At 36.6% G+C, this 127,082-nt stretch overlaps 1 protein-coding gene across 2 annotated transcripts; it reads left to right on the top strand.

Annotated features, from left to right (window-relative positions):
* Positions 1-38,698: 38,698 nt before the first annotated feature.
* On the top strand, positions 38,699-99,347 carry LOC131046557 (uncharacterized). Of its 2 annotated transcripts, none has more exons than XM_057980317.2 (5): positions 38,699-39,081; positions 77,434-77,519; positions 77,730-77,788; positions 98,271-98,362; positions 98,790-99,347. In XM_057980317.2, the coding sequence occupies exons 1-5, from the start codon at positions 39,001-39,003 to the stop codon at positions 98,880-98,882; spliced, it is 411 nt and encodes a 136-aa protein (XP_057836300.1). In that variant the 5' UTR covers positions 38,699-39,000; the 3' UTR covers positions 98,883-99,347. The 2 variants fall into 2 exon arrangements, with proteins under 2 accessions (XP_057836300.1, XP_057836301.1); XM_057980318.2 differs by having other exon boundaries at positions 38,708-39,081; positions 77,730-77,794; positions 98,280-98,362.
* Positions 99,348-127,082: the final 27,735 nt, after the last annotated feature.

Raw genomic sequence — 127,082 nt, 5'->3', positions numbered from 1 at the left:
GTTTATTTTCTTAACTTTGGAAGGCTTGTTGCCAAACTCATTTTGTCTAACTTGTTTTGGAAGGCTTGCCGCTAAGACATTATCTAATTTCCTTGCAGGTTTTAACTTTTTTTGTGTGACAGATTTTTATTTGAAAGAAGTTTCTTATTGATCTTTGTAATAAATATATTTGGTTTACATTTTATATTCTCTAATTTTGTGTTTTCCAGGAGAAATTTAATATTCTAACATATTCTTTTCACTGCATTATTAATTTTTCCAGTTGCTTCAAACGCAACCTTTGTTCTGTTTGACTCATTCTGAGTATATCATTTTTGTATTAATATTTTTTTAGAGATATTTTATCTAAATTTCAAAGTCTCTACACTTGCAGTTTGTATTCATTCTGTATTCTGCATCATCCCCTCATTTCTTTAACACATTCCTCTTGTTGAATAATGCATTATGTGTAAATAATGTATTCTATGTGTATAACGTTTCTGCATTCTAAGCTCTTGCATTGTGGTCTTTGTGTGTAACGTTTCTTGCTCTTACCTTTAACGTCTCTGTAACTCTCCTGAATCAGCGTGCATTTTATTTGTTTTGTGTGGTCTAGTTACCTGATCGCACCTGCAATTTATTACGATTTATCATTATTGGTATCTAGCTCTAACGTGTCTGACTTGTTTGTAAACCTGCAGTTCTTATATTTCATTGCTTATCATTTTTTTGTTTTGAGTTTCTTTTTAATATTTTTTTTAACAATATAAAGTTTGTTTATTAAATTTGTTATTAAAGATTTAAAATAATATTTTTTGATAAAGTTTTTTTTTTTATCAAATTTGTTATTTTTAAAAATTATTAATTTTTGGTTCATTCTTTATTCAAAGAGGTTAAATTTAGTTTTTAATCAAAGGGGTATTTTTTTTTCAATACTAATCATAATTTGTCCATTGTTTTGCTATCATGTCTACTTTAATTTTGGAAATCAAATTAAATAGTTTCAATTATCATTTATGGAAAACTCATATCTTTTTTTTTTTTTTGCTTCAAACACCTTTTGGATGTTGCTACCGATAAAAGTTTAGAGCCTGCTACAACTACTCCTCAAGCCGACCAAGACAGGTGGAAGACTCAAAATGAGGAAGCACTTGGTTTGATTGGAATTTCAATGGTACCTGATTTGTATGTTCTAATTGGAAATTGCACAAAAACGTATGAAGCTTGGGAAATTTAAAAAACAACTTATGATAGCTCAAATGAATCCCGAAAAAATTAGCTTCAAGATCAACTTGAAGAAGGTATATGGATTTTAAAAGTTTGATTCTATTAATAGTCAATTAACTGGTTTAGGCGTTACATTAGCTGATTTACGTTTAATTCATCTTATTCTTAAAAAATGTCTTCCTCGTCAATTTCAACAATTTATTACGAATATTCATGCTCAACTTGCTATTCTTAGTTTAGCCACTTAATTAACTTATGATATTTTTCGTAATTTATTATGTCAAGAGGAAGTTAAATTAATTCAATTTGATACTCTTAAAAGTGGTAAACATGCTTTTATGTCTAAAAATCAAAATCATAATAATAATAATCATAATCATAATAATAATCACAAATCTTCTAATTATCAATCTCATTCTAAATCCTATCATAACAATTTTCATAATAATAATTATGATAATACGTACAATAATCAAAGGAATAATTCTCATACAAGACCCCATTGCACATATTGTGGGAAAGATGGACATATTACTAATAATTGTTTTAAAAAGCAAAATGGTAAAAAGCCCATGAACCAAAATAATCAAAATAATCACAACATAAACCTCATTATAAGAAAGGTAATAATAATGGTAATTCATCTCGTTATGCATTTACATGTACTTATAATGTTTCTAAACCACTTGAGTGGATTATTGATTCTGGTGCATCTCAGCATGTTACTTCTCATAAAGAATGTTTTGAATCTTTGCATCTTGATAATTCCAATATTCTTGTTCAATTAGCTAATAATCATAGTTGCAAAGTTGAAGCTATTGGTGATGTGAATGTCCCTAATGGGAAATTACATGATGTTCTTTGTGTTTTTGAATTAAAATCAAATTATAAGATTAACTTTTATAGGGGCATGTGTTATATCATTGGTCCAATGTTATTGCTACTGCTAAAATGGATACTGATAACTTATTCAAGTTCTATGAATTTGCTCCTACAAATTATTCCTTGTTTACTATTGTTGATTTTACTATATGGCATGAAAGACTTGGCCATCTCAATTCTGATTATATTTCATTGATGCAAAAAGAAAATATGGTTGATGGATTGCCTACTATTGTTGCTTCTCAAATTGTTTGCAATGGTTGCATGAGTGGTAAGATGCATATGGAACCCTTTCCTCATGGTCAATCTTGGAAGGCATATTCTAAATTGCATCTAGTTCATAGTGATCTCTTGGGTCCCATGGAGAATCCCTCCATCCAAGTTTCAAGGCATGCTCTTACCTTTGTTGATGATTTTTCAAGGAGAACATCGATATATTCCTTCATAGTAAGGATCAAGTGCTTGATGTGTTTATTGAATTTCATATGTTTGTAGAAAGACAATCTGGTTCTAAAATTAAGATTCTTCATACTGACAGTGGAAGAAAATATGTCAATAATGCATTTAATGCTTATTTAAAATCTTTTAGAATTAAACATGAGCTTACCATTCCTTATAAACCAAAACAAAATGGTGTGGTAGGACGGAAGCATATGACCATTGTGACATTGCATGCAAAAAATATGGATTACAAGTTTTGGGCTGAAGCTATAGTTTGTGCAACTATTTAATTAATAGAACACCTACCAAAGCCTTAAAGGATAAAACTCCTAAAGAAGCTTGGTCTGGTAGAAATCTCAATTTGCAGAATTTAAGAATTTTTGGTTCCACGACTTATGTTCACAAACCTAAGGAGAAAAGACAAAATTAGATGCTAAATCTTCTCTTTTTATTTTTGTTGGTTATGATGAAAATACTAAAGGTTATAGAGTTTACAATCCTATTACTAACAAGGTAAAAATTGCAAGAGATGTTTGTATTGCAGAAAAAAGCATTCATGATTGTTCTAAAGTGGAGGATGATGAACTTGCTCAAAGCAAAGTTGTGCTTGTGGAGGACCAACCTCCTCTTAACCCGACTCCTAATGCATCTCTTTCTATTCCTTCTAGTGATAGTGATGATGATAATAATAACTCTACTCCTCGTGACTCTTCTTTTAGTGATGAATCCATTACTTCTAAAAGAAGACCTAAATGGTTTTAAATCTTTAATTCAGGATAGTGATGAATACTTAGCTAGAATGGATAGACTTCAAGCTAGAAGAGTTAATTATTGTAATTATGCTTTAATGTTTACTATTGTGAATTCTAATGATCCTAAAACATTTGATCAAGCTAAAAATCAACCACATTGGCAAAAAGCAATGAAAGAAGAATATGATACTTTAATTTCTAACCAAACTTGGGATTTAGTTCCCTTGCCTCATGGTAAAAATCTTGTTTCTTGCAAGTAGCTTTATAAAACTAAATTGAATGCTAACAATTAAGTTTGTAAATTTAAAGCTAGATTAGTTGTTAGAGGTTTTTTTCAAATGGAAGGCTTAGATTATATTGAAACTTTTGCTCCTGTTGCTAAAATGCCTACAATTAAACTTGTGCTTGCTTTAGCTTTATTCACCAAATGGATGCTAAAAGTGCTTTTCTTAATGGTGATTTACATGAGGAAATTTATGTCTCAACCTCCTGGTTTATTAAAGAAGGTAATGAACATTTAGTTTGCAAGTTAAAGAAATCAATTTATGGTTTGAAGCAATCTCCTAGGGAATGGTATTCTAAGATTAATGCATTCTTTCTTTTTCAAGGTTTCATTAGAAGTAAAAATGATCTAGATTTGTATATTAAACATAGTGAAGATGATATTGTGATTATTATTTTATATGTAGATGATTTAATTCGAACTTCAAGTTCCAATAATTTGATTTCTGAAATTGAGTTTCAACTCAATCAAAAATTTCAAATGACTAATTTAGGACTTTTACATTATTTTTTAAGAATGCAAATTTGGCAAACAAGTAATGGTATTTTTCTATCTCAAAGTAAATATGCTCAAGATCTTTTAGACAAGTTTAAAATGAATGATGCTAACCATGTTTCAATTTCTATTGAATTAGGCACTAAGTTAATGTTTGATATGCAAATTCCACTTGTTGATCCTACTTTGTATAGACAATTGGTTGGAAGTTTGAATTATTTAACTCTTACTAGGCCAGATATTGCTTATAGTGTTGATTTGGTTTCAAGATTCATGTCTAAACTTCAACAAACACACTTTAAAGTTGCTAAAAGAATTTTAAGATATATTAAAGGAACTATTAATGTAGGTTTGTTTTATGATGCAAATTCTGATTTTACTTTAATTGGTTTTATTGATTCCGATCTAGGTGGAGATTCCAATGATGGGAAACCTACTTTTGGTTATTATTATTTTGTTGGTTTAGGAGCAATTTCTTGGAATAGTAAAATGCAGCAATCTACCTCTCTTGGATCCACTGAAACCGAGTACAAAGGATGCACTAATGCTTCTAAAGAAGCCTTGTGGCTTAGAAGACTCTTTGAAGATTTGGGTCTACCTCAACACGAACGAACTCCATTGTATTGTGACAACCAAAGTGCCATTGCCTTGGCTAAAAATCCAGTTTTCCATGCAAGGACAAAACACACTGCTTTCCAACACCACTTTATTAGAGAACAAATTGAAGACAAGAAAGTTTCACTCCTCTATTGCAAGGGGGAAGACCAAGTTGCAGTTATTTTGACCAAGCCACTTTGTAAAGAGAAGTTCCAATTTCATTGTAAAAATCTTGGTTTACAACCCATTGAAGGGTTTGACATAAACTCCCCAAGTAAAGCTTAAGGGGGGGTGTTAGAATATTTAATCTTTACTTGGCTTAGGTTTATTTGTATTTAGTTTAGGATATTCCTTTGAAATCTCTACATGTAATTTGTCCTCTAGCACATGTGTGAGGACAAGTCATTTCTTTTATTTTTCTTTATTAAAGACTTTTAGATTTCCTCCATAAGAGGATGTGGACACATGGAACACACATTTTATGAATGGCGGCATTCATAGATTTGGGAGTCACTTTGTAACTCCTCTCCTCATTTCTATTTAAGAGATGTCTCCTCTCTCATTTCTTCTTGATGAAATTATTGTAAAGAGACTCTCTCTCTCTCTCTCTCTCTCTCTCTCACTCATTTTAGGCATTGCCTCATTCATAATAACACAAGGGGTTTTTCTTTGTTTTTCCCCTTTCAAAAGTTCTTGTGTCTCCTTCACATTTGGGTGATTTCTCCAAAGTTTCTACATTTCTCTTGGTAGCATTTACTTTATCAATAAACTTACTTGGATTTTGTTTTTCTTTCCTTGCTCTTGTATTTCCTTTCATAATTTAATTTAAAAAAAGCCTTGTTGTGCTTCTAGATGTTCTTCTTGTTGTTGTTGTCAAAAGTATTCAATTATTTGATCACATTTTGCTACTTCTTAGATTGTATCAAGTCAATAAGAATTCATTTTTCAACAACACTGTAAAAGAATGTACATTTAATGTATGTCGCTTGCCTTCTAGGAATTCGTGACATTGATGAAGATGTTTTGAAGTTCATTTTGGACTAGCATAGTATATCACAAGTTTATGAACCCATGATCATATGAGTAAAGGAAAACAAAACCTAAATCTTTACAAGGTAGAGGCTAAGATATAATATTTCTTTGTTGCCTATCTAAAACTACAAGTCTAAAAAGTGTCCATGATGCTAGGAGAGTAGACCATTTAAAATTGTCCAAGATATCAATAAGCATAAAAGGAGATGCTTATCCCCAAAGGAATTTGATTAAAAAAAATGTCTTGTTATGCTCCTAGATGTTCTTGATGTTGTTATCCGATCACATGTTGCTACTTCTTAGATAGTATCAAGTCAATAAGATTTTATTTTTCAACAACATTGTAAAAGAACGTACATTTAATGAGTGCTGCATCACAAAGACTTTGTGAGCAATAAAGTTAGAAGATGAGAGTGACAAGAATTACCATTCTATCATGAAAGCAAAATTGTGTGTGTATTGAAGGTGAAATAAGGGTAGGGGAAAGGGCCCTATTGTCGAGCATTTTAATTTTGCGCCTCCCAAAATCTTTTGGATATTTTAAATTAGTCTCAATTTTGAACAACAATTTACTTGTCAAGTTCCCCATTTATAAAATTTGTTTTAAATTAGCATGGTCAAATATGCTTTTTTCTTGAGGCGTCCAAAATTGTCTCAAAAAAAGTAAGACTTGTAGTTGTGCACTAAGTCATGTTTATTGGTGTGCTGATGTGGCATCACATAATTGGTTGCTTTTTTAGATTTAGTGAAATCTTTTTGAGAACAAGTATTGACATGATCCTCTTAATGCTCCACTAAAGGTCTCATTTTGCTCAACTACTATCCCCATATTGAACCCCACTCCACTATGGGGCCCTCTCTACTAGTGACAACCTCTTATTAAATTAAAATGACATTAAAGATAAAATGAGACTTTTAACAATATTCATGTGAAGCCATTGCATATGCGATCCCTAATAAGAATGGGGTCCATAAGGAGGGGAACCTTGATGGGTTGACATCTATATATGGGGCCCTTTCCCCTTGTGACAAGCCTCTCATAAGATTTTAATGACATTAAAGACAAAATGAGGCTTCTAATAACATTCATGTAGAGCCGTTGCATGTGTGATACCCTAAAAAGAAGGGGATCCATAAGGAGGGGAACCTTGATGGGTTGAAATCTATATCTTTGTTGAATTTTGGGGGGGTTGTTACTGAGAGAGAGAGAGAGAGAGAGAGAGAGAGAGAGAGAGAGAGAGAGAGAGAGAGAGAGAGAGAGAGAGAGAGAGAGAGAGAGAGAGAGAGAGAGAGAGAGATGTTGGGTTAGGATATATGGGGCCCTTTCCCCCTGTGACAAGCCTCTCATAAGATTTTAATGACATTAAAGATAAAATGAGGCTTCTAATAACATTCATGTGGAGCCATTGCATATGTGATACCCTAAAAAAGAAGGGGATCCATAAGGAGGGGGACCTTGATGGGTTGAAATCTATATCTTTGTTGAATTTTGGGGGGGTTGTTAGAGAGAGAGAGAGAGAGAGAGAGAGAGAGAGAGAGAGAGAGAGATGTTGGGTTAGTTATTTATGTGAATATAATTAATTTATGTTTATCTAGATTTGTGGAGGGATGAAGGGATATTTATTATGAATTCTTTAAAGATAATAAACAATTTGTCAAATGTTTCACAAGATTCAAAGATAATTAGTAAGATTTAAAGAATCGGTGTATTATTAAGCTCACCTAACATTGCAAGTGGGGCCCATAACACAATCAACAACTTCTTTTATTTATTAATTAACTTTTCATCATGTTGTGTACAATTTTTTTTTTGCTTGTTATTTAAATTTATTTTTCTAATTTAGACTTTTTATTTTATTTTAAAAGGGTTTATTTTTATTCACATGCAAATATATATCAAATGTCGAATGGAACATTGCAAAGCAATCTATAATAACTGTAACAAAATTTAGAACCCTTTTTCTTGTGTATTATATGACTGCAATGTCGTAAATTGTAATCCTTTACAATTTTACATTATTTTTTGTGCCCTTGCCTTAGTGACTTCCCTCCTAGATCTCTTCCAAGTATATTTATGGCATTTAAATGATAAAACTATAATGGTGAAAATATTAGGGTTTCACCCAATGACTTAGTAAATCACTAATACTTTGCTTAAGTACCACTACATTAAAGAGGGGTGAACCCAAGAGATCTAGCCACAAAGCAACAATGGTAAGGCTCATAATTCTATTGGATTCATTGGATTGGAAATTGATACCCTCTTTTAAGTTGAATTGTGAAAATGTTGAAATTAGGGTAAATGTGCTAGAATTGAAGTAAAAACACATCAACAATGAGTTACAGTCATCGAATTGAGTCACGAACCTGGATCTGAGTAACATGTGAGTGCTTGGATATGTTCCTAGAAGGGGCTCTTAAAATGTTAAGACCAGAATGCCCATCGCTCTAGTCCTCCACACTTTTCGCCGTCCAAAGAGGAACTTGTTTGTCTTTGTAAATAAGCCAATTTCGAAGATCACAGCTTTGTACCTGTTCCTTTGAATGGATTTTTGTTTGTCTCCACAAGAAATTAGGGTTCCATGAAGTCTTCATAAACATAGAACATGACTGTCAACTCCAATGGTTGAATCTTGACCTTACTTCTACTCTAATGCTTGAAAGAAGACTGATTGCTTGCTCACTTGAATTTGAATGAATGCTTGATTGCTTGAATTTTCCAATTGATCCAATGTATGTCAAAATGAGAGGGGTAGACCTTTTTATACATTCTTGTTGAAAAATGAAAAACAAATTAATTTTCCAACATGAGCTAACAGGGGATCTAGGTTCTCGCCAAAATGATGTTACCATTAAGGGGAGCCCAAAATGGGCCTTCATTGGGAGGACCAAAGCGCTAGCGCCCTGGTCTTGACCAATCAAGGACCAAGAAATGGGGAGCAGAAAGTGTGCATGTGGAAAAAGTTGAACTTATTACATGGTGTGAGCAGAATTGAGGCTCTAATTAGGCATCGAGACATGAACACCAAGTTAGGGCTCAAATGAGGACAAAATTGTAAGGGAGTACAATATAGGACACTACAAAAACTAAAGACATACGTTTATATGGTGACTTGAACATTTGTCCTGGTATTGAATGCACCTATTTCGCGCTTGATTCACCTTGTTTTAGGCGGACAAGGGTGTTTGGATGTCCTTGTTCCTCTAATCTAGGCCCAATTTTGGATATGTTGGTGCCCGGTTCTCACCAGTTGATTCTCGATCCCTATGCTTCAATATGACCGTCGAAGGTTGGCCTAATTTATGAAATAGCTTGAGAACCTTATATAAGAGCATCCTTTCAATTCACTTTCACATCTATCATCCACTAATATCATCATACATCCACATCTTCAAGAATCCATCTACAAGCATCATTAAGATGACATTTCATCCTACCACATCCTATAAGCATTCTTCATATCTGAGCGTCATGGAGCAGTAAGTTACAACAATCTTCATGCAAGCATGTTTTTCATGATTGGTGTTGTTCATGTCTTGTCGTATTGAATATGTTATTGCATCAACGCTTGTGATCATACTCAAAGAACATTGCATCATCAACCATCATCAAATACATCAAGCTTGAGGTATAATATTTAACATTTTATTTAAAATCTTTCCATTTTAATTTTAATTCAATTATAGGGTTAACTCCAACCTAGGGTTTGACCTAGGTAAGCCCCTATCAAACAACACCATTTTTATCCTTTGTGTGTGTAGGTGACAAGATTTGGAGACAACAAATATAGATTTGGGAAGAGTAGATAGAGGTGTACAAAACCAACTTTTGCAGGAGAAAAAATTGTAGGAGGTTTCCCAAGCACCATTTCCCAACACTTTTCTGATGAAACTTCAGGAAAAGACTCAAAGGGACATCCTGATCTCAAAAATATCTCTATTGTCTATATTTGAGCTCTTGGACAAGGGTGCCCAAGCGCCATTATCACACACTTTTGAGTCTAGATTCAAACATAGATTCTTCTTTGGTTCCTATTTCCAAATTTGTACATTGTGTTTGCATATCTGATATGAAATTGTTTGTGCATGTTGAATATTGCCAATTTCACATCTTTTACCCTATACCTTGCATTCAATTTACATATTTTCCATAGCTACTTTCAAGTCAATCAAAGAAGGAATACAATTCAATAAACATTCAACCTTTTTCATATAATTTAGGTTGAATCTATTGAGTTCATGCCTCTTTAATGTAATGCCAATTGGAAGTGGGTTAATTTCTTGTTTACATAGCTAAACTAGTGAATCCTCTCATTTCCAGCCACTATTACATTTTGGTCAACCCGATGCTTCTAACATTTTACATATTTTTGATTGGGTGTTTTCAGATTTGATTTTTCATAATGAAATTTATAAAATTTCATTGGCTTGCTATGTGATTACATTACTTATTAGCTATATTTATCACAAACATGGGTTGGATAATAGCTTCTTTCATTTCATGTTGTTGGTATTCATTCATACTACTTTAATGTATTGCATAATGAGGGTTTCAAAGATTTTTCCTACATTCAATTCATTTCTAAAAGCTTTTATACATATTTCATGTTGCTATATGATGAAATTTTTAAATAAGTTAATAGAATATTTGGATTTCATAAAAGCTTTGGTAGATGTTTCAAATGATACTCTTTCCAATTCTAGAGATGATATTGAAATGAATCATATTTGTCTCTCTCCTAGAGTGTCTTTCATTCATAAGGAAAGAATTAGTGTTCCTATCAATGATATCTTCAATGGAGATGCAACATTAATGAAGAGTAATGATGAATCCTCTTCTCACAAAGATAATTTGGTGCAAGAGGGACAAGGTAAACATGTTAATATTAGTACATCTATCACTCTAGAACCTCCTTTTCCTCCAAGAGCTTATCTTAATAATCAAACATTTGTAGACAAGATGATGTTATGCATTTTATTCATGATATGTCTCTTAACATACCATTGAGTAAGGATGAAGCTTTAGATGACGAGAATACTTCTTCCCAACTTAACAAGGTTGACATAAATTATGATGATAGAAATAAGCATCTCCCTAGTAAGACCCTTCACACTTCATCTTTGCATCCCGATGAACCTTCAAGATGTACTTACACAACAAAATTCAAAGAAGTCCATAATGAAATCTTCCCCCTCCCCTATCAATTATTTTACCAAAACCTAGTCCCTCTAACCCACAAGAGAAAAGATTTCTTTCTATAGCAAGAAAGGTCTTTGTAAACTCCTAAATGATGGTCAAATAACCTTTCCTCACACTAAACATATAGAAAAACCAAAAGATTATACAAAATATTGTCTTTATCATTGTGTATATAACCATTTTATCTTTGATTGTTATGCATTCAAAAAAAATGCTATAGAACTTGTTAACAAGGCTTCAATTCCTATATCAAATGATGTTGAATGATTTATTGCTAATTAGGAAGTGCCTTAGCACCCCGTTTGCCTATTGCGTTGCTCCTCACTATTGACATTGGTAGCTTTCCTTTTGCGGGCTCTTTGTCCTTCACGGTGGTACAATTTCATGTACAATCATACTTGTATAGCAACATAATAGTCTTCTTATTATTGTCACCATGCTTGGGGGGCAAGGATGGTATTTCAATCTTTCTCTCTTCCAAGGATTTACTTTCATTTAGTGAGTTGTATCTTTTATATGAATCTTCTCTCTTGCATAGAATTGTTTGTCCTTTATATGGATTTTACCCTTTCTTGGAGGCATGTATCCTTGGTTTAGGACCTCTTCCTTACCTGAAAGTGTTTTTATAAATGATCTCTCTTGGGTGTTGAGAATGCATTCTTTTTTTTATTTTCTCTTCCTTGGTAAAAAATGTTATTTTTGTCAAAGATCTCCTCTTGAAGGTATACTTATTTGAATAAATTTCTCTTCCTCCATCCTTTCATTATGTATCCCTCAAAAGGATCCATTTACATTTGTTGCAAGATATCTCTTTTACAAATATCTCTTCCTTTCTTAGAGTTATGCCCTCTTTAGCTTGGAGTGTATGTGCATTGTTGTTTAAAGGATATCTCCTTGGTAATGAAGGTGTTTATCCTTGTGTTTTCTTTCTACCTTAAGATGTCAACATAGGGCTATGTTGACGTCTTAAGGAAGGGGGGCATATATGTAGCCTCTTTGTTGCTAAATTTGTAGCTATATTTCTCACAAATTTCTTAACAGACAATGTTTTGTTTGGTTATCCTTGTTGCAGTGTCCTAGTAACACCAAATTCACAGTTGTTTGCCTTGTAGAAAGAAAACTTTTCTTGGTAAAATCCTTCCTATTTCACGATGAGTTGACTAGCATAAAAAAACTTGCTAGACCCTTTGACTCTTCTTGCATTATATTTCAAAATCAGTTGACTAGCATAACACAACTTGCTAGACGTTTTGACTCTCGTTGCACCGTATTTTAAGATGAGTTGACTAGCATAACACAACTTTAGACCTTTTGAATCTCGATGCACTATATTTTAGGATGAGTTGACTAGCATAACACAACTTGGTATACCTTTTGAATCTCCTTGCACCATATTTTGTGATGAGCTAACTAGCATAACACAACTTTCTAAACCTTTTGACTCTCTTTGCACTGTATTTCAAGATGAGTTGACTCACATAACACAACTTGCTAGACCTTTTGAATCTTCCTTTTTCTTTTTTCACATGGATCATGCAACATAACACAATTTGTTGTCTCGTAAAATTCATGCTTCCATAGCATAAAACAACTTGCTAGCCCATGGAATCCGTGTTTCCTTTCTCCTTTTCCCTTTGAATCCATAGCATAACACACTTTTCTAGTTGTTGGATCATGGTTTCTTGTCTCATCACTGGATGTATGCTCTTGCTCTTTCCATGTGACCACTTGTGATATTGCAATAGAATTCCAAGAATGATATTCGTAGTTGAGACATTTTTATTATCGAGGTCTCTTCAACTAGTTAAATTGGACCCTTTGTTTTAGTACTAACCCCTTTTTGTGTGTCTTTTGTCTTTGTTTGTCTTTTAACCTTTGTTGTTTTTACTTTTTTTTTGTGTGTGTCCTTGTATGTGATTATATGAGTTAAGATCCTAAGCTTGAGGCCTCTCTCTCTCTCTCTCTCTCTCTCTCTCTCTCTCTCTACTGTGAGTATGAGCATAATTTCATACTCTCGCTAAAGCGGGGGCTAAATGTAACATCATAAATTGTAACCATTTATAATTTTACACTACATTTTGTGCCCTTGCAATAGCGAGTTTTATCCTAGCTCTCTTCCAAGTATATTTTTGGTCTTTATACTACAAAAATGAAGTAATACGTTTATATAGTGATTTTAACCTTTGTCTTCAAACTGAATGCACTTGTTTAAGACTTGATTCACCTTATTTTGGGTTAAATGCCCTTGTTCCCTTAATTTGGGTCCAATTTTGGATATGTCAGTCCCGGTTCCTGCTAGTTGGTTCTTGATCCCAATACTTTAGTATGAGCATTGAAAGTTGACCTAAATTACGAAATACCTTGAGAACCCTATATGAGAGCATCCTTTCAATTAATTTTCACATCTGTCATCCACTAATATCATCACACAACCACATCTTCAAGCATCCATCTACAAGCATCATGGCTTCATTTCATTCTACCATATCCTTCAAGCTTTCTTTAGATCTAAGCATCATGAAGCAACAACTTACAACAATCTTCATGCAGGAATGTTTTTCCTGATTGTTTTTGTTTGTCTTGTCATGTTATTGCATCATCAACTACAAACAAATTGAGGTATAATATTCAACATTTTACTTTAGAGCTTTCCATTTCAATTTCAATTAAATTATAAGGGTAAATCCCAACTTGGGTTTTGACCTAGGCAAGCACCTATTAAAAAAAAAAATCCTCCTTTGTGTGTGCACAAGATAGGATTTAGAGACAACCAAAAAACATTCAAAAACTGTAGACTAAGATGCACAAAACCATCTTTTGAAAAAGTATAAATTGTAGGATGAGGTCGCCCAAGCACCATTGCTTGACACTTTTCTGATGAAACATCAAGAAAATACTGAGAACAATACCATGATCCCCAAAATATTTGTTTTTTGCATCTGAGCTCTTTGACAAGGGCACCCAAGAATTTAGAATTTCAAGTTCAAATTTTAGACACAGGTTCTTCTTTGCTTCTTATTTCCAGATTTGTATATTATGTTTTCATATCTGATCTAAGACTATTTGTGCATGTTGATTATTGTCAATTTCACATCTTTTGCCTTAGATCGTACATTCAATTTTTATCATTTCCATAGCTCATTTTTAGCTCAATCAAAGAAGGAATATAATTAAATCAATATTAAGCCCTTTTCATAGAATCAAGGTTATATCTATTGAGTTCATCTCACTTTAATGCAATGCCAATTGGGAGTGGGTTAGGTCCTTGTTTACATAGCTAAACTAGTGAACCCTCTCATTTCCAACCACCATTACTCCATCCTCTTAAGATGAAATTAGGAAGTAGCTAAAAATATAAGATAAATGCATGCATGAATGGATCTCATAAATTGAAGGCCTCATTAGTTACCCATGTACAAACTAAAAGATGTCTCACAATTGGTGAAAAGTAGAAAAACCTAGTGGAAGAAAGATCATCTCCATAAGAGAGAAATGATAATAAGGGACTAATAAGCCTCCAAGAAAATATCCCAAAAAAGAATAGGAACATGAAGAAAATCCTTTGAAACATTAAGAAGCTTCAGACAATTATCAGTCAAAGAGACTTCTTAGCATTAAAAGAAGAACCTCCTGTAAAGACAATCATTTGCATGAGTGCCCCCAAAAATACTACTCAAGAAATGAATAGATGGAAAATAAAAGACAAACATTTGTCAGTTGAAGATGCAAATGGCACATGAATCTCCATGAGTGACCCAAAACACACTACTCAACCATGCAAGATTAAAATTATAGTCCAAAATATAGGTACTAATAGTCTCAAGAATGCTAATCAAGACAAAAAAGACAACAATCTACATGAGTGTCCCCAACAACACTACTTGATCAAAAAGATGGCAAACAATGGCAAAACATCTGACAACCGGTGATACAAATGATAATAGTCTAAAAAAATTATCAATTGAGAATATCACCTCAACCAAACTAGAATGCAAGAGTGTCTATAAGGTAAAATTTCCAACTCACCAAAATTTAACCACTATATTTGGCTAGTACCTAGGAACGAATATTGTATACATAGCTCACTCCAAAGTGAAACCAAGGAAGCATTAACACCAATAGGATAAACTTTCCATAATTATGACAAGGAAGAGGCATGATAGGTCCACTGAAGCTCTATATTACCAAGTAGTGCACAAAGGAGAATTTGAATATGCACAAGAAAGTATTCACATTTGAAATAGTGTATGCAACCAATGCACACACACATGTAACAAGAAGTACTACACAACCTCCCCATGACACTTTAGAATATTATCTATGTACAAAATGTGCAAAAAACCATACACAAAAGTGGCACTTTATCTCAACGTGTCTGCAAATAGAGAAGCACATGAAAAAGATGCTCAAAATGTCTAAATACGACAAGTATTGGAAATACATGTAGAACACCCAAGTGAAATCATCCAACTTAAATATAAGGTTACTAGGAGCCATAAAGACTGATTAATCAACCATAAAGTGAAAAAATAAAGCATTGAATAAAAAGTACTTGGAGCAAAATTTAGAAAAAGTGCACAGATAGCTGTGGGGAGCTTTGAGAGACCTTTCCAATGCTGCAAGAATTACAAAAAAAGTAGGAAATGACAAAAAGATACCAGATCAAGAGTGAAAAGGATATATGTGAGTTCAAAAGGCTATAAACTCTACCAACTATTTTATTAGAAAAAAACCAACACCATTAGATCGAGCTCTATAACAACTTTCTAATAATATCTTGTTTGCCTAATTTGGACCATGTACACAAAAGTTATGGTCGATTTATTGAAGGAGGGTTAGAAAGGATTATAGAGGGCCTAGAGGGGGCCAAGGAGGTGGTTGTATGATTGATGTAAGCATGATGTCATGCTGATGTAAAAAAAGATGCCTAGAATATTCCCCTTTCTAGGAAAACAAATTCCCTTTTTTTTTTGTTTTTTTGCCAAATGTGATGAAAAACTAAATTTAAAGCTTTGTTTATTTTTTTGTTGCTATTTAAGGTGCATGATTGACAACAAGGTGCAAATCCATATAGTTTCATATATATTTGCATTGGAATATGTGCCCCTAAAAAAATTGACCAAATTTTTTTGATCTTCAATTTTAGCATTTGGATAGGCAATCTTAAGGTTTTTGGCCGCTCTAAGCACGATGGTGAGGTCCGTTTCACTCCACCATGTCCATATTTTTTGTTGGCTGCTAGGTTTTGCCTCTATTTTTATGCTCATGGGAAAAAGTCCTAAAAAAATGGCTGCTCAAATTTTGATGAAATGATAATGGATTTGGAGGTTTTTGGATGCCATGAAAGCAATGATGAGGTCCTTTTTGCTCTAAAGTGCCCAAATTTTTCACTAACCCAAGACCTTTCCCTAAAATGTGTGCCCACAGGAAAAATCACCCAAAAACTTAATAGCTTAGATTTTAATGAAATGATAGTTGATCTATAGGTTTTGGGATTCACTTCTAGATCTACAGAGAAGGTTGGGTTTGGGATCTTATAATGGTGATGAGAAAATAAACCCTCAAATATTGAGAATGGGTTTGTTGAATCGACACTTTGATCCCATGTTGAATTTTGCAACACAAGCCTGCAAGATCAAATTGCAAACAAAGAACAACTTTCGAAAACAAGAGTTGCAAGAGAAGAATTGTTATATTTTTCAAAAGTAAAAAGTTTACATAATAATTAAAAATAAAATTAAGAATGGTTATAAAAGAATAAAGAACTAACCTTATATGCAAACCCTAAAGAAAGAATAAATTAGCTAGTGCCAAGTGACACAATCATAATGAATATGACAACTTAAGCTATTATTAGCCTAATCTAATAAAAGGTAAAAAGCAACTAAGTTTAGCTTAAGTGAATAAAGTAATAAGGATCTAATTAAAATCAAATTAAATAATATCCTAAATTACTCCAACACCTTCATCTATTAAATCATATAAATCTTGTATTTATTTAATACAATTCACTCATGCTTAAGTTTTCCTCCACATGGAATTAAAATCCATTTTTATTTTCTTTTCCCTTTCTCTAAGTGTCAAATCCTCTAACTTTTTCTACTTGCATCTTAATCATTTGCACATTACTTATCCCTTGGATTAAGAAGTGGTCAACCTTTTGACATAAATGGCCTCCCAAGTTGCACAATCAGCCTTAAAGGCTACCCACTTTTGGAAAGGTATCCACATGGGCCCCTTCCTCACATGTCACATTCAAAGAACTTTAATTTCATTTATTCTCATTCCCCATGTACTTGGAGTATGGGGACAAGAAATTCCTTTATCGCAAGACCTTGTCCATACTTCAAGGGTACCATTTCCAACAACCACCATCCTCTCCTCTCTAAGGTTGCCACTTGGAAACCTCTAATGGATTGAGGGAAAAAAATTTATCCCGCACCATTGATCTCATGCATTCAATCCTAACCCTCCAATTCATCTCCCTTCATTCAAACCCTACACTTAGTCATTTATATCAACAACAACAAAATCACAACTACATGCATCTTGAATCTTTGAGCACTCTTGTGCCACCAAAAATGTGAGCACACATCGAATCTGGTATCATCGGGCATTTATCTCTTTTTAGCCCTATCTTGAGTGTTGAATTGTTTAGTGATTTTGAACCGATTTTAGTGTTATTTTGATCCCTTTTGGAATCACTTTTCACTATATTAGTGACATGAACTGTAACCCTTTACAATTTTAGATTCCTTTTTTGCGCCCTTGCCTCAATGTGTCTCCTCCTAGCTCTTTTCTGAGCATATTTGTAGCTTTGCACTACAAGACCAATGCCATATGATGATATGTTGATCTGAATCCTTGTTGTGAGCTAGTGTACACTAGGACCACCTTAATTTCACCCCCTTTTGTGCCCTTGTCCAAGTGGGATAGGGCACTAGGCACCATAGTTCCCCCAATTCGAGCCCATTTTTAAATATGTTGGTGGGCCACTTCTCAATACTTGATTCTCGATCTTGATATTTTAATATGACCGTTGGATGTCAGCCTAATTTATGAAATAACTTGGAAACCATATATATAAGAGCTTCTTTCCTAATTCATTTCCATACCTACACATTCTCAAGCATCCTACATCATTCAAGTACTTCCTAGAGCCAATATTATGATTGAATTTATTTAGATCTAAGCATTATGGAGCAACAAGTTGTAATAATATTTAATGCAATTATGTCTTCATGATTGGCTATTTTATGCCTTGTCATGTCATGTTATTGCATCAACATTTGTGGGTCTTATTTAAGGACCATTGCATCATAATCATCATTGTCAACAAGATCAAGCTTGAGGTATAATATTGCAGATCTAGTGTTTTACTTTAGAGCTTTCCTTTCTATATATTTTCATTAAAAGGTTAATTCCAACTCAAGGCTTGACACAAACCGAGACACCATTTTTCCTCTCTTGTGTGTGCAAGTTATAGGTTTAAAAGAGAAGGAATAGAGATTTAGAAAGCACAAACTGAGACAAAGAGAACCATATTTTGAAGAAGCATAATATCATGGATGTTGTAGCTTAGCTATAGTGTCTAAAACTTTTCCAACAAGATTTTAGGGAGGTACTAGAGTGACAACCTAATCCCGAATTTGTTTCCAATATATGCATCAGATGCTTGTAGGACTAGGTCACCTAGCTACATAGTCTAGCACTTTTGGGCTCAAATTACAGACACAAATTTCTCCTTGATTCCCAATTCCAATTCTAGTCTCAGAGTTTGCATATCTGATATGAAGCTTACTGTTTATGTTGATTACTCTCAATTGTGCATCATTAGCCCTAATGATTACATCTTTCTTATCAATTCAAATTCAATTCAAGAGAATAATAAATCAATTAGTGCCCAACTCACTTCAATAGGTCTGAAGTTGGGCCTATTGATTATTCTTAAATGTATTGATGTGGTAAATGAGTTTGATTCCTAGTTTATATATTCTTACTAGTTGATCCCATTTAACCACCTTTACAAGTGCACGTAAAGATTAGGTATTTTTATAACATAACGATTCTAAAATATTTTGGGATATTTGTATGTAATAATCTTAAGTGATTGTGGTAGGTTTATTAAAGACATAACAATCTAGAGTGATTTATGTGGAGATGATGAGGGAATAAAAAAAAAAAGAACCTAAGATATATAACAAAGTTATGGTGAAGGGTGTGATTTTGAGAATCATCTATTTTTAGATTGACTAACTTTGAGTGAGTTACGGTTCTCCTTAGACCAACCCAAAAATAAACCTAACTTATTTTATTAAAAAAATTAATTTCATGATCTATTAATAAATTATCTAAATAAGGGGTAAGTGTAAATGTTGCACATGCTACCTCTATTTGTTGGTTGTTTTTTCTCCATCTCTACCATGGGTGTCATGTTTTTCTCCTTCTTATTGAAAAGTAAAACTTGTTGTAGATAGAATAGTCAATAGTATGATGGCATCCATGAGAAGAATCGGTCTACAACGAAGGGAGTTTAGAGATTTCAAGCAAAAGGAACAACCTGGATTTTATGCTCAACCGACTTTTTGGTTGTGGTCGAAACCTAAATCAGTTTGGGAGGATCAGGACAGGTTTCAGTTTTTCTTCCAGTTGCGGTTGGAAAACAAACATGGTAGAAACAAGGGTTTTTACTGGCGTAGAAATGACTCTTTTGGGGCTTTGAAGGGTTTAAATGGGGAGCTTGATGGCTCGAAGTTAGACTAGAAGCGGGTCCATGATAAGGAATGGCAATCGAACAAGATACCCAGAGTGGAGAAGGAGAAACATTTGCAGTCCTACCTTGAACCCAACAAATTATCCTTTTTTATGGACAATAGTAGTTGGAGTGACTCTGTTTCTTTTCTAAAAATGAGAGGGTTTTTAATGAAATGGATTGGGGATTGGCCTGCGCTTAGTCAAGTGAAGTAGTGGTGTGTAGATACCTGGCCTTTCAAGTTGGAGATTAAAACCACGCCGAATGGTTTCTTCCTAGGCATAGTGGAGGATGAATCTAGCAAAACCTGGGTTTTCAATAATGACCTCTTTTTTATGGGAGATAAGGGTTTGTATGTGAAGGATTGGGAGAAAAAATTTAATCCATTGAAATCCCATCTCAAGGAAGTCCCAATCTAGCTGAGGCTTTATAATCTCCCTAGGGAATATTGGAATGAGGAGACATTTAGTACTATTGGTAATAAACTGGGGTTTTACATTAAATCAGATGAAGCCATTGAAGAGAAGGATTTTAGCATGTATGGTCACATTTGTATTGGATGGAAACCACACTTTCCTTTATCATCCATTATTGAGATTAACTCTAATGAGGGTTGTTGGAGTCAACATATTGAGATTGAGGAAAAGATGGAACATTGTAAACTTTGTAAGAGGAATGGACACTCAGATGATATGTGCCTAGCTGGCCAGAAGGGTAAGGCAATGGATGGTAATGAGGTGAGGGCTGTGAATCAAGCTGAGTAGGAGATGGTTAACACTACCCAAAGAAAGAATTTGGAGGAGGGGATGATTAATACTACCCAGGGAAAGAAAATGGAGGATGGAGCCTCGACCTCTTTTGATTCAGCCTTCGTTAATAGGATCATCGGGGTAAGTCAACCAGACCCTAATGGTGAAGGGCCCTTGGGATTAGGGGTTGGTCCTATCATAAGCAAAGTAGAAGCGCTCAATTGGTGGGGGATGCCCTTGATAGGATGACAAAAGTCATGGAAGCATCTGAAAAGGATCAAAACAGGGCTCAAAGCGTAAATAACGATGGCCATGAGGCTACTGGTGATAAGCAAGTTGAGGAGGGAGGGCCCGAGTGAGACCAGCAATGATTTTGATGATATAACCTAGGAAGACGATGAAGATGACTGGGGAATGTAGGAGGAGGAGGGCATAATGGGAGTTCATGCGATTAATCAATTAGAATCATAGATTTTGAAAGCATGTTTGGGGGAGAAGAAGTCTAGGTGGCAAAATACAAATAGAGTTTGACTAGCAATGACAGGTAGTGCTAAGGGTCAATGTAAATTACCAGTAGGGAAGGGGGCCACCCTTCCCGAAGAAAAATGAAAATCATAAGTTGGAATATCAGGGGCTGCAATGCCCCTGATCAAATGTGGTTTTGATCAAATGAAGCTGGAGTTAGTATTCTTAAAGGAAATGAAATTGAGTCTGGAAGATCTAGGCACTTGGTTAAGGTATTGGTAGTCATGGGCAGGGATATTGTCAAAAGTAAATGGCTCTGCGGGGGGTCTCGGGATCCTTTGGAACCCGACTTCCCTAAATGTGGAAGAACTAATCAATGATCAATTCTGGCAACTCTGTAAGGTGCTTTCTTTCAGATCAAATTGTGATTTCTTTGTCTTAAACATCTATGGCCTTACTAATGCTCGTCTCCAACTAGATGTTTCGTGACAATTATCTCTGATACTGCAAAATTTGGTAGATGAGATGATCATATTGGGTGGATATTTTAATGCAACTTTGGAATTTGTTGATAAAGTCGGGGGAAGGGTGGGCTTTAGAAGCTCGCAGGTGGAGTTCAAAAATTTTATTGTGTCCAATGGTTTGAAGGAAATCAAAACTAGGGATGGTGTCTTTACTTGAAAAAATAAAAGATGTGGGCCAGAGCACATCGCTGAGAAATTGGAAAGATTCTTTGTGGGGGGTAAATGGAACCAAAGATCATTATTGTTTGAAGTTGTTGTTAAGCCAATCGTTGCCTTTGATCACTTTCCAGTGGAACTTCTTGTGGTGCTAAAAAAGTGCCTCTCAAATGTCCATTTAAGTTTGAGAAGATGTGGCTTTGGGATCGATGACTTCCAGATCTGGTAAAGCAATGGTGGGTTGGGGCCCCTAGGATTGTGGGAACTCAGGGTTTTATATTCTTCAAAAAGCTACAATTTCTAAAAGAGAAACTGAAAGAATGGAATAGAGTTAAATTCATAAATATCTTTTTTGATAAGGTTGCTTTGGATTTGGAACTAGGTGTGATTTAGGAGACCATTATGAATCATGGTATGGCTGAAGAATCCTATGCTAAGGAAAAGATATTGAGAAGAAAATTTGATGAAATTATAGCTAGGGAAGAGTTGTTTTGGAAGAAGAAATCACGAGAGTGCTGGTTAAAAGAAGGCGATTGCAACCCTAAATTTTTTCACAATTTCGTCAAAGTGCGGAGATCTTGGAACGAGATAACGACTATAAGGGGAAAGAATAATACAATATTGGAATTGGCAGAAGATATCAATAAAGAGGCAGTGGACTTCTTCAGAGATCTTTTGAAGTAGAATGAGGATGTGAATATTCAGAAGCATGAGGCGCTATTGACTCATATACCTCAACTTATTAATGAGTCAAAATCGGGCCGTGGGCAGACCGATCAGTATGGAGGAGGTAAAGGCGACTGTATTCTCAATGCCTGGAGATAAAGCTCCAGGTCCATATGGTTTCCTTGCTTTCTTTTTTTATTATTTTTGTGACATGGTGGGTTAGGAAGTTTTCCAAGTGGTAGAGGAGTCTAGGGTAAGTGCATGTGTGGCCAGGGAATTAAATTGCACTTCCATTGCTCTCATCCCTAAAGTTGAGAAAGTTGAGACATTTGGTGATTTTCATCCTATATCCCTATGTAACGCACTATATAAAGTGATCACAAAGTTCATCATGAACACTTGGATGAAACCAATCTTGAAGTCAATCATCGCAGAAGAACATAGTGGTTTTGTTCTTGGTAGATCAATTGTGGAGGGTATTCTTATTGCTCATGAAGCAATCTACACTGTGAGGAAAGCAAAGGTGGATTGTATGATGATTAAATTAGATATCAGGAAAGCCTATGATATGGTAGATAGATCCTTTTTATTGTGGGTAATGAAAATATTTGTGTTTGCTGAATCTTTTTTGAAATGGGTGAATGCTTGCATTGAAGGACCTTGGTTTTCAGTTTTAGTAAATGGAAGTCCTCAAGGTTTCTTCCAGTCATCACGTGGGCTCAGGCAGGGGGATCCTTTGTCTCCCTTTCTTTTCATTATCGTGGCAGAGGCTTTGGGGAGGCTTATTCAAAATTTGAGGAATAGTGGTAAATGGAAGGGTATACGCATTGCAGAGGGCATGTCACCTTCCATTCATCAATAGTTCACAGATGATACTATCTTCCTTGGGGATGATTCACTCAACAAAGCTCGTACAATTAAGTGAGGCTTCAAGACAACAAATTAATTGGGCTAAATCTAGTATTTTTTCTTTAACATACCTTTGGAGCGACAGAGAGAGATTGTGAGAATCCTTGGGGTTAAAGTAGGCAGGCTTTTGAGTAGATTCTTGGGAACTCCTCTTTTTGGATGTATTAACAAAATTGACTTGTGGCATAGGTTGGTAGACTGTTGTGCAAATAAGATAGAGGGATGGAAGAGTAAGTTGTTTTCGTCGGCAAGCAGGCTTTTGATGCTTAAATTTGTGTTATCTACCATTCCCGTTTATTCAATGATCCGTTTGAAAATACTTGAGAAAGTTGTCAGAATTATAAATCAACATATGAGGAAATTATTTTGGATTGGTAAAAGTGGTCAGGACAAAATTCCTTTGGTGGCTTGGGACAAGCTTTGTCAGCCAAAAGAATCTGGTGTTGTAAGATTGTGTAATTGGAACCTTCTTAATGAAGCTATGGGCGCGAAGCTTATTTGGCAGATGTATTTGAATCCTAATCAAAGGTGGGTTCAAATTCTCACTCATAAATATTTGGACTCACATCACAAATAAAAAAATCTCACTATCTGGGATCCTCCCAAAGGATCGACCATTTGGAACTTCTTGGTCTCATGCAGGAAAGTGATCAATGATTATCTTACTTGGCAGTTGGATAATGGAGAAAAAGTTGATTTTTGGAGAGATTCTTGGGAGGGTAAGCTTGCTCATTTTTTGCGAGATAATGTAGAGGATATTAAGTAGGTGGCGGAGTAGCATTGGGTTTCTAAGGTTTCCAATTATATGGTATACCTTAGAAGGAATGGAGTGGATGCATGGAAGTGGAAGGATGCTAGGACTCTTCCATTGTCCCCTAAACAACTAATCAGATTTGAAAGTATTTTGAATGATATTAGACCATACCTCTCAGATAAGGAGGATGCTTTAAGATGGATTGGCTCAAAATCAAGGATGTACTCGGTTAAGTTAGGCTACAAGCTGGTTTAGGATATAAAAATAGTTGAGGATTGGCCATCTGGACTGTGTTGGAACTCGAAAGGTCTGCCGAAAGCGGGGTTTTTGATTGGTTGGTTCTGAAGGAGTGAATTTTAACTAGTGATAGACTTAGCAGATTGGGATTTAATGGACCCTTTCAGTGTGTGATGTGCAAGGAGGAGAGTGAATCACTAGATCACTTTTCGCTGCATTGTAGGGTGGCGCATAACATTTGGAAATTTTTACTTCAAAAGATTTCATGGAAAATTGGGTTGCCCACTAAGGTAATTGATTTATTTAAAAGTTGGTTTAAGGAGAAGGTCAAATTAGTCTATTCATGTATCTGGTCCGTATCGCCCTCAATGGTTGTGTGGGAGATTTGGAAAGAGAGAAATAGACAAGTGTTTCGAGAAAAGGAATAATCAGTGGAGAGGTTATGTGACATAGTAGAAAGAGCGATCTCAGAAGTCATTTCTGTGTCCACGAGTAGCCACAACTACTCTAAACACCCCTTTAATATGGTGGATAAGCAAATTCAGGCTAGTTGGATTCTTTTGAAGTTTAGGCTCGTTCATGGGCATGTTAAGGTTAATCTTAGAGATGTGAGAGTTTCAAATTGTGTTTGGACTAAACCGGAGCAAGGGTGGATCAAAATTAATTTTGATGGAGCTTCGAAAGGTAATCTAGGTATTTTAGGATTAGGATGTGTTGAATGCAATGAAGATGGTCAAATTTTGTTGAAAGGTGCCTAACGTCTGCAAGATGGAATAAACAATGAAGCAGAAGTGCAAGCAACTTTACTTGCGATAGAACTGGCAAGGAATCTGAAGGCTTCAAAGGTCCATTTAGAAGGAGATTCCCAAGTAGTTGTGGATGCAATTGTTAAGGGGTCCTCTCTATGTCGGTGAATCAATAAGTTTGTTTCTATCATTTGTTTAAAATTAAGAACCTTCCAAGACTTCCGAATTTTACACATTTTGCGGGCTGGGAATGGGGTGGTAGATTACTTGTCAAATATGGCTTGTGAGTTGGACCATTTTGTAACTAATTGGTGGGGGTCCACAAATGAAGAGACACATTGGGATGCCTAGCTAGATCTTTCGATTCAAAAGTTTAGGAGTTGTACCATTACTGTTGTATGACTTGATATCTCATTTAAGTGTCAAAGTTGGTGCATTAATGGGGAATGTGTGAAGTGATCCATTTGAATGTTCCCACTCCTGGAGAAGTATGAGACTTTAATGCAGGCTCTTTTCATTTCATTGGGAAGCATGCATTCTATCACATCGGGCTTGAAAGGCTACACTCTGAGAACATTCCAAGGTTTGCCTTAAAATGGCCTTTCTAGTTTTTTTTTTAAAGCTTCTCTTCCCCTCTTTTTTGTTGAAATCATGCATAGTAACTCTGGTTCAAGGTGGTCGTGAGTGTGGTGGTGCTAGAAGAGATGAAAGCTAACTTCACGCTTATGACCAAGAAGTAGCTTTGCTCGTTCCTTGGATTGTGCATGGAAAGAAGGTAGAATGGGATGTTTCTACATAGAGACAAATTGTTGACAAAAAAAATCCAAAGATTAATGGGGGAGAGCATTGGGATTGTAGAGCATTGTTATGTAATGAATATGGATGCATACTCCCTAATTATTGCATGGCGGTTGGAATTGGAGCATTCTTTTGAGCCGGTAAAGAGGGTGTTGAGTGCAATTATTCCAAAAGATTACAGTTTAAACCTGGCATCCTCGATCCCTAGTAGAGGGTTTGATTTGTGCGAAGGCATTGTTAATTTTTACTATGTACCAGAGTAGAATTACACTCCTTTGTTGAGGTAGCAGGACAACCAGATGTATGCTCGTTTTAGAGAGGAGGCACAAATTGAATGGGAGGCTTTGAAGGTGTTTGTGGATATGATGGAGGTGGATGAGGAGTTGCAATGTGCCATCGAGGAGGCCAAATCCCTTGATGATGCAGGTACGAGTGTTGTTGATGGAGGTTGAGCAAGGAAATAGAGGTGGGCAGACCCTTGCTCCTCATCCGGTTAGTTTGTTAATGGATTCCTTTACCGTTTTTGATGACTTGGGGGTTAATTCCTTGTTTTTGGTCTATTGTAGATTATGTTTGAACTGTTTTATTGCTTAAATTCCCTATTTAAGACTGTTATGAGCCATTTTTGGATGCTCGAGCTGCTTATTTTGTTTGATGATACAGTGATGGGTTAGTGGTTGGGAATACATGGGGGTTTAGAAGATGGTTTGTAAAGGTGATTTTTTGGAGGGTGGTTTGGGACTGTTAGAATGCTTGGATAGTAAATTGTAAAGTTTCTATTTCAAATCAATAAAATTACAAAATTACCGATCAAAAAAGAAAAAAATATTTAAAATATTATTTTATTATTTTAATTCTGTAATTTTATGGGATGATCACAAAAATAATGTGTTAATCAATCTATAAAAATCACTCTTCCTAGAACATTAATTATGGTAATTGATTTTAAATAATTATCTCTAGGAGAACTAGATGGGGTTTGATTTTACGTAGGTTGATGTGAAGGCATTCTATTTGGCATCATAGTCCAATGAAATCAACTACTTAAACCTACCTCATCTTCTATACAATGTGGGATAAAATAAGACAAGAGCACTGAACTAAATTATGATTTGATAATTTAAATTTCTTTCTAATCTAGAGATTAGTGTATGAAGACTGAATTAATTTTTTTGTAGTAGTTGTGACAATAATTAAGCTTATGTTAAAACATAATTGAACAAGTAATGCAGCCATAATCGGTAAAACCCTCAAAGAGAATCAACTGGCTTACACGACAAGAGTAACACAACGAAAGCAACAAGAAAACATAACAAGATTACATAAAAAGATCATATTCTTGCTTTAGAACTTCTGCCAACCATCCGATTATCATCATATAATCATCAAAGAACATCCGATAGTTAACCAGTTACATGCAAACTATCAACCATATACAATCCAACCGGGACTAAGAATCAACCGGATCACTAAATGCGAATCTCAATCCTTATTCTCAATTCTACTTCCTTTGTCCCCACAAATGATTACATAATATCATATATATACCCACCGGAACATATCCGGGTCGACCTCATAAGATTACATAATATCATATATATACCAATGCAAGAAAATGAAACGTGTAACTAGGTTGAACCTAAGAATTAGAGAAATATTTCTGGAAAATAACAACCAAGAGGTGCGGTTCAACAGGAAGGTTAGCCACATGCCAAGGAACATCGGACAAGACCGAAAGTAGATCCGCATGCCAAGAATCGCACTGGTAATGAAGGAAAACAAATTGCTAAGCACAAAAACTGTCCCAGAACCCAGAAACAATCAGCCGAAAGCGATAACTGACCAGAAAAGAACCCAAATGAACTGAAAATATGGAATTGAGCACATGAACCAACCTTAAAATTGAAAATAAGATCTACCACGAAAAGCAAGCAACTACCGATACCAACGGTAAGAACACAAAAAACTGCACAATGAACTAAACAAGAACAAAACTGAAAGGAAATATTTTTGGTTGATGCAAGATTTCTCATCGACCGGAGATGCTCCTACATCAGACACCCTAGGTAGAAAGAATATGTTCCATGAGAGGCAACTCTTGAACATCTAAAAGGATTTAGAATAAAGACCCCATGCTCATTTCTGATCCAAACATCTTATTTATCTGCCAACATCTACTTTAGCTCCTTCGATGCCTCAACTGTCTTCTCTAACTCCTGACTCTCTTTGTTTCTCTTCCTTTCCTTCAGATCTACACATTGTCTCTGTTTACTGCTCTCTTTCTTCTATAACTCTGGTTTGTTTCTGCCACAAGACATCATCCAGTTTGTCATCATAAGCTCTCTGTCATCTGGTTCCATCTTTCCATTAGGCTCATCTATCAGATCCTTCTACAAATTGATGTCACTCTCTGGTATAACCTCTGCAAACGGTTCTATCAAATCTTTCAGCAAACCTTCTAGTATAACCTCTGCAATCGGTTTCTTAGTACTGCAACTTTTCCGAGGACTCAGATTCTTCACCTCCTCTTTCTCCTTCAAAGAAATCAATGTGAACTTCTACCCATCCTTCTCAATAGTGACTAGGTTTCTTCTACAGTCATAAATAACTCCTCTATTAAACTGCCAAGGTCTTCCCAACAAGACATGACAAGCTCTCATAGATACAACATCACACAAAAATTCATCTCTAAAAGGCCCAATATTGAAATTCACCAAACACCGTTCCTTTATCTCTATCTTTTGATAATCTTGCAACCAAATTACCTCATAAGGACAAGGATGCTCAAGCCTCTTCAATCCAAGCTTCACAACCATCTCCTCAGATACTAAATTGTCAGTACTTCCACTATCTACAATAACCTTGCAACACTTACCACCTGATTTACACACAGTCCGGAAAAGACTCTTCCTTTGAGTAGATCCAATATCCTTTCTTTTGAACATAAGGGGTTCTCCTTGCTCTGGTGCACAATCAGATCTGGTACCTTCACCTTTTAGTTCCTCATTTGCCACACAACTTCTTGACATTCCCTGCTTACATTTATAAAATCTATGTCCGGTTTCTCCACACTTGAAACATTTGCCAGGAAATTCTCTAACGGTACTGCCAATGCCTTTCCTCTATATTTTCTGTTCTAATTCTTTACTCCACTTAGGTTTTGATTCATCTCCCTCAACCGGTTTCTTCATATTGTCACTCATCTATCCTTTGAATTTCTCCTTCCCTCTATTCGGTTGTCTTCTTCTCATCTTCTCCTCAGCCTTCAAAGCATATTGGTAAGCTTCTTCAATTGTGGAAACCCTCAACATACTCATCTCATCCTGAATGTTAAATGCAAGTCCATTTATGTACCTCACCACCTTTTCTCTATCCATCTCTCTATGTCCAGATCTAATCACCACCTTGTAGAATTCCCTAGTATATTCCTTCACAATCATGTTTCTCTGTTTCAGGTTTTGCAACTTCTTGAACAACTCCAATTCATAGTCTCCCGGTATGAACTTGGCCTTCAATATTGCAACCATATGTCTCCACCGGGTGATCTTCAATTCACCATTCTCTACTCTGTCTTTCTGCAATTCTTTCCACCATAAGGCAGCATGCCCTTTCAACTTAGTCTGTGCCAACCAGACTCTCTGTGGGTCCTTGATATCCTCAAACTTGAAGTAATCCTCCAACTTTCTGATCCAATTGATCAGATCCTCCAGGTTTAGCATTCTGAAAAAGTTGGAAACTTCAACTTTATGAACTTTACTCGCTTGCGCCATTGCTCTCAGGAATCTTTCCTCTCTTTCATCTTCGGGTCCTTCAGCCTCTTCTTCAAGCTCTTCATTGACTTCTTCATATTCATCCTCAGATTCAGGGTTTCTTCGCAAACCAACCAAAGTGTTTTGGATTTCATTCCTCACTTCATTCTTGAAGTCTTCCATCATTTTCTCTACCCTCCGGGGGTTTGTCCTTCTAGGTGACATCTCCTCTTCCACTCCGGTGAACTGCCTCAACTTGGTGATTTGACTACCAGTTTCAATTGCCTCCCCTCAATGATCTATTAAACACACACGCAACCTACTTCCAATTGGCAATATGTCCACCCAAAGGAATGCCTCAATATTCACAAACAACTCTTCCACTAGCCAGTTCATAACCAACTCTGATACCACTTGATGTAGCCATAACTGGTAAAACCCTCAAAGAGAATCAATCGACTTATGCAACAATCGTAACACAATGAAAGCAACAAGAAAACATAACAAGATTACATAAATAGATCATATTATTGCTTTAAAATTTCTGAAAACCATCTGGTTATCATCATATAATCATCAAAGAACATCTGGTAGTTAACCAGTTACATGTAGGCTATCAGCCAGATACAATCCAACCGAGACTCTAAGAATCAACTGGATTACTAAATACGAATCTCAATCCTTATTCTCAATTCTATTTCCTCTGCCCCCACAAATGATTACATAATATCATATATATACCCACCGAAACATATCCGGGTCAGCCTCATAAGATTACATTTACCAATGCAAAAAAATGAAACGTGTAACTAGGTTGACCCTAAGAATTAGAGAAATCTTTCTGAAAAATAACAACCACGAGGGGCGGTTCAGCAGGAAGGTCGACCACACGCCAAGGAACATCATACAAGACCCAAAATAGATCCACATGCCAAGAATCATGCCGGTAATGAAGGAAAACCAACCGGTAAGCACAAGAACTATCCTAGAATCTAGAAACAATCAACCAGAAGCGATAACTGACTAGAAAAGAACCCACATGAACTGAAAAAATATGGAATTAAGCACATGAGCTAGCCTGGAAGCTGAAAATAAGATTTGCCACAAAAAGCAAGCAACTACCGATACTAATTGGTAAGAACACAAAAAACTGCACATTGAACTAAACAAGAACAAAACTGAAAGGAAATATTTTTGGTTGATGCAAGATTTCTCATCGACCGGGGATGCTCTTGCATCAACAAGCTAAGGGGAAATTCTAAATTTTGGATTAATCATGGCCTCCTTCAACCAAAAAAACTCAAAATAAATATGAAACCCTAATTCATTAATAGATTTGATGATAGTCTAGCCAATTCATTAAACATTTAAAGGAATGTTCTTGATCAGCTAGTGAACTTTAGACATAAATTATAGGGATGAAACTTTTAGGACTCAAATATGAAAACTTTAAATCAGTGTTGCATATAAGAGTTGCTAAGATGGTGTCTAGATTATGGTAAACTACAAATGAATCATAAAATCTATGACCTAGTTAATGATATTAGGATCACGAAGAAATAAATTAGAGATAAAATTGACAGTATAATTTTTATTCTAATATTGAACATTGGTAGGAATTCAATGTAAATTTGATTTCTTTAATTGTTTGCTCAACATAATAGATTATGGACAAAGAACTTAAAAATCCTAATTAATATGTTGATAATATAATTAAAAACTACTTACTAAATAGAAACATCTTCTTATGCATAAATATGAAAACCCTAATTAGCAGGAGATACATATGGGAAGCCAAAGGGGTGGTGGAGGAGGGTGGAAAAGTGGTATCTTATTAAGCTCACACATGTATTCTTAGAACTAGTTCAAATAAGAAATGCTCTACAATTGATTTAGAAATTCTCAAAAAAGATAGACAAGAACTAGAAAGTAGATTAAGCATGATTAAGAGTGAATTAGGTAGTGTATTATGTGAATAGGAATTTAAAATAAAATATTACTATATTGAAGGTCAAAATATTACATCAGAATTAAGAGGCCTTTACAACAACTATCCACTCTCATCTAACATTTCACTCCCATCTTCTTCGCAAATCCTTTCTGGTGTAAACGACTCTTTCTCACCATATTGATGTTAGGATATGGTGACATTAACCTTGAAATCTTATGCCATTCATAGGTCTCCATGTTCCTTGGAAAGTGTTCCTTAAGACACGAGAGGAAAATATTAGATATTTGTACTTTATGACTAATTGTAATTACATTTTCAAGAGGTGGACATGTAAAGATGATAAGGATAAATTAAAATGGACAAATTAGTCATGTTTAGATGTCCACATTGGGATGTGAAGGTTCATGCAATGGGTGCCCAAGATTGAGAGGAGAAAAAGTGTTTGTTGGGAGATATAAAGAGTCATTTGGAGTTACAAAGCATCTAGAAGGTCAAAGGTTTGAATGGATATGGGTTAGGTGCCCATGTTGGAGTCACTTGAAGGGAATTACTATTTTATTATGTCTATTGTTTGTTCATTTTCCTAGGTGTGGTTTTTTGCAAGTTGTTTATTGCGTCTTATTTTGGGAAACAAAAATGCTTTTCCCTCTCCTAGTTTGCTATAAATTGGAGCCATGACATAGTTGTTTGACCATCAATTTATTGAAGGCTTCCAAGTGATTTTCAATATAATTGGAGAAGGGTAGTGAAGTGCGTCATTGTAGCATTCTCTCTTTTGAAGAGTAATAATATACTTGCCCTCTTTCTCAGGTAGAGTTTTTTTTTTCTTGAAAGGGTTTCTCCACATAAATTTGATGTCTCATTGGTATGCTAATTTTGTATCGTTCATGAATGTTGTAATCAATTTCATGTTTTAGATTTGGTTATCTTGTTTCATATTTCTAATCACATAAGAAGTTCATAATGCAAGATTTCTTCACCTTGTTTCTCAACAATTGGTATTAGAGCTAACAGTTCTATTAAGAGGGGGATGCCTTTCTCATAAGTGTTGAAGTTTTTTTGCTAGTGTGAGTTTTTTTGTGTGGTTTTGCAGATTTGAGAAAATTATTGAAATCTATGGCTTCTACTTCTCACATGGATATTGAGAAATTCAATAGCATTGGCTACAAGATGTAGAAACTGAAGATTGAAGATATTTTGGAATAAAGAGATCAGTGGTTGCTAGTCTCACATGAAAAGAAACTAGAGGACTCTACTATGACAGATGATGCTTATAATAAATTGGACAAGAAGGCATGAGGAACCATTCAGTTGTGTCTTACCGATTCTAGTCTCTTGAATGTCTCCACAAAAGACTCCACATACAAGTTGTGGAAGAGGATAGATGGTATTCATCAAACCAAAAGTTTTTGCAATAAGTGATATCTCAAGAGGAGATTGTATTTTTGAAAATAAAAGATGGTGAATTTATTACTAATCATTTCAATGCATTTAATTTTATTTTAAGTCATCTTGCATCGATAGATGTTAAACTAGAGGATGCCAAAAAATGTATCTTATTTCTTTATACTTTGCCCAAATCTTGGGAAAATCTATTTGTTGCCATTAGCAGTGGTAATGCAGATCCAAAGACGGAAAACAATATTGTTATACTTCTTTTAGAAGATATGAGGAGAAAGTCTATGAATGTTGGCTCTCAAGATGCGTTGCATGTGTGAGTAAGGTCTAAAGAGGATACAAAGAGGGATAAATCTAAAGGATGTTATAAGACCCTAAGAAATAGTAAAGTGTTGGAATTGTGATAAAAGAGGACATGTGAAGAAGGAATGTAAATTTAAGAAAAATAATTTTGATTCCTCCACAAAAAAATCCTTTGATGATGATTTTGATGCTTTGTTTATTTCAGCTAACACTATTAGGGATGATGCTTGGCTTATTGATTCAGGTCACTCCTACCACATGACTCTTGACAAGGAGTGGTTTTCCTCTTACAAAGCATATGATGGGGGGAAGGTTTTCCTTGGTGACATCGACACAAAGAATATCATTGGTAAGGAAAGGTAAAATTGTGTCCCAGTGATGGAAGGGTTAAAACCCTTGATAATTTTTTACATATTACAAGACTTTTGAGGAATTTTTTTTGTATCCAAGTTGAATGATTTTGGAATGCATGTGACATTTGACAAGTCTGGTTACATGTTGGTAAGAGGGAATTTGTTGATAGCTACAAGATATCAAATAGGGATTTTGTTTAGGCTTAATGACTCCACTTTTAACAACTCTACCATTATAATTAGCACTAAAAAAACATGTATGTTATGGCACCAAGATTGGGTCACATAGGTGAAAAAGGTTGTAAGATCATTCTGAATAAAAATTTGGTTGATGGTATTTTTGATTATTCTATTAGTCAAAATGATTTATGTGAACATTGTGTATTTGGTAAACAAAATACATCATCATTTCCTAAATGAGTTGATAAGGAAAATAGACCATTAGAAATTACTCATTTGGTTGTGTGTGGTCTAGCGGATGTTGATTCTTTGTGTAAATATCGATATTATGTTTTCTTCATTGAGGATGCCTCGAGATACACTTCAATTTATTTTATGCATTCTAAATTTGGTAGTTCGAGGCAAATGAAAAGTTGAGTGTAGTGCAAATGACTGATTTATATATCTACAGACTCTTCCAAAACCTTAGAGAGACCAATCTCTATGCACACACATTTTTGTAGACAATTCAAATAGAATCTATTAGGCTTGATGTAAATAACCTCACCGAGTGAGACAACAATAGTGGTCAAGAAATTACAATAGGCTAAAGACAACCCTGATAATTCCACCAAACAAGCACGCAAAATGGTCTTTTCATTCAATATTGAAAAGTCTTGGGTCCAAAGTTGAAAACAAAAACAGGGGATGGACAACCATACCATGTGCCACATTTAAGGATAACTTCAAAAAAATGAAAGAGAAAAAGAAACTGAGTAAGGTTTTGAAATCCATTGAGCCTGATCCCATGCAATATCTAATTCTTGTTGACCCACTCTCTAATAATTCTTTTTAGGGGAGTTCTCCCAAAAAAATAACCGATCAAAGTAAAGTGTTCTAATTATTACATGAATTATCAAACTTAGGGATTGGTAAAACAATACATGTAAGAAGATCATATTTCTTAACTTTTAGAAGATCTTGGGCACAAACTTCTAGGGTCATTGGTTAAGTGGAGCCATTGTCTAGAGCCACCAAACCATCAACACCAATAAAAATTGTTGGGTTGATATAGCTCGAGGCCATATAAAAAGTAACCTTAAAAAATCTACAGAAATTTGGAAGGTTAAGAGTTTTCTTGTTGCAAAGGTGTGGTGTGGCATAAAGATGGTGTAAGACCTCAAACAAAGACACAAACCCAAGTAGAGTGAAAAAACCATGATAATAAATTTGCAATAATATTTTGGAGAAAAATATTTAGCTAGATTTTCATTCTATTTGATTCCTCTCTCTTTCTTGATTCCTCCTATTTGGATTGTACTATAAGTTTTTAGAGCTTCTACTATTTTTCTTGCAAGCTACCATTTTCCTATGACCTATTATTTGTTTCTATGATCCATCAAATAAAAAATAAACCAATCCATTTATGTTGTTGGTGACAATTTTTTTTCTTTAATTTTATGAAATATTATTCAAATATTATTTACTTGTTTAAGTATTTTTATAATAAAAATTCTACCTTCTTAATGCTTACTATTCTCATCTCAAGAAACACTAAACTCATTATTTTATTTTATGAACACAATTCTTTTGAATTCCTCTTCTTTTCTCGAGAAGCCATTGCTTATTGTTTTGAGAAGTAATAACATTTTATATTCTTCTATTATTAATTATAAATATCTAATTTTATATTCTTCTATTATTAATTATAAATATCTATTGTACTATTTTTTTTTAAAAATTTCAAAAGCCTTTTAATATCATTGTTACATTTGGATCTACATTACCTATTATCCATTCTCCACTCTTAAGCACAATATTAAATCTTCTTAGATTTTATTTATTGTGATTATTATTCATATTGTTTCAAAATATCTTAGCAAAAAACACATTATGCTAAACACACACACCAAAATTCTATTGGTTGTCTATTGAAAGTAAAAACTTAAATGGGGGTTGACCATTTTTGACAAACTCATGTTTAGTTACCCCCTTTTTCCTATCCTAGACATACTAGATTATTGGCTGATTTGCTCTACAAGATTCAATAACTTATTTTAGGGTTTCATATTTTTTATCTTCCTTTTCATTCCAATCATTTATTTCAATTTATGCTATTCTAGTATATGTTGGTATTTTGTTCTTTATTTTTGTATACTTATTTTGCAAGTATTTTTACCATTATACACAACTTCTAATTTCATTAGAAAGGACATTTTTCCAACTTGGATGACTCTTCCACATTTATATTATCCTCTATTCTCTACTGCAATTGTGGAATTGTCCTATTACCGTTTTTTCATCAAAATAATCTTGTTTTTAATTCTTCTCAAATTAGGCTTGTTCCTTATCTTCTTTAATCTTTTTATCACCTCAATCTATTTTGATTTTTATGTTTAAAACCAAAGTTCTATCTTACATTAAGTTACAATTGCATTTCCTTAAATCTTCTATTAGATAGCAATTGAACTACATACTAATATAAAAAGGAAAGTTGTAAATTACCAAATCAAGCATTTATTGTTGTTCATTCATATTGGGAGTTTTATCTTAACTATAACTATTTTATTTTAATAAATAGTGGTTGTTCTTTCCGATAAAATACTAAAAAGTGGACAAAAATAGTTACTCTTTTTAAGTAGTTGCCAACTTCTCACATTTTAGAAGGAGTCACTTCAATTGGTACAATAAAAGAAATTTAGATTTACAAATTTATCTTAGGAGCATATGCATAACTTAAGATTATTATCTTCAATAGTTTACACATATTTTCATGAGTTGGTCTAGGAGGTCATGTCCCATACCAACATGAAAACCACCATTCCAATGTATTTTTAAATACTAGTAATTTTTGGAAATTAGAAAATAATAAACAACGAAGATCAATTAGACGAGTTGTAGAGTAGATTTTTAGAGTGTACAAAATTAGATGTAAACATAGGAGACAAATACATGATTATGAATTAAAACTAGACTTTCAAACTCGACCCATGGTAACAAGTCAAGCACAAATTCTAAAGAGTTACGCAAAGAAAGAAGTACCATTATCTATGTACCTATCATTTTGATTTCAAGATCTTCAACAAAAATAATTCTTCTTTAATCATCAAACAAAATACCATTATTTATAAAAATTTTACTCTATATTTAACATTTATTTAATTAAGAATTACATAACCCATTAGATTAAATTTTGCATATGCGTATGCATTTTATTGAATTAATTAAGGGACATAACTCAATAGTTGAGCACCCTAATTTGTGCATCTCAAAACCCTACATGGCAATTTCAAATCACTTCTAATTTTTATAGTGGCTTACTTGGCAATGCTCTTACTTGTAAGTAAGGTTTCAAGCCCACATCATCAAATATGATGCCACATTAGCATGCGTTTTGTCAAGGTATTTAAAAAGACCTAAAAAGTAGAGTGATAGTTGCATACCGAGTTATAATAGTTGTGCACTAAGTCATGCTTTATTGGTGCATTGATATGACATAGCATGATTTGTTATTTTTTAGATCCATTCATTTTTTTTTTGTATTGAGAAGATTTGTACTCAACATCATGTAGGTGTCTACAATAATGACAACTTTGAAATCATAACTATTAATTTTATATTGTTACAAAACATTAAATCAGCAAATATTATCACAATGATTCAAACATCTCAGAGTTGATGTTCGTAGGATGTACGAAGAGGTGAAAGTCAAAATCAGAACTTCAGCCGACATTTCAGAATGTTTTAGATGTGATATCGGGGTCAAACAAGGTTGTCCTCTATCACCTACTTTATTTGGCTTATATATTGACAAGCTAGAAGAGTGGTTAAACATGCAAAATGGTGAGGGTATCCAGTTGGGAGTATTTTTTATAAGGCTGCTCCTTTATGTAGACGATCTCATTTTGATTGCCAAGTCTGCCTATGGTTTACAAGAACATTTATTTGTCCTCGAGTGCTTTTGCAGAATGGTGGGAATGCAGGTCAATATCAGCAAGACTAAAGTCTTATTTTTTTCTAATAGTAAAAAACAAAATCAGCATAAGTTTTATTTTGAAGGCAATATACTCGAGTAAGTTGCGGAGTACAAATATCTTGGAATTGACTTCAACAAATAACTAAGCTGGGAAGGTTGCAAAAAGAAAAGAACATTATGAGGATGGAATGCATTTTATGCTCTTCAAAATAGGTGCAGAGAGGCCGAGGTTTGGGATTGGAATACTACTCAAACTTTGTTTGGTCTTTTAGTTTTGCCAGTTGTCCTTTATGGGTGTGAATTATGGGCCATCATCACTTCAGCCTCACAATTGAAGCAAATTGAGGGAATTCAAAAGCTTTTGATCACTAGCAAGTTCAAAATCAAAAGCAGTATCTCATATGATATCATGCTAAGTGTACCCCTATTGAGGCACTTGCTATGATGCGTCTCATAAACTATCTAAGAAGAACCAAACAAATGGAAGAAGGTAGATGGCCTAAAGTGGTCTTTAATGATATATTGTGCAAAAGGAAAAAGACGTGGATGCAACAAAACATCAAGTGGATGAGTAAATGGACTATCCATTTTAATATGTGTCCCACAAATAACAAAAATAAAAGCGTCTTCGTTATGGATAAATTCTACAAGAGGAATTGGGAAAATGGGCTTGGAAAGAAGAAAATTTATTATATCAATGAGTTCAATCTCACATGTGATCAACTTCAAAAAACGTACATTAGGGCCAACATTTCATGGAGAGCTAAAATTCTTACTGCTCAGTTGAGAACCAACTCTCATCAACTCCGTTGTGAGACCGGGTGTTGGAAGAGGCCAAAAGAGGCTTGGGAAGAGAGAGAGTGCACTTTTTGCAATTCTAGGAACATGGAAACTTAACACCATTTTATTTTAGAATGTGATACTTACAAGGACAGTAGGGACAAATTTGTTAATATTGGCATAGCCTATTCAATGAGGAGTACATTGAGAAATTGGGAGTGCTCATTGTCAACTTGTACAAGAAAAAAAATGAATTACTAAAATTGATTTAATTTGATAGACTATGTTTAACCTTGTGAACGTTAAAATCTATCTATCTATCTATCTATCTAACATTCCACAACTATTGTATCCTCTCTTTAGAAAATTTTATTTGCCTCTTAGAGTTAGTAGCTTCTAACAAGTGAGATCATCATAGAAGGTTCACAGAGTTTCCACTTGGAAGAGGCATGGCATACGTCTTTTATTTCGTAAGGATGTAACATTTAAAGAAATTAACAGTGAAAGAACCAACCTTGATAAAGGTCCAGCCATTGTTGTAACTCTCTTGATCGTTGAGACAGTTGCAACAATTGTTAATCCATCCACGGTTGGATTTGGTGTACACGATTAAAATAATTAAAGATTGAGAAAGGTTTCGCACAATCTTGGGGTGTCTTAGATTAGGGAGAAACCAGAGCAGAATTTATGGCCAGTACAGCGTGTTTTATGATTGTTGGGCGCAACGACATTCCTCTATACGAAGCTGAAGTGGGCACAGCTCTCAGGGTCAGTATATTCCCATCTTTTCTTCTACACTAACAATCATACTTGTTTGATTATAAAAAATGCATCCCTGTTAAATGCAGCAGCCAATTCATTCTTAAATAATAAATCTGGTAAATTCTACTGACAGGATATAATATCTATCCTCAAATGCATCAATCATGTGCTGGATGTGGTATTTTATTCAATTTTAATTCAAAGGATTTGAACATGTGGTTCTGCTCTGCAAGTCCCCAATACTTTTACTGCGAGGGTCCATCCCATTCAACATGGAAACTTACTGTGTATATCGAGCAAATCCTGCTCTGCATCTTACTTTGTATATCCCAATAATTTAATCACTTGATCGCATCCATTCTACACGTTTGCGATCATCAGGTGGAGGTTAAGATCAAGGACCAATAATGAATTAAAACCCTTGAATAACCGATTCTCCAAGGTTTGTGGTCTTTTTCAGTTTTCTCCAATGAGATAAGCTACAATGGTTGATGTACCCTGAGTTTAGGATGACTATAACATACCAAGCACACATCATGTTTTCCAGGAAACTTGTAACAGTCTATTCTTCCCAATCAAGTACGGTTCAATTTCGAATAAAGTAGGGGAGAAGGCCAAATCTATTTTAGGAAGATTATCATTTAGAAGAACTACCTAACTGGTAGATCCCATCTTGAGTTGGGGTTCACTTTCATCCTATGCTTGCTTAGCATAATTTGCATACTTGGACTCAACTGGGACTCGGCAGACATCAACTATTTGACTCAATAAAACTTAACCAGTTAAAAATACTCAAACTTCACAAAAAACATAAAATCGACGCAAAATAGCGAGGGTTTCGATCTGCATTATAGGTAGGGCTGCCACCATATGTAATGTTTCTTTCTAGAACATTTCTAATTTTTGCCCTAAAACAATAATCCTTACTCAAAACGATAAGTTTTTAATAGTTCTCAATAAATTTATAAATATGACTTTGACTAAAATTATGAATCAGATTAATAATTAATGGCATAATTCTGAAAATAAAGCTTATCTTGATTTTCTGCTATAATTCTCCTTCAAACTGTGATGATGCTTTTTTGTTTGGCTACTTTGAAAGTGCTTGCAGATCTGCCTGAATCAGAGGTTTTCATCCCTAACTGAGCAATTGCAATTAAGAATTTTCATCCTTAATTGTATAATCATGAGGGGTTTCGTCCTCAGACTATAAGTGTAATGGTTTATACTCCTCAAAGAAGTAATAAATAAATACAATAATTTTTCCCAATTGATGATCCTTTCTCCTTTGATTGGCCTCCTTTAAATATAACTTTCCCACAATAGATGCACCTCTTCAAATGTCCCTTTGATTGGAAACAAAAATTGCATTGTTTCCTGTGTTGAGGGTCTGCCTTAATTAAGTCGCAGCAGTTTATTTTCAACAGCCTGTGCTAAATGCTGCCATAATAATTTTATTAGGATTTTTTATCATCTAAGTTCTACATCTGCCGTTGCCCATAATTCACTAGGATTATTCAAATGTCCTGTATTTATTTTTATAATTGAGCACTCCCAAGATCCATTGGAATGTTATAATGGGCATCTGGATTTAATTTTTAAGGAAGGGGCATTACAGTCCCCCCTTCCCAAAGATTGCTTTATCCTCAAGTAATGTCAGTTTTAATCTATCACACTGAATAATTTTTGCCAATATTAGGATCCCAAATCAACTTTGGAGATTTGAAATCCCAAGATCTTCCTTGTGATGCAAATAGCTTCTGCTGTGACACTTTAATATAATTATGAATTGGAAATTCTACACCAAGTGATATTTCTCTCATTGTCTTGGTTATGCCCAACTCTGTACTACAATGATGTCCCTGAAAAGTACAACATGGTCCTTTAATATCATAAGGTTGATGCCATCTTCTAAAGTGTGAGGATAATTTGTTGTCCAATATTCTTTGGGCTTATGTACTGGTATTTACCAAAAACTCTCAACAACACAACCAAGAGTCGGTAACCAGGAAGGTTTGTAATTTAAGACAAGTTTTCTCTCATCCTCAAAGAGATAAAACAAAAAGACATCTTGCAGTCTTGCAATTCTTCCTTCCAACTCTACCTTACAAATATAGATCAAAAATCATTTTCAATCATTTTCTCTTTTAATTCCCTTTTTATATCATTACACTCTTTCAATGTGTTTTTTAATTTTTTTTCTTGTCTTAGCTTTGTGCATATGTCTTCATGTCTCTGGCTCAATACTCTTGTTTCATTAAGCTCAGTATGTAGTTCTGTATTTTTTTCTTTCTAAATCCAAGTTAGACAAGTCTTATGAGGACACAAAGTGACAATATTGATTGATAGTGGGACTACCCACAACTTCATTTATAAGGGTTTGGTATTGAGGATAGATGATTTGGAGGGATTCAAGGTTACAAGAGCTGTTGGGTTTACTATTTTTTGCAACAAAAGGATTCAACATCTTGAGATGACCCTAGGGGGACATAGAATGCGAGATGATTTTTATGTGGTTGGCGTTGGTGAAACAGATTTTGTCTTGGGTGTGCAATGGTTACATTCACTTGGCAAGTTTACATAAAACTATCAGACTATGGAGTTGAAATTCAAATTTGAAGGAAAGGTGGTTCTTCGAGGTCTATCTAATGGGGCCCCTAGAATTGTTTTAGAGAAAAAGGATTGAGAGGGCTTTTCGTAGAGACCAAGTAGCTTGGGCAGATTAATGCTTGATTATAAACATAGGTTCATCTAGGGATGGGAATCCTTAGCATGTTGGCATACAATCCATCTTGATAAGCATAGCAAGGTGTTTAGGTATACTTCTTCGGAGTTTCCTCTGGATAGAGGTTTGCAGCATGCGATTGAGTTGGAGAAGGGAGAAAAACTAGTCATTACTACACCTTAATGTCATCCTAGGAGGCACAAGGAAGAGATATTGAAAAAGTGATTAAGGAGTTGTTGGATATGGGACGCATACAACCTACTTCTAGCCCTTTTGCTTCTTTTGTGGCATTGGTTAAAAAGGAGGATGGTACTAGGAAGATGTGCATTGATTATAGATCTCAACAAGAAGACAATCAAGAACTACTACCCCATACCCAAGATTGATGAGTTGATATAAGAGCTTCATGGTTCAATGTATTTCTCTAGGATTGATCTATGGTCAGGGTATCATCAAACAAGGGTAAGAGAAGAGGATGTGCATAGCACAACTTTTAGTTGTCATTATGAGCTGTATGAGTTCTTGGTCATGCCATTTGGGTTGACTAATCCACCGACCATGTTTCAGACTTGCATGGATCATGTATTTATTATGTAGTTGAGGAAATTTATATTAGCTTTATTTGATGAAATCTTGATTTATAGTGAGACATGGGAGAATCACTTGAGACACATAGATGAGTTGCTTGGTATTCTAGATAGAAGTCATTCTTTGCTAAGGCATCAAAATGTAAGTTTGGTTTGACATGGATATCATATCTAGGGCTTAAAATTAGTGGCCAAGGGGTTAGCATGGATGACGAGAAGATTAAGACGATCATGGATTGGTCCTCACCTAAGAATATAACATACTTGAGAGGTTTTTTTTTGTTGTCTTTGCAGCTATTACAAGAGGGTTGTCAAAGGGTTTTCATAGCTAATAGCCCTATTGATAGATTCAATGAAGAAGGGTGCTTTCTTTTGGAGTGATTCAACACAGAGAGCTTTTAATAAGCTTAAGGAGGTAATTAGTTCATGCCCTGTTTTGGCTATTCCAGACTTTCACTTCCTTTTGTTTTAGAGTGTGATACTTTAGGAGAAGGGATTGGAGCAATTTTGATACAATACAAAGATCCTATAGCGTTTGAGAGTAGAAAGCTCAAGGAGTTAGAGAGGAGTTCTTCTATCTATGATAAGGAGATTCTAGCCATCATGCATGGAGTAGCCAAGTTTAGACAATATTTGTTCTGGGGGAAATTTGTGGTGAAAACAGATCATAATAGTCTAAAGTTCTTTCTCAATCAAAAGGATTTGAATGATAGACAACAAAAATGGGCAAGTAAGCTACAGGCTTGTGATTTTGGCATTTAGTATGTGAAAGAGAAGAATAATGTTGTGGCTGATGTGTTATCGAGGAAACCTTATTTCTGTTCCATGACTGATGTATGTTGAACGGAAGGTTTTTATAATAGTTGAGTATGCCAAGAACACATTTTCTATTGACATTTTGGATGACAAGCTACAAGATGATAGGCACAAGGTGTTTGATGAACTCATTCTCTATAAAGACTGTGTGTATCTTATTCCAAAATCAAAGATGAAGGAGAAAATCTTGAGGGCATATCATGACACACCACTAGCTGGTCACTTAGGGTACTACAAGACATACAAGTAGGTGAGAGTGTTTTTCACATAATGGACTCAAGGGGGATGTTCTGAGGCATGCTAGGGAGTATTTGCCTTGTCAAGAGAACAAAATAGATTATGTATTTCCAGCTGGTTTGTTGCAGCCTTTACTAATTCCAAATTAGAAATTGGAGAGCATCTCTATGTATTTTATCATGGGTCTTCCGAAAGTGCAAGCCAAGGATTGCATTTTTGTGGTAGTGGATAGACTCATTAAGTATGCTCATTTTTATGTTATATTTTCAGAATTCAAGGCTCCATAGTGTTGATATGTTTTTTGTGACACCTTACAACACATAATATAATGCTGAGTATCTTATCTTGTCATGAACAAAGACCTCTCGAATGCTAAGCTATGTGATCAAACAAGGTGCTCCATGTTGATATTAATTAGGGAAAGGGCGGATTCAAATTGCCGTAGGCAACATTGGAATCCGCCTGGCCCCTCTTCCCCCTAACGTGGCCCTATCCCCCACGCTTTAACAAACAAACACTCAGCGCACTATCCAATAGGGCCGACCCTATTAAAAGGCAGATAAATGAAATTATTCAAAGTTTAATTATTTAAAAAGGCCGACCTAGTTGAGGAGTTCGCTCCATATAAATAAGGGGTCAAGATTCATTTGTAAATCAATCAATCCGATCTGCTTCTTCATGCGAAAACTTATATGCCTAAAGCGAACTCCAAGAAGTCATAAGAGATCTGCACTTAAAGCAATCTGCATGGTTAAAGTGGTGCAAAATACATGATAGTGAAGGTGGTGCGAAACACATGATAGCTACAACAACCTACATAGAAGAAGGTGCGAAATCATAACAACAACATACCTCTGCCATTAGAAGGAGATGCGAAATCCATCACAAGGAATCAGTGAACTTCTTAAAGTCTGCAATTTAGGTTAAGACAACCTCAACATTCATCAAGTAAATATTGAAGGCAGCCACCGTGATCTACCATACCTTCAGTGACAGCAAAATCTGAACCTACAAAAGCACATGAGATAAGTGTTGTATTGTTTGCATAACTATAATCCATAATCAGATCTGAGGATCTTTTCAGGCTGGGTTTTTCCTCCTAGGAGGTTTTCCCAGGGTAATTGTGTTTTGTCTCTATTTCTTTATTTTCCTTGCTGTGTTAAATCTGAAACTATAAATCTCTAAATCTAAATAAATCTAATTAGTAAGTAAATTCTGATTTTCTGAGTCTTAGTCAATCTGAAAGTGCTAAAAATAACACTCCAAGGTTCCTACTGCGTACAAGCGACTTTATGTGTGATAGACTCAATGTGTTGATGTGATTGCTGATAATCCAAGGGGACTTATGTTTATGAACTACAACTGGAACATGAACATTAGATGTATCAATCATATGATGCTTCTTCTCCTAAACTAATTCAAACTCAAATGAAAAAAAGGACAAAAGGGGAAAGGGTTTAGAGAATCTATGCTAACTCTTAACTCCTAAGGACAATGACAATAATGAATGATGCTTTGATAGACAAATCCTTCATGAAACTACTTTCTACTTAACCAGAGATAGCTTGCAACGCCATAGAAAGAATGAGATATCCTAAGGTAGTGAAAGATCTTCATATTGTAAACAATCTATTCAAATACCCAATACTGGTACAATCCAAATGAAGTATTCACAATCGAACTTAGTCACAATAATAATTAGGTTCAAGCTAACCATGCAATACAACTTGCAATCAACAAGGTGTAAATGGTATGAACCGAAGGATTCATCAAATATCGTCACACTTCTCCATCATAATCAATGAATTTTATCTAATTTGAGGATATAACAAGAAACCACACAATATGTAGGAGAAACACCACTATCCACCATAAATTCAATGAAAAGTATGTTTGTTTACATGCCTTGGCAACAATTTCTGCTTTCTCCTCCTACTCTACTTGCTATCTTACTGCTATTAACTTTTGCTGCTAACTATTAACCTTACAAATGAAGAGAGCAAGCCCTTTTATAGACTTCTCTTTACAAATGAATGGGTAGGATAAAATCCAAATCAATGGCCAAGATTACAAGATAAAATCCAAGTTAGGGTTAGTTACAACTAACATTGCATTACATACATTTTACGACACATGTCCCTTTTTGAATTTGAACCAATTAGAGATGGGGTTAGGTAGGATAAACAATATCTGATAAAGTGACATGTGTCACTCGCTCCATCCTTGAATGAATCAGGTTCAATGTTTCTGGACATGTTGACCTTGATTGATGAATGAAGGTGAGTTGTCGCTACCTCAGCTTACTCCTTGTAACTCATCAAAAGCATTTGTGGTTGAGCAATATCTCTTGATACTGAACATTTCAAATTGCTCCTTGATGAATGTGATGATGGTGATATTCACAAATTGCATCATCTTATCTGATTTGATCACTTTCACTTATCCTTCTTCATACTTGGGAATTCACCTTATGATGTGTTTCACCTTTCAACCTTGAAATACTTCACCTTGACTGCTTTTGACCTTGATCATTGTATTGATGTTTGATCTTCCTTGCCTTGTTGAAGTGTTCCTTGTACTTTTACATTGCCTTGACCTTCTCTCATGTGATGAAGTCTTTCTTCATGTTGTAATATCAGCCCCTTGAATATCCTATCTCACTTGTCTTTGACTTGAACTCCTCTATGTTGTACTGATTGTAACCTTGGATTTCCGAAGGAAATTCAAGGTAATTGCAAGGCCTTCTCATCTTTATTGCTATGTCTTGAACCTCTTTCTAAGTTCATATTCGAATGTATTGAGTTCTCATCTTCCTCATGTTGCATGCGCTCGATGCTTGCTGATGAAATTTTCCTCCTAAGCTCATTATCCTTCTAGTAGTTGCAATGCTTTGGGTTCTTCATCATGATGTTGATCCCTTTGATGTTGCTAACTCGTCTCCATTTGTATCCTTTTGAATCTTGATGATGGTGATGATGTTAGTCTGCTGCCTCTTACCTTGATGCTATCCTCTCTTGCATTGGTAATCTATTTTGATGTTGTTTGCAGTCTGCACCTTCATCCTTTTCCTTAGTCATACCTGCAAAATAAACAAAGATGGCGTCAAACATATACGATACGAACAAATTTCACAAACCCTCAATCTGATATACACTCTGAATGATGATGAAATGGTGATTTGATCTCTGATTTGTAATGCTTCACGGTCTGAGTCACACGTTTGGAGATCTGATTGCTGTTGTTTCAAGGTCTGATCTTCATCCTTTGATCAACTCTTTCATCTCATTTGAGGTCCCTACTCAAGCCCTCAAGGTCGTGGATTTCTGCTTGTCGTGGATTCCTTGAGGTCATAGATTTTGAGCACTCATGGACAAACCGTTATCTACCTCAAGATCACTTCCTCTCCAACTCATGAATTAAGTTGATCACTTCAACTCTTCTTGCCTTCCTCATCAAAAATACTTTGTTTGCGAATTTGGAAATATTTAAGGATGCACTTGATAGTGCAACTTTCACTTCACCTCACCCTCAAGTCCGTCAAGTTGCGGATTCCTTGAGGTCATGGATTTTGAGCACTCATAGACAAATCGCCTGATTTCGGTAGAACACAGATTTACTACTGAGGGGGGGGGGGGTGTGAATCAGTAGTAAATAAATCTTTATCTTTTGTTTGACTTAGAACTTTGTAAACTTTTAATCTTTTAATAACTGAACACTAAAAGGAAAGCACTGAATTGAAGTAAGAAACAACACCACACAATGAACATGGTACACAAAGAAATACGTGGAAACTCAAGGTGGGAAAACCATGGTGAGAAATGCTGCTAGGATCTACTGTCCTAATCCAGCCTCACAGTTGAAATTATTACAATAAGTTTAGGGCACCAACCCAAATGCATGTTTAGGGGCACCAAGCCAAGGTGTCACCCAACAACTCCTACTCCAAAGGCACCAACGTTTTTAGTTACAATCTTTCCAAGAAGAGCATCAACTCAATGAGAATTATGTGAATAACAGATTCATTGGTAAAATATCTTGTTCCATTAAAATGAGGAAAAGTTACATTTATAGTAAAGTAAAATACTGTAGCTATTAATTAAACTAACTAACTGCTACTGTAGACATTTAAGATGTCTAATAGCACTAATTTGACCATTAACAGTACATAGAATTATTATTCTAACACCCTCCCTTAATGGTCAATCTGTCAAAAACACCAAGTTGCCCCCTGAATTTTACAAATTTATCCGGTCTCAAAGACTTGGTGAGAATATCCGCAGTCTGATCCGCTGTCGGAACATACTGCAATTGAACTGATCCATCTTCTACCAGCTTGTGGATGTAATGACAATGACGCTCGACATGCTTGGTACGTTCATGGAAGACTGGATTTTTGGCCAGTTTGAGCACCCCTTGATTATCAATATACAAGGGAGAAGGACCTGTCTGTGGCATCTGCATGTCAGAGAGCATCCTCCGGAGCCAAACTGCCTCACATGCGGCCTTGACTGTTCCCCGGTATTCAGCTTCGGTCAAGGAAAGAGCCACGACCTGTTGATTCTTGCTGCTCCAAGTGACGGCACCAGTACCCAAACTAAATACGTACCCAAACGTGGATTTTCTGTCATCCACTGATCCTGCCCAATTTGAGTTAGTATAACTAATCAGCTTTGGATCGTTGCACCTGCTATACAAAATGCCATAGTCGGAAGTGCCTTTCACATATTGCAGTACTCGCTTCGCTGCAATCCAATGATCAACTTTTGGAGTTGTCATGAAGCAAGAGATGTAGTTGACAACAAAACAAATGTCAGGTCTAGTGGCAGTGAGGTAAATGAGGCTGCCTACTAGTTGCCTGAATTCAGTTTCATCTACGACAGGTGAATCAGACTTGGTTGATAATTTCAGCCCTTCTCCATAGGTGTGGAAGCAGGTTTACAATCCTGCATTCGAAACTTGTCAAGCAAACTGTGGGCATACTTGGACTGTGAAATAAAGATATTGTCACCAGTCTGCCACACTTCGACACCTAAACAATAATGGAGAACCCCAAATTTGTCATGTCAAAAGCTTGGCACAAATCATGTTTGATGGCTGTAATCAAATGTGTTGAACTGCCAGTAATGATCAAGTCATCCACGTAGACAACAAGAAAGAGGATATCATCACCAGAGAGTTTGACATACATATTAGTGTCAGAGGGATTGCGCTGAAAACCATGTTTAACCAAATACTGATCAGTCCCGAGGGGCTTGCTTCAGGCCATATAGGGCTTTTACCAATCGTTAAACCTGATGTTCCTTACCAGGAACCTTGAAGCTAAGAGGTTGAGTCATATAAACTTCTTCTTGCAACTCACTGTTGAGAAATGCACTCTTAATGTCCATCTGGTGAAGTTTCCATCCAAACCGAGCTGCAATGGCGAGACGAAGATGAATTGCGCTCATCTTGGCAGTAGGAGCAAAAGTCTCCTCCTAGTCAATGCCTTCTCGCTGTGTAAAACCTCGAGCAACCAATCTAGCTTTGCAGTTATCCAAAGTACCATCTGCATGATACTTGACTTTGTAAACCCATTTACAATTGATAGGTTTCTTCCCAGGAGGCCAATTCAGAAAGAACCCAAGTGTTATTCTTCAGAAGACTATGGTATTCTGTCTCCATAGCCTTTTCCCACTCAGGAATGCCTTTTGCCTTGGAATACATTTGGGGCTCATGGATGCTGTGGATGTTGGCCATAAGTGCAAAGTTGACTGTGTTTTGCTGCTTTCTCTTTCTGCGAGCGGATCTGCCCTCAATAAGCTCATTATCATGAAGATCTCCGATAGTCTTGGCCCACCATTTAGGCTGGAGGGTAGAAGTACCAACATCTGGCATTGGAGGAATAACATCCCCTGGAGTTTCCGGAACAAAGTCATTTGGATGCAAATCCTATGAAAAATCAGGTGGTGTTGGATTGGTAGATTCCTCATCTTCAGAGTCAAAATGCTTTGAAGCCCTCCCATCATGGGAACCAAGAGGAAGACAAACATCAACATTAGGAGTCTGCATAGACGGAGTTGTAGGACTAGGAGTAGTAGGAGGCATGAATGGACAAGTAGTCTCATCAACCACAACATCACGACTGAAAATAAGACAATCTGTCTCCACATCAATCAACCTGTAGGCCTTGTGGTTGTCGTTGTAACCAATAAACATAAGTGTTTGGCTCTTTGAATCCAGCTTAGCACGTTTGGCGTCTAGAATCCATACATGAGAGGTAGAACCAAAGACTTTCAAATGGCCTACTTTAGGCTTGCGTCTTGACCAAGCTTCTTTAGGAGTCATCTTCTTGATGACATGTGTAGGAGATTGATTCAGAAGGTGGACTGCAGTGTAAATTGCTTCAGCCCAATATTTCTTAGGAACATTTTGATGCTCTATCATAGAACGAGCCATTTCAGTAATGGTGCGATTCCTACATTCAACGACACTATTTTGCTGAGGGGTGTATGATGTGGTGAGTTGGCGCTTAACGCCATGTGTCGCACAGAATGTAGAGAAGTCATTGGAACAAAACTCCCCCCATTATTTGACCTTAGAGTGACAATTTGAGAACCGGATTCTTTCTCAACTAAGGCCTTAAATTGCTGAAATGTACTGAACACATCTGATTTATTTTTGAGAAAATACACCCACATTTTATGACTGAAATCGTCAACAAATAACAAGAAGTACCTGCAACCAGTAATAGATGGAGTGTTCATTGGCCCACATACATCAGCGTGAACCAATTGAAGAACCTTGGAGGCTCGCCAAGAATCACCATCCGAGAATGGTGTCCAATGCTGCTTCCCAGCTTGACAGGCTCCACAAACTCCATGATTTTGAGGTTGGATCTCAGGTAGACCAGCAACCAAACCCTCCCGATATAACTGAGAGAGATAGTGCACGTTTAAGTGCCCATAACGCTAATGCCAAAGTGTTTTGATGGATGTACTCCTAGCAACTAAAGCGTGTTCCTGAGAATCACCAGAATCAACAAGTCTATACAAACCATTATCCTCAAGTCCCATAGCAATTGTAGTACGAGTCTCCCTATCAACGATGTTGCAGATGGACGAACTGAAGGCAACATCTAACTGAGGAGAATGCCTCATGATTTGACTGACGGAGAGGAGATTATGTTCCATGCCTGGAACATAGTAGACATCAAGAAAAATTAAATTTCTACTTCTTGAGTGAATCTGGACAGTGCCCTTCTCCTCCTCCGAAGATGACTAAATCTGAGAATGGTTCATATTTCGTGAACCAATCCCGACGATGAGTAAAGTGCCGCAAAGCTCCTGAATCAATATACCAGGCAGAAGACTGTACTGGATCTGCTATTCTCTTGGCCATAAAAGCATAGAAAGCAGATTCTTTCTGCTCATAGTGCAACATTTGCCTTCTGTTGAGACCCTCCCTGCTTCTTTTGTTCAGAAGCCAATCAAATTCGACACTCAACCGTCATGTGACCAAACTTATGACAATAATTGCACTGAACGTTCTTCTTCTTCTTGCTGTCCTGAGAGGAACCAGAGCCTTTCGGCTGAGAAGATTGAGCCTTCCCTTTGTTCTTCGCAGAAGATTTGGCAGAGAACGCTTCCTCGGTGGAGGTGGAATTGGTACTGCTTCCAAACTGTTGTCGCCACCAATCTTGTTGTAAAAGCTTGTTACAAAGATCAGAAAACTTCAAATCGACGTCATTGGAAGTGATATTGAGCGTTTTGATGAAATGGTCATAAGATTTAGGCAAACTCTTCAGAGTGATGACAACCATGTCCTCTTCCTCCATTGTGCGACCAATTGCCTCAAGTTGGTCACGAATGTCCTTGATCTTTGTCAAGTGATCCTGCAAAGGTGTCCTTTCATCCTTCATAATCGAAAAGAGCATGTTCTTCAGAAAGAATGCTCGACCCTTGTCAGAGGTTTCATGGAGACTCTTCAGATGATCCCATATCTCCTTTGTTGTTTTGTCGGACGGTACCTAAGGTAGTGTTGACGTGTATTTTGTACACTATCATACACAGAATAAAATACCTAAAGGCATCTTATCCTCTCTTGAATAAAGTCTCTAACTGCTGAAGATTCGCATGAAGGATCAGTTAGGATGACTCCAATGTTCTGGTTAGTAGGGTCTCTACGTGTGGATAAACTCTAGTGGTATGATGTGATTTGCTGGAATCACAAGGGGACTTACATCTGATGATTGAACTTCTGATCTGCTTTGCTGGAACACAGGCTCTTACTGGCTTAAATTTGAAAAAATGGAAAAAGGATGAGGGCGAAGAGAAGATCTAATCCTAATACTAAGAATGTAGGAGCAATGATTTGATTTTTGATGAAACTCTAACTAGGTCTTGTTTTGACATCAATGGACCATCTCCACAAGGCTAGTGCGATCTTCTAAGGGAAGCTTTATGATGTTCAAATCATCACCGCAGGCATAGACACCATCAAGTTGATGCATATCAATGAAGAAGCGACAAATTGAAATTGAGCTTAAGCTGAATGATTCCGGTTGACTACTCAAGGCAAGTCTGCAATCAACAAACTGCTAGTAGTATGGATATACGAATTCCACCATTAATCAATCGCATTTCCTCCATTCATCTAATCATCTACCATCTAGGATTTGAAGACTCAACAAGAAACCATGCAAATTGCAAGAAACGACACACTTCACCATTACTTCAATGAAAATGGAGTTTGTTTACAATCAATGGCAACAATTTCTTGCCTTGTCCTCCTATTCTACTCTAATTGCTATTCTATTTCTATCTTCTAATTATTCCAACTATCTCCTAACTCTCTAGCTATTGCTAATTAGCCTTTACAAATGAAATGCCTGGGCTTATATAGTGCCCTCAATACAATTCAATGGCTTAGATCCATTCGAGATCAATGGCCAAGATTCAACAATAAAAACCCTAATTAGGGTTTGTTACAACCGTTACATAACATTTAATGCTTGACCAATGATAAAATTGTATTGCTTGGACACATGTCCCCTCTAGAAAAATCAACCAATGGATAGCCGGGGTAGGTACATCGGAGTTTGTGCCACCTTCCATGAGTTAAGTACATTGAATCTGGACATGCTGAGGTGGACCTCACTGATTGGAGAAATGATGACTAGGACGCCACCTCATTTGACACTTGTAACTTGGTAGATATTCAACTTGATGTTGTTGAGAAGCTTGCTTTAATTAATTCATCTGGAACTATTTACTTCTTCAACGAGCCCTTGTTCTAACTCCTTGTGTCCTTGATGTGCAGGATGATGATGTACCTCGCCTTGGAACGCTGGATCGAAAGAGGTCGCCCCTGTCCTGGCTTGATCGTCCCGGCGAAGATCGTCCTTGATTCGGCTTGATTTTCCTTGATGAGATCTCCATTTGATGCCTACACAACATTTCAAAATTAGAAACATGATTTTGCAATGAATAGCATAGATTAAATTAATTTTAGGAAACTTCATGATTAGTCCTTGAATTATCATTTCCTAAATGACGATTGAGCTATTAGAATACAAAATTTCAAAATTTAAGGCTATGACGATCAAAATTCGAAATTAAAACAAGGGATCTTGTCATACCTTACTTGAGAGCTAACACTAGAATGCAAAATAAAGGAATTTGCCCAGGCAAAAATCAAAATTTGAAGCCTTTGACTTGATCTTGAAGGATAATGAACGTCCTCTTTATTAATTCGCCACCCTTGGAATCTTTGATGTGTTCTTCAATGTCCTTGGCATTGAACACAATTCGCACCTTCTCTTGAATGATAATTTCGCCCTTCCTTTGTATGAAATTCGCTCCTCTTTTGCCTTCTCCAAGTCGCATATGAGAGATGATAAATGATGATGTGAAAATGAAATAAACACCTTCCTTTATAGGCGCTCACCTTCATATTGACCTTAGGCCGACCTTGGTGAATAAGGCAAATTTAAAATAAGTTTAAAAGGCCGACCTTTGTAAAATGAAACAAATTTTAAATCAAGCGCCCCATTTTATTTATAATTAATTAATTTAATGCCTATAATTTTAAATAAGCTCGATTTTTAAAAGGCAAAAATTAATTAATAAAGGCCCATGCGCTAATTTTAAATGCTATTTTAATTGAATTTTTTGATTTTGTCGATTTTAGCATTTAAAATAAATTAAAAAAAAAATGATTTAATCGCCAAGAATTTCAAAAAAGGTGGAAAGATGCAAACCTTATCGCCCTGGTCCCTGACTGAGGGACAGGAGCGAACTACCATTTTGGTCTTGATTCTTGTACTTTTGACGTTCAAAATCTTCATTCCTACGTTGAAATTGCCATTTTCGTTGGGTCATTCGAGCTTGATTGACTTGCTCGTGTGAACGAATGCCTCTAGATGTGATATCGCCCTGGTCCCTGACTGAGGGACAGGAGCGAACTTGGGCATTTGGGTCCCTTGTTGACGTTTTATAATCTTCAATTTATCTTCAACGGGTTCAATTCACCTCCTTTCTTGCCTTCGAACATAAAACTTGCTTGATCTTTGCCCAGTGCATACCCTATGAAGAATTTCGCTCTGGTCCCTGGGAGAGGGACGGGAGCTACAATAGACTTCGCCCTGGTCCCTGACTGAGGGACAGGAGCGATTTTTGCATTTTGGTTCATTTTTCTTCACGACGGCACTTCAAGTTATATTCATTTGGTAAAATGCATCTCTTTGGACTTCTTCAAATCATTAAGTCGTTAAAATCCTGCGAGGACAAAGCAATGTCGGACTTTAAGCTCCGGTCCTTCACTGAGGGACAGGAGCGAAATTTGCTCTCTAGGCCAAATCGTTACAATTTTCATCAAAAAATGTCTTGGCTAAGGAAGATATCATCTTGCTTCATGCTATGAATAAAAGTTAATGTCCAAAAAAAAGTCTAAAATTGTGCATATAAAGAAAATCGCTCTGGTCCTTCAGTGAGGGACAGGAGCGAATTTGACCTTCTAGGCAAAAACTTCATCATTTAATTGTTTTTGATCAAGTCTGGATGCTCTATCATGCTCATTTCGTCCTTCACCATGCCTTTGATGTCTCAATTCGTCCAAACACGGTCAGGAATGGCTCAAATAAGTATTATCGCTCTGGACCCTTGGCGAGGGACAGGAGCGCTTCGCCTTGGTCCTCCTGGGAGGGATAGGAGCGAAGTTCGCTCTGGATCCTCAGTGAAGGACAGAAGTGAAATTTGACTTTTCGAACTCTCTATCAGGACAATTTTAATGGAATATAACATTTAAGTATAAAAACTTATACTTTAAGTTATATTCCATATATACTTTCAGGATGTTTGAGAGTGGTTTCAGACCTCCAGGAGTTATATTGCAAAATCTAGTTTTTGGAGGTTTTTTAGTTTCCAGACTTAGTCAAACTCAGGATCAGGACATTCCAGACTTAGCCAAATTTCAGGATCAGGACTTTCAGACTGAGCCAAATTTTCAGGACATTCCAGACTTAGCCAAATTTCAGGATCAAGACATCACTCAAGCCGGACTTGCTATCCATGTGATCCCCTGGGCGACACTCAAAATGCAAAGGCTAACTAACAAAACCCTAAAAAAAAACCCAAAGAACAAACCCTAAAAAGCAAAAAAAGCAAGGGTCCCCATTTGCAATGGGGCGATGTGTGAAAACGTCACAACAGGTAGCTGCTCATCGGTGATGGACAATTTGATGAGCATGACTGCTTCTCGCTTGTGCTCATCCCATTTGTCTTGGTCTTTTCCGGCAGTGGTTGGACGTCGAGACGTGCCCAAAACAATTGCATCAAGACATCGGTACTCAAAAATGGTCAACTTACGCTGCTTCCAAGTGTTGTAATTCTTCCCGTTGAACTTCTGGCTACTTTCGAGCATTATATTTGTTAGAGATGCCATCACGTACCTCGAGGTCGAACTGCTGAAGGCACGAATGCACGAAAACTAGAAGATGAAAACAGAGGGTTTTCAGAAACAAATTCTATAAGTCGGATTGTAAGGCAGAAATTGAAACCCTAGCACGGTTTTCGAGGCACATATTTTTGGAAGACCTAGAAAAATCTGATGAAAACCTAGTTGAGGTTTTGAAAAACCCACCAAGAATTTGTGATCGAAAAAAATTTCGCCTTGAAATAGAGGGTCAAAACCCTAGGCAAATGTGTAGAAACCCTAGCCACGAAAAAAAAGACCCATAAAAAATGAACAGATACCCAGAAAAGCTTACGAAAAACCCAGAAAAACCTAGGTGAAAGTTTTCTGAGAATGATTTTTTCACAAAACCTAGCCGCAGAAAAAGATTACTGAGGGTATAGTTTAAAGTTTAAATCCTAGGCGATAGAATGTGTTGTAGGTCGAACAGATAAACACGGGTCGAGACTGTGGGCCAACGAAAAAACAAATCCACGATTTTAACAAAAAATGGCACCAAAACAAATCCGCCCAGAAAATCGCGATTTGCAGGTTGCGAAAATACAGAAGCCGTGTCGGTAGAAAAATAGCCACCGAAATAAAAAAAATGCAACACGATTGTTTCTTCTTTTTTTTTTTAAAATCTCGCGGGAGCAGAAAACCCTAGATCGCGCGACAAAAAAGTTGCGATTTGTAGAAAGGTATTCGCGATTTATACTGGAAAGATGCGCAGATTGTGTTAAAAATGCGAAAAATGAAAAACACGGGACAAAGAAATTGCGGCAAGGAATAATGTGAAAAATCGTGGGTTAAAAGCGAAAAATCGAGTTGCAGATTATGGAAAAGCCACGTGGGGCTAGGCTTAAAAAAACCTAAAATGGGTTTGTGAAATTTTTTGAAAATATTAAATAGAACAGAATTTTTCGAAAAATTCCCTTACCCTAGCTCTGATACCATGTGAATAACAGATTCACTGGTAAAAATATCTTGTTCCATTAAAATGAGGAAAAGTTACATTTATAGAAAAGTAAAATACTGTAGCTATTAATTAAACTAACTGCTACTGTAGACATTTAAGATGTCTAACAACACTAATTTGATCATTAACAGTACATAGAATTATTATTCTAACAAATTAATCATAGTTACCAGGAGACCCATTTCCTACCCCTAGATACGTGTCCCCAGTACCGGATACATCTCCGGAAATTTCTTGACACATAGGGTGCTTTTGGCTGCCGTCTCCTACCATCTCCAAAGTCTCCCAACCAAAAAATTGACATCTCTTGTTAGAAAACTTAGGGCAAAATGCAGTAAAAGGCAAAAAAAAAAGCAAATTATTAAGATAAGCTTGCAGCAAAGCAAAGTTGTAGGGAAATGACTAATAAGAAAATCGTTTCGCAAGAAGACAACAATCCATGCAAAGTTATAGTGATTGGATCTATTGACAGTGTAGACTTTTTGAGAGGACTGATTTCTTATCATTGCAGTAGTCTAAAGAGAGTTCGCCTTTACTATTCAGTTGACAATATTGAGTGTGGTCAACATCTATATTACCTTACTTTCACTAAACAATGTAGACTGGCTATGGTATCAGCAATATAAGCAATTTTAATTTCAATTTTTGTTCAATTTTAAAGTTAAGGTTAAACTTTACCACTGTTCTTGTTTTCTCTGTCATGATATTTTTTGGAAATTATTAAATTATATTTAAAAAAAATGGTGTCTCCAAGTACCCCCATCTCCTATTTTTGAAAATTAGTTGTATCAGTACCAGTACCATTCTCCGGAGTCTCCAAGCACCCCCCCGTCTCTTGGCAACCTTGGAATTAACCCATTTCAAAGTATACATAAACATTTCTTCAAAAACTGTATAAACTATAAAGTTCTGAATGCTTTTGTCAATCTGAATTACCAAAAATATCACTGAATATTCTGATAAACTGTAACACCAACCAATTTCTGAAAGTATGATGGCAGACAGCAAATAGGTTCAGATGAAAATGTAAATGCCTCTATCTGTTTGATAAAAATAGTGAATGTTAAAACCTAAGTCACAAAATATGGCGATTTTCATGGATGAGGTTTGAATTTAATCGAATTTCAAACTTTTATAAAAAAATCGTTCAAATTCGGCCATAAAAAAATCCTGCTAAAAAGTGGGCAGACGGCAGAATAACTTTTACAAAAACTACAAATGTGAAATAAAGTAATCCAATACAATGACACTTTTGTATACAAAAGAAATGGCAAGTTCCTAGAATAAGAGGGTGGTTTCCTGCATGCTAAGATTCAATTCAACATGGTCCCCGGCTGTGGCTATATAAAGGTCAGATAGAAAATGATAACTTGCAAACCCACATTGAACTATCACCTAGTAAAAATTTTCTTAGAGAAATGCAGGAGTCAAGTGCACTTCCTTCTGCAGGTTCAAAAGGGATTCCGCTGTACATTGTAAGGCATATCATATATGATCACTAGCATTACTGAAATTCCTATGTTTCTTATGGTTTATATTTTATAAATGTGCCATCTTTTTATAATGACTTCAAATCTATTTAGCAATGTTAAGCTATTTTGATAATTTATCAGAAGTATGCATATATTTAAAAATAAACAAAATTATTAAGGCAAATTTTATCCGATTTTTTTTTTCGAATTTTTCCCTTGTCAAATTTCATCCGAATTTCATGGCAGTCGAATTCGAATTCGAATTCTAACCTTGTGACTTAGGTTGAAACTGTGGACTAATCTGAAAATGTATTTGTCTTTGAAAAACCTTCAGAGATGTTCTTAACTCAATGTTTAACAATCTGAACTTCTTGAGACACTTAACATAGTAATACTCTGAAGAATATTTGAAGATAAAATCTAAATGCACAAATTGAAGAATTAAGCTTTAAACCTGTGTTCACAGAATTCAAGAATCTCACCAATACGTTAAACAGATCTCTGTATCATTCTCCAATCAATAGCTTCAATCACAGTATGTCAGTCACAGTCACAGCCCTCAATGATTCACGGACAAAATGCACAGCATATTTCCACGTTCCATGTCTTCTTCTCTTCTCTTCGCGCACTCACAATATTTTTGTTCCAAAACACTTCAAAGATTTGTCATTCAATTGGCATATAAATATATTTTCTTACTTCTTGAATTTCATAAACACAGCAACTAAGGATTTTGGATGTTTTACGTGTTTTCACTTTTCTCAACACACTTCTATCATCAAGTTTGTCTTTTACAAGCCTGAATATAAACAAGGCTTCTAAATGGTTATTTAGTTAGAAAGCAGTTTGTATCTGTTAAATAGTTTAAAACTGACATATCGAACTACTTCCATTTGCTTTTTGTTATAGCTTCTCAAGAATAAAAACCTGTTCTCTCACAATAACAATAATGTTTTGAATCATTATAAAAATGTTTTAATAACAGTACTGTTTCGAACCATTGTTAATTGATAGTTAAGAGGTTGTTACAAAGCAACCGTATGACAAAGCTTATAAATATTAACCGTTATCATATCCATTTTTTATTTGGTTCGAATGCCCAACTGTATGTACCTTGGTGTTGGTGTTGGAAATAAGCCACACCCGGACCGACGATGTACTGGTCCAAGAGGGGCCAGTAGCTCAGTGGTAGAGCACTCCAGCAGCATATGGAAGGTCCTAGGTTTGAGTCCTAGCTCGTCCATGTCTCAACATGGTATCAGAGCCAGGTCCAGGCTAGGAGCCCCAAGCACACGAGAGGTGTGGCTTAAGGGGGGATGTTGGTGTTGGAAATAAGCCACACCCGGACCGACGATGGACTGGTTTAAGAGGGGCCAGTAGCTCAGTGGTAGAGTACTCCAGAAGCGTATGGAAGGTCCTAGGTTCGAGTCCTAGCTGGTCCATGTCTCAACTCTTGGTACCGTGATGCTGCTGACATATTATGGAAAATACAATGTGAGGAGAATGTATGTGTCATATGCATATCTATCTGAAAAATGTTATGCTTCCATGTGTTATCAACAAAACTTTGTCACTTCAAGTTCAAATATAACAGGTAATTGATAATCTTTGTTAACTGTTATAATTCTTCCCTGCCATCATATGAACTGAATCATATTTTATCTCTTTTGCAGATGGTTCGTGTATCTGTGGTTAATATTCAATCAAATACATATTTTCTTCTGAATATGAGTAGAAGACATATTCTAGATGCATAAATGTATAATCTGAAAATGTTACAAACATATACTTATTGACATCAATGACAAACTGTGACTAAATTTTTTATCCCCTTAATTCATGAAGTAAATCGATCACATCAGCTCCTTCCTATTCTCATCATCATAAGCACTTTGTTTGCAAAAGGTTTGAGGATGAATTTAATCATTGCAACTCCCATTCTTCATAACCCTCATGACCTCCATGTCGTGGATTTATCCTGGATGTGGATTCCTTGAGGTCATGGAATTTGAGGACTCATGGATAAATAATAGCCTACTTCCCTCAAGATCACTTCTTGTCCAATTCATTGATTTCGCCAAGTAAAGGAAGTTGTTAGCAAGGTTGATTGAAGGTGATCTCTCCTTTGATGAAACCATTCAAAGCATTAAGTCACCAATCTTATGTATTTCACCCAACCCTAGAAAGATTGATCATCACAATTTCACTAAAGTTGTGGATTTGGGCAACTCATGGACAAACTCACACTCCTTCCTTCAAGCCTTGGATTTTGGGGAGTGACAGGTAAATCTTTGCATTTGATCATGAAGTTATGGATAAATTTGTTCATTTCAGCTCTCACCTATCTTGATGGATAAAATTGATAGTGCAACTCCTACTCGACCTAGCTCTCAAGACTTCCAAGTCGTGGATTTTGGGAAGTCAAGGATTAGCTTGAATACATTGTCACCTAGAAGTTGTGGATTTAATAGGGTCGTGGATTCCTTGAGGTCATGGATTTTGAGCACTCACGACTTTACTTTCATCCACACTCGTAAATTTTTTGATATCTATTCTTCATCCACCTAGGTCTTGATCGATTCCTCTCTTCCTCATCCAGTCCTTGAAGCGCTCACTTGCTTGAGAGTTGTTCATCCTTCATAAAACTTATCTCATGACTTAGCTTACGGGTTGCATTGTGAATCACCTCTCATGAAGATCGTGACTCTTATTTAACACCTAGGCATTTTGACTGAAGGGAAGGTGGAGGTTGATTTCTCATTCCCATCCTGGCCATGACATTTGAAGATTGACTTGATGACATCCCTAACCTGGTGAAAGACCTTAGGACTTGACATCCTCCTACAAGAAGGATCGGAGACTACTGCTAAGGCACCTTAACACTACCCTAGAAAGCGAAAAAGTGGGGGTCCCCATTTACAATGAGGCGATGCGTGAAAACGTCACAACACATAGGTGGTTGATTTGTTTTTAGAGAGGTATTTAGATTGCATGGGTTTCCAGTAAATATTACAAGTGATAGGGACAACAGGTTCATTAGTTTGTTTTGTCGAGAACTTTTTTGATTGATAGGAACAAAGTTGACTCCAAGCACTAGCTCTCACCTTGAAATAGATGGACACGTTGAGATTGTGAATAAATGGATTGAAGGATACTTGAGGAATTAGGTCATCGGACAGCAATTAACATAGATTAAGTGGCTCCACCTTGGACAAATATTGCTACAACTCCACTCATCATATGTTTGTAGGTGTGGCTCCCTTTAAGGCTCTATATGGTTATGATGCATTTTCATTCGTGGATTTGATCCTTTCAAATATTAGATTTCTTGGAGCAAGAGATTTGGTGCAATAAATTCAATATATTTTGAATGCACTCAAGAGAACCTACAGCAGGCCCCAAATTGACAAAACATGTATGCTGATTGCCACCATTTGGAGAGGACTTTCAAGGTAGGAGACATGGTTTTCTTGAGATTACAACCCTACAAGCAATCTTCCCTAAGGGGAGTGGTGCAGAAAGGCTTAAGCAACGAGTTTATGGACCGTATAAGATAATACAAAGGATAGGTGAGATTGCATATGAGTTGGAACTTCTAGAAAATAGCAAAATTCACAATCTTTTCCATATGTCATGCCTTAAGAGGTCTCTTGGACAACAGGTCACACCTTCTTAAGAGCTTCTACCATTTGATGATGAAGGGAAATTGATTTTGGAGCTGGAAGCTATTATCTAGATGAAAGAGAAGAGACTAAGAAACAAGGTCATTCTGGAGTACTTGGTGAAATAAAAAAATCTTCCTCTCAAGGATTCCACATGTGAAGGAGTGGAGATATTTGAGCATCCAAGTCTGAAATTGCTTGGGGGCAAGCAATATGGGGGAGGGAGGACTGTCATATCCCTTCTTTTCTAAGATGAACTTAGCACTATTAACTAGTGTTTTTTTAACACTACTTATATAAATTAATTAATAAATATTTAGATATAAACTATAAAATATAAAGAAAATTTTAAATTTTAAACTTGGCACCAAATGTGGTCCATGGGCCCTAAATTGTGAAAGATATATCTACAAGTTCCTTTCCTCATTTTGGTCATCATAAAATTAAAAATTTACTACTGTTTTGCATTGGAGTGATCTAGTTCAGGGATGAAACCCCCTGGAAAAAATCTGGTGAGGTCTTTTTGGCACTTCCACACAGGGGTTGCAGCTGTTCTAATTGCTCACTTTGGCATTTTCAGGGATATGTGGCATTAGAGTATTGATTGGCGAATAAATTTAGAGCATGCTTAGCCCATAAGACACAATGCCAAACATCTTGAAGAGAGGTGTCACAATTGTTATTTAAATCACTAGTGGGGGGAACACTAGTCACTGGACGACGGAGAGGAATTCCTTGTGGACTTGAGAGCTATCAGTCACTGGATAACAGAGAGAAACTCCTTACATACCTGGGCAAAATTACAGCAAACTCCTATCTGCTATCCTCAAGGTCGTTGGAAGACAGACTGGTCCTGGGTGCTATTCTAAGTGCTATCTCCATTGGGGGGGAAGCAAAATAGATTGCCTAGTGTAGATTGGGCTGGGGAGATAATTATAACAGGGCTGGAAAGATTGTCTCACAACCACGATCTGGACTTTGAGTAATCTGAACTAGTAGACTGACTGCCAGTTGACAGTAAGAACTGCCCTTATTTGCTTGTATTAATCTTAATTTTCTTGCCAGGCATGAATCATCAAATCTGGGCAGACTGGTGATGATAACCCACTTGTCCTATCATGAACCACCAGCGTTAATTATGGCATAAGCATTGGATGTGCACAGCAGATATCAAACACTTGCCACCGCACATTGATGTAATCTGGTTTGTTTATTTCTTTATATCAGAATTCTGTAAACTTCTGTGTGTTTCCCCAAGGTACATCACAATAGTTTTCATTGGTAGGGAGTTACATTTTTGAGTTTAGCTCACCTACTTGTTTGTCTTTAAGTGTTCTCTATTCCTATGTCTCTGATACAAAAATAGAGTAAATTTTTTTCTTTTGTTCTCTTGTTCTCATTTGTCTTTGGGTGTGCAATGCTAGACTCAGATCTTTTTGGGTGTGCAATCCCACATTAGTTGGTATCAAAGTATGTAATATCTTGTGCCCTAGGATAGTTTCTTTCATTCTCGGGGGTTCCTGTTTCCACTCATTGGATTTCTTTTATTGTCCCTATTTTTCCCTTATGTTTCGATGTGTATGGTGAAGATGTTGTTAGATCTGTTCTAGACGTACAACAGAAGGTGTTCTGCATTTTTGGGCAATTTTCCTCTGGTTATGTAACTGTCTGTTGGACAATAATTTTAATGGGGATTTTTTACAATTGGGACTTTCTTGCAGTTTTTTTTTTGGTGTGTTAAAACTTATTGTCAATTGTTGATAATTTCGTATGAATGGAAAGAAAAGAATGTCTGCTAACTCTGTTGGAAAACAAAATTGTTGAAATTTAGTTTGCAGCTCTGTTATCTGGAAACCTTAGTTTGTTTTAAATTTAAACTTCCTGATATGAAAACGAGAAGGAAAGAATTTTGCATGTAAAAGATGCTACATTTCTTGGAAGCTGTAGGAAAAATAGGAAGATAACCTTGACATTGCGTGCTCTTTTCATATGATTGATGTGTCTATAATATTTTGATGACAAATTTGTGAGATCAAATCTTGCACCTTCCACTTCTCTTGCATTTCTCATAGGGTGCCTCATAAATCACTTTACACTCACTGTACTATTGGGGTGTATCTTTTATTGATAGAATAGCTGCAGGTTCTATTGGGGCCTGCACCCTAAGAGAGAACTGATACGAGAAGCCAAAAACAACACTAAAAGGGTAAAAACCAACATATTAAAGAACCCAACTAATTATCTATAAGATCACACCAAAGTGGTTATATAGGACTGTAAGTATGTATCTAAGTGCTCCAGAGTCACTATCTCTAATTTGGACTTGCAGTCTGAGAGAGTTTTTCAACTGTGTTCTTAAGAGTCTATCAATCAAAAGATTCAGTGTAGTGAAGTCACTTGCAACATGTAGATTGTTATTGCTCAAAGTGACTCTCAAATTGTCTATCATTAATGCTATGTCTTTCCAGAAATGTTTAAATAAAGTTGCTTTATCAGCCACATTTTAAATGCTCCCCTCCGCAGCCTCTATACGTTGCAGCCTTATCCCCGGGGACAAAGCTCCTTCCCATGACTGTTTGCTGTTGCTTCAACTGGATAGTTGCTTTGAATGTTGTCACAATGAAATTCCTGCTACTGTCTTCCGTTATAAAAGCACAATCATGACACATAATTGAGCAAAAAAACTGAAGCATAAGATCATCTGGAGCATTAATGATTAAAGGCATACCTTAAATCCCTAACTGTGACTGGTCTTCCTCTCGTCCTGGAACCTCTCATTTTCTTTTAAAGGGTTCTATTACATCTACAACCTGTAAACTGTAATCCCTCACACATGTAAAAGAAAATGAAATCATTATAAATGCTGCTACAATGTATTATTTATATCATGCAACTGACCTTTAAATCTCCTTCCCTAACCATAATTAACTCTAATAATTTGAAGGTGACTGGAAATTGGGTCTGTGGAGGGGGATCTATGTGCATATCATATAGAAGTAAGTCTTTTAGCAGCCAATCCTTGGCTTTCCTACTTGCTTAAGCAGCAAAAGGAGTTTGAACTTCTCCACAATCAGCTAAACAATTTGCTAGCCTGTTACTTTCTCTTAGGCAATGCGAAAAATCTGTGCTATCAAAGTTTTGGCTATAGACTTGACTTGTTGTAAAATGTTCTTAAGGCTTCAATCTTGAACTGAATCTTTCTTACACCCGTCAATAGTGATTTGAGAGTCTCTTCCACCTGAAGCTTTAGCCAATTTAATGCCTTCTAGAAGTGCTTCTAGAAAGAGCCACCTATAACAAATCTTCCTGCTTCAGATCTTGTTACAGCCCTTGCCCTTGGTTGGCCTGGATTACCTTCTGTGGCTCCATCAAAGTTGAGTTTCATATAACCAGCCCTTGGTTTTTGCCATGCATTGGTTTTTCTTCAATTTATGTTAACCATTACACAGCAACAGGGATGTTCAAGGTCGATATATGCCTTGAGTTTAAAAGCTTCTTTAATAATCCAGAAAAGGTGTTTTGATTTCTGAACAAAGTGCTTAGCATAAGTCAAGATAGAAAAACTTATTTTAGCTTCACATCTTTACCAAATCAACTTCTCACCTCTGAAAATCCTATGCTTTTTTCCTAACCACAACCTCCATAATGTGCATTTGAAAAAATCTAAATTAACGGTTCTTTTTTAGCCATCTTCTTAGATGGTTCCCACTATGGCTGGGAACACCCAAAGAATTTCCATTTTAGCTGCAACTGCTGCCCATACTGATATGCCATACGGGCAATGGACAAGGATATGGTCTCCCATCTCTTCATCACTTTCACATAAAGTACATCTAGATGGACCTTGAAGTCCTCTTTTCCTTGGATTATCTTAGCCATGCCAACCAAACAAATAAATGCATTGCATTTTGGGGGATCTGCTTTATTCCAGACCATGTTCAAAGGCTAATATTCTGAAAGAGGAATGCGTTTTTTTCCTAAAATCTACATAGCCTGATTTAACAAGATATACACCCTGCAAATTCCTTGACTAAATCAGTACATCCTATTTTTCAACCATCGGAATTCTCAAAGCTTCGAACCATAGTTTTAAGAAAGATTTATGTTCCTCCTCACATGGAACCTGCTGGAAACATTTCCATTTTCTGCAGATTTAGCCATTTAAAATATTCATCCCTATAATCTTTCACACAAATTCCCCATGTGTGCTCTAGATATATTCTCAAAGCTTGCAATTTTGGAAATGAAGATAGAGGGGGGATGGCCTAACCAAGAATACCCTCAAAATAAAGCTTTTCTACCATCATCCCCTAAATTCCATGAAAGATGGCTTCTTATCTGATCTTTAGAAAATGCCAAGAAATTTCAAAAGGCAGAGCCTTTAAACACATTTTCCATCCAAAAATATGAGAATAATTTAAAATTTTGTGCATTTAGTTATCTTTTCCTTAATATTTCACACCAAGATCCTGCTCCTCTATTAGTTTATAAAACATTTTTGGTTCTAGTGCTCTTCTGTGCATTTCTAGACATTTTATTCCTGAACCTCCCTGATTTGCACATTGACACACTTTTTACCACTTTAAGAGCAGGAATTATTACTATTTTCATCAGTCACCTGCCAAAGAAAAGATATGCAAATTTTATGTATCTTTCTTGGAGCCTTCATGACTGAAAACATATACTGGGATGGCACAAAGAACTGATTTAATCAGAGTTATTCTGCCTCTCAGGCTTAACCATTTACCTTTACATGCTGCCAGTTTTGAACTCATTTTAATCAATAGATCCTGCCATAAAATGGTATAGGAGCTCCCTGTGAAAAGTGGAATCCCAATATATATACTTGGGAGTGAGACAGCTGGGAAACCAAGAATTGACTTTGCCCAATCTCGAAGGTAAGGTCCCACATAAAAGAACAAAATTTCAGACTTTTCTGAATTAATTGCCTGGCCTGAAACCACTTTATGCTCATCCCTAACTTTCTTGTAACACTTGATTTCTACTATCTGCCACCCCAAAGAGTAGAGTATCATCTGAACACAGAAAGTGGGTAATAGCTGCAGCTTCTCTTGCACAGCTCACTCCTTTTAAGGGCTCCATTTTTTTGAGATGGCTTAATTTCCTAGATAGTGCTTCTGCTATCAATATAAATAAGGAGATAGGGATCTCCTTGCCTTATTTCCCTTGAATTCTGAAAAATAACCTGTAGTGGAACTATTTACAAACATTGAGAACCATGGACATGCTACAATCTTCACGACCTAGTCTATCCAGGCTCTCAAAAAGCCAAAATTTAGTAAGATTTTCTTCAAAAAATACCCATCTTACTTTGTCATAAACTTTTGCAATATATAATTTAATTGCTATACCCTGTTTATTTCTGAGACTTCAAATAATGCAGAGTTTTGTGTGGTAATATAATTTCATCTATGATTTGGTACCATGCGCGAAACTACTCTACTCCTAGTAGATTAAATCTGGTAAAAAGGACCGAGGCTTTCTGCTACCGCTCTGGATATTATTTTCTTTATGGTATTTTATAAGGTTAATTTGTACTCATCAATGTTGTAAAAGAGGCATTTTGAAGTTAGTTGTGGTCTCTTAAGTCACAAATCTGTAACAATGCCTTTTAAAAGGCAAGAAGGTGTGTCATTAGCTGATACTGTTCAACAGCCATGTGATATTTTTGTCTAATGGCAATTGGAATAGAAGCTTGACTTCAAAATCTCCCCACTATATGTTGTTAACTTCTTCTACTCCAAAATCTAATTGTGAAGTCCATCCCTGTGATGGTAGTCGTAATCTGGACAAGGTGGACATTTGGATTGTGGACATGGAAATAGTGTTTGCCTATTACAAGCACATGACAGATGCATAGAAGATAATTTTTTCTTAACTCAAATTTGTCGGAGTTGCTAAAGCATTGATTCCAAATAGAGAAAGAGATTCTAAAATCATATTACATCATGGAATAGTTGGGTAGTTCATTAAAAGTTGCTTTCTATCATATATCTTATGCTCATGATCTTCATAATTAATTTTTAAGTTAGGAAGTTCATTAAAAGCTACTTTCTATCCCACATCCTGTTCGAAACAAAGACCCCCTTTCTCCCCTCTTCTTTTGCCTTTTGGTGTGTTGTGTTTCTTTTTGGCTTGTCGTTTTCCAGTTCTGCCCCTTGGGGGTTTTTGAGAGAGTTTTCACTTTTAAGGTCTTGTTGACCTAGATGGTTAAGTCATTGTCCAAGTGAATCATTAAAGTTCCATGGGGGAGTCTTAAGTCAGGGTTTTTCCTTTGTCAGGGATTTTCCTTTTCCTTTGTTGGGGATTTTCCTTTGTCAGGGATGTTCCTTTTTTCAAGATTTTCCTTTGTCCGGAGTTTTCCTTTGTTAGGATTATCCTTTGTTGGGGATTTTCCTTTGTCGGGAATTTTCTTTGTCGAGGATTTTCATTTTTTAGGGATTCCTTGTCGTTATGGAATCCCCAACGTTTCCATAACTCCCATAAATTTCCGACATTTCCGCAAGCTCATCAAATTCCTGACAATGAGACCTTGATCAAAACTTTAAACTCTCAATGAGATTCAAAATGTGACGAACCTTTGCATTTTTCTGAAAAATCCTTGCAAAATCTTAAGTCACCAATCGCTGCGGGAACTTTCACATTGAAGGGTAATCCAGTCTCCTGTGGAGAAATCCTAAGTTCCAAAATCCAAAGTTTCCAAAATCCCTGAAATTCAAGATTTTCAAAATCTCCGAAGTCCAAAGTTTCAACATTTCCGAAATCCAAAGTTTACAAAACCTTCGAAATCCTTATTTGTCAAATTCCCCGAAAATCCAAGAACAAGCCAAATTTCCGAAAATCTAGGGATTGGCCAAACTTCCGAAAATTCATAAAAAGGCCTGGATTTAATCACCCCAAAGGAAGTTTTCAACATGTGGCTTAATGCTGATTTTACTCATGATATGGACATGAAATTAGTGCAATTCTTTTAGAATTTTGGAATTATTTTATTCATCTTTTTTTTCAGATCAAATGCAGCTTGTCAAATTTGAGAACTTCTCAAGGATTGCAAAGATGAAGTATGATTTTAAGGGAGTTTTGCCTTCAACAATGACTTTATCACTTTGGAGGATGGTTGAGGACACCAATCTGGGGCATTTTGACATGGAAGATTTCAAGGTTTTTTGATAATAATGCATGCTTTCAAGGAGTCCAAGCTGGAGTGGGACAAATTTTTTAAGGAATCTGCTGCTGAGTTGGCATCCATGGAATACAGGATGAAAGCTACACCCATGCCACCTAAGGAGGATCTCAAATATGGTATTTCAAGATTCCTAGGATATGTTGCAAAGGAGAAAAATGCTGGGCATGTTGTGCTTGAAGATGATTTGATGTAATCTAGGTTCTTAGCTAATTTTTCCAAAACTGCCCTAGGGTTTTGCATCAAATTTTGGTTATTGGTAAAGATAAATCTTGGCCCTTGAATGGGATTAAATCCGGGCCCTCCATTTGAAATGTGAAATTTCTAAAAGGCCTTGGCCTCTCCCATTGTAAGGGGGAACTGGAAATTGTTACCAAAGGACTGCCAAAATTAATACAAAAATTATTGTTGTTGGTGAAGTTGTGTTAAGTTTGAATTTTAGCATTGTGTCTTGCTTCTCATAGTCATTTTAAGTTCAGTAGTATGAAGATTTGTGGAGATTGATATTGGACGAAGTTCCAGGTTCATACCATTTGGTGCTTGGTGATTGTAAAGCTGTGTTAAGTTTGAATCAGTAAAGCTGTGTTAAGTTTGAATGCTAGCATGGTTTCTTGCTTCTCAAAGTCATTTTAAGTTCAGTAGTATGAAGATTTGTTGAGATTGATATTGGATGAAGTTCCAGGTTCATACCAATTGGTGCTTGGTGATTGTAAGTGTTAGTGTATGGTTAGTTTGTATCCCTTTATTTATGAGATGAAGTTCAATCATTGGTTGTTTATTAGTTTGCATTGTTGAATGGTTTTAAATTTTTAATGAATGACTAGTAGGCTGAAAATATGAAGTATTCCTCTGAAGATTGCATCTATTTTGTTCTAGTTGTAATTTAATCTGGTGAAACAAAATCTGATTAACATTTTGGAATTCATCTAGTAGTATCCACAAATTTTCATTTAGGTTTTATTTTAGCTTCCTAAACCCTACTCTTTTGAAGTTTATTTGGTAATGAATTCAAGTAATTTGAAAAGCATCAACTCTTGATGATATTGAAGTTCTAGATCGTAGGGTTTTCTGAGAAATCTTGTAGGAACGGAATTCCAACTTGTTGGTGCAAGGTCCCTTGTGATACCAGAAAAATCACGTACATTCGCTAAGTTATTCAAAGCACAGTCAAGACCTGATACCAGAAATTTGGGGTAATAATAATTGAGTAATCAAATAGGATTTCCTTTCAAGAGAGAATAGGATACCCAGTGTATTTTATTGTGTGTTGGAGAGTGCAAAAACACTTGTCAACACTCATGATCTTAACATATATTTTATGTGGTTAAGTGTCAAATTCACTCTAAGTATGTGCAAGATTTATTGAAGAATTCAATAAAGGATCAAATTATATATTTATTCATCTAGTGATCTTATCTTAAAGTTACATGTGGTCTCTCTTCTTGTTTGTATAGAGATGTTAAATATAAAAAAGTTTAGCATATTAGATGAATTTTGTGGTATTGCACAACTAGTAGAACAAAAGTTTCATGTCAGAACAATAAGCAATTTATCCCAGTTTCCTTCCAAGAATAACTCAGCTAAGGGCAACCTTAATTCAGGTCCAAGCAAAAATGCAATATCAATCTCTTGTTGAACTAACTTTTGAACCGAGAGGGAGGGGGAGGGGGGTGAATCGGTCCGGACCAAAACTTTATTTCACAATTCATAGTCAATTTAACCTTATTCTTATCAGCAATAAGGAAAGATAAAACAATGAATCACCATGCACAAGAGAACACTCGATTTACGTGGAAAAACCAAACAACGAAAAACCACGGTGAGAATCAACTAACAATATATGAAATGACTACAATATTGTTTTAGGCTCATTGCCAAGGAAGTGCATTGCTCCCTGAAGGACTTGTAGGTTGAGATGCACTATCCCATGGCAAGATACAAAAGATGAAAAGCACACAAAAATACTGAGAGGGGGAGGGGGGGCGTGAATCAGTATTTTAACTATTTAATCAAAACATCCCCTTAAACAGAGAAATAGAAGAGAGAGACAACACAAAGACAAAGACACAAAAATTGATCACGTGGAAAACCCTTTCAGGTAAAAAACCATGGCGCACTAATTACTTTGAAAAACAAGAGGGCACAAACCCTGATTACAAAAGTGAGCTACAACTCACTAAGAGCACTGACTCTCTTTGAAACAACCATTTTAATGACAAAGCACCAACTTCATCATAAGAGGCACCAACCTCTGTACATCTGTTTTTAATAAAAAGCACTAAATACTAGAGAGCTTAATGCTGTGTATGCATCCACAATTTTTCCTTTTCAATTCACTGTAAACTGAGACAGATCTGAAAATAAACTCTCTGCACTACACACTTTTAATTCATGCACATCTTCTGGCTCCTTACAATATACTCTCTCACTGAAAATTGAAATGTTTGTATCCCAATTTCTTCAAAACAGTAGCAAGACAGAATCCCAGCATTAAGACCTATCTTTCTCAGACATCTATGAATAATACCTTCAGCAAGCTTTGCACATTCTTCGACTTCTTTTATAAAACACCAGCAACTCTCATCGACATCAAAAAGATTTCAGTAACAAAAATGTATAAAAACTGATCATCCCATCATTAAAGATTTTTCAATTTTTTATTCCAAAGTCTATCCAAGTACGGCATCAGCTATATGTTTCATAACTGCCCAGCATGATTCGCAGCCAAAGTGAAAAACGGCTCACTCACTTAAGGAATATTCACGAACTTTGAACCAAGCACACCAAAAAACATTCTCCAGAAAAAACTCACAGTCCGGATTACTCTGCAAGTATTAACGCTGCACCTTTTTTTTTTAAAGATTAAGCATAGATACATGACAAAAAGGCACGAACATAATGGAACGGCACAACCATCCCATTTTTCGATAGCAATATCACTAAATTTTTTTTGCTGTGATCTGAAAAAGAAAAATGCCATCTTTAAAAAACGTCCAATAGAGATATGATGACCTTCTAGAAAAAAAAGGGCTCATATTTATTGATAAGAAAAACGGCTCCAGCATATTAATATATCCACAACATGATGAAGAGAACAAGAAGATTGGCGTTACATTATCATCTTTTTCATTCCTGAATATGTCTCGCATATCCTTACCAATCACGACACAAACAACTGACGGATTCCCTTGTTATAAAAAAAAATCTCTAAATTGAAAATTAATAATAACCACCGTCTCTGTAATTGTCAGTATGCAGTGTTATTGGAGTCTTATATTATCTTACATTTTTCGTGAAAGAAAGACTACATATGATTTCCTGTTTTTAAAACAAGGCGTTACACATTTGACATCTTTAATAAGCTGCCCCAACTCACATAGGAAGAATAACAAAGTTCTGAAGGTTATTTCGCCAATTTGACTTTTCTGAAATATATAAAGATACTTTAGGCAATCAACAAAATACATTTCAACTTGACAAAGCACAAGGAAAGCTTAAGCAGACAAGTAAGCAGCTTAAGCATACATCCAGCCAGCTGAAACACACAACCAAGTAGCTCAAACATCTGACACTTAAATGACTTGGACATTAATGACAAAGTGCTCAACAAAAGGCTTGCAGGCTGAGACATGTTGTGACCTAATCACACATCACCCCATTTCAAATGGGGATCCCCTACATTTTTGGTTCACTTGGTCTTTTGGTTGTGGTCTTTTGGGTTGTTTGGCAGCAGTTTCTTCGATCTCCCCAGGTCCCCAAGTGTTTTGGTGAATTTTGGTCAAGTTTGCAAGTGTTTTGAGTAAATTTGGCTAAGTTTGGAGCTTGTATTGTCTATTTTAGGGTTTATACCCTTCAAACTTAGATTTGAGGTAAAAAACTTAGGGTTTTGAGAAATCTGAACGAAGCAATGAAGTAAGAACCCTTCAAAGAAGCTACTAGTGAAATTTGAGTGAATTCTGAGGACTTATTATTTCTAGTGAATTTCACTACGTTCCGGATTGGCCTAATTTTGCATTTAAACAAACTTACTATTTTCAGTAGTGTCTATTTTTAGTAAGTGTCCCTATGCCCCGGTTTGCCCTAATTTGATTTTTGGAAGAACTTACTATCTTTAGTAAGTCTATTTTTGGCAGGTCTATCTTTGGCAGTTGGCAGGACACTGATGGCAGAGCATTCTTGAAAATCTAAGTTCTAAATCCGGAAAAGTTGAAAAAGCAGGCAGATGATAAAAAATTTGGCTAAGTCTGGAGTTCTCTCCTGGAATGGAAAAGGCATCAAAATCTACTCTAAGGCACGAAAGAATTTTCCTTCACTGAAAAACCTTCCTCTATCCCAAAATGGCACTCAAAACTAGAAAGATTGCACATTTCACAAGGCAAGAAGGATTTTCCAAAATCCATGAAATTCCTGCACCCCCATCAAAGTGCACTCCAAGACATAAGGCACATAAGTTAACCAATCATGGAATGCAAAAGCATTCTAAAAGTTTGTTGTGTGCAAAAAGAATTGTCTTCATTCGTGTATATATAATTGTTATGTTGGGTAGATAGAAGTGGCTTACCGTGCATTAATTTTTGATGCATGTGGAGTTGGATTGGACCTGTCTAAAGCTGAAGTCCTTTTGAGGATCAATTTGGCCAATTAAAGGGATGCTCTTACTAGCTATGTTTTGAGACAAATTACCATATTTAACATATTGAGAGGATATGCTCTCTTTGTTCCCTCCAAGAAGTGGAGATTGAGGAACTCTTTCTTTTCATGCTCTCTTTCAAGCGGGGTATCATATAATCTATATGGGATTAGGTGGTCTATCCTTTTTTTATGCTACCTTAAGAAGTAGTATATGACCCTTTTTCTTTGAGAGGTTATCACTTCTAGGTGTAAGGCCCAATAGAGGATCCCTAGATCCACCAAATTGATTGATCTCTTTCAGCTTATAGGGAATAGTTCATCAAATCCTTTTGACATTATTTGGTTGCCTTTTTACGTTTAATGTTACAATCCGGGAAGCCTAGGTGTGTGGAAGCCAAACTTGTTCCTAGGCTCCAAGAATATGGCCCTTGTTTATGGCACTGTTCTAAGCTTGTTTGGTTTGAAGGATCCACCCTTCTTTCTGCAGATGTATTATAAGCACTAAGAGCCTCATAATTGGAAATGTGGAGCATTTCTTGTTAAGTGCTTATGGATTGGCCATTGCATTTCCTGTCTTTTGTAGGATGATTGTTGTCACAAAAGTTTGCATCCTTGTTGAGCTATCACTTAGCAACCTTGTGAAACATGGAAACAACCTTGAAGTGTCGGACCTTGTGCAAAGGGGTTGAATCTCCAAAGAATGCCGACTTACTTCTCAATCCAAGTGCAGGTGTTGAACCAACTCAACACTCCAAATTCTACTTCTAAACCTATTTTAATAGCTTGCAAAGGAAAAAGGAAGAAAGAAATGTTAAAATGAAAGGAGGTGATGCACCAAGATAAGAGATGTTTGTCTCCCCACCCCGAAATGACACATAATTAATTGAAATACCTTGGAGATGCACAAACTTCAGTTGCATGAATGACCCTAAACGCATGTATGGAGGTTAGAATTTGCTGAATGCCAAAGGGGAGAAGGTTTCCCACAAGTCACACTCAAAAACAAGTTAACACAACATATATGTGAGAGAAAAGCCACAAAACATACACTTATAATGAAGGTAAGAAAACATACACAACATGCATAAGTTGAAGAGAGGCAAGAATGATGATTTCAATTCATTCTCAAGCCAATGGCCAAACTTACAGTTGTAGAAATGCAAGAAAATATTCAAATCTTCAAGAGAAGTGAAAGAGTGAAGAATAGCTCAAGCCAATAGGGAGAAAACCCTTTACAATGAGGCTTAACAACCTATATATAGAAAACTAGTTGCAGAGGAGAGACCAATGGTCAAAGAGAGGAAGCCTTGACCTTGGCGTGCACAGAGGAATGTTAGTCAGGGAAGGCAAGGGGGTGCACAAACTTGACATGGTGTGCATGCAAGCAACTTGGCCATACCCTGACAAGGCAATCCCAAGAAGAAAAGTACTTCTGGAAGGTGGATTGCTTGACATTCCAAAGTTGAGCATGCAGTTCTGACATGAAGGCCACCAAGTAACCATAAGTAAGCATGGCCTTGGACTCCACTTGATGGCAATCTTGCAAAAAACATTAAATGTGCCTCTATAGCTCCATGAATGAAAGTAGACAAGTTGCAGGAGTTGGTGGAGCATTAAGAGCCTTGAGTGTTGATCACGCCATTTGGAAGTGTTGATGTCACTGGAGGTTGGATGTCGGGCCCTACTACAAGGGGAGAGGAAACGGGAACCCTGGAGTTTCGGGATTCCGGATTCAAGAAGGAAAAGGCTTGGGATCTAGAAATTTTGGGATTATAGGTTCAAGAAGGAAAAGGCTTGGGAACTTGGAATTCTGGGATTCCGGGTTCAAGAAGGAAAAGTTTTGGAAACTGAGAATTTTGGGATTCCGGGTTTAAGAAGGAAAAGGTTTGGGAACTTGGAATTTTGGGATTTCAAGATTCCGGGTTCAAGAAGGAAAATGATTGGAAACTGGGAATTCTAGGATTCTAGGTTCAAGAAGAAAAAGGCTTGGGAACTGGGAATTTCGGGATTTTGGGATTCCAAGTTCAAGAAGGAAAAGGCTTGGAAACTGGGAATTTCGGGTTTCCGGGTTAAAGAAGGAAAAGGCTCGGGAACTCGGAATTTTGGGATTTTGGGTTTCCAGGTTCAAGAAGGAAAAGGCTTGGAAACTACGAATTCCGGGTTCAAGAAGGAAAAGGCTTGGGAACCCGCCTCCTAACAAGACAACACTTAACATTTCATGATTCCATTGGTTTTGTCCTTGATCAATTGGGGCAGCGCTGGTCCATGGAACATATCTCTGATCGGCTCTCACTAATGGACCAAGAAAGTCATAAAATGACAACAGTTGCCTTTATGTATTGTGCTCGAGCTATGGATTGTGTGTAAAGCTTTGATTAATTGTACAGTCAATGTCCTAGCTTGTGAACAAGATTCCTATAGTGTAATACACAGGAGGCAATTTTAACAAAGTATTACTTATATTCCTTATTTCTCTTACGTGACATTGGGGTCAAGTTTGCATGCTTCCATTTTGGCTTCATTGTTAAAAATCTCTTAAAGTTTCAGGGTATTCCACATATTCTAGAAAACTATATTTTTATCAAGTTGCTACAATTGAAGGATACATGAGTTGCTAACATTGATGCTTCAATTGTATCTTCAGTTGCTTGGGCATCTTCTGTTTTTCTTGAACTCATAAGAGATGTCAGTATTCTTGAAGGCATCTTTATGGTAAATTTTAAAGGATAAACAACTTCTAATCGATTTCATAGTTCTCTTTAGCTATTTAAAATTTCTAAATGTTGACTTAATTTTTTTCTGCTTTATCTCTTTTTCTTTTGTTCCATTTCAGGCCTTGCATTTTTCTTTGTGTCACAATTTTCTGTTTCTGAGCTTCTTGCTATGTTGCACCTTCCTGTTGTACATGAGGTCTGACGTGTTTCTCTAATGGCTTCTTGAAGAAGAATCTTATGACACAATATATGAATAGTCTAATGCACTTGACATACCCAACTGAGTTAAGCTGTTTTTTTAATCATCTAGATATATTTAATTAGTCTCATCGTTCATGCATTAAACAATTTTATTGTGTTGAAGAAATGAATGCTACTGCTTCCAGTGATTTTTTAAGATAATCATTACATTATACCCTTTCTTTCTATTCTTTAAAGTAGATGGAAAAAAATGTTCAACATCAGAACTTATACACACAATATATTAGATACCAGGCACTAAAGCATCTGCAACATTGACTGGTATGGTACGTGAGTTCATCAGGTTTGAGGTGTCTGTAAATCTCATTATGAAAATAAAACAATGAATATTAAAGGCACTAGCATATTTTGATTGATTTAAAGAGGCGAATCTTTATCACTAACTAAATGCTTCACACAAATTATGTTTCAGTAAGTTACTAGAATCATGACTTCTAGATTTCCTTTTTACATTTACAGTTTTTTCCTATATCTGCATCATGATATAATAAGGTGCATGGATATTGTATGTTTGATGTTGATGTTTTTATACAGTGATGGCATTTGTCTGCCATGTTTTATTAAGATTGACAGTTCCAAGCCTTTGCTTTGTTTATACAGTATATATGGTCTGCACTCACATTTGCCCTTTTGGTATTCACATGATATTGTGCTTCATTAACTTCCAGATAAATATCATATCTTGAATAATTTTAAAGGGAAATGAGAATTTGGATATCAAAGAGGGAAGTGATGACAGATGAACTGCAATAGCACAGCTAGTAGGATACATTTTGAACAATTTTTTGGTTGTTGGCTAAAACTGAACTTAGCTTTAAGGTTCCATGTTAGGGATAAGCTAAGGTAAAAATTACCAGGTCTTAGAAGCTACTTAAGATACACATGGTAAGCAGGAAGCCATTCGAGGAACAGGCTTACAAATTCACAGAATAGAAGAATGATTGAAAATGATTTAGTAAGCTTTGGAATGTTTCTTGTGGCATTCGGCCCTCATCCTTAATTATAATATTTTGATTTTATTGAAAGTATGAAAACATTTTTAAATGATAACAAGGTAGTGTTTTTTGTTTATGGCTTTTTTCTGTTATGAATTGGTAGTGAATTGTGCTTATTCTAATCTGAAAATATTTGGAAATGACAGAAAGAGGAAGCTGCACATCAACACCAATTTATCTTACATGCAGCTTTGGACATTGTTCAAGATTTCCAATGGACAACGAGTGCTATGTGATTTACTGACATTATTTATTTTAATCTGTTCTTCATCTTGCAATTCCGCTTTGAATTCAATACAAAACTCGTGACTAAGCGTAGTACCTAGCTATTCAGAAAATGATGCACATTTATAACCTTTTTTGGTCATATATTTCATGCAACATGCATTTTTCATTTCATTTTTGACATTTTATCTGATTAATTTTTTTGTTCTTAATGCAGGTTTTTAAAGGGTGTTGACAGATTCAGTGATCTGGTAGTATCTGTATATGTAACTGCAGGTCATATCCTTTATTAAGCAGGATGTCTCTTATGCTTCTGTTATTTTGAATTTTATTTTTACTATAGAAACGAGAGTTTTTCTGGGCCCCTTAACTGAAAAAATAAATTCAAAGCATGTTGGAAACTCCATTTTTTATCATCTGGAATAGTTTGGTGGATTTAATATGCCCATTATAACCATACTCGTGAACAACACATATTGGGCTTTGAAAGCCTGGGCAAGCCTAAGAAGAGAAATAACTTATCTAATACTGTTATGACAGCTGTGATTCTAAAGGCTATACCTGAAACCATTTAAAAGAAAATCATAAAAAACATCTAAGGTTTGGTGCCTATGCTGGCTGACCATTTGGCTGTGAAAATGATGTTATTACACTTGAGCTTGTAGACCACCTTATGAGATATGACCTCCTCTACTGATAGAGGCTCCCCCCAATTGTGCTACAAGCTTAAGTTAGCCCCACCTCTGGTCCTTCCTAATGATTCCTCGCTCTGCTCTTTTCTGTTCCATGCTCCAATCTCTTGTTCAGGTCTTGGAGTCTAAAAATTCTTTCACTTCTGCTATTTTTTAGTTCTTGTATTCTGAAAGGTGGCTTATGTGGTGTTGATATGTTTTTTATGCACTTCGAACACAGAATAAAATACTAAGTATTCTATCCTCTCTTGAACAGGGAAACCTTATATGCTAATTAATGTAATCAAGTAAGGCAATCCCAAGGTTTCTTTAGTCAGGTCTTGACATTGCAATGGATAGACTCAGTGTATATGATGTGGTATTGCTGGTATCACAAAGGGACTTACCCTTATGAATCGCAGCTGGAACTTAGAAACTAACTCAAGCAAAGAAAGTTCAAAAGGGATAAGGTTTAGAGGATCTAATCTATGCTAATACCTAAGGACAATGATGATAATGAATAATGCTTTGATAGACAAACTCCTTCAAACCAAGCTTTGCTGTGTCATGATAACAAGTACACAAGATTGATGCAATCTCCTAAGGTAGTGAATGATTTTCATTATTCCAAATATTCATACAAATACCCAATGCTAGTGCAACTTGAACAAGTATTCGCAATTGAACTTAGCCACAATAAGAAGGTTCAGGCTAATTTTACACTGTAGCTTACAATCAGCAAATCACAAAAAGTATGAACCAAAAAATTAATCATATATTAATATTATTGCATTGCTCCATTAAGATCAATGAGCTTTATCTAAGCATTCTATGCACTTCGAACACAGAATAAAATACTAAGTATTCTCCTTTCTTGAACAAGGAAACCTTATATGCTAAATAATGTGATCAAGTGAGGCAACCCCAAGGTTTCTTTTGTCAGGTCTTGACATTGCAATGGATAGACTCATCAACTACTTGGCTATTTTGTCATTACTTATGAGTTTCGAGTTTACCATGCCAAGTTGACTTGGACTTGTGAGCCAAGTCAAGGGTGAGTTAGGTTGAGTACTTGATGAGTTTTTTCTTGGGTTCATGAGTTTCTTTCACAAACTCGGTGGCAATTATAAAAAACCCATGCAATTTTCAGAATTCAATTCATTTTTAACATTTTTGGTCTTATTTTGCTCAACAAAAGGTGTCTGCAATATCAATGTGAGAAAAACACATTGAGAGAAGGAATTGGAAGAATGAAGATTTGGTCAAAAATAGTGATGATTTGGTGCTAGAGAAAAGTTGAAAATATAGCGAAGAAGTTATGAATGATGGCATGTGCCATGAATGTCTATGTGGTCTCAAATGTCTTAATTTGGTCCTACTGCTGTCCCCATGTTTTCCCTAAATACAAGCCCTTGGTCCTCCTATTTTGAGACTTTGTGGAACTATGTCATTTATTAATTTGAGGGTCATATGCCATATATAATTATTTGAATTATGACAAACTGATGTTATAATAGACTTATGGGTTCTCTAAATGCATTAGTTTCTATTTTTTTGGTGTAGTTATGCTTCTTTCTTTTTGCTAAGTCTTTGCCAAGTTTTTGTTGAGTCTACACCAAGTCCAAGTTTTCAAACTGTGACATAAATTATACAAAATAATTTAACAGAATTATAGATTGAATAAATACATCAATATTGAATATTAAATTTAAATTCATGTTTGGCTTGAATCTTAAGCTATGATCTTGACTTTTTATGATCTCAAGATCGTTATCATATATACCATAGTTTGCATACAAGTCTATGTAGATTTGCAAAATAAACATGTAATCAATTATCAAGATTGACTATGGTCCATTAGTTTCATAAAACAAAATCAATACACTCCATGCTATTTAGGTCTATAAGTCACAAGGTCCTTAGGATTTTTATCCCATCACTAGTTTAAGGGGCGTTGTAGTGTGACACCATCTCTCATGGGCACGAACTGGTAGAGTTCTCCCTTATATATGAAGCATTAGGATTTCTTGGGAGTTAACCCATCTCAATAGTAGTTCATAATGAAGGTGAAATGTTCAAATGTAGATAGGGCAAGGTTTGTACTCTCTAAAACAATATAAGGTAAAAAAGCTCACTGTCGAATACTTGCACAAAGGGAGTCTCATATAGCAAATTTGTCACTTTGTGGTGACCTAAAAAACTACCTTTACCATTCACTTGTTGCTTCATCTCAAACAAGCTTTACCATAAGGTTTACTTCAAAATGAGGCCCAATTAGATTGCTAACCAATTTGCAAAACCTACAACAAGTATTGTGCTTGATGAACCATTCATTGTATAGCTCCTTAGCTCTTCTGGTTAGAATTTTCAAAACAAATATTAACCCATAAACTAGTGTGAGTGTTAGAAGTAAAACTATTAAATACAGATGATATTGAAATTAAAATAGCATAATAGAGTTAGATTCATAAGAGAGAAGATGTGAAAGCTCACAATAGCTTCATTTGATATGTTATTAAGGAGAGAGCTACAATTTATAGCATCTACAATTACAAATCCATGAGGACGAGGAAGAGGCCAAAAACCAAAAACCAAAAACCAAAAACCAAAACCAAAGAATTGCTTATCCAAGTTTTCAAATTTGCGAGGATAAGAAAAAAATTAGAATTCCATGAAAGGAGGATGTGTGCAACTCATTATCTTATCCTACCTAAGTAAAAAGAAATCACCTAAGTAAACTTAATAAACAAGTGTAAAGTCACACTTGGGATAAAACATATTCAAGGTGAATAAAATTTTACTCTAACACCCCCTCGAGTGCTATCGTGGTAAGAAGAAATGGGCCCCAACAATAAAGCCTTGTTACGTACCCATTTATAATCTGAAATAACCCCAAAGCACAAAGAGAGTGTATCCCACTTTAATAACCTTGATGAGAATATTATATTGTATTTAATTGATTAACTTACTCAACACAAATGTCTGAATCTTATTTCAAAGTCAGATCTACTGCAGCTGATGTTATTCCCAATAGGAATATGCAAAAATGAATTAAAAAACCTGTAGAATGTGACATTTAACTCAACAATCCACAACAATGAATTTCTCCTATTTGTTTCAGCTGGAATTGAACATACATATAATTTGATTTTCACCAACACTTTTGGGAACAACAAAAAATATTATTATCAGAAAAGCTAGCAAATATACAACACTTGATGCTAAAGGAGCCACCTCAAAATTACAAACCCTAGGTGCTAGGAGAGTTGCTTATCACCCAAACAAATAGGCACTAAAGGAATTGTTTGAACAGATGATTGTTGAAGATCAACCATAATCACTGACTGGAATTGCCCACTACTAGATTAGGGGCTTTTGTCCACTAATTAGCGATGGAAATTAGTGGGTGTCCATCCTCCAATCTCCATTGATAGATGAACGGGATGTCTATTTGAGGGAATCGATTGATAAATTTAGCATTCTACGCTTGATCCCTTGCCTTTGATTAAATAGGCAACTTTCAAATTCTTTCCTGTTTCCCTTTAAAATAAACTTGCTCATAGACCTTTGACCAATTCCACTTAAAATTATAACTTTATTACAAAACACCCATGACCCCATAACTTGGGTGTCCAATTTAACAAAAAAGCTTACATTTCCCTACATTATTTTCCTAAGTGCATGGGAAATGAAAAATGGCATAAGGACAATTTGGAATCTTATGGGAAAAAAGGACATGACAGTCTTCCCTCCTCAAAATTGCTTGTCCTTAAACAATTCAAATTTGTATACTTTAGAATGTCGTCTCCTTCCCATGTAGCATCTTTAGCTGGCAAGTTCTTCCATCGCATCAAACTCGAGTTTACATGATAACTTTTGTATTAGAATGAGTCTTCCTTTATCATCCAAAGGTAACAAGTCTTTAGAAGGTGTAATGTGTTGTTCCAATGCTTATTTAAGACTAGAAACATGGATGATATTGTGAATTCTGTTGTTCTCAAGTCGTCGTAGTTCATAGGCTTCTTCTACCACCTTCCTTATGATCTTATAGGAGCCATAGAATTTGAGGCTCAATATTTTTGTTCCTTCAATGAAGGGTTTCTATAGGGTTGTAGCCTCAGGTAAACCACGTCTTCAACTTCAAATACTCTTTTGGCATGCCACTAATCTGCATAGAGGTTTTGCTGGTTTTTAGCATGCTAAAGCTGGTCCTTAAGAGATTTCAATATCTCTTGACTTTGCTTGATCATATCTGTTGATGTGTTTTTTATGCACTTCATACACAATAAAATACCAAGGTATCTTATCCTCTTTTGAACAAAATTTCCTCAAATGCTGAACTAAGTGATCACTTGAGGTGATTCCAAGGTTCCAAATGTCAATTCTTGACGTGTGGATAAGCTCAATGGTTTGATGTGATATTGCTGGAATCACAAGGGGGACTTACGTTTGTACTTGAACTCTTGCTTGAATGTGGCTAGAACGTGGGAATTTACTTGATTTGGAAAAAAGATAAAAAAAGATTGAGGGTTTAAGGAGACTACACTACTCCTAAGATCAATGATAGCATTGGATCATGCTTGGATGAACACATTCCTTAAACCGAGTTTTGCTTCGCCATGTCGCCAATAACTACACAAAACTGATGCAATCTTCCAAGGGAAATGAAAGGTTTTCGTATCATGAATGTTCATCCAAATACCCAATACACTGGTGCAACTTGAATAAACATATCCACAATTGAACTTAGCACATTTTAATGTTTAGGCTAACTATGCACTACAATTGAAAATCATCCAATCACAAATAGTATGAACCAAGGAATTATCAACATCCACACATTACTCCATCACAATCAATGAACTTCATCTAACATGAGGTTACAACAAGAAAGTAGAAACCATGCAATATGTAGAAGAAACACCACTATCCACCATGAATTCAATGAAAAGGATGTTTATTTACAAGCTTGGCAACAGTGTTTGCCTTCTCCTCCTACTCTACTTTAGCTAACTGCTTGCTATCTAATGTCTATTCCCACTATTAACTATTAACCTTTACAAATGAGGGAGTGGAACCTTATATAGTGCCCTCTATAAAATTGAGTGGCCATGATCAAATCCACATCAATGGCCAAGATTGAAAGATAGAAACCCTAATTAGGGTTTGTTACACCTATTACATAACATTTATTGCTTGACCAATGAATGATCAGGTAAGGTACATCGATCTTTGTGCCTCCACATGTGGTAGTTATCCTTCTCGTTGGATGAGTCAAGTGCATTGAATCTGGACGCTTTGACTTGGAATGATGCGATTGGGTTGGTGATGACTAAGTGCCACCTCAGCTACTTGCTCCTCTTGTAGATCATTGAAACGAGTTTGTGATTCAGGCAATATCTCTTGATACTCAACATTTCCAAGCCTGTGATGAATGAGATGATGGTGGGAGATATTCCCAAATTGTATCATCTTATTTGACTTGATCACTTCCACCTATCTTTCATCATATTTAGGAATTTCGCCCTATGATGTGTTTCACCTTTCAACCTTGGAATCCCGCACCTTGGAGTGTATACCTAGTCTTGGAATGTCCTTGAGGTACTGATTGTGATCTTGGATTTCGAGAGGAAATTCAAGATTGTCATAACATTTCCTTCACCATCAATATGATGTCTTTGAATATCTTAGTTCTTGATCTTGCATGCTCTTTGCTGTCTTCTTCATCTTTCATTCAACTACATCCTTGAAGGTGTTGATCATTCATCCTTGAAACACATTTATTTCACTTATGTTTGCCCTTCTTTACCTTAGATGCATTGTTCTTATTCTTCCCATACCATGCTGATGAATCTTGGGAGTGTTCTTCATTATAGAGCAATCAGGTTCCTTGCTTAGCTTGATATCTCCCATTGTGAAGTCCTCTCTCTTGCATTGTTCAAACCTCCTCGTCTTGCTGAAGTGTCTTAGAGAGCCTTGGTGAAGTCTTTCCCTTGAAGTGCATCACTGCCTTGATGCTGCTTGCAGCCGGCTCTTTCACCCTCTTCCTTAGTAGTTAGTAATACTTGCAAAATAAACAAGGATAGCATCAAACACATATGATAGAGACAGATTTCACACATTTTTCAAACTCTCTAATCTGATATGCATTCCTAATAGGGTGAAATGATGTTCTAACTTCTGATCTCATGCCTGTTTTCGCTCACTTCAGATCTGATTTTATTCACTTCAATTCTGACCTCTAACATTTTGAATTCTGATTTTGGATTCTACTAATTGATAGACAAATTGTTGCACTTCACCAAGAGGTCGTGGATCTTAACAGACTAAGGAAGAACTTGCTGATGAATTTCGTGGATTTGAGTATGCAAAGGAAGGAGTAATACTTGGCCGTGGATCTGAGGGTGTGAGTGAAAATTTCTTCCTAGCCCGTGGATTTCATGGTGTGAAGGAAAAAATGCACCTAGGTCGTGGATTTCAGCCAGCAAGGGAAAATTGCAAAGACTGTCGTGGATAAGGAATGTGTTAAAGACTACCGTGGATTTGGAGGGGTAAAAGAATGTGTCAAAGATTGCTGTGGATTTCAAGGGGTAAAGGAATGATGAAGGAAGGCTGGGTATTTGAAGAGGTAAAGAAATGATGAAGGAAGGCGTGGAATTTTGGAGGGTGAAGGAATATTTGCTAGGACTGCTGTGGATATGAGGAGGTAAGGGAAGGATGCAAGGATGGCCGGGGATTTGAAGGGGTAAAGGAATCATGTGAAGGAATTGCGTGTTATTTGTTGCCTTTCATCTCCAACCTCAATATCTCCTCGCTCAATTTACTTTCAAAGCATCCTTAGCTTCATTCATCAAGGCAACTTCATTATCATACCTGGTCATTGCTTTCAAGTTCTTCAGTCTGAGTTTCCACAAGTCGTGGATTCTAGCAAGTCAGAGACAAAATCATTATCCACTACCTAGGCCGGGGATTTGAGGCAGTGAGGGAAGTATTACTTCCTGGCTGTGGAGTTGGTGCAGCGAGGGAAGTACTACTTCCTGGCCGTGGATCTGGGGTAGTCAGGGAAGAATTTGCTTGCCTTTTTCAAGTTGTTGATTGCATCAATCACCTTCCTTCGTCATTACTTAGCCTTTTGCTTGATCTTCATTTTCAAAATTAAAGATGTGAATGAGCAATGTTTCTTCTTTTCCTCCATCAACCTTGCTCCCTTCATGCTCAAGGTGTGGATTTCCTCAATCCAAGGAGAAATGCATCCTAGGCCGTGGATAGCAGCTTGTCAAGGAAAAAATCCACCTAGGTCGTGCATCTGGGGGTGCCAAGGAAAGGTTCCACCTAGGCCGTGGATTTTGAGAGGTAAATGAAGAACTCTACCTAGGCCATGGATTTGGGGGTGCCAAGGAAAGGTTCCACCTAGGCCGTGGATTTTGAGAGGTAAAGGAAGAACTCTACCTAGGTCGTGGATTTAGGGGAGTGAAGGAAGAATTCCTTACTTCCACCTTCAGTGATCACTTCACTGCATACCTAAGTTGATCACTTCAACTCTTTCACCAAGTGTAAAATGATTTGCTCATAGGGTTGACTTGGTGTTTCTTCTTCTTGCATCACCCCTTAGACCTTGATTGATCTTCATCAAGCACTTCATCTAAATTGATTGCTCATCTCTCCTTTTTCGATCCTCGCTTCTATGTTCTAGCTTGAAGATATCCACTTGCTTTCTTGACTGCTCATCACACTTAAGAATCAAACCTTGACTTGATCGGAAAGTTGCACTGTGAAGCATCACTGAAAGACTACCTTGACTCTCACTTATCACCTGAGCACCTAGAGCCGAGAAGATCTCAAACTAGTCTGGAGGAAGACCTGATTGCTGCTAGACTGTCTGACTTGATCACTTCCTGACAATCAAATGCACTACATCTCTCACAAGCAAAAGGTTAAAGGCTCGAAATTATTGCCAAGCTAGACGACTAAGAAAAGACAACTACGCTACCAAGAAAAAAAGTGGGGGTCCCCATTTGCAATGGGGCAATGTGTGAAAATGTCACAACATCTAGCGCTACCTCGAATAAATGTTCCTGAACATTTCAAAGATAAAGACTCATTCCACACTTAGAACCTTCAAAAAATTCAACTCAACCTATCAAGAGACTAGGAAGCATATTCAAAAAGGAAGAAGAATCCCAAACCGGATCAAGGCACTTAGTCTTTGATTACCCATGTGTGTGCAAATGTATTCATTCCATCTCATAAGAACATTGTCACCCTTAGAATCCACAATGACAAGCTACGTGCTTTATCTTGACTCCAAAAGCATCTTGGATAGAGCCTCGCTGCTAGTGAGCGTCTATAGCCCGATGAGGTTATTGTTGTAATCTCGTGGAGATTGCTCTACTTCTGGTATTTTTTTGTTTTTCTACCTGTATAGATGTCTGCACACCCAAAGCCAAGTATTTTGATATTTCTTTCATTTCATTTTTCTTTTCTTTCTCATTTTTCTTTCTTTTGATATTGCCTTTCTTTTCTTTCCATATTTTCCACACTTTGGCTCGTAAGCAATGAAGCTCACATGGGTTTGAGAATTACAGTGGCGCTAAAGCAAGATTTTAGATTTTTCACTAGCCATGTCTTCACCTAAGAAACCACAATGTCTTAGATCAATTGATTAAGTGTGTAAAAATATAGTAATGAAAGATGTCGGTATCAAGAGACAATGAGTGATTCCCTTTTGAGTCAAGTACAAATCCTTACCAAATGATAAAGTTAGAGATGAATAACCTCGGATCCTAAAGCACTTCATAAATAGTTATCTTAGAAATGGACCGAACATAAAATCCAAATTGTGTCGGTGTGTGAGGAAACAACTCAAACGCCCTTTCTCACAAATGAAGGCTTCCACTTAGGACACCTAAACTAAGCAAACAGCCAACCAAAGCAACCCGAACTACTTAAGCCACCAAGGAATCTCGAGTCAATTGATTCGGGGCAAATTAAGAACAAGGCTCAACACAACAACTGAACTAAAACACATGAAAGGAAAACCTACTCTAAGCTATATACAAGATTCCTAGAATGAGCATGACTCAAAGAAGCGACAGATGTACAAGACCTTGCATGATTTCTCAAATTATGCAACATGAGCATGGTAACCGCGACAGTTCGGAGATGTGCAAACTCATCCTTAAATATGGTGAGGTGAGCTCTCACAATCCAACTCTCATACTCAATCAACACCTTACGCAAGATGATCAATTGGAGCAATTCATCGGGTCTATGGTCAATCCAAATGCAAGTTCTTCCAAAACCCCCATAATCAAAATCATAATAATTTCAAAACTAGGATTTAGGAAGTGCAAATGGAGACTCTTGGTCGCCATCCACTAGTGCATCGTGGGAAGAGAGATGATTAGCTGCTTCAGGAGGTCGCCATTGGTGGTGCATTATTCCACTCACATCTTTGTTTCTCACTTGCTAGTTCCTCTTGAATCCTTAGAAATGGACCGAGTGCAACCTCAAATTCTTCTTCATTCTTCACTTCTATGGTGACAATAAGTTCACTATCTTGCATAAACCATGCATTTTTGTGAAACTCCATAAGCATATCTTTAAAAACTAGAGTCTCCTCAAGTGACTGATCTTCAAAAATTTCCCCTAGTGGTTGCTCAAATACTGACATTGATGGTAGCACCGTCTCGATATGCCCTTTGCTCTCTAGCTCTATTTGTTCATCTTCAATGATGCTTGAAAGTTCCTCCTTTAAGACGGCTTGAAGCTCCTCATTTGACTCTTCTTCTTGTAGCAAGGATGAATGCCTATTTGAATCTTCATCAAGGATGTCGTCCTTTTGAATAGTATAAAACTCAATTCCTTGTTCTTGGAATGGTGAAGCATTGAGTGATAGTGAATCATGATGATCCTCCAAGCCACTTATGCCTTCTACTACATTTTCCTTCTCAATCTCTTGATGATCTTCACAAGTGTCCATGGTTTGTAGCATTTCATGTAATGATGTCTCCAAGCATTGACCCTTGCTTACCACCATCTTGCTGGCTGGAACATTTTCAAATATTTCCTTAATTTACACTCTAACGCCCTCTTCCTTAGGTGCAAGGTACGTGAAGCTATCACTCACTGCAACACATTGATCACCAAGTTGAATCGTGTTATCAGCTTGCAACTCATTTAGTAATGCATCAGGAGGTCGGAGTTGATGATGAATCATGCCTCTTTAGAGCAATTCGTTTGTCTTGGAGCAATTTCTGTAGTGATTCCTCTTGTGCTTCTTCTATGAGACCTTTCAGCACCCCTTCAAATAGCATTGTCGTGATGACGCCTTTCAGTGCCCCTTCAAGTTGTTCTTCATACTTGGGCTCACTTGTGATAACTTGTAGTTCTCTATTCAACATTTCTATATTATTGTCTTCCTCTTGGATGATGCTTGAAACTTCTTGCAATTCATTCTCAAGGATCTCCTTTTTTAGCAGGAATGAATATTCATCAAGGAATTCTTCCTTTTTCTTGATTGTTGTATCAGTGCTTTGATCATCACTTGTCACTATCTCCTTAGCTTGAACATTCTTTACCTCACTACATCCTTCCTGGGGCACAAGGTATGCAAATTTGTTTTCCACAATAGCAGATTGATTGTCCAACTCAATTATACTAGCTTCGTTCCTGATAATGTTGCATTGTATTCTTCTTTTGTTCTTCTATATTCATTAGCTGCAAGATATGCACTCCAAGATTTATCCATGATACACTCGTCCCTAGAAATGATTGGCGATCCGAATTGGCATCTGGCTTAATTGATAGTTTCTTTGCACAATAAGCAAGTGAATTCGGAGTGGGGTGCATTATCAATCCTACATCACAATGGTAGCAATATGTTTTCTAGGCATATTTCACCTTCGAGACCTAGTTGATTTTCGATCATCCCTATGAATCTTGAAAGAAGATCATTGCTCTCTAGGACACTGAAATTGCTTGATTCCACCTATGGCTTAGGGACATCCCAAAACAAGATTTTCTCTTGTAGTGCTCACTCCATTCTTGATAGGAATGTCAAGCAATATATTTCATCGTGCTGGGTTGCCTTGTGGATTCTTCACGCCTTGGCAATGCAAGTTCGGACAAATTGTGTGGATGAAGTTGTGCATTCAAAGTCCACCATCGTTGAAAAATATCAACGTGTTGATCATCTTGGCTATGCGAATCATGCAATTGTGATTGCTCCGTTGAGAAATCCTTTTTTTTTTTGATTTTTTGATTTTTTTTTGTATTTTTTGATTTTTTCACTTTATTTGGATTTTTTGAAATAAGAGAGATCTAGCAAATCTCAATTGTAGCTTGAAAGCTCAATTGGTTCCAACCTACAATTGATTTGAGCGTTGAATTGCCTCTTTCTTTTGTAAGTCCGATTGATAGTCCAACGATCACCTTGCCTTGTGCAAATTTTGTTGGTGACTACTTCAAAATATGACTTGATAAGCTTCGACTTTAACCGTTCATGTATGTATTCATTATCATCCTCCATCTAGTGCCAATTTTGTTGATGTGTTTTTTATGCACTTCACACACAAAATAAAATACCAAGGTATCTTATCCTCTCTTGAACAAAATCTCCTCAAATGCTGAACTAAGTGATCACTTGCGGTGACTCCAAGGTTCCAAATGTCAGTTCTTGACATGTGGATAAGCTCAATGGTTTGATGTGATATTGTTGGAATCACTAGGGGGACTTATGTTTGTACTTGAACTCTTGCTTGAATGTAGCTGGAATGTGGGAATTTACTTGATTTGAAAAAAAGATAAAAAGGATTGAGGGTTTAAAGAGACTACACTACTCCTAAGATCAATGATAGCATTGGATCATGCTTGGATGAACACATTCCTTAAATTGAGTTTTGCTTCGCCATGTTGCCAACAACTACACAAAACCGATGCAATCTTCCAAGGGAAACGAAAGGTTTTCATATCATGAATGTTCATCCAAATACCCAATATCATGAACATGGATTTGGGCATGCAAAGGAAAATGATCATGATGGCCGTGGATTTCAGCCAACAATTGAAAATTGCAAAGACTGCCACGGATTTGGAGGGGTAAAGGAATGTGTCAAGGACTACTGTGGATTTGGAGGGGTAAAGGAATATGTCAAAGACTACTGTGGATTTGAAGGGGTAAACGAATGATGACGGAAGGCTAGGGATTTGAAGGGGTAAAGAAATGATGAAGGAAGGTCGGTGATTTGAGAAGGTGAATGTTTGCTAGGATTGCCATGGTTATGAGGAGGTAAGGGAAGGATGCAAGGATGGCCGGGGATTTGAAGGGGTAAAGGAATGATGTGAAGGAATTGCGTGTTCTTTGTTGCCATTCATCTCCAACCTCAGTTTCTCCTCGCTCAATTTACTTTCAAAGCATCCTTATCTTCATTCATCAAGGCAACTTCATCAACATGACTCATCATTGCTTCAAGTTCTTCGGTTTGAGTTTCCACAAGTCATGGATTCTAGAAAGTCAGAGACAATCATCATCCACTTCCTAGGCTGGGGATTTGATGCAGTTAGGGAAGTATTACCTTCTGGTTGTGGATTTGGGGCAGTGAGGGAAATACTACTTCCTGGCCGTGGATTTGGTGCAGTGAAGGAAGAATTTGCTTACCTTTTTCAAATTGTTGATTGCATCAATCACCTTCATTCCTCATTACTTAGCCATTTTCTTGATCTCCATTTTCAAAGTTAAAGATGTGAATGAGCAATGTTTCTTCTTTTCCTCTTTCGTCAACCTTGCTCCCTTCATGCTCAAGGTGTGGATTTCCTCAATCCAAGGAGAAATGCATCCTGGGTTGTGGATATTAGCATTTCAAGGAAGAACTCCACCTAGGCCGTGGATTTGGGTGTGCCAAGGAAAGGTTCCACCTAGGCTATGGATTTTGATAGGTAAAGGAAGAACTCTACCTAGGTCGTGGATTTGGGGGTGTCAAGGAAAGGTTCCACCTAGGCTGTGAATTTTGAGAGGTAAAGTACTCTACCTAGGTTGTGGATTTAGGGGAGTGAAGGAAGAATTCCGTACTTCCACCTTGAGTTGACCACTTCGTTGCATGCCTAAGTTGATCACTTCAATGCTTTCACCAAGTGTATAATGATTTGCTCATAGGGTTGACTTGGTGTTTCTTCCTCCTTCATCACCCCTTAGACCTTGATTGATCTTCATCAAGCACTTCATCTAAATTGATTGCTCATCCCTCCTCGATTGATCCTCGTTTCTATGTTCTAGCTTGAAGATATCTACTTGCTTGCTTGACTGGTCATCACACTTAAGACTCAAACCTTGACTTGACCGGGAAGTTGCACTGTGAAGCATCACTCAAAGATTACCTTGACTCTCACCTATCACTTGAGCACCTAGAGCTGAGAAGACCTCAAACTAGTTTGGAGGAATTCTTGACTACTGCTAAACTATTTGACTTGATCACTTCCTGACAATCAAAGACATTGCATCTCTCATAAGTAAAAGGTTAAAGGCTTGAAATTATCGCCAAGCTAGACGGCTAAGCAAAGACAACTATGCTACCAAGCAAAAAAGTGGGGGTTCCCATTTGTAATGGGGTGATGCGTGAAAACATCACAACAATATCTATTGCTTTAATCACCTTGTTTGCTATGATTGCAAGATCCACAAAGGTTAAAGCATATATCCATACAAAGCCATGAGAGATGACATACCTATGTGTTGGTGATCTAAGTTGTGGGTCTCAAATCCCTAACGTTGGATAGTCTCCCAAATGCTAGGGGTGTCAAACTTGAGAAGAATACTTCAAAGCCTATATTCAGGCTGGGCAATTGAGGACCAATCATTAAGGTGGGTAAGACTTCCTTCACTTTGGGCTCTACTAAACTAAGGAGTGTTTCCCTAAGGTGCTGAATTATATGATACTATAAGGACTGAACAATGACCTTGCTACAAATCATATCCACTACGCAGTGTACCCCTATTTTGGTTTTAACAATGCCATTATGTATTGGCTTGAAAATACAAGGCTATGCACCTTTATAGAGGAGAAAAAAGTTTACAAAGTAAAGCATTTAAAATATGGATATATCAACCCGTATTGCTATTATGCACTTATACATGAAAGTTGCAAATGCAACACAACTGATTTTTTTTTTAATGTTTAATATGTGTAAAAGTGATGGGATGGGGAACAAATTGCAGGCAGGTGCCTATATCTAGCTGGGCATAGAGCATGGACTATTTACTCAAATGCACAAATAAAATAAGTTCGACACATCCAAATGAATAAACACATTACAAAAGATTTTCAATGATTTATGGCCTTCTGTCTGACCAACTAATCAAGAACCCCTCGAGACAATATACAAAGAATTCTCTGAGACACTCAAACATTGCCGGATCTGCTAGTTATAATCATTCTTCAAAGTTAAATAGATTTTGAACAAATTCACATCAATACATCCTCAAAATAATTCTAGCCAGAACTAGAAAATGAAACCGTAAGGCTTCCTGCAATATTTTCTTCTTGCTGGTTTTCTTACTGCCCTTCTCCTTTTTCCTTTTTCTCTCCTTGATGGCAAATCTAGAAAATATGTCTTTCAACATCATCAGGAGATCTAGTGGAAAGAACCATAGTCATTTGTGATTGTGAAGGCCTCCCTTGCCTGTTTGTGTCACCTTCACATGGCTGTACATTTCAAACCATGCCTTCGACATCAACAACCATACGTTTTTGTACACCATTCATGTCCTAGAGGGGCCTAAAGGTACCAAGAGGCATTGAGAAGCCTTCATATGTCAAAACATGTCTATTTCAAGAATATTAATGGCATTCTATGTTGTGTAGGGAGGTAGGTAAAGTTTTTTGTTGGCATGCTAGGTAGGACAAGTTCGATAGGGATGCCAAGATTTGGAACTTTGAAATTTAGAATTTTGGATTTTGGGGGAAGGATGCATGGATGACTAAACCTAGAATCCCGATTAAGGGAAAATGGGATTAGGGGGGAAAAGGGGAGCTGGGGGGAAAGTCATGCTGGGTGTGAAACTTCAAAATTCTGAAATTTGGAAAGTTGAAGTTTTGGGGAAAAAATGACTTTTGAAGAAAGGATGTATGGATGACCAAAATCAGAATACTGAAATTTAAGGAAAAGGGGTTTAGAGAAGAAAATGGATGTTGGGGAGAAAGGCATGCCAGGGATGATAGGTTTGACAAGGATGTTGTGATGAGAAACTTCAAAACTTTGACTTTCAGAAAGTTGGATTTTGGAGGAAAAAGGTGACTTTTTGAGGAAAGGATATGACCAAATTTAGAATCCCAATATTTAAGGAAAAGGGGTTAGAGGGGAAAAGAGGAGTTGGAGGAAAGGTATGTGAGGGATGACAACTTTGACAGGGATGTTGAGATGAGAAACTTCAAAATTGCCTAAAATCACCTAAAGCAAGGCCTAATTAGAAGGCATTGATCACAAAGTACCCTTTAATAAATTTTACTAAGGACATTTGATGAAAACACTTTGACCGGATACCCTTAGACAATTACTGAACATAGGGGATCCAACTCGAGATTTCTCAGATCAGTTATCAGTAGAGGGTGCATAGGGGCAAATTCTCAACTTTGGAGTAGAACAAAGCAAAGATGAAACAAATGAAAATGAGGTACCAACTGTATGGATGAATGGTATGAGGTGTTATAGCAATGTTCTCCCAAATGTAATCACTTGACTCTAGTTGTTTGCTGCCTAGAATTTTAATTGTCTAAGGTATCCTTTGATCCATTTGTTGACAATTTTAGTTTACCCATCTGTTTAGGGGTAATAACTCGTGATGAGGTGTTATAGCAATGTTCTCCCAAATGTAATCACTTGACTCTAGTTGTTTGCTGCCTAGAATTTTAATGTCTAAGGTATCCTTTGATCCATTTGTTGACAATTTTAGTTTACCCATCTGTTTAGGGGTAATAACTCGTGCTAGGAATGAGTTTTGTTCCTACCAAATGAAACAGTTCTTGCCAAAAGTGACTCAAGGACTTGCTGTCCCTAGCACTAACAATGTTCTTGGACAAACCATGTAATTGAATACCTCCTTGAAAAATAAATCAGCAATTTGCGAAGTCTTGAAATTAGAGGATATGGCATAAAAATGCACATACATATTCTATCCTCTACAACTAAATTGCAGTTTTTACCTTTTACTTTGGGTAACCCAGTGATAAAGTCCATAGACAAGCTTTCCCACTTTTGCTCAAGGATGGGTAAGGGCTGAAGTAGACCCGTAGGATACATTTGTTTGGGTTTGTTCTATTGGCAAGATAAGCAATTTTTAATGTGCTTGAGCACATCCCCTTTCATTCCTTTCTAGGAGAATCTCTTTCTAATCTATTTGTATGTCTTGAAATATCTTGGATGCCCAACCAATGGACTGTTATGTATGGCTCTTAAAATCTTTTCCTTAATCTTTTATTATGGGACCAAATATATCTTCTCTTTATGTAGAATTAGATCTCCCATCAAACAGATTAGTAGCAAAGGCATTCTTAGCATATTCAGATATGATGGTGGTGACCCAGTCAACAAGGATATCAGAAATGGAACATAAGTGGGCATTTGAGATAATGCATCAAGTTATCAACAACTACATTATGCCTACCCTTCACATATTCAGTATCAAAATCATATCCCTGCATTTTCCTCATCCAATTCTATTGTTTTTTTTTTAAGTCCTTTTGATGGAGAAAGTAATTGAGATGGTTGTGATTTGTCTTGAACACAAACCTACCACACACCAAATATTGTTTGAACTTCACTAAGGCATAAATGATTGGTAACATCTTCTTATCATAAATAGAAAACTTCTTTTTTGCTTTATTAGTTTTCTACTTTTGAAAGCAATGGGTTGTTGCTGTTCCATCAAAACGCCTACAGTTCCTTCACTAGAAGCATAAGATTCCAACACGAAAGGAAGTGAGAAGTTTGGAACAAGCACTAGACATGATTACATTACCTCTTTCAATTTATTAAAAAAAATGCTTAGCTGCATTTATCCACTTAAATGCTTCTTTCTTAAACAGATCTCTAAGCGGTATTGTGAGCTGAGTGAATCCTTTCACAAACCTTTTGTAGTAGTTGCATAGTCCCAGGAATCCTCCTAATTGTGACACATTCTTAGGGGATGGCCAATCTCTAATAGCCTGGATCTTTTGTTGGTCCACTTGCATCCCTTGATCATTGATTAGATGACCCAAATACAAAATCTCTTTAAGCTAAAATTCACACTTTGACTGTTTAGCAAAGAATGAGTGCTGCTCCAATATGCTCAAGACTTCATCCAAGTGCTCATCCCAAGTCTAGTTGTATATCAAGATATCATCAAAGAAAACTAAGACACTTTTTTAATTGCTTACTAAATATTCGATTCATGCATGATTTAAAGGTCATAGGAGCATTAGTCAAGCCAAAGCGCATGATTAAGAATTCAAAGTGTCCTTAGTGACACTTGAAAGCAGTCTTATGAAAATTTTTATTCCTCATCCAGACTTGATGATATTGTTAATGCAAATCAATTTTTGAGATGTATATAGCTTCATGTAGCTCATCTGTTACTTCATTGATCTTGGGAATGGGATATTTATTCTTGATTGTTTTCTTATTTAATTTTTGGTAGTCAATACACATCCTCATGGTACCATCCTTTCTTCTTCATTAGTACCATTAAAGAGGCAAATGGATTAGTTTTGGCCTGATGTGGCCCATATCAAACTTCTTTATTACCTTCTCTGTTTTTTCCTTGTGAATCTTGGGGGTGACAATAAGGGGTGGTTATTATTGTCTTTGCACTCATTTCAAGCTTGATGTGTTGGAACCCTCGACCGGGTTGTAGTACTAGGGTTATATCTTGGAAAAACTTGCTATGCTTTTACAACACTTTGTACATTAATATGGTAAGAATCCTTCATGTGTATGGATGATTGTTTTGGTCTGATCAAACAATTGGCTACCCATGCTACTTGTCCTCTTCTAAATGCTCTTTCCATCCTTTTAGCAATAACTGCTTAGGTTGCTTCATTTGGGGTTCCCTTGATAACTACTTCCTTTCCTTCATTTTTGAATTTAAATTCCATAGATTGCTAGTTTTGCGAGAATTATCCAAGAGATTGTAGCCATTGTACCCCATACACCATGCCAGTATCTCCCAATTCAACCAAATAGAAAGCTTTACATATCGAATGAGAGCCATTTTCAGCTACTAATTTCTTTGTGCACACAGTATGGCAAACCCATCAGCCATGGTCCAGTTGAATCCCTCAAAATTTTCAGCTACAAAGTCCCTTCTTGCCACAAGTCCTTCGTCTATAAAATTGTGGGTTGCCCCATTTCTGATGAGAATGATGATCAATTGGCTTGCTAGCACTTTGTGAATCTTGACACTTTACAAGTTGAGTGAGTGAGCATTAACAACCCCCAAATTGTTCAATTTAACACTTAGACAAGTACAATGTTTGATACTTCATTGGCACTTTGCAAGATGTTGCACTTTGCAAGATGCTAGATTTAGTCAAGTTTTACAAGGTCCAAAAGTGGCCAAAAGGCTGAAACTAATATGTGCTTATAGAATGAGAACTCAAAAAACTACACCATTGTGTAGAGCTTGGAAAAATACCAACTAAAAAAATATCTAAGAAGGAGCTTGTTTGTGAAAGTTATAAGTGATTGAAGCTCTAAAAAAATGATTGAGTAGCAAAATCTCCGAGAGAACTAAAATCCTAGAAAACTGGACCATCAAATCAAGAAACCCTTTACACCTATCTTAACACAAAAGCTTTGATGTCATGTTAGAATCTGCAAAATAAATGTTAATCTAGAAACTAATGCAAGTGATATAATTTATAAAACTATTAGATATATATGATAATGAAATCAAAATAACGTAATAGAGTTAATTTCATAAGAGAGAAGATGCAAAGACTCACTATTTCCAAATCTGTGAGGATAAGGAAAAATAGAATCCCATGTATCCTACCTAAGTAAACTTAATAAACAAGTGTAAAAACACACTTAGGATAAAACATATCCAAGGTGAATAAAATATTACAGTATCACTTTAATTCTAATATTTGGCGCTTCTGCAATATAACATAATGTAATGTTAATTTTCTCAAATCATCTTTATCAATATTTAGTCAATCTTTACATTCCATATTTCATGAGTAAGGGTTCATAAGAGTCCATCTTTAATGAGCATGAATGGCCTACTCGGCACCCATTGCATCTAGGGGGTACTCATAGGGTGAAGAATGGCAACTTCCTAGGAGGCTTACTGTCCCAACACAGTCCATCTGAAGAGTGCTTAAACATAGAGTGTCCACCACAAATAGTACATTCTAGTTTGCTCTTCCATTTGCAACATCCCTAACCCATTTTGAAAACCTTTAGCAAGCTTTGCTCCTTAGTGAAGATTGACTTGATATTAATGTAATTGATTCTTGGATAACAATATTAAATAATGATCTCTTGTGGAAAGGTTGAATTAAAAAAATAAATAGCTGGGGAGACTGACAACGAATGGTTTATAAGGCACAATAATTGCTATAGTCTTTTCAAATAGGGTAGCAAGTTAAGCAGTTCTGATTGTGGGGTAAACTTTATGGTTAAGGGCACTTGAGCTAGAGTAATATTGGGATGAATGATGTGATGGGAAGATGTTGTTCTTTTTCCTTGTTCGCGTCACCTGCAAACAGTGAGTTATTGAGAACCACTACTCATAAAATATGGCCTATAAAAACTGACTTGATTTAACATAACCGGTTCCTGAAAAAATAATATAACTATGCACTGCAGACAAATCAAACGTTTAAATATTTTAATTGCAAGAAAAAGGAGTAATGAAGCGGAGGAATTGGTAATGGATTGGGTTCTTTTGGTAGTTGCATGCTGATAATAGAAATGATTGGCTTGATGTTTATCTGGTGATTGTATTCTCTCTGTACTCATAAATAGTCTGAGGACAAATATTACTGACTAGAATTTCTTTATTTATTTTCACTCATGCCAAACTGGTTTAGTTTGGTTTCTTTGATCAGTTACACATACCAGGTTGATGTTACTGCATGATTCACGCAATGAGGATGGAATCAAAAACTTTTTCCAGGAGGTTCATGAGCTATACATAAAGGTAACGTTTTGGCTTTATCAGCTTGAGCACTAAGGAATATCTATTTGTTTTGTTGACGACAATTTTGTGATTCATGCAATTTTTAAATATGTCAAGAGAGAAAATTCAAGATACTTCTAGTCTTCTTATGGAATATGTAATATTCAGTTAACATTTGGAAAAAAAAAACCAAATCAGTAATGACTATTGTACAAATAAATCATATAACTATGTGTAGTACTTTAGAAATTTAGACCCATAGTTCAAAATGGGTGTGACAGATTAATGTTGATAAGGCAGCTATCACTTTTTCCAAAATCTTCAACTTGATCTTCAATAATATGTGTTATTTTTGTCCATGCTAAACTATTATTTTTCTCTGTTATGGAATTTTTGAAGTTATATCAGGTCATATTTTATTAATAATTTTGGCTCTCCTTTTTGGCAGATTCTTTTGAATCCTTTGTATTTACCAGGCTCGCGAATAACATCAGCTTACTTTGACACTAAAGTTCGTGCTCTTGCCAGGAAGTATCTATAGTTTCTCTTATGATCTAGGTTGATCAAATATACTCCGGATGTTCATAGTTTTCTATGATATTTATATTTCTTATATTTTTTTTGAAGTCAATTCCTCCCTCTAGAAATTGGAGAATTTTTTAAAATATTAGGGTGCTTCTCATCTTTACACCGATAGTGTTAGCCTATCATGAAGTTCACTGTCATGTTCTATCGATTACCAACAGGTACATTTAATTTAGATACATCCCTCACAGGTTACTGTGCCTGGGATATATTCATCTTTGATGGTTGATCAGAGGGGTGAATTTGTTTAAATCAATTTAGCAGTAATAACAAAGTTTAAAGTTGGTATAACAATTATTCTTTCACGTCTCTTGGGTTACAAATTTGACCGAATTTCTCAACGATGTCAATGTCCAAATGATCTTATTCCCAAGCAGTTAATCTATAAGAGAAGGGATGTGCCCTTTGATCATTTTATTCATCATATGGCTCCGGGCTTATAACATGAATGAAATATTCATAACTTTGGTTTTGTATTTTACAGTATTCAATTGTATTTGTATGCAAGTCCTGTTTTCATACAGTACCAATGAGGAATTGGGGAAAGTTGTACACAGGGTCGGGGTCTCTTATTTGGAGAACAAAACTTAAGTTAGGTTTACTAGCATACTTATGTTTCACAAAAGGTCTCATTCATTTGTTATCAATTTTCTAGCAATGCTTTTGCAGCTGTGAGTTGGATAAATTTTGTGTTTATGTGATCTTTTTCTGAGGGAGCGTGTGACATCATCAAAAGAAATTAGTTTTATTGGACAGTTGATTTCAATACAGGTGAAAGCTATCATCTACCATGCTCTTAGCTGATTATGCATTCAAGAACTAGTGAGAGCTAAAATCCTAAGTTACTGGTTCTAGTATTGGTTTGGGTTTGGGTTTGGAGTTTGGTTTGTGGGTTTGGTCAAAATTTTCTTTTGGGGTTGGGTTTGTTTTTGGTTTTTCCATACAAAAACATATAAAAAACAGAAATATATACATATTTGCAGCAGTAATTAAGTTCAAAATACATCACAGCGCATCATATATTGCATGATAAACAAAACCACCATAAAAATAAAAAATATTACTTTGTCAATTAGTCAAACTTGAATACCATGATATATATTTTATATTAAAGTTAAAAAATAATAATGTCAAGCATCAACAATCAGCCATCAATGTTCAATCATCATATGGGTTTTCAAAACTATCATTATCACCATCCATATTAGATGATGTAAGTACTGGTAAATTAGAAAAATCACAAATAGTGCCACTGGCACTGACACTGTCATTCTCATGCTCGCTAGTTGGCTCATCTTCAACATCAAGTGCAACAAGGTGGGAAGTGGAAGCATCCAAGTCAATGTGGTCTGACTTGATATCCCACTTCCTTGTAGCCACTTTCTTCATGTGAAAGGAGCCACAAGTTTGAATGCAGATACACCAAGTCCTTTGCCTTTTCTGAATGTAGTCAATTGAGCTTTATGGAGTGGTTGGAGTATGTGCTCCAATTCCACTTAGATGTAGATGAATGAGTAACATATTAAGACACAATTAGAAAGTTAAGAGTTAAAAACTTAAAAAATTAGATTATAAGATATAAATGAAATTTAAAGATAAAATATTTGTTTATATAACTTGTGATAAAAATTTGATTGCAAGATGTTGTAGTTGTATGAATGATTGGCCATGATAGTACCACTAGCTATGAGCATCATCAACCTTATATTTGTTACAAGTAGCATCTATATTAAATCCATGAACTCAATCCTCACTAGATCCCTTATGTTAGGATGAAGGAAGAGTTTGTGAAGTGCTGCTTTGTACCTGTTGTGATGTATTCACACATCGCCCCATTGCAAATGAGGACCCCTGCTTTTTGCTTTCTGGGGTGTGTTTTCTAGGTCTTTTAGGGTTTTGTCTGTTAGCCTTTGCTTTTCGAGTGTCGCCAGGGGGATCACCTGGATAGCAGGCTCTGCTTGAGCTAGGTCAAGTCGGTGAGTGATGAAGTCTGGAATGTCATCCTGATCTTCAAATGCCTTGAAATTTGGCTAAGTCTGGAATGTCCTGATCCTGAATTTGGCTTAGTCTGGAATGTCTTGATCCTGAATTTGACTAAGTCTGGAAAACTGAAGAATCCTCCAAAAACTAGATTTTGCAATATAACTCCTGGAGGTCTGAAACCACTCTCAAACTTCCTGGAAGTATATATGGAATATAACTTAAAAGTATAAGGAAATGTCACTTATACTTAAATGTTATATTCCATAAAATAATCCTGACGAAGAGGCTAAAATGTCAAAATTCGCTCCTGACCCTTCTAAAGGGTCCAGACCGAAAATTCACCAAAGACTCGATCTCGCCTAAGTCAAAGAGTGGTCGAGCAATTTTGCAAGGATATGGAAGGAAATGGATCTAGGATCGAGTCTAAGACAAAGTCAAGTCAGTTTGAAGGTGAATTGAGCCTAGAATAGAAATTTCGCTCCTGACCCTTCCAAAGGGTCCAGAGCGAAATTCTTGAAAACACTCATTTTCCCCTTTGCTAAAGTCAAGACCAAGATGGAGATGAAAGGAGAGTAGTCTATGTTTGCCTCCCAAAGAAAATTAGAGTTGAAAAAAGTAAGAATCAAGGTCAAATCATGATTTTCGCTCTTATTTTCTTCTTTGTTTTGGCTAGGTGTTGGCGTGATGTAAGATAAATTGGTATGTTCTTGCCTTGGGAGGGAGTTGGACACTTTGAAAGATGAAGATTTTAGCCAAAAAGTGAATTTCGCTCCTGACCCTTCCAAAGGGTCCAGAGCGAAATTCATCATAAACCTTTTTTGCTCCCTTGTTTTGGCTTGAAACCTTGCTCCTTTGATGGAAAGCCTTGAAAAAATGAAGGATTCTAGCCAAGAAGGTGAATTTCGCTCCTGACCCTTCCAAAGGGTCCAGAGCGAAATTCCTTACAAGCCTACCTTTTTGACCTTGCTTGGGCTTAAGACTTTGTTCCTTGCATGAGAATGATGTTTAGTTACCTTCTAGAGAAGATTGGAGGTGAAAAGATGAAGGATCAAGTCAAGAATGAGATTTTCGCTCCTGACCCTTCCAAAGGGTCCAGAGCGAAAATCCTAAATCCACCTATTCCTTTCACATTTGTGCCAAGTCAGGCTTAGACAAGGATGAAAGAAGCCCTTAAGATTTCCCTTGAATGGATTTTTGTCTCAAAAAATGATGATTTTGGGCTACAGGAAGAATTTCGCTCCTGACCCTTCCAGAGGGTCCAGGGCGAAATTCATTATAGGTCCTGTCCCTGGCCATGATTTCTAGCGAAATTCTCTTTTCTAGTCACTTTGAGGTCAAGCGAAATGTTGCAAGCATGGGAGAGGGATCCAAGGATAAGAGTCCAAGTAAACAAAGTGAAAAGAATGGAATTGAATGAGGATAAACAAGCAAATCATGAAATTCGCTCTTGACCCTTCCAAAGGGTCCAGGGCGAAATTGTGCAAAACCTATCTTTTCCCTCAAATTTATGCCAAGTCTAGTGTGGGTCAAGATTAGAGGTGTCCTTAGGCATGTCCTTGAATTGTAAAGAGTCATCAAATATGAAGAAATGAGCTCAACACAAGAAATTCACTCCTGACCCTTCCAAAGGGTCCAGAGCAAATTTTCTCAAAAACCACCTTTTTTCCCAATTTTGTGCCAAGCCTAGTGCTGACTAAGGTGAGTTTTGATGGAAGAGGTCCTTAGAAATAACTTTGACTTATCAATGATTATCAAATGTGAAGGAATTGAGCCAAATGGTGAATTTCGCTCCTGACCCTTCCAAAGGGTCTAGAGCAAAATTCCTAAAATCACTAATCTTCCTTGCAAATCAAGTCAAGCTTTTGGTTTTTTATGGCTTAGGGAAGGATGGAGCAAAGTTTCCTTGACCTTGGAGGTGAGTTGAATGGTAGAATTTGTCCTAAAAAGTGATTTTCGCTCCTGACCCTTCCAAAGGGTCCAGAGCGAAAATCCTAGAAACCATCTTTTCTTCCAAAATTTGAGCAAAATCAAACCTGTACAAGGGCGAGAGAAGTCATTTGGATTGCCTTAGAGTGGATTTTGGTCACCAAGAATGCAAATTTTGAAGCCAAAATTGTAAGGAAACTCAGGGGCGAAAACAACTTCCTACACTAATCTCTAGAGGAAAGTATTGTGCAAATTCTTTTAAATCCTTACAATTTCAGATTCGTTAACAACTTTAACAAAGATATTGCAGCCATATACCATGCATACAGAAAATAGAGAATGACACAATGATTTACCTTGGGGAAAACCTTTCGGTAAAAAACCCCAGCACTCCAAAACCTACACAATGTATTATCTTCAACACAACGGTTACAACACACTTGCAATGCAAGTTCTTTCAGGAGACAATCGACACTTAAAGACAAATCCAGTAGCACGATATCATACCAACAATACACTCTTTTCGTATCACAGTCTGTAACCCTAAAAAACGCTTATGCGCTTTCCTTTTTAGGGCAACTTCCAAAGATAGCCGTATTAGGGTTTTACCATTCTCCGAGAAAATAGGAACCCTAAAATTTTTTTCGGGGCGATGCCCTGAACCCCACGATTGAGGAAGAGTGTACAGTACTCAACTTTATTAGTTGCCACATGTCTTGCATGTCTTCACCCGTCATTGAAATCTCCTAGAAATAGCTCTTACGTGTCATAGGAATCTGTCATAACCGTTTTAGCCATGATCTCCTTACACACAATTCAAGATGCCGACACATCAAGTGGAGTGACACATCAACATGCCAACTAGACATGTACACTCACACTCAATTACATTATTTGCAAGAAATACATTTTACAAAACAAATAATAAGAATAGGAATTATCCAAGGTTGAGACACCTTATTCCTAACATTCTCCCACTTGTCGAACACCTTGTAAGAGCAATAGGAACATAACAGGGACTAACCGCTATAGGCCAAAAGGCCCATAGACTCCGAACACCATCTGAACTTCGTAGTGCCCACTGGTTTCGTTAATGCATTTGCAACATTCCTCACAGTATCTACCTTCTCCAAATTTACCTTTCCATCTTCCACCATATCTCTCACAAAGTGAAACTGCACATCAATGTGCTTCGTTCTGACATGGAAAGTTGGATTCTTCGCAAGGCAAATAGCGCTCTGACTGTCACACCAAATAGTAATCTGTTCTGCATCAACACCAACATCAAAACACAATCTCCTAAGCCAAATGGCTTCCTTACAAGCATGAGTAGCAGCCATGTACTCAGCTTCTGTAGTGGACAAAGCAATCACAGGTTGTCGCTTACTCATCCAACTGATGGCACCACCAAACATAGTGAACACATAAGCACTGGTGGATCTCTTGCTGTTAATATCACCTGCCCAATCTGAATCCACAAACCCATGAATACAAACTGAATGCGGAGATCCAGAAGAGTTACCATGGTAACATATGGAGTAATCTGATGTACCCCTCAAATATCTGAATACTTGCTTAACTGCATCCCAATGTACCCGTCCAGGGTTAGCCATAAACCGACTCAGGACTCCCACTGCTTGGGCAATGTCTGGTCTAGTACAGACCATAGCATACATAAGACTGCCAACTGCACTAGCATAAGGTACTCTACTCATGTCCTCCACCTCACTAGGAGATTTTGGACAATCATCTACAGATAACTTTGTTCCCACTGAAACGGGAACACATAGTGGTCTACAATCTGCCATGCTGAACCTGTCCAACACAGACTTCACATACTTACTCTGACTCAACCAAAGTTTTCTGTTAGACCTGTCTCTACTGATTTGCATACCCAAGATGTACCTTGCTGCCCCAAGAACTTTCATCTCAAACTGTGTTGACAACTGAGATTTAAAATCAAAAATCATACCCTTACCCTTCCCAAACAGCAACATATCATCAACATATAATGCAACAATAAGAAGGCGATCATTTTCAACTCTGAAATAAACACAATGATCTGATTTCAATCTTACAAATCCAATTGACAACACAAAGGCATCAAACTTAAGGTACCACATCCTAGGAGATTGCTTCAAACCATATAGAGATTTCTTTAATCTGCAAACTAAGGATTCTTTACCTTTAACAATGTAGTGCTCAGGTTGTGACATATAAATCTCTTCCTCCAAATCACCATGAAGGAAAGCTGTCTTCACATCCATCTGTTCTATCTCTAAATCATATGATGCAGCAAGAGATAACAAAAATCTAATGGATGTCAACTTTGCAACAGGAGAGAATATTTCACCATAATCTATTCCCTCTACCTGTGAATACCCCTTTGCAACCAATCTAGCTTTGTACCTTTCAACACTGCCATCTGCACAGAATTTCTTCTTGAACACCCATTTACAGCCAACAAATTTTCTCCCTTTAGGCAAAGGTACAAGGTCCCAAGTTTTGTTTTTCTCTAATGAAGCCATCTCATCATCCATAGCCTCAATCCAGGAACCTGCATCTTCCATGCCCAAAGCCTCTTTCACAGATCTAGGCTCATTAGTGTTAGTAATCAAAGCAAAAGCACAACTAGAATCTAACATAGAATAACCAAACCTTTCTGGTTGCTTTCTTTCTCTCGTGGATCTCCTCAAGGGCTGAGGTTGAGGTTGTTCTTCCTCTTCTTCCGAACTATCAGAGTTGCTATAGCTCTCCTCATCATTAGACCCAACATGGTCTCTCTGTTCAGTCTTCTCAGGGGTAGGAGGAAACTGAACAACATCTTTTTCCTTTTCTTTTTCATCTGGTTGTAGCACAACAGGAGAAGATGTTAGCTCTCTGAAAATAACATTTCTACTATGCAACACCTTCCTAGTCACAGGATCCCAAAGCTTGTATCCTTTCACACCAACACTGTATCCGAAAAAAATACATTTGACAGCTTTGTTTTCCAACTTAGATCTTTTCTCCTTTGGAATATGTGCATAAGCTTCACAACCAAAAACACGAAGATGTCTTATTGAAGGCTTCTTACCAGACCACACCTCCATGGGTGTCTTACCAACAAGAGCTGATGGAGGAGATCTGTTAACCAGATAGCAGGCAGTGGCCACAGCTTCGGCCCAAAACCTTTGTTTTAAACCAACTCCACTAAGCATACTCCTAGCCTTCTCCATCAATGTCCTGTTCATTCTCTTTGCAACTCCATTTTGCTGCGGGGTGTAAGGAGTTGTCTTATGTCTCTCGATTCCTTGTTCTTTACAGAACTGTTAAAATTCTATGGAACAAAACTCACCACCATTATCAGTTCTCACACACTTGATTCTTTTACCAGTCTGATTCTCCACGAGAGCCTTAAATTCCTTGAACCGACTAAAAACCTATGTCTTACTTTTCAGGAAATATATCCAAGTCCTTCTACTATAATCATCTATAAAAGATACAAAATATACAGAACTGGAGATAGAAGGAACTTTTACAGGACCAAATACATCAGAATGAATAAGATCCAAAAGTCTAGAAGACTTGTGAGAACTGGAGTAGAACTGAACACGATTTTGCTTACCATAAACACAGTGTTCATAGAAATTGAATTCGAGATTACAATCATTTAGCCCCTCGACGAGATTTTTAGTTTTCAAGGTCCTAAGACCTTTCTCACCAATGTGGCCAAATCTCATATGCCACAACATTGTCTTTTCTGCAGGAAGCTTGCCTTCCAAAGTGTTTGCACCCTTAGGTACACTTACTGCACTGCCATCAGAACCCTTTGCCACAGTCTTCTTTACTGCTCGTTCAGATGGTGGGGATGAAGTGATAGTCGCTCTCTTCTTTGAAACAGAAGAAATATTGCACTGAGCAATGCATGCATCAAGCTAAAACAAAGTACCTCTCCTAGTACCTTTAGCGAGCACCATAGAACCTCTCATCATCTTGCATCCATCTTTCGAAAAGACAACTTGCACACCTACATCATTCAGCATACTTACAGATAATAGGTTTCGTGCCAAACCCGGAATGTGCATAACTCCGTTGATTCCCTTTACTCGTCCATCAAGAAATCTGATAGTGACCCTTCTGCGTCCAACTATCTTTAGGTGAGAATCATCACCCAAGTACACCTTTCCACCATCAAACTCTTCATATTTTGAGAACCAGTTTCGATGAGAGGTCATGTGAAAAGAAGCACCCGAGTCTACCAACCACACATCATCAGATGCATGGGCTGCCAAAGCTGCAATAAAAGCATCTCCAACTTCTTGAGATTTTTCGGAAGCTGAATTTGAGCCTTTCTTCTTCTTCTTCTTCGGTTCTTTGCAGTCCCTCCGGAAGTGCCTAGATTTATCACAGTTCCAACATTTCGCCTTGGACTTTCCAGGAGTCTTAGAACTCCCACGAGATTTGGATCTGCCCTTCTTTGACTTATTGTCATTCTGCTTTCCTTTGTCGTTGGATCTCCTGCGAACAGCAAGGGCTTCCTTAGACGAATCTGAAGTCTTTCTTCGCATCTCCTTAGATAGCAGCGAAGACACCACATCATCCATACGGAATGTGACTATAGTACTTCTGAGAGCCATCACAAGATGGTCCCATGAATTCGGCAAGGAACAAAGCAGGGTCATACATCGATCCTCCTCCTCGATCTTAGCACCGGATGATGCCAACTGTGCAATCAATAAATTGAATGCGTTGAGATGATCAGTTACGGATCCACCTTCCTCCATTCTTAAAGAATACAACTTCTTTCTCAGGAACAACTTATTCACCAGAGATTTGGCCTGATACACAGACCCAAGCCGTGTCCACAAAGAATTTGCAGTAGTCTCATCAAGAACATTCAGAAGAACGACATCTGCTAGACAGAGTCTGATGAGACCCCTAGCCTTCCGATCCTTGATCTCCCAATCCGCTAGAGATATCGCTGCAGGTCTCACATCAAGTGTAGCAACCTCCCATAGATCACGGTCTTCAAGCATGTCTTCCATCTTGAGTTTCCACAACTCGAAATTAGTGCCATTAAATTTCTCCACCTCCATTCTACTGTATGAGGAACTTGCCATCTCAATCTGCAAATAAGATTTAGGATGCTCTGCACAAAAAAACTCCCACTCAACTTGAGATTAGCTCAAAAAACCCTACCCAACAATTAGGATCAAAAGTTGATCAAGCTTTGATACCACTTGTAAGGAAACTCAGGTGCGGAAACAACGTCCTACACTAATCTCTAGAGGAAAGTATTGTGCAAATTCTTTTAAATCCTTACAATTTCAGATTCGTTAACAACTTTAACAAAGATATTGCAGCCATATACCATGCATACAGAAAATAGAGAATGACACAATGATTTACCCTGGGGAAAACCTTTCGGTAAAAAACCCCAGCACTCCAAAACCTGCACAATGTATTATCTTCAACACAACGGTTACAACACATTTGCAATGCAACTTTTTTCAGGAGACAATCGACACTTAAAGACAAATCCAGTAGCACGATATCATACCAACAATACACTCTTTTCATATCACAGTCTGTAACCCTAAAAAATGCTTATGCGCTTTCCTTTTTAGGGCAACTTCCAAAGATAGCCGTATTAGGGTTTTACCATTCTCCGAGAAAATAGGAACCCTAAAATTTTTTTCGGGGCGATGCCCTGAACCCCACGATTGAGGAAGAGTGTACAGTACTCAACTTTATCAGTTGCCACATGTCTTGCATGTCTTCACTCGTCATTGAAATCTCCTAGAAATAGCTCTTATGTGTCATAGGAATCTGTCATAACCGTTCAGCCATGATCTCCTTACACACAATTCAAGATGCCGACACATCAAGTGGAGTGACACATCAACATGCCAACTAGACATGTACACTCACACTTAATTACATTATTTGCAAGAATTACATTTTACAAAACAAATAATAAGAATAGGAATTATCCAAGGTTGAGACACCTTATTCCTAACAAAAATGAGAATTTCGCTCCTGACCCTTCCAAAGGGTCTAGAGCGAAATTCCTAGGATCACCCTTTTTTCCTTGCAAATCAAGTCAAGTATTTGGTTTTTATGGCCTAGATAGGAGTGAGGCGATGTATCCTTGGTCTTGGAGGTGGATTGGAGTTGAAAAGATGAGGAAATAAGCCTAAAATAAGATTTTCGCTCTTGACCCTTCCAAAGGGTCCAGAGCGAAAATCCTAAAAACCATCTTATCCTCCAAATTTTGTGCTAAGTCAGGCCTAGACTAGGGTGAGGAAAGCTATTTGGAATGCCTTGGAAAGATGTTTGACCTTCAAAAGTGTGAATTTTGAGCTAAAAGGTGAATTTCGCTCCTGACCCTTCCAAAGGGTCCAGAGCGAAATTCTTCATCTGCCTATTTCCTCCTTGTGTCAAGTCAAGACTAGGAGTCCTAAGGCGTAGTTGAGGTTGAAATGATGTTACTTTGCCCTGCAAGATGAACTGAAGTGAAGGAGATGAGGAATTGAGACCTAAAGCTTGGATTTCGCTCCTGACCCTTCCAAAGGGTCTAGAGCGAAATTCCTAGTATCACCTAAATTGCTCACAATGACGATCAAGAAATGGATTCCCAGGCCTTGGTGGAGAAAAGATTAGTGTATGCTTGCCTTGGAAGGTATTGTGGAATCATGATGGAATTTGTCCAAAAGTGCAAAATTCGCTCCTGACCCTTCCAGAGGGTCCAGGGCAAAATTCTTATAGGGCCTGTCCTTGGAAAGACTCTTGAACAAACTTAATTTTGATGTCTTCTTGTTGATGATTTAAGGTATAAAATGCTATGTTGAAATGAATTTATTATGTGTCCTTAATCATCTTTTTGTTTGTCTTGCAGTTAAAAGGCGACCTTCTCCAGTCCGACATCAACAAGGACGACCTTCTCCGGTCCAACATCATCAGGGAAGACCTCTTCTAGTCCAGCATTCGAAGGAAAGGTACACCATCCATCCTGCACATCGAAGACAAAGGAAGTTAAAGCAAGGGTTTGTTGAAAAAGCAGACAGTTTCAGAAGAGTTAATTAAAGCTAGCTTCTCAGCAACATCAAATTTAATATCTACCAAGTTACGAGTGTCAGACAAGGTGGCATCCCTGTCATCACTCCTCTAGTCGGATTGGTCCACCTCAGCATGTCCAGATTCAATGTACCTGACTCATGGGAGATGGCACAAACTTCGATGTACCTACCCCGGTTCTCCATTGGTCGAATATTCCAGAGAAGACATGTGTCCAAATAATGCAATTATTTCATTGGCCATAATTGAGTTTGTTGTAACAAACCCTAATTAGGGTTTTCATTGTAAAATCTCGGCCATTGATCTCAAATTGATCTGAGCCATTGAATTGTATTGAGGGTGCTATATAAGCCCTGACTCCTCATTTGTAAAGGCTAATAGTTAGTCAGTAGTTAGAAGGTGAATAGTTAGAAATAGTGAATAAGTCAGTTAATAGTATAGCAATTAGAGTAGAATAGAAAGAGAAGGCAAAGATTGTTGCCAAGATGTTGTTGTAAAAGGCTTGTAAAACTTCATTGAAGAAATGGTGAAATCTATGGGTCGATTCAACAATTTGCATGGTCTCTATACTTCTCAGATTTGATTTCATGTTATTAGATGAGTGGAAGAAATGTGTTTGATTGATGGTGAAATTTGTATATCCATACTACTAGCAGTTTGTTGATTGCAGACTTGCCTTGTGTAGTCAACTGGAATCATTCAGCTTAAACTTAACTTCAATTGTCGCTTCTTCACTGATATGCATCAACCTGATGGTGTCTATGCCTGTAGCGATGATCTGAACATCATAAAGCTTTCCTCCGAAGATCGCACTAATCTTGTGGAGATGGTCCTGGGATGTCAAAACAAGACTTAGTTAGAATTTCATCAAAGGTCATTCATTGCTCCTACATTCTTGGTGTCAGAATTAGATCCTTCCCTAACCCTCGTCCTTTTTCCTTTTTTTTTTAATCAAAATCTAGACTAGTGAAATCTTGTGATTCCAGCAAATCAGACGTTTAGGTCGTCAAGTGTAAGTCCCCTTTTGATTCCAACAAAATTACATCATACCACAAAGAGCTTATCCACACATAGAGATCCTACATAACAGAACCTTGGAGTTACTCTGACTAATCCTTCGGCGAGATCTTCAGCAGTCGGGAACTTTGTTCAAGAGAGGATAAGGTACCTTTAGGTATTTTATTCTGTGTTTGGTCGTGTACAAAAGACACATGAACAATACCCTTGACCACCTTCAACATTTTTGAATGGGGCAGTTCTTGTTGACACAAAAATGAGCCCAACACTATAATATTTGGGATTCAATGCATATACAAGTAGTGGAGTGGTCATTTTGTTGTCTCTCTTTTCAATAATTTTGTGTAGTAGTTTGAAGAATTTTTTTAAGGATTTTGCTCTTTTGCATTTACAATGGCTTTCATTTTTTTTCAATCATTGATTTGATGCCATTATATATATCTCCCAAACAAGGCCTATCCATGTCAGTATAATGGATTAAATTCAATATGGGCTTATTGAAATTGAGGAGATATTCAACATGATCCCACCAAATGTCATTTAGGATCATCTGTTTAATATTTTCTTCTCTTGTAGTGCTACATCTGGGTTGATGATCATGTTAGAAAGTGCCCCATGAACCTTCACAGGTCGTCTCAATACAATTGTGTTGTAGGCAAAACGGGTCTCAAAAGCTTGTTTGAAATTCAAAATTAAAGAATAAAAATTTACAAAAATTAAAGTTAAAATTTAACTAAAGTGAATCATATTTATTAAAATAAATCTTATTGCTTTACTTGCTTTGATTTTGAGAATGTTTTGAATATGCCTTGTGACTCATGGTGGTTGGTGGCTAACATTTGGATATCTTTGGACTCAACATACACTTGTTTGGTCCAATAAATTTTGGTACTAACTTTTGTAGCATAAAGTTAAAGGAGTGCACAACACAAGGTGTCCAAAAATGTGTGAATAATGTTCCTCAACGAATAAACCAACCGCTCTACAAGTTTTGGCATTGTTTGATATAGCTCACACAAAGTTTTGAGTGTCCAATTCCTCAATGGCTGTCGTGAGAATGCTAGCAATAAATGCACTAGTTTTTACCTCCCCTTCACAATCCATTGCTCTAGAAAATGTTGCCCCTTTAGGGCACACTACAAAAACATTGATCAATGGTTGATTTTTTGCTTCTTTTCATCTATTTGAAATGGACACCCCTATTTTGCCCCACAAATACCTTATGGGCTTCAATGACTCTTCTACAAACTTCACCTCTTTTTCCAATAAGGTGTTATACACGGGCCCATGTAACCTTTTAGAGTCTCATTAATTGCTTTCATCATTTGTTGCCAATTTGGTGAGTGAACAACATTGAAAGCCAATCCATTTGCATAGTGAGATCTGGCTATGTGTTGACTGACAATCTTTTTGAGACTCGTTTTCAAATACCATTTCTAACGGATCCTTTGATTACTTATGTAAAAGGCCAAGGGTTGTTCTTTAGGCGAGAACAAAAATGGGTGGCTCTTCGTACATTGAAGATTAGGTAGCAAAGGGGGCTTCATTTCTTAAGGCCCTTTCTTTAAGAAATGATGATTTGATTTGCGGTTAGTTGCTTGATCTACTTTTTGTTTCTCATTAGTATATGCTATGACTTGTGCTTTTGGAATTGGTACACCATGATTACCTAGGGAAAATTTGTTGGCTTTTGTATGAGTTCGAGTACCTATCATAACACCCACTACAAATCCAAACATATCTCCCACCACTTGGAAGTTGTTGTACCATATCAACATATTTCCAAAGGGGAGAATTTGGGATTGTTTTGAAGTGGGGTTGATCCATGGAGTTAGAATCAGTTGCCATTTTAATACTTATAATGATAAGTTAAATAATTAACACATTCAAAGAATTGAAACAAATAAACACCTTTGTACACCTTAAAATCTTGTTTCAAGTAAAATAACTCATCTGTGTATTACATTTGATCACATTTTGGTAAATAAAATACTTAAACAAACTTGAATGATATATCTTGGTAGATATGCCAACCAAATTAGAAACAACCAAGACCTTGTAATTGGTGCAATTCATGAAAGGTTTCAATCTTTAGATTAAGATTGCTAATTGCATAAGGTTCAAGAGCTTGTTTACACCAATAAAGTATAAATACAACACTGCCAATGCATACAAATCATATATTAATAGATATGAAGTTATTAGTTACAACAAATTGATTGAACCATTCCAACACAATACAATCCAAGTATCATAATTTAATAACATTGACATTATGACCTTTGGATTGTCTTTGAAACTTCATTAAAATAAGAAGACTTTGATCTTAAATATATATGAAATTGTATTAAAAACACTACTGTATATAGGAATCACTCATTAATATAAATAGAGCTACATTATGCCATCTATAAACACATGTAACACATTTTCTTTATCACCAACAATTCATCATTTTGTTTGCAATATCCTTTACAAGTGAATTTTTGGAGTCTACATGCAACATTTAGTTTCTTAAATCAATGGTCACGAGCTTGTAGTACATATCAAAATCATTGCGAATTTGGAAATTCATGACCTGTTTATCACGAGGATGATAATTGAATCATTATATTTTTAATTAAACATGTTTTGAAGGGACTACCCTTAACAAAATGACCAACAATAGACCACACATTTGTAGTCAACCAATAACCATAGGTTTTGAAGGGGTCTTGACACCATATACACAACAAGACAACAATAAAATGGCAACAAAGTAGAACCACAAAACCTCAAGTCCGAAAACTATAGAAACTACAACATGCAACTAAACAATGTTTGACTTTTTGTTATCGATCCTCACCTCCTTAACCTTGGGTTGAGAGGTTGAAACTGATTTAGGAATACACCTCTTCCTTTGGATGTTCATCTAAGAAATGTCTTCATCTAGTTCAATAGATAGTGGAGAAGGGACATCGTCCTCCATCATGACCACCTCCAAAGGAGCCACATGTGAAGTGGACAAAGGAAAATCCAATGTGGAAGAAAGCTTCATCAACTTAGTAGCATCATAAGAGTTCCCAAGGTACCTTGACAAGGTCATAGGAAAAGAAGATGTATTAACCGAAGAGGAAGACACCAAATGATCTATAGCAATATTCAGTGAGAAAAGAATCCTCAATCTGTTGGCAATTGATTGCCATTGATGTCAATTGATGCAGATGAGGTTGTAGAATAATTGAATGTGGAGGAGGTTGCAAAAGAATTGAAATGCAGAGTGAATGAAGTGATGATGTGCAAATGTGTTGAATTCATGTCATTGAGGGTTGGAATTATTATTCCACATTGACCTCATAACACCTTGGATCCATTGGGTTTGTTTCAGGCATGTTGCAGAGTGAAAGAATGCCAAAATCTATGTGTTTGGCAGGTTTCGGTGTGACTATTTTTGTCTCAGCAACATTGGGCTTTTCGGTATAACAAGGTTTATCTGCAAGACCTTTATTTCCTCTCATCGACTGGTTGATGTCATAGCGATAAGGTTTTTCGTTGTGACACCCGAAGTTGTCACAATGACATAGGCTTGCTGTGGGTCGTTATGTGTCATGTGGGGCCCTCCCTCTTTCGTTGTGACCTCGTACTTCGACATGACCAAAATCGGTTTGTGTAGAGCCTCCACCTCCTTGTGTGGGGGCCATTTGTTCTGGGTTGGCGGGTGTTGATTGGTTCCACGTGGTAGCCTCTGGTTGATCCTCCCATGCTATGGTGTGTTCGTGTGGTGCCCCGATTGGCGTGGTGGCATATGTCCTTGCGGTGTGATCTCTACCGAGCCCACTTTGTCCTTGTGCTCGTTGACCTCCAGCTGGCAACTATCTATTGGTCCAACTGTTTGGTGAGGTAGTCGTATGGGGCCCGTGCTTGTGTGAAGGCAAAAGTCTTTTCGACAAGACTTTGCCTTTCGACAGGACCAAATTTGCTTCTCGTCGGCCCTTTTGTACTACACCGAAATAGCCCTTTTTGGTGTGACTTGTGGTGGGTCCTGTTGACACCGTCTCGCTTGTCAGTGTAAAATGGCATTTCAATATGACTCCTAAATGCCTCTTGTAGACCGTTGGACCTATAACGATAAGAACATACTTCGCTGTGATGGATGATGAGTCTTGACACCACAAATGCAGTCAGATAGTTAAATGATCCACATGGGCAATTGACTAACAAATACTAGATGACATGGACAATGATTTTGATGACGTTGAGCATGCAAAAAATGAAAGCCAATCAGATTGAAAGAAGACATTACTTGCAGAGTTAGTGCACATAAATGAAGTAGTTTTACAATCCAATCAAAGAAATTCGAGTAGGTTAAGAAAGGATCTAAACTGCATTTAAATGGTAGTCAAGCTATAGAGCATGTTGTAAATTGGTTGCGAGTCTTGAGACATTCCATGAGTTAAATATCAGATCCTAGATTACTAAACATAGTAATCTAAACACATAGATATGATATGAATGCAAAAGGACATCGAGATAAAACATTTATTATTGACGGCTATGTATAGAAGATCAAATCGCTATGCAAATATGTTCTCTTAGATGACCGAAAAGATTTAAATTAAAATTCCTTTTGGAGGGAAATCTTGCAAGGTTTGAGTTGGCCAGATGTAGTTGGTTTCTGATGTGACAGAGGTAGTTGAAAATGATATGCTGGCAGAGAGAAGGAAGTGAAGTGTGAGAAAAAAAGAGAGAGTATGTAGAGAATAAATTGAGTGTAGCAACTGAATAGAAAGTGTGTGTGGCAGCATAAGAGCGAGTTGTAGAGAGAATAACAGAGTGATATACAAACAAGAGAAGTTGCAGGACAAAGATAAGTGAATGACAAGAAGAAGGTGTTTGGGAAAACAATAAAATAAAAAGCCATCAGAAAGAGAGAGAAGACCATTGAGTAGAAGATTGAGCATTGGTGCAGAGACTAGAAGGCAGGAGAGAGACTTCAAGGGACCTCATATCAGAGCAACAGTGTGTGAAGAACTTCTATATTGAAGGGTGTTACAAAATTCATTTGTAACAAGGTTGTACATTGTGTCAAACTATTTCATTGTGTCATTTGTAATTCTCTGAGTGGGTGCTCAGAGTAGGGGTAGGTGCTCCTTGAATAGGTTCTCTAAATTGAGGAGTTGGTGCTTCTCTAAGGTTGGAACCCTTAAATCAAATTGTAACTAGTAATTTTTCTTTGTGAGGTTGGATTGGAGTAGTAGACTCTAGTAGCTCTTCTCACCAAGGTTTTTCCCACATTGGGTTTTCCTCGTAAATTCTTGTGTTATGAGGTTTTGTCTTTGTGTGTGTATGCTTTCAATCTGATTGTTTTATTAGTGTTTACTCACTTGGTTTAAAATTTTAAAATATCACTGATTCACCCTACCCCCTCTCTCTTAGTGATCACTTGTGTTCTTCACAACCCCTATGATGGTGAATCAATAGAGTGGACGATCAAATGGTTAGGAAGGGCTTCACACCACCAAGTAAAAGATTTCACACTTTTGTGATGAGGATGAAGTCACTCAAAGGCCAAGTGATTGGTGGTAAATTATCATCAACGCTAAAATGGAAGGTTCTCATAGTCAAGTGGTTGGACCCACTTCCTACTCGCCACCATTAAAATGAACTCTCCATGACGAGGTGTGGAGATGTCCAAGTCCACTAATATACAAGAATAGGTTGACTGGCCAACATTTAATGAGGTAGAATCAACCTTCAAAAAATGCCCAATAGCATTGTCAACATCTTCAAAGAAAAAGCTCTTCAAAAATTAGAGAGGGAGGCAAGGCGGTTGAACCCTAGTAGACATAGCTTTGGGGGGTTTAGTCTGTGGGTTGAATGAGGGAAACCATGGTTTGAGAGAGAGGGTGTGCTCTTCTCAAAACCATAGGTGATCCTCCAACACAACCACTAAGTCCTCAATAGATATGAAACCCGCAATAAAGAAACTCTTATCATAGGGGTAAAGATCAATAGGCTTCTAGGTGAGAGGCCTCCAAGAATTCAAAACCCATAGATGCAAATCAGGGAGGGAGGTCAAAGCCCATTGATATTGCAAATAAGATTGTGACGAGAAGAGAACATTTTATTTTCAACCACCTCCTTACAATAACTACAATTGGAGAAGCAAGTGAACATAGTAGCAAATGAACCCTCCCATGTAGAGTGGGCACAACTGAACCAACCACATCAACAAAGGAGGGACTACCATTTGTCGCCATATGCCCGGGCTAACACTAATGATTGACAAAGTAGTGATGGGCGATGACTCAATGGTAAGTGAAGATTCATTGCCACATGGCGGACAATCAATGACTAACCCTACACGTAGAAGGTTTCAACAAAAGGTGGGAGCGACATCTCTCAAATGACAGTTTAGTTGAATCATTATGTTGATTCTCATACTATTCTTGAATTATATAAGATTAAATACAAGTTTTTAGCCCCAACTAAACTGTAGTTTCAAAAATAACAATAAAGGTTGTAGACACCTAAAAGTGAGCCATGTTTGTGAGCACTAATTTACTAATTATTCATCTTTAAATAATTAAACAATTTTATTATTTAATTAATTCAGTGCCATTCTTCTAATTCAATTTTATAATTCAAATTTCCTTTGATTCCATAATCAATTCATCATTAATCATTTTCTTTCTAGTATTAATTAAATAATCTTATTATTTAATTAATTTTGATTTCTACTTTAAATAATTAATTTTAATTATTTAATTAAATTAAATTTTTGTTTTCCCTTCATTAAATGGTTTCTTTAAATTACTTAATTATCTAATTATGTCATCATAATTAAATAAATTCCCAAATTCATTTATCCTCAAATATTTCTTCAATTTTGAAATAGAAACAAATATCTTTATTTTTTTTTATTTGATTTATTCTCAAACGTTTCTTCAACTGAAAAATGGAAACAAATATCTTTATTTGTTTTTATTTATTTTTAAATATTTAATTGCTTTGGCAACTTATTTTATTAATTTTAAATTATAAAATAAGATATGCACCTCTAAAAATCAGAATCTTTCCATCTTTTTAACTTCTATCTCTCTTATCTTCATCCTCTCTCATGAAATCTCAACCATTGATTGCTTCTATTTTGAAATCAATCTCAACTATCCATTTAAATTCTTGAAGACTATAAATTCAACACCAATCTTCATAATTTGGGACCATGATCTTCTAATTTTTGTGCCATTCTGAGAGCCAACCATTCACAAAGAGAAGAGAAATAAGAGTCTCACTGTAAAAATTCAACAATGGAGTTTACTTTGAATATTTTATTTTGTTGATTTGATTGCATATTCTTATTGTGTTGCATGTTGAAGATTTGTAATAGAATTAGGTTTTGTGGTGACTTGATATTAATCTATTGCTTATTGACATCCTTCAATTTTCATGTGTTGACATTTTGGTGAACTTGATGTGAAAAACAATCTAATATTATTTTGAATTTTGTGTGATATGTAGCTACAGGTATTAAATTTCACAATCGTTGAGGGAGAATTTTTAATGGATCTCAAATCTAGCCTAATTAGGGGAAGATTTTGATCTCAAAATCTAATTTAATTAGGAAGGCAATGTTACTACTTATCAAATTGCCATTAGTTTCATATCCAAAGTCATACTATATTCTAGTCAGTTAGTATTACCGAATCATGCAGTCGGTACACACAGAGAAGTCGGTATGAACAGTCTAGTCGGTTACTGAAGAAAGCAGTCACAGAACACAGTATTCACCGAGCTGTTTACCGAGTAAAGTTTCATGGCTACCGAGTGGTAAAGTTAACTCACCGAGTTGATAGTCACCAAGTGAAACGTTTTACTAGATACATTGAACCTGGACATGCACATGAAAACGTGTTACAAGATCGAGGCACATCTAACCGTTTTTGTATTGGAAATTGCACTATGAGATTGTGTATGATTACAAGGCCAATATAACCTATGAGATATTTTGTTTAGTTATTCATTCGAATAATCTTTTTGTAAGATCGAAGCAATGAATCAGATCACCGCTGTAAGAGATCTATATATACAACATGATTCTAGGGTTAGAAAAATGAGATGATATGATGTGATATGAGATGCAATGAGATAGCAGTGTGTATGCATGAAGGAAGACTATTACAGAGACACAGAGAGGTCACCGAGAAGGTTATCAGTGAACAGTCGAAGAATAGAGTAAACAGAAGGGTTTGCAGAGTTTCATTATGGGTTACCGAGGTATGCTACAAGCTAGGTAATCTTATTCAGAGTACATAGAATCTGCTTTAGCATTTCAGATGTAAAGTTGCAGATATTTGTAATGATTATATTATAATATTTTGAAGTTGTAAGAGAAACCTTTAATAGGGTAAAAGACTCTAACCAAGTCTATAAATTGTAAATCTTTTAACCAGGTGCTACGCTTATATAGTGTTGTAAAAATCCTTTAGTAAGGTAGATCTAACTGATCTTAATACTCCTAACAGGGTAAGCTATCAGAAATAGCTAAATGTAGCTCTAACCGAGCATTCTTTATTATTGCAGTAGTGAAGTTGTGGGTGCCATCCCCACCGCAGTTTTTCTTTCTGACCAAGAGTTTCTGCGTGACCAAAATATGTGTTATGGAGTGAATCATGTATGATTGTTATCTGTTGATTATAGTTTTATTTTATGTTACTGCAATATTTTGTTTATGCATAACAGTAAGGTTATTATCAGAGAAAAGTTTTGGAGTACTGATTCACCCTTCCCCTCTCAGTACATTAGCTTTCTATATTGGGCCTAACAATTGGTATCAGAGCTTGAATCTTGGAAAAGTGTTTAACTACCTAAAGAGAAAGATCTTAGCAATGGAAGGCTACAAACAATCTTGGAGGATTGTGCATCTTCAAGAAGAGCTGGATAATGTAAATCAAGTGATTGCAAACATGCAGAGGCAAATGCAAAAATCTCTGAAAGTAAGGAGAAGATTATCTGATGACTTGCAGGATTCTCAAGAGCTAGTGGAACAAATCAAGACATCATCTGAGAACAGTATATCTGAAGAAACTGAAGAAATGATTGGGATGTTGAAAGAAAAGAACAAAGCATTGGCTGATCAACTAAAAGCAATGAAAAGAGAACATAAACATTTCAGTACACAAATGACTGAAAATCTAGATGCATTAAGGATAGTTGAGGATAAAGCAAGAGATCTACAAAGAGAGAAACAACAACTTGAAGCTCTAGTATCTGATAAGGATGATGAAATCATAAGATTAACTGGTATTCAACAAAATATGACTGGATCAACTAGGTTATGCACATCATGAAGCAATTATGAAGAATGATGAAAATCAATCATTGAAACTTGAAGTATCAAGGTTGACTGGTGAACTTGAAACATAAAAGAAATCCAAAGAATCATTGGAGAAAAATTATGAAGCATCAAAGATGTTGGATGAACAACTGAATACAAGAAGACTCTACAAAGATGGAGGACTCGGTTACAAAGGAAAAGACTCTACCAAGAAAGGAATTCATACTACCGAGAGAGGAGAATCATCAAAACAAGCTGGAAAAAGGAATAACATCAAAAGGAAGAAGCCTATTTGCTACTACTGTGGAAATCAAGGTCATACTGCCAACATATGCCAGATCAGAAAAGGTAAGCAACCGAATATCTCTAAGTCCAATGGATATTGTTATAATTGCAATAAATATGGTCACATACCTAATCAATGTAGGACAAAGTTTGTTAACAACCATCAAAAGGCAAAATTCAAAGGGTTTTGTAAAAACTGCAATAGATATGGACATAGTACCAAGAAGTGCTGGTTTAAGCAAAAGAACTACATGAAGTATCCACACCGAGCAAACACTGGAGGTTACCGAACTCACATAGATCCTTACTGACAATATGCAGCAGTACCATGGGATTACAAGTGCCAACTGTTTTATAAGGTTTGGAATGAACAACCGGAGATCATGGAGAAATCCCAGTATGACATGTTTTCATTGTCACAAAGCTGGACATTTAGCTGGAGATTGTAGAGATCAACCGAGAAGAGACACTGAGGAGATAAAAGAAAAATTTAAGATGATTTGGAAAAAGAAAGAAATTATGTCTGATGAAGAAAGCACCTTACCTACCGAGTTAGGTGCACCTATTTCAAATTAGTCAAGAAAAGGTATGAAGGGACTGCATTCTTTAAAAGTTAAATCATAATAGTTCCTATTTTATTATGAACAAGAATTCAAAATCTGCATAGATAAGATACAATTAGTCAGTTTGCATACTATACAGGAAACCTGTCAAGTCGGTGTATATAGGAAACCTGTCAAGTTGGTTAACAAAGCAAAGTTGGGTACTCGGTGAAAACAAAAAATGGAGTAAATTGGTAAAAGGTGAACCGAGTGCATTTAATATCTTGACCTAGCTTGCACAGAGCCCGATAAGGTATTTTTGAGTACTTAAAAATGTTTTCGCGGTCATTATCATTCACCCAAGTTTTCAAGAAGCAGAGCAGAGCGAATCAAAGCGATCAAACTTCATTCAGAGCAAATATTCGAGGTATTTACATCAATCTATTCACACTGTTTAGCTGGTTTCTGATCTAGTCAAATTGCTAGAGTCTACTGAGTGTGAAGAGTAAGTCACTTGTAAACCCTAAGGATAACCTGTCGAATTTTACTCGAGATCTACCATGGCGCCCAAGATCCAAGACCCTGTAGTTGTCCAAAATGTGGAGAAGCCATCTCTAAAGTATTCCCTAACTCCTAAAGTCGCCTCAGAACTGGATGATAAAATTGCATTTTCACTCATCCCGGATCGAGTCTTATTGGTAGAAGATGTCAGATTCTTTACCAAGTGCCGTGTTGAGGAAATCGATCATGTAGAGATTAGTGACACATATGATGAACTGTGCACTGAAGACAAACTGGATAGTAAATTTGAACATATCAGAATCAAGGGATTAACTGAAGCCCTAGTCTATCCTCGTGTGTTCAAACCCCAATGGGTTAAGTTTGTATTGAGCATAGTACATGATGATTTCATGTGGCTACAAGAGCAACCGTTCAAGATCACAAAGGAAGTCATTCGCCTGATCACTGGATATCCCACCTACGATCATGCTCGTGCATAGAAAATGATATCACAAAAGGAGCTAATTAGTCTAACCGGAGTAGAATCCGATTATCAAGGACTAAAATTGAATAATGTCACTGATGCTGAACTAAAATTTGCAATCAGAGTTATTGGTTACTGTTTCTTCCAATCTGCAAGAGAAAACAGTGTACCATGTGCTGCAGTGGACCTGGCCTACAAAATAGTAAAGAAGGGAATGAAAGTAGACTTATGTGAAGTGCTACTAAAGAATTTATTTGAGAACCTGAACACAATAAGGAAGCCAAAGAAGAACAACTCAGCAAACACACTAAAGTTCGGTTCACTACTTGTCTATATATTTTTCTATTTTGAGAAGTTCTTTCCCTCAATCGGTAAAGTAGTATGGGAGCTACACCGACCTATCACCCATCAGATCAATGATTACATCAAGAAGTTAGGAGATAACTTTAATGATATCATGGATGATTATTTTAGCAAATTCCAAGAGAAAATGCACAACAAGTACAGGATCCCACCACAGCTGGTCGAAAAATACAAGGACAATATATGTTTTGAAGTTGACACTGATTATTGCTATGCAAATGCTGTTGAACCAAGGATTCATTCATTGCAACCAATGGGTTATGAAATTGATTATGATATCACACAACAACAAATTGATGCCTACCTATCATTGCCAAGGCATGCAACTGAACTAAGGTATGGAACCTATGAAGAGGTGAAGGAGAAAGTAAAAATGAGCATTGTAGTTCTTAAGGCTACAAGAAAAGCTACAAAGATGGTAAAAGCTTTATTTGAGAAATTCGGAGAAGAATCCTCATCTACACCTGTCAAAGGCAATCTTGCCATTACTGAGGAAGAATCAGAAGCATAGGAGGCTGCAATAACATTGAGCACAGAGTTGCCAAAGGGAAAAGTTCTAAAAAGAAAGAAACAGGACATCACAAAGGCCCTGCCGACTCCACCAACAAAGAGACCCAACACCAGAGCATCAGCTGCATCACCGAGCAAGAAACAAAAGACTGTTGCCGTTCCTAAGGTAACAAAGACTTACAAGAAATCCACTCAGAGACTCATTTTGGCAAAAGAGTCGAGTGATACAGAGTCTGATGATGCAAACAAATTCTGGATTGTGAAGAGCAAAAAGGTAAACATTCACAGTGTTGAAAACTTTTGTGCCAATCTTAAAGAATACAGAGGATTTGCAGGATTTAGATATGTTAAGTATGAGACTAGGAATAATGATGAGAAACGACAGATTGAAGAAGCTGTCATATGTACACTTCTGAAGTTTCGGTTAGCACCATTAGAACTAGCAAAGTCACTTCCGAGTGAACTCTACTCACATATTGATAATAGGTGGAAATATGCAATGGATTTAGAGAGACAAATAAGAGAAAGAAGTCTTGTCCATTTATTTCCGGACATGTCCATAGCTGAAATCAAGGAGCATTTGTCCACATACAATTCAAAATTTCTTGTGAAACAGAGAGCCTTAAAATTGATGAATGGGCTATATATTGATGTGGAGAATGAGACTAAGGCCAAGTGGTAGAAGATCTTCAAACAAAAGGATGTCGGTGAACAATCTCAAATTGAAATTGTTGATGTCACCGAGCAAGATCCAGATGTCACCGAGCAAGGTCCAGACTCGGTTGACACTATACAAATTGATGAAGATGTAATGGATGAAGCCGCACCAGAGCAAGAAATGATTGAAGGCACCACTTATGCAAAACTTGTGTCTAGTGAATCGGTCTTAGAACAAGTTCAACCTTATTCGTCAGTGAAGCCCCCAGTCCCTACCGAAGCTCCCAAGGACACTGAACAAGTTACCGAAGGTAACAAATCTGAAGCTGCAGAAGATACAAGTAACAAATCTGAAGCTGCAGCAGACACAACCAAAGATCAAACGTCTCAATCACAGACAAGCACATCAAACATTACAGTTGAGACCCCTAGCACCAAACCACCCAAAGACACTGCAACTGCTATAGGAACAGTCCAAAGTGTTGCATCTACCGAGCAACCTACCGAGGGACAGCAAGCCTCACAAGCACTTGTCTTAGTGCCACAGATCAAAGGAAAAGAGAAGGTGAGAAAGCATGGTTTTAAATTTGACTTATCTAAACCGATCGTGTTTCCCAATGTCGACATTTCCAAATTAAAAGGGCAAGCACTCATTGAATTCGGTGAACTATGCAAAGCAAAGGCTGAACAAGAGAAGCAACTGGCCATACAGAAAAAGAACAAGGTACTTCAAAAGGTTAGGACACTGCTCACAGAAATGCTACCATCAGTAACAGTGTCAACCGATGCAGGCATCCATATTCAGTTGGATGAACTCCTTAATCAGATTGAAACATCTGGAGTTGATGCATCCGAGTACCTAAGCAAGCTCAAGGATAAAGAGCTCACAACAAAAATGATAGAGGAAGTCCAAAAATCAATTGCTGTTGGCAAGGTAAAACTTGTCAAATTCATTGCTGAGTTGTCCCCTCAACTCAAGCACATTCTTTATTTATTCCAGAAATTGTGCACATTTTCTTTATTTATTAAAGACATCAAAAATAAAACTGATGCAATTGAGAAAGAGATCACCGATCTCTCATCCAAGTTGACCACTGAGCCTAATTCAGTTCAGAATTTTTACAAAAAGCTACAACAACTAATGGCTCAATAGTTAGAACTGAGGAATGAAGAGCATAAAATTAGGATGGATATAATGACCCTTCAAACATTATTTCTTCCTCATCTCTCATCAGTCCAAGAGCAGCTCAACTGAGCTACAAGCTTATCAACTACCCAAGAGGGAAGCACTCTTGATGGCTTGATATCACTCTTATCTGATATTCAAGCACATAACTCATTAATGGAAAGTCTCAAGGACTCACTCTCAGTCGCCCTCACTGATGCTCGGACCAAGTATAAGACTGTTTTTGATTAGTTACCGCCTCCGGATGCAAATTAAGTTTTTAATGTTTGTCAAAAAAGGGGGAGTAATATTATGTTACTACATAGAGGAAAGCCCAGCAAAGGGGGAGTAATTCTACACTTGGAGAGTAGTATAGTTTTGATAACACAATTTTGAGTATTGTATACAAGGGGAGTATACCGAGCAGAATATACAGAGCATTCAGAGCACACAAGTACAAAACAGAACCGAACATGCAAAATTCAGAGTTATGTACAAGATAATGATAAGGGGAGTATATCTGCATATACTATTGACTATTGTACATATTGTCAAGTGTAGTCATTTTGTCAAGTATATAGTTTTTGAGTTATGACTTTGTAAGTAGTTTTTGTCAAACATCTCAACTAATGTCAAAAGGGGAGATTGTTACTACTTATCAAATTGCCATTAGTTTCATATCCAAAGTCATACTATATTCTAGTCGGTTAGTATTACTGAATCATGCAGTCGGTACACACAGAGAAGTCGGTATGAACAATCTAGTCGGTTACTGAAGAAAGCAGTCACAGAACACAATATTCACCGAGTAAAGTTTCATGGCTACCGAGTGGTAAAGCTAACTCACCGAGTTGATATTCATCGAGTCAAATGTTTTACCAGATACATTGAACCTGGACATGCACATGAAAACGTGTTACAAGATCGAGGCACATCTAACCATTTTTGTATTGGAAATTGCACTATGAGATTGTGTATGATTACAAGGCCAATATAACCTATGAGATATTTTGTTTAGTTATTCATTCGAAGAATCTTTTTGTAAGATCGAAGCAATGAATCCGATCACCGCTGTAAGAGATCTATATATACAACATGATTCTAGGGTTAGAAAAATGAGATGATATGATGTGATATGAGATGCAATGAGATAGCAGTGTGTATGCATGAAGGAAGACTGTTATAGAGACACAGAGAGGTCACCGAGAAGGTTATCAGTGAATAGTCGAAGAATAGAGTAAACAGAAGGGTTTATCGAGTTTCATTATGGGTTACCGAGGTATGCTACAAGCTAGGTAATCTTATTCAGAGCACATAGAATCTGCTTTAGCATTTCGGATGTAAAGTTGCAGATATTTGTAATGATTATATTGTAATATTTTGAAGTTGTAAGAGAAACCTTTAACAGGGTAAAAGACTCTAACCAAGTCTATAAATTGTAAATCCTTTAACCAGGTGCTACACTTATATAGTGTTGTAAAAATCCTTTAGTAAGGTAGATCTAACTGATCTGAATACTCCTAACAGGGTAAGCTATCAAAAATAGCTAAATGTGGCTCTAACCGAGCATTCTTTATTATTGCAGTAGTGAAGTTGTGGGTGCCATCCCCACTGCAGTTTTTCTCTCTAACCAAGAGTTTTTGCGTGACCAAAATATATGTGTTATGGAGTGAATCACGTATGATTGTTATCTGTTGATTATAGTTTTATTTTATGTTACTGCACTATTCTGTTTATGCATAACAGTAAGGTTATTATCAGAGAAAAGTTTTGGAGTACTGATTCACCCCTCCCCTCTCAGTACATTAGCTTTCTATATTGGGCCTAACAGGCAAATGAACAACAATCTTCATCTAGATTAAACTAGGAGGTGAATGAACAACAATCTAAGCCAATCATACAATCAATTTGTTCAATTTCACACAAATCACTTAATTGCATGTTGTTTTTTAGTTGCACGTTGCTTTTTACATTGCATGTTGCTTTTTTATTTACATGTCAGTTTTTTTTTAGTTGCTTGTCACTTTTTTACTTGCATATTATTATGTTTAGTCGCATGTTGCTTGTTTGATTGCATGTTTCCTTTTTCATGTTGCTTTTTTGATTGCATATTGCTTTTAAAAAATAAAATTATTGCTTGTCGCTTTTTTTAGTTGCATCTATAAATTGCGATGGACCTATTGTTGTGCTAAGTATCCTCTCCCTTTGCCTTCAGGATCTTGGGTGTAAGAGAAAAGCGATAATGAGCTTTCCTTCGATCTGTTATATAAATGGTTGAGGACAAAGCCATAGACTACTTGGTGACATATATCTACACCAACAGTTCCCCAGTATCCACATTCTGTTTA

The sequence above is a fragment of the Cryptomeria japonica genome, chromosome 3 (genome assembly GCF_030272615.1).
Source record: "Cryptomeria japonica chromosome 3, Sugi_1.0, whole genome shotgun sequence".
Classification (NCBI taxonomy): Eukaryota; Viridiplantae; Streptophyta; class Pinopsida; order Cupressales; family Cupressaceae; genus Cryptomeria; species Cryptomeria japonica.
Note: the sequence above shows the minus strand (reverse complement) of the source record. Positions and strands in the feature narration are given on the sequence as shown.

Coding starts and splice junctions, on each gene's coding strand:
- LOC131046557 (XM_057980317.2), top strand. CDS start 39,001: ATGGCCAGTACAGCGTGTTTTATGATTGTTGGGCGCAACGACATTCCT. Junction 77,520..77,729: donor CAATGGACAACGAGTGCTAT/GTGATTTACTGA, acceptor TTCTTAATGCAG/GTTTTTAAAGGGTGTTGACA. Junction 77,789..98,270: donor ATCTGTATATGTAACTGCAG/GTCATATCCTTT, acceptor TTCTTTGATCAG/TTACACATACCAGGTTGATG.